Below are 138,437 nucleotides of genomic sequence, written 5' to 3'. Positions count from 1 at the left end.
AATCTCACCACAATGACTTGGACCCACTGGCATTACAGCAGTGCCAAAGGGCCAGGCCCCCATGGTGAGAGGTGCTGCACATTAGTCATTAGGCGTCTTACAGCAGTGCCCAGGAGTCCCAGACTGGGGCCAAGCCCCTTTGTGCGGGGTGCCATAGAGCAGACACAGTTCCTGCCCCCAAAGTGCATCCAGGCTAACTATAGGGGGGCAGCAATGAGAGCGTGATGGCCAGCAATGGGGGCCCAGTGCACAAGTCCAAAGGCAGACAAGGCACTGGCTGTGCTGAGACCGTACAGCACGAAGAGCACGTCTGAAACCCTAGCAAGGGGCCAAGGCAGGCTGGCAGCACTGAGAAAACCCGCCCTTGCCGGCAGTATGCATCATGGAAAGAGCTGTGCGATTGTTATTCTCACCCAAGTGCCAGCTCAGGTCCCCCTGTGGCCAGTGCCCTTGCAGAGACTCAAGTGGCACTTTGGCTCAGCTCCACAAGGGGCCTGGGCACTGAGCAGCATGGTGCTAGCAAGTCACAGGCATCCCCTGCCATGTACAAGGCTGAGCGGGGATGGGGGGGCGGAGGGAAGGAAGGGGGAGCAGGCTGGGGGTCAGCATAGCATGCAAAGCACATGGCCAGGAGCCACCTATGCTAGCCAATAAGGAGATGCAAGTTTGGCCTAAGTCCCACCTCCCTGAGGGTACGTCTAGACTACAGAGTTTTGTCGACAGAAGTTTTGTCGACAGATACTGTCGACAAAGCTTCTGTCGACAAAGAGCGTCTACACTACATTCAGTTCTGTCGACAAAGCAAGCTGCTTTGTCGACATGGCAGTGTAGACGCAAGGACAGTTTACATTCAATAACGCCTTCTGTCGACAGAAGGCGTTATGCCTCGTAAAATGAGGTTTACCAGCGTTGACAAAACTGCTGAGTTCTGTCGACGTTATGTCGAAAGAACTCAGCGGTAGTGTAGACGCGGGTATAGTTTTGTCCACAAAAGTCCACTTTTGTCGACAAAACTCTGTAGTCTAGACACACCCTGAGGTAGGCAATGAAGCCCAGACTACAGGGAGGCCCCAGCTCTCTGCATGCAGCCAGCTTGGGCACCTCCGCAGGTTCCCATGGGAACGAGTTTGGCCCCTACCTTGCTTCACCCAAAACCAGCCAGAGAGAGGCTGCTGCTCACACCCAACTAGCAGCCCAGCAGCTGGAGCACACACCTGGGACCAGGGAGCTCCCGTTCTATTCCCCTTCCCTGGCAGAGGGGAGAATCCATTCGGACAACGCCTGCTCTAGTCACTGGGCTGCTCAGTCGGGAGGGACCCTCAGGCTCTCCTGTTGAAGCTGAGGCTAACTGATCAAAGAGTTACTGGAGGAAGGGGTCTGGCCCCCCAGGTGAGTGTCCCAACCACAAGACGGCAGCCACCTTCACTGGCTCTTGCTCTCACAGATTGCACTGGGGTTAAACGCAACAAGAGTCCAGAGGTTCACACACCCACCTGGGAGAGGGGAGGCCCAGGGGCCAGGCCCCCTGCTCCAGCCACACTTCCATGATTTAGTCCCCATGGAGGGAGCCCCACATTCGATTATCCTGTCACTCAGGGGGTAGCTCACACTGCTGAGAGGTAGCAGGCTCTTGTTCAAATTTCCCCTGAGTACAGGGCCTCAAACCAGGGCCTCCCATGGTGCAGATAAGCACTAACCCCTGGCTCACAGCGAGTAAGTGGGCAGCACCACTTCCTCCCACAGGTGGATTTGGGGGGGATCCAATACAGCGGGCAGCACGTGAGCATCCTAACAACACAGGCCTCAACTGCAACATAGTGGGAAGCCTCGCCTTCCTCTGGAGCGTGGGGCACGGATCACTTGCTGGAGGATTCTCTGCATCTTGGAGTCTTCAAACCATCATTTGAGAACTTCAATGTCTGAGATATAGGTGAGAAGATTATTCCAGGAGTGGGTGGGTGAGATTCTGTGGCCTGCATTGTGCAGGGGGTCAGACTAGATGATCATAATAGTCCCTTCTGACCTTAAAGTTTATGTGTCTATGAATGGGGCACGGGCAGGAAGCGAGCAACCAGGAGGCTAGAGGCTGCAAGCACCAGCCCAGAGGTAGAAACACAAGTGCCAGGGGAACCTTTATACTGAAAATGTAAAGACACCAATGAGCTGCGGCACCTCACAGGTCAGCCATTTTGTGGATTGGCAAAGCCAGAAACTAGAACCTAGGTGCCTAAACCCAAGCTGTAAGCAGTTTATGCTGCCTGATCAATCCACTCCTCTCTGTGGTTGAACAGAACACCCTGGGGCAGGTGGCTAACTACCTCCTAACTCCACTGTGCAGCTGGGATAGGAATCAGGTGATCAGAATCCTTCTCCAGGCTCTGCTGCCAAGCTGCTGTGACACCTTGGAAAGTCATCTCCCTCTTACCTTTCCCCTGTCCTCTTCCACCTGAACTTTCTGGGGTAGGTGCTGTCTCTCACTGTGGCTTTGTCTAAAAAACTGCGTAAGTTACCTCACTCGGGTATAAAAAACCCAGCCACATAATTTATCTACCTCAATGAGAGGCAGAACCTATTTCAAAACTGCTGCATTGACTGCAGTGTCAATTTCAGTGAAGGCAAGCTCTGTACACCAGCCAGGCCCAGCCCAAAGCAGCCCCAATCTACTGCAGGCAATGGACTCTGAGGTGCTCCTTGGGCTGCCTACACAACAGCAGGATCTGCTTTCCAGACTCTGGACGTTGGTAATGGCACTGTAACAGAGGTTCACACTGTACAAAATACAGCTAAATCCCTAACATGAAGTGTCCATGTATGCAATTCACAGCAATGGCATGTGTACAGAGAAGGCAGGTGGCCGGGCCGGAGCTGTCAGTGCATGCAGTCATGAACAGAAGGTGCTCAGTTATCTGGGGATAAGGTCTGAATAAGAACTAGAATAGAAGGAAATATTAATGTGACACTCTCACTTTCAAGAGGCAATCCATACAATCTGCAAGTGGGTGACCCCACTGGGTACTGTACCTAATGGTGCCTGGCATAAAACCTTACTTTGAGATTTAAGCTTTGAAGAGACATGCACATGCAGGCAGGGTATAAACGGATTTTATTTGCAGAGTTAGACAAGTATGATGAGGCTTTCCCAAGATTATATACAGCACCTATTCCCTAAGAGCATGTACAATAGAAAAGTGATCCATAAAACCAGCACCACACAGAATGCAACCATTCTGAATGTGAACCATGGGATGCAAAGGGATGAGTGATTAGCTTGCAATGGAGATGGGGGGCAGAGGGGTAACAACCTGACAGAGAGAAATGAAAAGAGGCCAGTTAACTACACAACATTTTAATTTAACTAGGAAAAATGATCAGCTTGGAAAAGATCCAAAGGATCCAACTCTCTGGTTAAAGGGGGTCACTGTCAATGGGAGGATTTTGAAATTCCAGGTTTTGATAGACCCTCCCATTGTGTAATATCCTGAATATTTCCATTGTAACTTGAGTTTCTTTATTAAAAAAAAAAAAAAAAGGAGCGAGGATAGGGAAAGCCTGCCTCTCAGTTGTTGCTTTCAATGCCTTTTTCAGCAACCCTGACAATAGAACAGCGAAACGTATGGCATGGAAGAGCTCAGCAAAGGACAGAAGCTGAAAGGAAGAATGTGCTGAGGGCTTCCCACCAGAGTGATCTCAGGAGTTGCTTGCAACTATCACACACAGCGTTTTTTTGCGGGATTTATTTTCAAGCCGGTCACGTCCCTGTCATTAAGCTTGCCCTGTGGGGGGTGGAATAAGGTAGATCAGCTCATTGCTGTGAATGTTTAGGGGGCCACACCTCTCGCAAGAGCAGGGGCTGCCAGACATCATCTCTGAGCTGTTCTGTAAGATTAAACAAAGCATCAAGTTTTTGAGTAAGATGCCCCCACATTTCTATCTCCTTCATACACTGTAAACCACCACCACCACCACCACCAGCAGCAGCAGCAGCAGCAGCAGCAGCAGCAGCAGCAGCAAATACATCCCTCTCCCCTCTGGCAGGTCACTTCCAGGCAAGCAGCATGTTAAATCTGTCTGGGTTGGCATGGCAAAGAGCCCTCCTGCTTTCTAGTGTCACAGGGCACTGCACGTCCATGCCACAGTTAGTGTGTGCAAGCACGCTACGCTTTGGCAGGAGAAGCTTGGTTTGGGCCTCACAAAAAGCCTCATTTTTACCCTCAGACTAAGCGATCCACTCAGAGCCTACTTCATGAGCAGCCGAAGAGGAAGCTTCTGACACCGACTCTGTCCCCGTCCCTCCCCATCAATGTGCCTCAAACCTGCGCTGGAGGGATCCACTCCAGAAGGCAGAAGGGCTTGGCTAGAGCTGCCTGGCTGCCAGTCACCTGCAGCTGGTTGAGTGAATGGTTCTGGGGGGAGGAGACCTGTCCCACTGAGAACCACACTAAGCCTCACACACACAAGGGGACAGAAAGTAGACACCAGTGACTGCTGAAAGAGGCAGAGCAGAAGCAGCAGCCTAGCACAGAGATGCTGCAGCCCCAGGGCCAGCCCTTCTGACTTGATTCCCATCAGCTCTGTGGGTAGGGGGTTGGGCACATGGGAAATGAGCTTCCCCATGCTGCCCCACCAACACACTTCAGCTCTACACAAAGCAGAGGCCCACCTGTTAGGCCAGAGTGAGTTCAGAGTCTGAGTGCATCTACACAAAGCAGGGAGTTGTTCCCACACAGGGGGCAATGCACACACTAGCTCTGTTCAAGCTGGAATATCAGAAGTAGCAGCAGCAAGGGCTGACTAGCTGAGTACCTACCTAGGAGCGCAGATGGGGTCATGTTCTGCAGCTCGAGTTAGCTGCCTGAGCACAAGTCTGCCTGAGATCCTACAGGGTGACTAGTCTCAGCCACCACGCTACATTGAGTTAGCTCAGCCACACCTAGCCTGTGTATCCCCACCAGAGCTGGAAAAGACAACTACAGGGCAGATGTATGTCTGTTGTCAGCCTTGGCCGAAGCCAAGAATTGAATGGGGGGAGGGAAAGGAAGGGGCAATTAATATGATGGGGAGACACATTCCACTGGAACTGGGCTGAGGCCCCCTCTGCCTCACACAGGTTCATTCTGATTTACAGACAGCCTGCCCCAGACAAGCCATGCCACCCCTTCCGGTACAGTCCGTTTAGTTACACGGTGCACATGGACAAGAGCAGCACGTCAGCTCCCCCCGCCGGGCACTCAGCGGCCGTCCAGAGCTTTGTCTCGCGCTATGACAGACTCATCAAATTTGATCATGAGGGTGGTGCCCTTGTGCCAGTGGGCCGTCACCTTGGCGGGGAAGCCGCTGTAGGTGAGGATGGCCTCCACGATGCCAGCTGTGAAGGAGGCGCAGTTGAGCGTGCTGTTCTCCTTGGGCACCGAGATGAAGGTGTTGATCAGTGGCTCTTTCTCGATGATGTAGTAGGTCTTGTCATCATCATTGGCCTGCTCCAGCTTGTCCGCCTCCTTCCCGAACAAGGCCTTCCACACCGTCACCTTGATGAAAAGGAGGATGTTGATGACCTTGGTCTCCCGCTTGCCGTTTTTCTCCCGCATGACCAGCACATCCAAGATGCGAGCTCCCACCTGCTGGCCCAGCTCTGAGAGTTTGTTCTGGAGCTCGGAGACTGAGTAGACCCGGTTCTGACAGTACTGCACTATCTCTGAGAATAGCAGAGAGAACGCGCTCAGGCTGACCTCCATTTTTGGTCGGGTCAGAGACCGCTCCAGGATGGCAGATTTCCCACGAGTGAAGCGTGAATCCATTGTCCTAAAAGAAAAAAGCAGTTTCAATTCTGTGGGATAGAGACGCTCTTTCCTGAAGCATCAGTGCAGCACCTGGGACTCTGGGGTCCTGACTACAGCTCAGGCTGTGAAGCGTCACTGGGTTACACATAATAATTAAAATAAAAGAAAGAAATCATGTTTCTATAGCACCTTCCATTCCCGAATGCTTTACAAACAATATACCAGTAGGGATCCCTCGTACAGTGCTGAGAGGCAATGCAATCACCTCTGGGATGGGGCAGCTGCTAACACAGGGGGCTTCTAGTCTAGCACGGAGATGCAGCCAAGCTTAGGGTTGGGCTCAGAGGCTGTGGGGCAACACCAGAAATGAAGGAGCCAGAATCCAACTGAATTTGAATTTGGGGAGCTAAAAGTTAATGCTAGAGTCTGGATGCAGCTGGGACACAGGGGGACTGTCCTACTATTCATACGGTTGCCAAGAATCTTGGAAGGCTGCTGAGAGCCTCACATTGCTTCATGGTGCTTAAAACACAAACCTCCCTGCGACTCAACTCCATCACCCCACCCACAGGTGCCACAAACGCACCCCAGTGTGTGCCCCTGCCCCCTTACCCAACACAACAACCCCCCAGTGTGCCCCCGCCCCCTTACCCACCACAACAACCCCCAGTGTGCCCCCGCCCCCTTACCCAACACAACCCCCCAGTGTGCCCCCTGCCCCCTTACCCACCACAACAACCCCCCAGTGTGCCCCCGCCCCCTTACCCAACACAACAACCCCCCAGTGTGCCCCCTGCCCCCTTACCCACAACCCCCCAGTGTGCCCCCCACCCCTCCGCCCGCTTGCCCACAACCCCCCCAATGTGTCCCCCACCTTCCCTCTTATCCACCACAATAAACCCACCCCAGTGCCTGCCCCCCACCTCACTGACCCCTTACCCCCCACAACCCCCCCCCATGTGTGTCCCCTCCGCCCCCTGCCGACGCCCTTGCCAGGCTCAGGGCCCAGCACCGGGCTCACCGGATGCGGCTGCCGCCCCGCCCCGCCCCGCCCCGCCCCTGCCGTGACCCCTGACCCCGCCCCCTACTCTCCCGACCCAGGGTCCGGCGTGTCACTCACGCGCGGAGGGGGCGGGGCGCTTCTCCCCAGCAGCGAGAAGAAGCCAAGGAGCCGCCGCAGTCCCCGGCCCGCTCCGCGCTTTACGGCCGCCGCTGCTGCAAAGGAACGCGCCGCAACTGTAGGCCAACGGAAAAGGCCGCAGGGAGGCGGGGCCTGGTCACTACAGCAACCGGGACTCGGTGAGGGAGGGGCAGCGGTGACGTAGGAACAGGGTGAGCAGATGGGGGAGAGGCGTGGCCTAGAGGGCAGCCAGGCACCAGGAAGCAGGCGGGACTATCCGTGGAGGCGTGGCCTAAGGGCGGTGGCTTCCTGCCGGGGGGCGTGGCTCGAGGAGCTGCTGAGGGACCCAATCCCGGTCCTCTCTGGCAGCCATCGCCTCGTGTGTGTGTGTGTGTGTGTGTGTCACCCACAGCCTGTGTGTCAGCTACACCGTGTGTGTGTGTGTGTGTGTGTGTGACCGACCCACAGCCTGTGTGTCACCTACACCATGTGTGTGTCACCTACAGCCTGTGTGTCAGCTACACCGTGTGTGTGTGTCACCCACAGCCTGTGTGTCAGCTACACCGTGTGTGTGTGTCACCCACAGCCTGTGTGTCAGCTACACCGTGTGTGTGTGTGTCCTACAGCCTGTGTGTCAGCTACACCGTGTGTGTGTGTCACCTATAGCCTGTGTGTCAGCTACACCGTGTGTGTGTGTCACCTACAGCCTGTGTGTCAGCTACACCGTGTGTGTCACCCACAGCCTGTGTGTCAGCTACACCGTGTGTGTGTCACCTACACCATGTGTGTGTCAGCTACACCATGTGTGTGTCACCTACAGCCTGTGTGTCAGCTACACCGTGTGTGTGTATGTCACCCACAGCCTGTGTGTCAGCTACACCATGTGTGTCACCCACAGCCTGTGTGTCAGCTACACCGTGTGTGTGTGTCCTACAGCCTGTGTGTCAGCTACACCGTGTGTGTCCTACAGCCTGTGTGTCAGCTACACCGTGTGTGTCACCTATAGCCTGTGTGTCAGCTACACCGTGTGTGTGTCACCTACACCGTGTGTGTGTCACCCACAGCCTGTGTGTCAGCTACACCGTGTGTGTGTCACCTACACCATGTGTGTGTCAGCTACACCATGTGTGTGTCACCTACAGCCTGTGTGTCAGCTACACCATGTGTGTGTGTGTGTCACCCACAGCCTGTGTGTCAGCTACACCATGTGTGTCACCCACAGCCTGTGTGTCAGCTACACCGTGTGTGTGTGTGTCACCTACAGCCTGTGTGTCAGCTACACCATGTGTCACCCACAGCCTGTGTGTCAGCTACACCGTGTGTGTGTGTCACCTACAGCCTGTGTGTCAGCTACACCTTGTGTGTGTGTCAACTTCAGTGTGTCACCTGCACTGTTACCCACAGTGTATATCAGCTACACTTTATATGTCACCTACAGTGGGTGTGTCACCTACAGCATGTGTGTCACCAGCCATGTGTGTGTGTCAGCCACACTTTATGCATCACCTACCCCTTGTGTGTCAGCTACACCTTGTGTGTTAGCTACAGTGTCACCTGTACCCTGTGTGTGACCTGCACTATGTGTGTCACTTGAGAACTGTACTGCACTGTGAGAACTATAACCAGTGTGTCACTTGAACTCTGTGTCTCCTACAGTGTGTATCAGCTGCACCTTGAGTTTCTGCTACAGCTTGTGTGAGAGCTACACCAGGTGTGTCATCTGCACTGTGTATCACCTAGACCCTGTTTGTTACCTACACCTTGTGTGTCACCTGCATCATGTGTGTCAGCTACCCCTTGTGTGTCACCTGCATGGGTGTCATAAGTACTGTGTGTCACCTACAAATTGTGTGTTATTTACACTTTATGTGTCAGCTACACTTTATGAATCAGTTACTGTGTGTCACCTATACCCTGTGTGTCACCTACACTTTGTCAGCTACACCTTGTGTGTCACCTACAGCATGTGTCAGCTACAACTTGTGTGTCACCTACAGCATGTGTCAGCTACAACTTGTATGTCAGCTACAATCTGTGTGTCATCTGCACCATGTGTGCAGTGTTCCCTCTACTTCGTTTATGTCCATGGGAGGAGTTGTGGGTGTCAAGCTTCCAGGTGGAGGAAGTGCAGGAACAGAGCTTCCAGTGCTCACAGCGCCATGGCTCCAGTTGGGGGAGCATAAGGGAGGAACAACAGTGTGCAGTGAAGAGCTGACCCAGAACACAGGGGCTTTGTTAAAGGGGCACCCTTAGCCTGGGGAAGTCCCTAGGGGCCAGAGGAATGCGCATCTCTCCTGGCTGCAACAGCAAAACTCTGCCTATTACACATTGTGTGTCAGTTTCTCCATGTGTCCCCATGGAGGGAGCCCCACATGTGTCACTGGCCATGTGTCACCTACCTACACTGTTTGTCAGTTACATCATGGCTCAGCTACATTGTTACACCTTGAGTCAGCTACACAGCTGTGGCTTTTTAAAAACCAAACTTGCTTTAAGAATAAAAATATTGGAAAATTGATTTCTCTCTTGCCCTATACACCCGTCAGGGGTGTAGTAGCATGCACTGTGATTAACACATGGGAGTGGAGCCAGGGCTCTGGGATTTAGGCCCCAGTTCTGGGAGAGGAGTGGGGTTCAGTAGTTAACACATGGGAGGGGCCCAGGACTCTAGGATTCAGTGTCTAGCTCTTGGATGGGAGTGGATACTAGTGGTTAGATCACACAAATTTGAAAACATGACTTCTGGGCTCTCAGCTGTGGGAGGGAATGGGGTCAATAGTTCGGTTTAAGGGTATGTCTACACTACAAAGTTAATTCGAACTAACAGCTGTTAGTTCGAATTAACTTTAATAGGGGCTACACATACAAACCGCTAGTTCAAATTTAAATCGAACTAGCGGAGCGCTTAATTCGAACTAAGTAAACCTCATTCTACGAGCAGTAATGCCTAGTTCGAATTAAGTAGTTTGAATTAAGGGCTGTGTAGCCACTTAATTCGAACTAGTTAGAGGCTAGCCCTTCCCAGGTTGCCCTGGTGGCCATTCTGGGCCAAACCAGGGAAACTCTTCTGCCCCCACTCCCAGCCCCTGAGCCCTTAAAGGGGCACGGTCTGGCTACAGTGCTTGTGCCAGTTGCAAGCCTGCCAGCACCCAGCAAGCAGACCCTGCACCTGGCACAGCATGAGCCACCTGCTGCCACCCAGCCCTCCACCTCTTCCCAGGACCAGGCTGGCAGCTCCCAGGAGCCTGCCTGGGGCCACAAGAGGCGGGCGCACGCCTGATCTAGTGCGGCGATCGTGGACCTCATCGAGATTTGGGGGGAGGCCTCTAAGGTCCACGATCTCCGCACTAGGCACAAGAATGCAGCCATCTAGGGCAGTATAGCTGCCAGCCTGGCCACCAAAGGCCACATGCGAACCCAGGAGCAGGTTTGCATGAAAATCAAGTTGGTCCAGTGAGACCCCCAACCCTGAGCCCTGAGCTTAGAACATAAGAATGGCCGTACTGGGTCAGACCAAAAGTCCATTTAGCCCAGTAGCCTGTCTGCCAACAGTGGCCAGCACCAGGTACCCCGGAAGGGATGGATCGAAGACAATGACCAAGCGATTTGTCTCGTGCCATCCATCTCCAGCCTTCCACAAACAGAGGCCAGGGACACCGTTCCTACCCCCTGGCTAATAGCACTCCATGGACCCAACCTCCATGAATTTATCTAACTTCTCTTTAAACTCTGTTATAGTTCTAGCCTTCACAGCCTCCTCTGGCAAGGAGTTCCACAGGTTGACTATGTGCTGTGTGAAGAAGAACTTTCGCTTATTAGTTTTAAACCTGCTGCCCATCAATTTCATTTGGTGTCCTCTAGTCCTTATATTATGGGAACTAATGAAGAACTTTTCTTTATTCACCCTCTCCACACCACTCATGATTTTATAGACCTCTATCATATCCTCCCTCAGTCTCCTCTTTTCTAAGCTGAAAAGTCCCAGTCTCTTTAGCCTCTCTTCATATGGGATCTGTTCCAAACCCCTGATCATTTTAGTTGCCCTTTTCTGAACCCTTTCCAAGGCCAAAATACCTTTTTTGCGGTGAGGAGACCACATCTGTACACAGTACTGAAGATATGGCGTACCATAGTTTTATACTTCCCCTCCTCCTTCTTCCCCTGGCTTCCTCCTTCCAGCTCCCTCCTCCCAGGTTTCCCCCTCCCCTTTCCCACCCTCTCTCTTCCCCTCTCCCACCTCCTTTTCCCAGTCTCCCCAGAGGTTAATCTCCCCCCCCCAGTTTTGTTAAATAAAGAGAGTTTCTATTTTTGAACACACGTGTCCTTTATTTTTTACATCAGGAAGGGGGGCTAGGGAGGGGTAAGTGGAAGGAGGTGAGGGAGTTATGGCGCACAAGCCCCCGATGGGGAGGACTGGGGTGGCTCTGCGGGCTCCTCGGGGTGGAAGCCCTCCTGCAGGGCCTCCTGGATCCTGACAGTCCTCCGATTGTTCCCCCCGGATGGCAGCCTGCGGAAAGTGCAGCTGGGCTGATGGGCGAGTGCTGTGATGTGCCGAGTGTGGGCACTCAGGGCACTCCAAGACAGGACTGCTTTTCTGTCCCTCATTGAGTTAGACAAGCAAGCGGGGAACCCAGAGAACTGTCTGTCCGGGGTGGGGGTCGGGTCTCTTTAAGCACAGCCCTCGGCTAGCCTGAGGCAGCAGCTCCACACTCTAAGTCCTAACCTGATGCCCTGCCGGCACTGGTTCTGGCCAGCCTTAACTTCGGTTCAGGGTCCACTCAATGTGGACATGCTATTTCGAATTAGCAAAACGCTAATTCAAATTAGTTTTTAGGTCTAGATGCACTAATTTGAATTAGCTTAGTTCCAATTAACTAAATCGAATTAAGTTAGTTCGAATTAGTGCTGTAGTGTAGACATACCCTAAGAGACTGGGGCTGGTTCTTCCCTTTAGAGATGACCTGGAAAAGACACTTGACTGTGAACCGTGAGGAGCCCTTCTGAGTTAGCAAAGAGATTATTATGTGGTGGCTGTTCTCAGCTGTTGCTTCTCCAATTCTGCAACACCCATGACTGTCATCAAGCACAAAGGCAGAACTTGTGGATTATGGAGTCATTGCAAAACTATTGCTGTCTAGTAAACATTGCCACTTGTCTGCTTTCCGTTTGGAAATAAAACAGAGAGGAGTGCAGAAATTGGGGACAGGGGATTCATGATCCCACATGATTGACACCCCCCCCCCCCCACACACACACACACGTTGCCTGTGACAGCAGCCACTGGGACAGGAGAGACTAGGTTTGTTTGCAGTGAAGGAGCTTAATTTATGTAACTGATCAAACAGGGGTGACTTTGTATGTATATATATGAACAACCGACCCAGGGCCTGTGGTTGATTCCCCATCTCTGGCCATTTTAAAATCAAGCATGGCTGTTTTGCTCTGGGCTATTCAAACTGGCCAATCACAATGGTCCCTCCTGCCCTTAGAACAGGGGTGGGCAATAATTTTCACAGGAGGGCCACACAAAGAATTTTGGTAAATGGTCACACTTTTCTATGATATTAATGGAGCGGGTGTGGGGTCTGGGATGGCGTTTCAGTGCGGGGGGAGCTCTTGGCAGGGGACTGGGGTGCAGGAGGGGGCGTGGGGTTTAGGATGGAGTTTGGGTGCAGGAGGAGCTCCTGGCTGGAGATTGGGGTGCAGGAGGGAGTGTGGGTTCTGGGATGATCATAATCAGGAGTACTGGTGAATAAAGGGTTAACTAATGTCTCCTGTACCTATCCAGGTATCCAGTGGTCAGCCAATAACACTGCAGGTAGGCATTTCAAAATGGGAGAAAGGGGTTTTTCTCTCTCTTCTGTGTTTGAGAGACAGAGCAGTTTCTTCCAAGACTGAGGGAGATGGGAGACACTTCTCTCTCCAGGAACGGACTTCATAAAATGTGTAAGTAGGGAAAAGTTTAGATAGTCCGTCAGGATTTGTTGTTTTCCTTGTTTGTGGATTTGGAAATAATGTCTGAACTTGTTAAGTGGGTTTTTTTCTTTGAAACTAAGTTCTAGCCCAGGTTTCTGTCTGAGGGAAACAGGAAAAAACGGACATTTCACATGTCCGGTATTTTCTGGGTTTTTTTTACTGGACAGGGGACCCGAATAATGGACAGTCTGGGTGAAAACCAGACACCAGCAACCCTACTTATTGCTGTTCAGCTGCCCCGGTCAGGCTTCATGAGCCAGGGCTACAAGGGGTAGGCTGTGTCCCCAAAGACTATGGGCATTTCCACATCCCCCACTGTACATTTCTGGTCTGGAAAGAAAGTGCCAACCTGCAGCTTCCTGTACAGGCCACTGTTCCTGAACATGCGTGTGCATCATGTACCTTTCCAGACCACCCCCCATTTCTGTCTGTGAAACATGCACCATGATCCAGAAGCTCTTGAAGTGCCATGGAGAAGTACCCTTACCTTTGATGTGCTCAGAGACTAGGTGGGGTGGCACCAGAGTGGGAGTATGTGTGCCATCCATTGTCATCCCCCCCACCATTTGGAAAGCCCACGTCAGCAAAGCCAGCCACATTTCCCAGAGCCATCGTTTTCTGCAGCAAAATGCGCTTTATTGTCGGGCAGCACACTTGCAGAAGTGCTGCCCCGATGGTAGACTTCCCCACTCCGGATTGATTTGTGACCGAGCAATGTCCACCAGGAATTGCCAGCTCCAACAAAGCAATGGCAACACGCTTCCCTACCCAGAGAGCAGCTCTCATTCGGGTGTCCTTGCAACACAGTGTAGGGTCCAGCTCAGTACATATTTCCAGGAAAGTTGCTGCCCAAAGCTCTGTAGCTACAAAATATGATCAGTCTGACAAATTAAGTGTAAAAATATAATAAGGAAAGCCAAAAAGGAGTTTGAAGAAGAGCTAATCAAAAACTCAAAAAGTAAAAGCAAAATGTTTTTAAGTACACCAGAAACAGGAAGCCTGCTAAACGATGATCGAGATGCTAAAGGAGCACTCAAAGATGATAAGGTTATTGTGGAGAAGCTAAATAAATTCTTTGCTTTGGTCTTCACAGCTGAGGATGTGAGGGAAATTCCCAAACTGAGCCATTCTTTGCAGGTGACAAATCTGAGAAATTGTCTCAGATCGAGGTGTCATTAGAGGAGGCTTTGGAAAAAATTGATAAACTGAACAGTAATAAGTCCCCGGGACCAGATGGCATTCATCCAAGAGTTCTGAAAGAACTCAAATGGGAAATTGTGAAACTAACAACTGTGGTTTGTAACCTGTCCTTTAAATCAGCTTGTGTGCCTCATGACTGGAAGATAGCTAATGTGACACCAATATTTAAAAAGGGCTCTAGAGATGATCTTGGCAATTACAGACCAGTAAGTCTAACATCAGTACCGGGCAAATTAGTTGAAACTATAGTAAAGAATAAAATTGTCAGACATGTAGATGAAATTAATTTGTTGAGGAAAAGTCAACTTGGTTTCTGTAAAGGGAAATTATGCATGTGAACAAGGGGAACATGTACCAGAGGGGTAGCTGTGTTAGTCTGGATCTGCAAAAGCGAAAAGGAGTCCTGTAGCACCTTTTTGACTAACAGATGTATTGGAGCATAAGCTTTCGTGGGCAAAGACCCACTTCGTCAGATGCATGTAGTGGAAATTTCCAGAGGCAAGTATAAATACGCAGGCAAGAATCAGGCTAGAGATATCAAGGTAATTTCAATCAGGGAGGATGGCCCACTTCTAGCAGCTGATCATTTTGATGATCATTTTGAATTATGACCCTATCCTCCAAAGCAGATGCGACCTCTCCCAGCTTGATATCATCTGCAAACTTAATGAGCGTTCTCTCTCTGCCAACATCTAAATAGTTGATGAAGATATTGAACAGAATGGGTCCCAAAACAGACCCCTGCAGAACCCCACTTGTTATACCCTTCCAGCAGGATTGTGAACCGTCAATAACTACTCTTTGAGAATGGTTATCCAGCCAGTTATGCACCCACCTTATAGTAGCCCCATGTAAGTTGTATTTGCGTAGTTTATTGGTAAAAATATCACGTGAGACCGTATCAAATGCCTTTTAAAGTCTAGGTATGCCACACCCACCACTTCTCCCTTATCTATAAGGCTCGTTACCCTATCAAAGACAGCTATCAGATTGGTATGACATGATTTGTTTTTTACAAATCCATGCTGGCTGTTACCTCTCACTTTATTATCTTCCAGGTGTTTGCAGATTAATTCCTTAATTACTTGTTCCATTATCTTTCCTGGCACAGAAGTTAAACTAACTGGTCTGTAGTTTCCTGAATTGTTCTTACTTCCCTTTTTATAGATGGGCACTATATTTGCCCTTTTCCAGTCTTCTGGAATCTCTCCTGTCTTTCATGATTTTTCAAAGATGATAGCTAAAGGCTCGGATACCTCCTCTATCAACTCCTTGAGTATTCTAGGATGCATTTCATCAGGCCTGGTGACTTGCAGACATCTAATTTTTCTAAGTGATTTTTAACTTGTTCTTTTTTTATTTATCTTTTAAACCTACCTCCTTCCCACTAGCATTCACTATGTTAGGTATTCCTTCATCATCAGACTTCTTGGTGAAGACCGAAACAAAGAAGTCATTAAGCACCTCTGCCATTTCCAAGTTTCCTGTTATGGTTTCTCTCTCCTCACTGGGCATTGGACCTATCCTGTCTGTAGGGATTCTGACTCCCCCTATAGCACTGCCCGTCATCGGTTTTGGGGGAATTGACTTTGACAGCGGTGGCACTATTCTATTCAGGCCACTGTCCTCCGACAGTGCCCACACAGCCTGGGCTTTACCCCTTCCGGGGATAGTTCGGGGCATCCGAGTGTGGGCGGAATAGTCTGGTGCCCCCTTGTTCCACGCCCTTATCGTTTCTCCCTATGACGTGCTTTTCCTGCCTGTTCCCGGCGGCACAAGTCTAAAACGCCCTTTGGTTGCTTCCCTGGGAGTTTCTTTTGTAGCTGGTCCGAGAGGGGGGGGAAGGGTAGAGAGAGGAGAGGGGGGCCCGGGCCCACCCTCACTTCCGGGCCCCAGCCCAGGGCCCTGAAGGACACGGACCGGTTTTGGTCCGGGTCCTCCTGACAGGGGTGTCCTGCCGAAACCTGCCAATCTGCGGAGTTTTGACATGGCCCTTCCCTGGGCTAGTTCCTCTCCGTTCCATTTCCTTCCCCTGCTGCCTCTTACCCAGCCCTCTGTGGGCCAGCCGCTCGTCGCTCCAGATGACCTTCTGGACCCCATTGCTCCACGGGTGTCCGTGATGTCTTGCCTTCCGCAGCTGCTGGTGCTTGCCCTCGCCGGCTCCAATCCCCACCGTTTGTCTTCCTCCACACCCCTCCCCTCCTCTCACAGCCCGGGGCAGCATTTAAAACTCCCACTGCACCTGGAGCCGGAGGGGGACATCATCCTGACGTCACCAGCTAGATCCACCCCTCCCGCAGCGTCCATGCTGCAGCCGCCGCGCCTGAGGCTGTCAGCTGGTCCGCGGCGCGGGCACACCCAACACAACACTGGTGCGCGCTTCCCTGCCGCCCGAATAGGGCTTTTGCTGCAGGGGTTTTAGTGCAGGGTTGTGGGGCCCCGTCACACTGTCCTTGGTCTTCCTCTTGCTTTTAATATATTTATAGAATGTCTTCTTGTTTCCCTTTATGTCTGTAGCTAGTTTGAGCTCATTTTGTGCCTTTGCCTTTCTAATCTTGCCCCTGCAGACCTGTATTGTTTGATTATATTCATCCTTTGTAATTTGTCCTACTTTCCACTTTTTATTATGACTCCTTTTTGATTTTTAGATGATGCAAGATCTTCTGGTTAAGCCAAGGCGGTATTTTGCCATTCTTTCTATCTTTCCTACACAGCGGAATAGCTTGCTTTTGGGCCTTTAATAATGTCCCTTTGAAAAACTGCCAACTCCCTTCAGTTATTTTTCCCTTTAGTTTTGCTTCCCATGGGACCTTACCTACCAGCTCTCTGAGGTTACCAAAATCTGCTTCTCTGAAATCCATTGTCTCTATTTTGCTATTCTCCCTTCCACCATTCTTTAGAATCATGAACTCTTTAAGGGTATGTCTACACTACAAAGTTAGTTCGAACTAACAGACGTTAGTTCGAACTAACTTTCATAGGCGCTACACTAACGAACTAACTTTCATAGGCGCTACTAAATTCGAACTAACGGAGACCTTAGTTTGAACTAAGTAATCCTCATTCCACAAGGATTAAGCCTAGTTCAAACTTATTAGTTCGAATTAAGGGCTGTGTAGCCCCTTAATTCGAACTAGTGGGAGGCTAGCCCTCCCCAGGTTTCCCTGGAGGCCACTCTGGCCAACACCAGGGAAACTCTACTGCCCCCCTCCTGGCCCCGGACCCCTTAAAGGGGCACGGGCTGGATACAATGCCTGTGCCAGGTGCAAGCCTGCCAGCACCCAGCCAGCAGACCCTGCACCTGGCACGGATCGAGCCACCCACCCGATGCCCCCCAGCCCTCCCCCTCTTCCCGGGACCAGGCTGGTGGCTCCTGGGAGCTTTCCCGGGACTGCAAGAGGCGGGCACCCGCCTGGGCTAGTGCGAACATCGTGGACCTCGTCCACAACCTCCGCACTAGGCACAGGAAAGTGGCTGGCTAGGGCAGGAGAGCTGCCAGCCTGGCCACCCAGGAGCAGGTGTGCATGAAAATCAAAGTGGTCCACTGAGACCCCCGACCCTGAGCCCTGAGCTTAGAATGGCCATACTGGGTCAGACCAAAGGTCCATCTAGCCCAGTAGCCTGTCTGCTGACAGCGGCCAACCCTAGGGACCCTGGAGGGGATGGACCAAAGACAGTGACCAAGCCATTTGTCTCATGCCATCCCTCTCCAGCCTTCCACAAACCTTGGGCAGGGACACCACTCCTACCCCCTGGCTAATAGCACTCCATGGACCCAAACTCCATGACTTGATCTCACGTCCCTTTAAACTCTGTTCTAGTTCTAGCCTTCACAGCCTCCTGCAGCAAGGAGTTCCACAGGTTGACTCTTTGCTTTGTGAAGAACAACTTTCTGTTACTAGTTTGAAGCCTGATACCCATTCCTTTCCTTTGGTGTCCTCTAGTCCTTCTTTATGGGAACTAATGAAGAACTTTTCTTTATGCACCCTCTCCACCCAACTCCTGCTTTTAGAGACCTCTATCCTGTCCCCCCTCTGTCTCCTCTTTTCTAAGCTGAAAAGTCCCAGTCTCTTTAGCCTCTCTTCATATGGGACCTGTTCCCAACCCCTGATCATTGTAGTTGCCCTCCCCTCTCCCACCCTCTCTCTTCCCCTCTCCCACCTCCTTTTCCCAGTCTCCCCCAGTTTTGTTCAATAAAGACAGATTCCATTTTTGAACACAATTGTCCTTTATTTTGTACATCAAGAAGAGGGGCTAGGGAAGGGTAAGTGGAAGGAGGTGAGGGAGGAATGGGGTACACGCCCCCGATGGGAAGGACTGGGCTGGCTCTGCGGGCTTCTGGGGGTGGAAGCTCTCCTGCAGCCCCCCAATTGCCCCCTCTCCCCAGATGGCAGCCTGCGGCAAGTGCAGCCAGGCTGATGGCCGAGTGCTGTGATGTGCCGAGAGTGGGTACTCCAGGCACTCCAAGCCAGGACTGCTTTGCAAGCGGGGCACCCCTGAGAACTGTCTGTCCGGTGTGGGGACAGCCACAGCCCTCGGCTAGCCTGAGACAGCATCTCCACGCTCTAAGTCCAGGCCCTGCAACAACTGCCCCTTTTGAGCCCCACTCTCCCACCAGCCCTGCTCACAGGTGTTTGCTTGCTTTACCTGGACCCTTCCCCTAGTTACTAACCCCTTAGCCAGGGCTGCCTGCAGGCACCACTCTGATGCAGGACCTAGGTGCCGATGGCTCTGGGGTAGGTGGCTGGTGTCCTGGGCCTGGAAACAACCTGAATGTGGTGTGATGTTGGTAGGGAGGAGATGTCGCTTGCACCACCAGTGGCAGGTCAGACGGGAGACTGGGACTGCATGGTAACACTGGTCTATTGACCCAGGAGTTCACAGTTGTTACTGAAACAAAAAACAGGACTATGTAGCACTTTAAAGACTAACAAGATGGTTTATTAGGTGATGAGCTTTCGTGGGCCAGACCCACTTCCTCAGATCAATATGTGGAAGAAACTCAGCTCAACCATATATACCAAAGTGATACAATCCAAAAAATAAACGCATGTGAAATTGACAAATCAAATTTTAGAACAGAGTGGGCGTGAGGGGAAGTTAGTGTCTGTGAGGTAACGACATAGATAATAGGGGAAATTTCTGTGAGATAATGACATTAGGGGTGATAACTGGGGAATCTATCTTTGTAATGGGTGAGATAATTAGAGTCTTTGTTTAGACCCATACATAAACTGTCAAATTTAAGCATGAATGACAATTCTGAAGCTTCTCCTTGAAGTCTGGAGTTAAAGTCTCTTTGAAGCAGTTGTTACTGACTTGGTGAAAGCTAATTAGAGAGCAGACCAGAGCTCTGAGAGGTCTGCCCTGTGTGTGAACTGCTTGAGAGAGCCTGACAGCCACCTTCCCCTTCTCCCCCCCCCCCCCCCCCAGGCCAAGATCCCAGAGTTAATAAGAAAGCACCAAGGGAGTGTCTGAGGAAGAGGAAATTCTTCATTTTATCTCAGCACTTCTCCATGACCCCAGGCACTTCCCCAATTACTGAGAGTCACAGCCAGTCCCCACAACTAAGGGAGGCTCCAGAAGTGCCTTGTTTGCTCCAGCACATGCCCCCCCCCCCCCCAAACGCACACACTTCCCCGGCCCCTGGTGCCGTGCTGCAGCGAGGAGACGCAATGCTCAGGGATCTGGCTGGCTTTGTGCTTACAGCAGGGCCTAAAAGTTCCGTTCCCAGTTCTGCGCATTGTCACTTGACTGGTCACTTTATCTGCCTGGTCTCCAGTGGCCCTGTGAAGGAGGGACAAGGACCGGCCCTGCCTGGGGATGTGCACACGAGGCCCTGATCTCAGTGGAGGGCTGGGCAGTAACTGGTGCTCTCAGGCCCTGAGCTTGGTGGGATCTGGGCTGCAGCAGCCCCTAAATCTGAGAAGTGCTGTTCTCTTGGGGGGATGCTGGGCTGCCCCCTCCAAGCGCACATGATTTCCGCTTGTGGGTGATGTCGCCGCCTCACCTAACAATTCCCCTTGTCTCCTGCAAGAAGGGCGTCTCGACCCCAGGGGGGTTCAACGGCTCCCCCCGCCACCAGCCAGCATTTTATAGGGCCGGCACCGACTCATGGCAGGGAAGGGGTTAAGGGTGGGAGACGTCTGAAGCAGAGGAAGAGGTTGTGGTGTGTTGCAAGCCCGTGGTGGCAACGCCACCACGTGGGAGGAAGCTGCTTCCCAGCGCGATGCAGAGCGGTCAGTCGCTGCGGGTACCAGCACTACTCCATGGAGCTGCCTCTGACCAAGATGTCTCACAAGAGGCCAGGTAACTTCTAGCTCTTCCCGCGAAGGCAGCCGTTCCCAAAGGACGGGTCGCGCCCTGGGACGGGTGGGGAATGACGGGTGGGGGACCCGCGGGGCACTAAGGCAGCTCCCTGCCTGGCCTGGCCCCTCAGACTGCACTGCGCCCCAGAAGCAGCCGGCCACAGGCGGGGTGTGGAGGGGGAGAGCGCACAGCGCTCCATGCACTGCCCTGCCCTGCCCTGCCCCGAGCACTAGCCCTGCACTCCCACCGGCTGGGAACCTGCTGCGGGCCGCTTCTGTGGGCAGCATGGCAGCTTCCTGAGCCGGGCTACTGCATCACTGACCGGAAACCGCTTGAGGTAAACCCCTCCCGCTCCAGCCTGACCCCCCCACCAAAACCAGAGCCCCCTGCCCTACCTCAAAGCTCTGTCCTCAGCCCTGACCCGGAGCCCACACTAGTCAAATTCTGTTGGGTCACGGCACCTATTTTCTTCAACTGGGTCATGAGAAAAAACTAGGTAGGGCCCCAAAGGGGGTCACAATCCCATTTTAACGGGGTTGCCGGGGTCAGCATTAGATTCACTGGGGCCCAGGGTGGGAGTGTGAGGGCTTTAGCCCAGATCTGTGGGGCTCAGGCTCCCCTCCCCCCATCCTGCTCAGGGATATTTTTGTTCTCCAACGGGCACAGAGCCAGGAAGTGTGAGAACCGCTGCTCTGAGGCAGCCCAGAGAATTTGTAGAGGCTTGGCCGGTGGACCATAGTAAACTCCCTATAAACCACAGGCTGCCTGCCACTGCTCTGAACCCTAGAGAGCTTCCAGCTCCTACCCCCCTTCACAAGGTTTGGTCATCTCTACCCCACACCTAGCAAATGAGGTTCAGCTTAGGGTGAGCCCGCCCAGGCCAGGCTAAGGACAGTCCTGCTGCCCTTCATTCATACAGTAAGGAGAAGAACTCTGTCATTATCCCTGCACTCCACAGTAAAGTGAAAAGCAACCCGGCACCAGCCAGAAGTGAAATGGTGTGAGAGCAGAGCGCTCCCGGAGAGCAGGCATGTCTATGCAAACGCAGCCTGTTCCTTCCGCCTTTCCCCTAGTTCATCACTAGATGCCAGTGGTGGCTCATTCAGACCCTGCTTATAGCGAGCTAGCTAGAGAGCGTGCATGTGGACGGACAGACGGACAGAGTGGCTGGGCATGGGTAGATCAATACCTGTTTCATGCAACTAGAATGACAAGCTCCAGACAGCACCGGCGAAGGGTTTGGTTGGGGGGAGGGGAAGTAAATCGTTAGAGCAATTGTTCAGCCCTGAGAAGGAGGATTTAGCTGGTGATCCCCACAAATATCCCTGCAGCTGCAGCCACTCTCTCAGCCCCGCCCAACAATCGGTGGTCGACTCTGGATTGTGAGCATTTGAGTGACTGAGACTTGAAGCTCTTTGGGGCAGGATCCTCCGTTTAGTTCGGGGTCCTGGGCTGGGGCTCCCGGACGCTCCAGCCGTGCAGCTGCATCAGGAGACTGGATGCCAAAGCCGGGCTGGGAAGTGGCCGGCGCCAGCATCCAGGCCTGGGGAGGAGTGGGAGTTTGTAACCCTTGTGATCCAGGGCAGACAATGGACCTGCTCCATGGCTGCTCTAGAAAGCCCGTCTCCGCCTCTAGGTTCCATGGACAGTTTTGAGGAGGACGAGCGAGATTACGTGAACGTCAACCCCTGCCAGCAGCCCTCCCAGCCTCAGCTACAGCCACAGGGGTCAGCGAAGGCAAAGCCAGGTGGGAGACTTTCTTGGGCTGCATCTCACAGCGGGGTGGAGGGACCCTCAGCACAGCCGGGCTTAACGCATGGGTTTGGCAAAGGGAAACGCATTCATGTGAAGCCGCAGTGGAAGAGGCTCAGGCTCTCTGCAGCCTCGGGCAGCCTCCCTGCGTCTGTTACACCCAGCCCCTGGGTCCACCAAAGGGGACTGGTTCAATGGCAGCATGAGCAGCGGGTGCCTGACTCCCCCTGCACCGCCAATGGGAATTAGGTGCCCGTGGGGAATCCCAGCGGTTTGGTTGCAGGTTTTGATGCATGATGCAACAGGGCCGAAACCTGCCGCCACATCCAGGGGTGCTGCGTACAAAGGGCCGTGGCCCAGCCACAGCTTCTAGAGAGTAGTGCAGATGATTTGGGTTGCGACAGGGCGGGACACAAACAACCTGGTACCAGGGAAACGGTCCTGTTAGAATGACTCACACGCACACACGACAAACAAGCCAATACACACCCAGGGCTGTGGAAGTAAAGTGACCCCCTCCCCCCCCCCACACACACACATACACGCACACACGACAAACAAGCCAATGCACACCCAGGGCTGTGGAAGTAAAGTGACCCCCTCCCCCCCCACACACACACATACACGCACACACGACAAACAAGCCAATACACACCCAGGGCTGTGGAAGTAAAGTGACCCCCTCCCCCCCCCCACACACACGCACACACGACAAACAAGCCAATGCACACCCAGGGCTGTGGAGGTGAGTGCACGGGGAGTCGGTGACCCAGCCATTGGAGGAGGCTAGCTCCTGGCTCCTCCCCTTGTGCCCAAAGCCACGCCCCTCCCCTTCTGCTTTCTCTTTCACTCCCCATAGGCGCCCATAGCACCCCCCACCGTGGCACTGGCCCCAGCACTGGGTAGCCAGGGGCAAGGCTCCAGCCTGGTGCTCCAGGCAGCCAGGTAGCATTGCCAGCTTGGTGTGCCGGGCCACTGCACTGCAGCCAGCCCTGGTGTGGTGTGCAGCTGTGCTCACGGCCCTACTGCTCCAGCCGCTGGGCCAGCCCTGATATGTCCTGCACCCGTACTCCCAGCCCCCACGCTCTGGGTGTGTGGCCCCCGCACCAGCCACTCTGAATCCCTGTAGCAGGCAGGTCAGCCAGCCCCAGCCGGCCAAGGCAGAGACCTGGGCACCACCGGGGGCCTGGCCTCAGGGCAGCGCATGGCCAGCCTATGTGCCCGGTGCCCCGGTGGGTGTCACTCTATGGATTGCAGAGGGAGGGGGATCTCCCCAGAGGGTTCATGCCCAGGACACCTGGAGAGATTTCATCCGTAGATCTCCAAACGGGGCCAGTGGCATTATCTGGACCTTAGGTGGGGCTTATCCAGTGACATCGGCCTCCGTCCCTGCTGGTGTGTCCGCCCCAGGGTCTGCCCCGCCAGGAATCCATCGGGGGAGTCCTTTGCAGTCGTGGCTGCCAGGGTAACACACGGAATGCCCAAGTCTTAAATGCAGCTGTCAGCCATGGGCTTGCAGGGACCGAAGGAGGAGAAAGGGAACAGCTGCCCCATATGATACAGGGGAGTGGGGAGCTCAGAGACCCCTTGGCATGGGGGGGGGCGAATGGATCCTTATATGGGGGGAGGGGAAAATGGGAAGCACAAGAGGTCCCTGGTGTGGGGGAGAATGGAGGAGGGGGGAGAAGGCACACAGAGTGTAAGTGGGGGATGCTGGCATGGGAGGAAATGGGGGACCCTGGTTTGGGGGGAAGAAGGTCAGAGGCACCGGGGGAGCCTGGTGTGGAGAGTAGGAGTCTTTGGGAGGCAAACTAGCCCAAACACCAGGGTGACGGTCTTGGGGACAAAGAAAGCAGTTTCCTCCTCCTTCCCCCCAGGCCTAGGGGCTCTGCTGGGCACCCACTGGACTCTACTCCCCTCCTAGAGCTGGGAAGAGAACCCAGAGTCCTGGCTCCCACCCGCGACTGCGCCCCACCCCCTCCCAGAGCTCAGGGTAGCACCCAGCCCCTTCTCCTCATACTCGGATCAACCCTCCTGTCAGCAGCCGGGCAGGGCTGGCTCGGGCTCTAGCAGCTGCCCTTGTGGTTCTTTGCAGCCGCCTCCACCCAGAAGGCACCGGAGCAGAGAGGCTGCGGGAGAAAGTCCTTGGGCATCCTGCTGGGGGTGTGTCTGCTGCTGTCGACAGCCGCCTTTGTGCTCACGCTCCTGAAATGTAAGTGCCGGCCCAGGGCCCGTGCCCCCTGGGTCTGCATAGAGGCTCCAGGCAGCCAGCCCTGCACCCGGGAGAGCCGGGAGGGGACTGAGCAGAACCTCCCACAGCCGGTGCTGCAGGGGGAGGACCGGCGGCCTCGAGATGGACCCCAAGTGGGATCTAGATCCGGATCCGGATCCAAACTTTCACATAGTCCTGACCTGCAGGGGGCTTAGACTGAGGCTGATTTGCTTTGTGCTTGACTGTCACTGCCCCAGCACCTACAGTGCATAGAGGAGACCAGCCTATTCTGCCCCCAGCTAAGGGAGCTGCTTCTTTACCTCCCAGGGCTGGAGCAGGGTGCTCGTGGCAGCGGGTTCAGCTGCAGCTGTGACCATTGCACACAGCGGGGGCATCCCTTTCCCTTCTTGGGACGGAGCTGGGGGTCAGGGTGACAAAGGCTTCCTGGCTTGGCTCCAGCCGAGCCGGTTTCTCACGGTGTCAGCTTCTTGTTTTTCTGCTTCCTTGCTTCAAGAGCCGACTGATGCAAAACAGGAACAAACGTGTCCGGGCGGCGATCGGGGGCAGGGGTAGGAAATGGGTCCGTTTTGACTAATCGTTCGTGGGGAAAGTCTGTCTGAGCCGAGGTGGAAGCCCCGCTCAGGACCCGCAACAGGAAGTCCCGCCCCATTCTGGCTCAGCTGTGATGCAGGAGACCCAGGGCCAGTCCTAACCAACTGGCGGCCCCGGGCAACCACCCAGTTCACCTGTAGGGTTGCCAGATGGTTTAAAAAAAAATACCGGCAAAAATTTGTTACGCAAAAGTAAAGGGGGGGGAGGGGAAGGGTTGAGTAACCAGGGAAACCTGGGGGCAGGATTTAGGAGATCGGGCCGAAATGCAGTCGACGGCTCCTCAGGCCGGCTCTGTCGGTGGCCCCTTGAAAATGGCGGTCCTGGGCTGCCGCCTGGCTCCCCCAACCCTAGGACCAGCTCTAAGGCGACCAAACCAGGCATAGCAGGGATGCAGACTTAGGAGAGCTGGGGGAGGTCTTAGCCTCACTCACTCATGTGCCTACCACCCTCCCCCCAGGCATGCAGCGGAACAGTGGGCATGCAGGGCACACGCCAGAGTGGTGGGGACCAAGGTGCCAGGCTCTGCTTTCCCCGAGTTAGAGGCTTTGTCCTGGCTTTCCCGTGCCACTGGCTGGTGCCCTCTCGGCTGGGCTGAGTTGCTGGGGCCAGCCTTGGCTTCCCTGTGCACTGGAATGAAAACAAATGCCAAAACTTTCCGCTCAGCGCAGCCTGTTTCCCGGCTGGCCCTGGCACCGCAGCGGCACAATCGGCTGCATCCGGCCAGGAGGGGGGAGGCCCAGCTGGTGAGAGTGGGCGGCATGAACTGGGAGCAGCAGAGCCACAGGGTCGGTCCCTGTCCTACAACCTCCTTGGCTGGGCACGAGCAGCTGGCCAGCACAGCCCCCAGGGCCAGCCTGGGCTAGGATGCAGGCCCGGCGGGTGTTACCAGCGCGGGTCACAGTGTGCTGGACTGAGCCACAGCCTGTGTTGCAGGGATCCCCTGCTGCCCGCAGGGCTGGGTGGAGTTCCAGAAGAAATGCTACTTTTTGTCCCCCAAGAAGACCTTCTGGGTTGCAGCTCAGAACTCCTGCATCAGCTACAGCGCACACCTGGCTGTCATCCGCAACCAGTGGGAGCAGGTGGGTCCCCTGCTCCTGCCCTGGGAAAGATCCAGGACCAGGCCATATGCCCGGGATCCTCCTCCTCCCAGCCCAGGCTGTACTCTTATCCCCACGCTTGCCCTCAGCTGCCCCCTCCTGCTGGGCCCACTCACGGCAAGGGTTACCAGGTGGCTTAAAATAAAATACCAGACACACTTGATCTCAGATGCAGGGGGGGAACCGGCTGGGAGGGGATCGGGGCTAGCCAGGAGGAAGTCCGGGGGAGGGGAGCTGGCTGAGGGAGATTGGAGCAGGGGGAGAACTGGCCACGGGGGAGCAGGGTTGGCCGGGAGGCAGTCGGGGGGAGCGGGGCTGGCCGGGAAGAACTGGCTGGTGGAGAGCCGAGCTGGCTGGGGGAGATGGGGGGGAGCAGGAGAACTGGCCGGCGGGAAGCAGGGATGGTCAGGAGGGGATTGGGGAGAGGGGGGCTGGCCGGGGGAGATGGGGGGGAGCGGGAGAACTGGCCGGCGGGAAGCAGGGCTGGCCAGGAGGGGATTGGGGAGAGGGGGGCTGGCCGGGAGAGATGGGGGGGAGCTGGAGAACTGGCCAGCGGGAAGCAGGGCTGGCCCGAAGAGGGTCCGGAGGAGTGGGGCTGGCCGGGGGAGATCAGGGGAAGGAACTGGCTGGCGGGAAGCAGGGCTGGCCAAGAGGGGATTGGGGAGAGGGGGGCTGGCCGGGGGGGGGGGGAACTGGCCGGCAGGGAGCAGGGCTGATCCAGGCGCACGCAAGTCCCGGGGCGCTGCCTGTCCCACGCACAGTCCCAGAGGATCACAGGCGAGTCCAGCTCCAGGGATTCCATCCCGCCCCGGCCCCGCCCCCTCCTCTCTACAGTTGCATATCCTGCGTGGCTGGTAGACATGCTCATGCAGTGTGAGTGTGAGTGTGTCTACCAGCCAGGCAGCTGCCCTGCTTGACCCTGGGCCCTGCGCTGTGGGAACGCTCCAGGGACCCTCCTTCCCTGCCTCAGCTCCCCTGGGCAGAGCAGGCCGAGCACTAGAGAAATCAGCAGGGACCCGCTCTAGAGATTTCTGCCACAAAGCCCAGGAGCACCTGCCCACCCCCGCCCCTTGCAAGCCCCTGTCCCTCCCAGGGCCACTGAAATCCCCACCAGCCCTGCCCCAGCCCCTGCAAGCCCAGACGAGACACGGCTTCCCTTGCAGGCCCCGCACCAATCGCCCCCGCCCTGCCGATGCAGAGCCAGCCCCCAGCCTTGCCGCCCAGCTCTGCAGGGTGTGTGTGGCCAGAACAGAGCAGCTTTGATGCCCATTGTTGTCCCGAGACCCTGCCGGATCCTGCTCTCGTTCACACCAGTGTAAATCCGTAACCCAGTCCCACCCCATCTCGTGGCCCCTTCCCAGTGGCACCGGCCTCGCTTCCACCTTGGCCTGCAGTCTGGTCTGTGCCTGTGGGTGGGGGGTGCTCTCAGTGTAGCCCCTGGAAACGGCAGGTGATGGGGGGCTGGGCAGGCCGGGGGGGGCAGAGGTCCCTGGCGATTTTCAGAACCCAGGTAGGAGAGAAGTAACTGCTGCTTTGTGCTTCTCTCTCATCCCCCATAGGCCTTCCTGGCAGGTGGGATCAATTCCACTGAGCACTGGATCGGCCTAAGTGTCAGAGACCAGGAAAGCCATTGGTCCTGGGTGGACAACTCACCGGTGTCATACGAGTGAGTAAGACCGAGTGGACCTATGCTAGGTCTATGTAGAGCCCCCTGTGTCCACGCTGCCTTCTGCCGATCGCAAGCGTCCTCACCCGGAGCACGGCAGGTGGCCAGACTCCAGCTGTGGGGTCCCCCCCCCCCGGCTGTCACTGCCAGAGAGCAGGGCTCCAGCTGGCCTTCTTAGCTGGAACGCCCCCGCCCTGCTCAATTTCACAGCAGCTCAGTGTCACAGCTCCACCCGTCCGCCCCGCTGGCAGCCCCCGAGGCAATGCAAGCCAAGCCACTGCCATGTCCGGACTGTGTGGACTAAGCCCCTCGCGGAGGTGGATTTCCTAGGGCTGTGTAGCAGGAGAGTTACAGAGCCAGGAGGAACATGGTCATACATACCTAGCGCAATGTAAGAGCCTTTTAGTGCAGGACGAATTCTGCACCATCCCATTTACTCTTCTGCTCCAAACACATAAATACTGTTATGGAGGGTGTGGAGGCTCCCAGGGCTCGTGGGGACGAGGGAGGCAGGGGCACTGGTCTTATAATATCCAACCTAGACCTCCCCCATTGCAACTTGAGACCATTGCTCCTCATTCTGCCACCTGCCACCACTGCGAACAGCCTCGCTCCAGCCACTTTCAGGTAGTTGAAGGCTGCTACCAAATCCCCCGTCACTTTTCTCTTCTACCTGAAAGTGGCTGGAGCGAGGCTGTTTGCAGTGGTGGCAGGTGGCAGAATGAGGAGCGATGGTCTCAAGTTTCAGTGGGGGAGGTCTAGGTTGGATATTAGGAAACGCTATTTCTCTAGGAGGGTGGGGAAGCACTGGAATTGGTTCCCTAGGGAGGGGGTGGAATCTCCATCCCTGAAGGTGTTTAAGCCCCGGCTTGAGAAAGCCCTGGCCGGGATGATTGAGTTGGGATTGGTCCTGCCTTGGGCAGGGAGCTGGATTCGATGACTCCTGAGGTCTCTTCCAGCCCTAGAATTCTATGTTCTTGGTAGGTGCAGCTGGTGGATGGAAGGTCGATGGGATGATGGGCAATGGGTTTAAGAGGCCGGGGAGGCCAACCTAACCCCAGCCACAGCCCCTCCCACTCTCTGCTCTGAGGCCACCTACTCATACCCGCTGTCCCCTGAAGCCAGCGGGGACTTGGCTGCAGCTGGCAGCCCGGAGCTTGGGGCTGGGACCTGACTGCCCAGGCCTGAGGTGGCCAGGGTTGAGGGGAGCGTGTGGGCACAGAGAAGTTGTGAATGGGGACAGATGGGAGTGCATGGGGTGATCAGGGACCTGTGTGCTAGGACTGAGAGGTGGGAGTGCCCAGGGTGATGGGTGGACGGACGGATGATATGGAGAGATGTCACTGTCTTCTCTGTCTGCTGTCAGGATAAGTTGCTTCCTGACTCCAGTGTTTCTTCTGGAGCAGAGATATTCCCCTCGTCTCTTTCAGATATTGGCCTGCGGGATCCCCCAGTGTAGGCACTCAGAAAAAATGTGCCCATCTCACAGGCGAGGACAGAGGCGTGTGGAAAGCTGAGCCGTGTGGCACTCCCTATAAGTACATTTGTGAACGAGCTGGGCCTTTGTGCACCTAATTTGCACCTTTGGAAACATTTTGCTGTTCTGAGGTTTATTTTCGTTCAGCAGCCAATAAAAGTCAAGAGAGCCCTGGGTGCCTTTGTGGGCGAGCGCCCCGCGCTGAGCCGGGCCGAGTCAGAGCTACTGAATACGGAGAGATCTAGAGGACTTTAAACTGTCCACCTCCCTCCTAGCCAAACAAACTCCCTGGGTCGTGTGCAGAGCTCTGCACCAGCTGTGTGATCCCGCTCATGTAAGATCCAGGCCAGGTGTGCAGCACCATTGGCTGCCACTGAAATCAGACATGGTCAGCGCCCCCCCACAGTCCTTCTGCTGCCCCCATTGCTCCCAGGATCCCTCCTTCCCACTAGGTGCAGTCCCCAGGGTGCCCACAAATTGGCCTCCCTAGCGTTTAAATCTGCCGCCCAGAGGACTCAGTCTAGGAGGGTAGGGGGTGTTCTGTGCACGGAGGGCAGGGATCCCCCGGTGGCTCCAGGCACACGTCCCTCGCCGGTGGAGAGAGACATCTGGGTTCAGCTTGCTGGGCACTCAGAGCTCTGCAGAAATCCCTCTTCCGCTCCAGTGTGTGATCCTGGGCCCTCTCCGCTCCACCTGCCAGGCCCTGACCCCACGTCCCTCCGGCCAGGGGCTGCCCAGAACTAGCCGCACAGACAAGATCAGGCTCTTTGGCGTCTGCGGGAATCACCCACCTGAAGTCCCACAGCAAGTGAATCTAGATACCCAGCCGTGCTCTAACTACTAGACGCCACTCCCCTCCCCGTACTGGGGAGTGAATCCAGGATGCCTGACTCTGCTCGCACACCTTGCCTCATGCTGAGCCCACCTGTCTCTGTCCATTTGCCTGCACCTGGAGGCCCCCCGACCCCTGGCACTCTGAGGAGCACAGTGTGTGGAGGAGAATGGAGCAAGGGCGCTGTTAAAGGGAGTGACCACATGGTGGCGCTGTTACTCCAGGAGTGGGGCTAGGCGGGGGGCGGGCGGGAGAAGAGGCAGCTGCAGAATGAATTCCCAGCTCTGCTCAGCAGGGCCACACCTGACATGGGCCTGAAGACCCTGGAATCCTCATCTTCAGAAGAACCATCTTCCCAGCCTGCTGCTCTTTGCATCCCACCCTTGAGGCCCCCTTAGCACATCAGGCTGCCCCCCTTCGCTGTCAACTGGAGCAAAGGGACATTTTCCAGACAAATCTTTTTTTTTCTGGCAAAACGGAAGATCCAGCAACACTGAAGAGCCCATTGGGCAAATCTGAGTCGTTCCACTGCACAGCTGGCTTCAGGGGGGAGACGGAGGCAAAAGTTGAAACGGTTGGTCCTGGCTGTTGGAAATGACTTTTTGGTTACACCCGTCCTTGGACTGTATTTAAAACAATGCGAAACCAATAAAAAACCCCTGAAATCTTAATGAAACGGTGCTCTTGATGGGGGGCGGGGGGATGGTTGTTTTGAGGCTTTCTAATGTCTCATCACCCAGCTGAGGGGGCAGAGCCCAGGTGAAAAGGAGTGAAAATCGTGCACCAGCTTGTGACACCAGCCCCACGTGCTAGACCATTCACAGAGCCACCGGAAGACTGGCAGCTGGGGCGGAGCACGCTGTGAGGAGTGTCAACAGGTATTGACAACATCACCCATATTCGGTGAGTGAGAAGGGAGGCCCTCCCACCCGACGTCCTGCACGGCAGGCCAGAGGTGGGCACCAGGGGTCCTGGTACCCAGGCCAGAACTTCTGGTCAACAGGACCATCGCTCTAGAAAGAGATGGCCACGTTTCATTTAAAGACTCCGAGTAAGGACCCAAGAATGGCCATGTTGGGGTCAGAGCAATGGCCCAGCTAACTCAGGGTCCTGTCTGTCGACAACAGAGCCAGGGAATCATGGAGTGAGCCATCCCCTCTAACCCCCTCTGAGGTCTAGGGACACCCAGAGCATGTCCCCAACCATCGTCACTTGTCATGGCCCTATTCTCTAGGAACACACGTCATTCTTTTCGTAACCTGCTAATGTAGGACAGGGTCAGCCCCTGGCAAGAGGAGACCCACAGTCCCTCTGCTGCCCCCACTGCTCCCAGGGTCCCTCCTTCCCACTAGGTGCAGTCCTCAGGGTGCCCCACAAATTGGCCGCCCCCGTGTTTAAATCTGCAGCCCAGAGGACTCTGCCTAGGAGGGTAGGGGGCGTTCTGTGCACCATGGTCAAGGAACCCCCAGCGGCTCCAGGTCCCTCCCTAGTAGATCTGCACTGGGAAGAACTTCCTTGGGTTTAAAATAAACCGGGTGCTTATTAATTTTGTTGGGTGAACTCTGGTTCTTGTGTTATGTGAAAGGGTCAGTAACACTCCCCTAGTCACTTTCTTCACCCCATTCATAGTATTATAAACCTCTGTCACCGTAATCATCTCTTCTCTCAAATGAATAGTCCCTGTCTTTTTAATCTCTCCTCATACAGAAGCTCTTCCCAAGGCTGTTCCCCTTCTCTGCACCGTTTCCATTTCTAAATATACCTTTTTTGAGATGGGGTAATCAGCTCTGGATTCTGTAGTCAAGGTGTGAGTGTACGTACCATAGATATATAAAGGGGCTTTATGATCTTTTCTCTCTTATTATCTATTCCTTTCCTAATGGTGCCTGATAGTCTGTTATAACTGCACATTGAGCGGATGGGTTCTGAGAACTATCCAGGATGGCTCCAATATCTTTGAGTGGTAACAGGTAATTTAGAGCCCATCATTTTATGTGTTCAAGTGGGATTAGGCTTTTCAATGTGCATTAATGACATTGAATTTCAGCTGACATTTTGAGTCCCAGTCACACAGTTTTGTAAGATTTCTTTGCAGGCTGCTTTGGATTTAACTGTCTTGAGCAACTTTGCACCATCTGCAAACTTTGACCAAGAAAGTGAGTGAAAAGCATGCTGCCATTTATGAATATTCTGAAGAGCATTGGTCCAATAGACTCTCTTGGACCCAACACTATTTACCTCTCACCCTTCTGAATACCGACCACTTATTCCTACCCCCTGTTGCCTACTTTAATCAGTTACTGATCCACAAGGACCTTCCCTCTTATCCCAGGACAGCATGGTGAGTGGGTGAACGTAAGGCTGGTGGCCCTGGCATCTCACTCTCCCTTGGTTTGCCTAGAAACCACCTCTCCGTGGGGGTGAGTACAGCCAGGGACCTGGGCAGCTCTGAACCTTCTCACAGAGAAACAGAACCGACTGAGTTCCACTACATCTGGACTACCAAGTTGTGTCACCCAAGGCTGCCTTTTCTTGACGAAACAGCGAGAGTGTACACACTACAATGAGACTTCTGTTGGGAAAAATGCCCTGTTTTGGTGACAAAACTTCCACCCCTAGAAGACACTTTTTTTCTTTTCCCTCCTTTTATTGTCAACAGAGCCAGTGTAGACTCTGCAGTTTGTTTTGTTGACAGAACTGGCTTCCATTGATATCCCACAATGGCTGTGCTCTGTGTTTTGTGATCTCTGCTGCCCCGCAGGCATGTGCCCCTCCCCTTTCATAAATATGGGAACTAACTGACAGCTGAGTAAGCTACTCCCTTTTGGAAACAGTCAAAGAGCAAATCACGGGAGTGCCTCTGTTCTGCACTAGGAAGACAGCGGCAGGCAGGATGCTGCTGCATGGGTTTGGGAAAGATGTGGTGCTGCTTTGACTTTCCCCTGCAGGGAGAGTTCAGAGCTACTCATGATGCAGTTCCCAGCAGCTGAGGAGGCTGTGGGAGAACTCGGAAAGAATCCCACGATGCCCAGGGCTCGGCTCTGCCTTCCCACACCACGGCACTGCAGGATACATACCCATAGTGCATTGTTCACAGTGTCAGTGATGGCGACCGGAGCATGGACATGATCTGTTGACAGAGGGCGCAGGCGTGAGCACCCTCTGACAATTTTTGTTTTGCTGACTTTGGGGTTTAATGTAGATGTAGCCTAAGCAGGTTTCCCAACACTAGACTCTTTTGAGGTCTTGTCAATTTGACACCTTCCTATTTGCAGTGCAGTCCCTGGAACCGGACCCAGTATCCTACAATGGCCTCACTAGTGCCGTATCCAGAGGAACACCCGCCCTTCCCCCCGATGACTGAGATCTCCCTGCTTACACAGACCTGGGTGGCATTAACCTTGTTAGCCCCAGCTCTCCATCAGCTGGTTCCCACCGTGAACCCATGTCCCTTTCAGGGCTTGCCAAGGTACAATTGCCCCTCCTGTACATTTTTTGTTCCTGGCTGCACCACTTTGCCTCTGATTTTATTGGAACACGCCGCTCGGATGAGCCCTGCTTACCAAGTGATTGGACAGCAGAGCCGACCTCCCCGAGACGCTCCCACCTCCACGCGCAGATAAGGCCGGTTTAGGATTCACAATGCACCTGTTATTGTCATACTGCCACAGAGCGTCTGTCTCGGGCCAGAAGGCCAGGAACTGGCTGTGCGCCGCATGCTGGTGGTGCGCTCGCTCATAAGAGTCCAGCGAACCCGTCACCAGTGCGCACTGCCAGACTAGTTATTTCAGCCCCACCGACAGGCCCCTTTTGGCCCGCTCACCCTCTGGCACCAGACAAACCAGACTTCCGCGGCTGCTGTCTTTGCTGCCCTTGCCACCTCTCCGCTGCCGCAGCGGAACATTCAGAGGTTAACATAAGAACAGCCACACTGAGCCAGCCCCATGGTCCTTCTGTCCCAGCCTCCTGTCTTCCAACAGTGCCCAGTGCCAGAGACTTCCAAGGGAAGGAGCAGAAGGGAGCTGCAATGGGGTGAGGTCACAGGAGACCCCTTGCGGGGGCTTCACCGAGTGCTGACATAGCCACTGAACTTCCTGCTCTCTGGGGCTTCTCACTGCCTGGTCCTGCTGGGCCAGCTCTGCTGGTCTCTCCCAGCCAGAGCCCCGAGTTGGAGGGGAGGGATTTTGTTGTTACAGGGAGCCGCACAGAACTGGAGCCCCCAGCAACTGGAGGCCTAGTGACTTGGAGACAGCTGGCTCTGGCCAGTGGGAGGACAATGGGCTGTGGAGGGAGGACCCAGCTCCAGGAGTCATGGGATTAAAGGAGAATCTTGGCTTTTTGTTTCTTCCCTAGCAGAGACCAGCTGGAAAATAGGCCTTGACAAGGTTCAGAATCCAGAACGGAAGAAGGGACCCCAAAGTGGGAGGGGGGGTTAATGATTTTCAGCCAGTCTCCTGATTTTGCAGGGGCTGGGTTCATTATTTTTGATGTTTGGGGCTGGTGATGCTGTTGAAGAGGCGAGATTTTTGTCGTCTTTTTTTATTGCCTGTGCATCTAGCTTGACTGAAGTCATGGGCCGCTGATAACTGATTTGCAAGGGGATGACTAGACAGGTGGCTTTGTGCTGGGCATCTGGAGGGGCTCTCAGGAACAGGGAGACTCCAGGAAGTGTTTATAAAGTTCCTGCTGAGACAGGGCCAACTGATGGATCCAAGAGACAAGCGGCCTAGATCAAGGGGGGGGGGAGGGATTGATCTTCCAGGACTGCACAGTCAAGGACAATGGAGAGGAGACCCAGGCTGGGAATTTGCGGAGCAGACTCTGCAGTAGGTACCACGATGTCTTGTGGGAATTGGAGGTCGGGAGCTCCATGCCCACTCTTTCCTAGGGGCCCTGCCCCAGGCAGCTTCCAATACGAGCCATAGAGAAATGAAATGAGCCCACATTTCCCAAGGAAAATCTTTTCTCTTTAATGAGGGTTTTCCCCAATGGCTGGTTGGCCAGCATTTAAATTAGGGGTGGGGTGAGGAGGGAGCATAAAGGCAAGAGAAGGAACAGATCTCATCAGCTACTCTGCTGAGGATTCCCATTACAACCTCAGAGATGCAGCAAAGCAGCCGTGCAACAGACCAGAGTCCCGGATGGGGGTGAAATGCACCATGAGGCCTAGAGGCAGCTGGTTTAGCAGGGATCTCTTGCAGGTTTAGCGGTGACTCCGTCTAGACTGCAGGCTTCTTTCGGAAGAAGCTTTTCGAGAAGAGATCTTCCGGAAAAACTTCTTCCAAAAGAGAGTGTCCACGCTGTCAAAGCACAACGGAAAAGCAATCTGTTTTTTCGAAAGATAGCATCCACATTGATTGGATGCTATTTCGCATGTAAGCTGTGATTACTGTGGACGGAGTGGCCACCAGGGCACCTGTGCTTTTTCCTAGTGGCCTCTTCTTTCAAAAAACGCCCTCTTCTGCATCCACACTGGCCTTTTTCTGAAAAAGCTTATCACCGTCGGAAAAAACCCTCCGTTCTTTCAACTTTCTGTCAAAAGAATGCAATAGCAGCGTGGACGTAAGTATAATTTTTCCAAAAAAACTCTGCACTGTAGACATACCTGCTGGCTGTGGGAGAATGAATATGGGCTACACAGGCCCAGCTCCTCCAAGGGAATTAGGTGTTAACTCCCACTGGAATCACTGGGAATTAGGAGCCTCTGAGAATCTGGCCCTTCGGAGTCCACGTCTCTTTGACAATGAGGGGGGATTACTGATTTTCAAAGACTTGGACTCCTAAGAAGAGCTGGAGAAAAATTTTCACCCAAAACCATTTTTCCACAGAAACATTCCTCAGATCCACGATGATTTCTCTGATTTTCTCTGAAACAAAACCAAACAAAACCCCTCCAAAAACTCCAGAAGAAATGGAAACAATTTGATTTTCTTGTTCAAATCTAGGTTTTGCTTTGAACGTCTAATTTAATTTTTAAAAAATCAAACACACTCAAAAGTGCTTGAACTACAAATGAATTGAATGCAATCAGGGTGTGGGGGAGGGGTTGTTGTTTCATTTTGTTTTTCAATTCACTGAAAAATTCCACCAAATTCGATTTCAATTGAGCCCAACACAATTTTGTGAAAACTTTGATTCGCCAACAAATCTGGAACATTTCATTTTGTATTCAACCCCAGACTGTTCTCGCTCTCCCCTGCCCCACCCTGATTTTTTTGCATTCACCTGTGCACTAAGAAATCCTTATCAACTCTTAACTCATGCAAGGGCTTTTACAAATATTACCCAGAGGGGCTTGAAAATCCCACCTCAAGCGTTTGGAAAAAATGCAGCAGGTCAATTCTACTTGCTCCGTCTGCGCCTCCTGTCGGTGAGCCTGTCTCTTCCTGGAGATAGCTGCACGCCAGCTCTCAGCCAGCCCCGGGGAGGTGCAAGGGAAGCCATGCTGGATTCACACTTCCCACTGGAATGTGCCTCCCTGCGTCTCCATTGGACAGCGATGTCCAGCAAGGGAACTGGAGCCTTTCGTATCTACAGCAGGTGAGCACTTTTTGGTTGCGGCCTGGGTGCCTGCCTGGTGGCTGCCTGGTGAGAGTCTCAGCTTAGCAGAGATGTCCAGGGCTGAGTGGACTGTGGAGATGGGGGCTGTTGACGCCCCTGAAGGTGCCTCTGCTGGCTGGGCTGAGGTGCCCATTTGGCCCCCAGCACACGCTCCCCAGGCTAGCCTCTGGAGCTTCGAGTTATGTTAATTCTCCGGATGGCTGGAAATGAGACAGAAACATCCCTGCTCAGCTGGGCCCCATGCCTGGAGCCAGTTCCCCAACCCCTCCCATGGCAGCCAAGATCCTCTCTTCCTGCACCCTCTTCTCTCCCCTCCTCTCGCCACCCAGAGCCCTCCCGGTGGGGACTGGGAAGGGCCCATCACCGCAAAGCCACCCACAAGAGGGGCCTGGTATGCGAGGGACTCCCAGAAGCTGGTGACCAGGGACAGGGCCAGATGAAGGGTCCCACCCAAGCATGCCTCACTGGCTTTCTTCACCTCCGTAGACTCTGACGGCACAAGGAAGAGGCAGCTGATCTCAGCACAGCCAGAAAATTTCAGTCTGACGGCCGCTCCCTGCAGCGACCAGTAACGGCCCCTACTTAGACTGGACCCTCTTGCTGTTCTGTTTGCGCCTAGCACGGCTCGGGGGGACTCCCAGGCTTACTGTGATACACCCAGCAGCATAGGGCCTGGGCCAAGTCTGGGACTCTGAGGCACTACCAGAATACATCTAATAATGCACAGCATCCAGCACATGAGCTCCATAGGTGGAGATTTTCGCTGCTACTGTAATTCAGACCGCAAGGATTCCTAGCCCGCAGATCCCCAGCTGTGGAATGTCAACAAAACGGCAGGGGTGGGGTACAATCGTATCTGCCAAAATTCAATTTTTTTCACCAGAAAACCCACACATTTTTCTTGTTGAGCAGCTGAAAGCTGCCCAAAAATGTACAACAAATTCAATTTGGGCCAAAAAAATTTGTTTTTTACGTGGTTTTTTTGGGGGGTGGGTTTTGATGAAAAATCAAAACTATTTGCAGGAGGCACGTTCTGCACAAATTAGTTCAGTCAAGAGCCCAATTTTCTGTTAGATAAAGGTTTTGATGGAAAATTTCCCACCAGCCCTATCCTCTGCATCTTAGGCCTGGATAACTCTCCTGGCCTCATGTTCACAGAACGATGGAGAATGCCCAGGAGCTGCGCCCCACTCCATGCCCATGCCCCCAAAGTCCATGATTCCTCTTTACAGCCCGAGTGTGATGGATGATGCTCCAACTTTATCAGGGATTCCTGCTGACTTAGGAATATTGGCTCTGCAGTCTAGATAGGAAACACACGTACCTTCGTTTATCGTGTCATAAAAGGTACTGTTCATCTTCTCTAATTTCTCAGTCATCTTCTTGTCTGAAAGCAACAACAACAAAATGGCAAACAGGCCTTGTTCACAATGCAGCTTGACACGCTCCTTAATGTGAGTCTGGACAGTCTCACAGCAGGCTGGGGATAGCTGAGGAGGGATCTCTCTGTGCATACACACAGCGACATACACATCTGGCCATCTATGGGCGTATATACACGTCCATCCATGGACGCAGGGTAGCATAGGCAAGGGAGGGCATTGCCTTCCCAAAACGGCCTATACCCTCTGCTGGCCACCTGGATCGGCTGGGGCCACGGTGCCAGTGCTCCGCTCTCTGGCCAGCCAGGAAGGTTGGGCTGCTGCACGGCTGCCCCAGGCACTCTGGCCACATTAGAAGGGTGAGGCCAAGCCACCCTCTGGGGCTAGAGGCAGTACCCTGGGGTGAGCGCTGGGAAGGGGCGGGGCCTTGGGCTTGCCTTCCCCGGATGGGCCTTTACCTTCTGCCCAAACTTCCCACCATCCTTTACCCTTCAGTATGCACACGAACCTTCCCTTCCCTCGGCAGGCATGCTCCTCTGGCTGCTCTCCCCTCCGCATACACGTCCGCCACCCATCCGCCTCGCCATCAACAGCTGTGCACTTCCACCCACCAGCATGCACACACATAGCACCATCAGTGCACACGGGCATCCGTCCATCCATCCGCATACAGACGCTCCATCTATCCACGCCTCGTATACATACCCATCCTTCCGTCCGTCCATCCATCCATCCGCATACATACCCATCCTTCCGTCCATCCCTCCATCCGCATACATACCCATCCTTCCGTCCATCCCTTCATCCGCATACATACCCATCCTTCCATCCATCCCTCCATCCGCATACATACCCATCTTTCCGTCCATCCCTCCATCCGCATACATAGCCATCCTTCCGTCCATCCCTCCATCCGCATACATACCCATCCTTCCGTCCATCCCTCCATCCGCATACATACCCATCCTTCCGTCCATCCCTCCATCCGCATACATACCCATCCTTCTGTCCATCCCTCCGTCCGCATACATACCCATCCTTCTGTCCATCCCTCCATCCGCATACATACCCATCCTTCTGTCCATCCCTCCATCCGCATACATACCCATCCTTCCGTCCATCCCTCCATCCGCATACATAGACATCCTTCTGTCCATCCCTCCATCCGCATACATACCCATCCTTCTGTCCATCCCTCCATCCGCATACATACCCATCCTTCTGTCCATCCCTCCATCCGCATACATACACATCCTTCCGTCCATCTGTCTATCCGCATACATAGCCATCCTTCAGTCCATCCATCCGTCCGCATACATACCCATCCTTCTGTCCATCCCTCCATCCGCATACATACCCATCCTTCTGTTCATCCGTCCATCCGCATACATACCCATCTTTCTGTCCATCCGTCCGTCCGCATACATACCCATCCTTCTGTCCATCCCTCCGTCCGCATACATACCCATCCTTCTGTCCATCCCTCCGTCCGCATACATACCCATCCTTCAGTCCATCCCTCCGTCCGCATACATACCCATCCTTCTGTCCATCCCTCCGTCCGCAACATACCCATCCTTCAGTCCGTCCCTCCGTCCGCATACATACCCATCCTTCAGTCCATCCCTCCGTCCACATACATAGCCATCCTTCAGTCCATCCCTCCGTCCGCATACATAGCCATCCTTCAGTCCATCCCTCCGTCCGCATACATAGCCATCCTTCTGTCCATCCCTCCGTCCGCATACATACCCATCCTTCTGTCCATCCCTCCATCCGCATACATAGCCATCCTTCCATCCATCCGCATACATACCCATCCTTCCATCCATCCCTCCATCCGCATACATACCCATCCTTCTGTCCATCCATCCATCCGCATACATACCCATCCTTCTGTCCATCCATGTATCCGCATACATACCCATCCTTCCATCCATCCCTCCATCCGCATACATATCCATCCTTCTGTCCATCCATCTATCCGCATACATACCCATCCTTCCATCCATCCGCATACATACCCATCCTTCAGTCCATCCATCCATCGGCACTCATCCATCATTGGTACAGGTTGGACCGCCCTGCTCCAGCACCCTTGGCACCTGAGCTGTCTCAGATGAGGGAATTTGTCGGACCATGGAAGGTCCCCTGCCACTGACCTCCTCAGCCTGCTGCCCCTTCCCTCCACTGGCTCCTTCGGCCCTGCTGCTGGGCGACTCGGCTGCCCCATTCCCGCTGCCATAACTGCTGCTGCAGCCCCTCTGCTGGTGAAGCCCAGGCCCTGACCTGCCGCAGCCCCAGCTGGGTTGCCGTGGCTCCACTGCCAGAGCCCCAGACAGGCTTCCCTTGCTGGGCTGCTGTGTCCCAGCCTTACTACCAACCAGGCTGCCACGGCTCTGTCCCCCTGCTGGGCTGGCACGCAATCCCACTCAGACTGCTGTGGCACAACCCCAGTGCTAGACCGGCACACACGGACTGGCCTAGCCCTCGCTGGGTTGCCAGGCTGCCCCTACCCCGCTACCACTGCCAGACTGCTGAGGCCCTGGCCCCACTATCACTAGCCTCACCATGCACGGGGCTCTCAGCTGCTGGCCCTACTTCCCCGGGGTTAATTGGACCATGGATGTTCCTGGACAAAAGAGTCCCAGGTTACTGAGGTACAACCTGAATTAGCACGTATTTATGTAGCCATCCTATTCCCTGCACTCGTCTATTCCAACACAAACACCAATTTTGTACAATAGCAAAGAGTCACGAAGTGACACTAATGAACTGACCTAGCACAACATTTCCAAAGCCCTAGCAAAGCCCACAGGGAAACCACAAACACACCAGTCCCAGTGCAGAGAAACTCGCATTTCATCTTAGCACAGAGCCGTGACTCTAAACCAGTGGTCCCCAACCTTTCGAGGTTGTCGGGCGCCAGGGGGCATGGCCGTTCGCCCGCCGGGTGCCAGGGGGCGGGGACACTTGCGCCCCCCCCCCCCCATAGCTGCATGCCCGGGGGCGGCCTCCCCCCCCATAGCTGCATGCCCGGAGCCGGCGCTCCCCCCGCCAAGCGCCGCGCGCCCAAGGCCAGCGCTCCCCCCGCCATGCGCCCGGTGCCAGGCCAGCCCCGAGCACCTGGCGGGCGCATGGAAATGCCCCCGCGGGCACCGTGTTGGGGACCACGGCTCTAAACAGTCCTGGGCTTTGCTGTCTGATTTGCGTAGGATTGGTTAATCTCTTTAGCCATTGCTTGGGAAAGTGCTTTGAGCTGTGATGTCTTGAGAAACATGGAGCGTAGACAGTCTGGCTGGCGTGTAGTGGGGCAGCCCCAGCAAAACTGGGCAAACAGCACCATTGAGAGGGATGTAGACAGGCGTTTCCAGTGTAACCACGGTTACTGGCAACAGGCTACACACCCTGCGGGCTCTGCTGTATGCGCTTCAATAAGCTTTATGCCTCAGAGCCTGCAGTGACGCTTCCCGCGGAGCAGGTCCAGGAGCCCTGCCAGCCCAGCTCCCGGGGACTCAACATGTAACCTGCAGGAGGGGGGTGTTGTTGCATGGGCCCACCATGGACAGGGGCTGTTCCAGCCAGCCAGAGCAGCCCCTGCCTAGGGTGGGCCCCGCGGGGCTGGAGCAGCCGTCTGCCTAGGACAGGTGGGGAGCTGCTCCAGCCCCTGCTGGTTAACTGTAGCTGGTAAGTCTCACCATTAAGGGTGAGGTTTCCGGTTAACCGACTGATGGGTTAACGATTCACATCCCTGCCATTGAGTGGGTAGGGCGCTGTCCTTGGGAGACCCGCATTCTGTTCCTGGCTCTGTCACTGACCTGCTGGGTGATCTTGGGCAAGTCATTTTCTCAGTCTGTGCCTCAGTTTCCCATCCTTTGCCTCCTTAGTTCATACACCCTTTGGGGCAGGGCCTGGCACAAAGGAGCCCTGATCTCTGTTGGGGTCAATAGCACTCTGCAGTCCATTGGTATCTGTCTCGGGAGCACCTCACTTTCTGCTGGACTGCTAGGATCCCGTGCAGGCAGACTTGGGGCCTGATCCAGAGTTCAGCAAGGTCTATGGACAGACTCCCATGATCAGGCCCACAACAGAGATGTATGGGGATCGAAGGGTCTTTCCCTGGGATGAGGGCTTTCCCCCCACCCTAAACATCCACAGTAAAACTCCCCCCTCTCAGTAGCTCCCTTAGCCTGACCCCAAGCATAACATAAGAACTAGGGGGTCACCATATGAAATGAATAGGTAATGAAATAAACAAAGGGAAGTTATTCTTCATACAGCACACAGTCAACCTGTGGAACTCCCTGCCAGAGGATGTTGTGAAGACCAGAACTTTAACAGGGTTCAAAAAAGAGCTAGATAATGGAGATTAGGTCCATAGATACTTATTAGCCAGGATGGGTAGGAATGGTGTCCCTCGCCTCTGTTTGTCAGGGGCTGGAAATGGGTGACAGGGGAGGGAATCACTTGATGATTCTCTATTTCTGTTCACTCCCTCTGGGGGCACCTGGCATTGGCCACCCTCAGAAGACTGGAGTCTGGGCTAGATGAACCTTTGCTCTGACCCAGCAGGGCCATTCCTATTTTCTTATGTTCAAGAGGGTCTCAGGTCTCCCCTGATTGTCACCGTCTGATTCACAGGTGCCTTGGGTGATATCCTGACTGTTGCGCCACTGATGCCCACGGGGCCAGGCCTCTGTTCTGTGCCAGAAAGGCCCAATAGAATCCAGTGCAGTCCACACAGTGAACAGAGAGAGGAGCCCAGGGACTGACAGAGGAGTGGGAATGGGTTTTATAGCAAGAACTGAGAGCAGCCAAAGTGCAGGAGTATTGACCCCACCTCTAGCTCAGCTGTCCCAGGGGTTAATTCCCCACTCTGTCCAAAATATGTACCTTATACAGTAGTCTGAACTGGCTCCTAGCTCCAGGGCCCGTCAGATTAAAGAGCCCCACAGCTGCCAGAAAAATGCAGAGCAGAAAGGACCTACTCCAACCTCCTGCTCTGAAGTAGGACCGGTACATCCAGCATCCCTCCATGTGCTTGTACATCCAGCATCCCTCGCTGTGGTTCTCAACTGGTGGTCCATGGTGACTTTTTCGGTGGTCCACAGGAACATTGTCCAAAGTCCATGAAAATTTTTTGATTGGCCTGGTGGTCTGAGGACTGAAACGAGTTGAGAACCACTGCCGGGGGCTTGTACATCCAGCGTCCCTCCACAGAGCTTGTGCGTCCAGCGTCCCTCCAGGGGCTTGTATGTACATCTAGCATCCCTCCAGGAGCTTGTGTATCTAACATTCCTCCCAGGGGCTTGTGTACCTAGCGTCCCTCCAGGGGTTTGACCAACCTGCTCTTAGAAACATCCAATGCCAGGGATTCCACACTCTCCTTTGGCCGCCTGGTCCAGTGCTTAACTAATATCCAGCCTAAATGCCTCCTTCAAGGATGGATCCCTCTCCCTGGAGACCATCCTCAGTGTCCCCAGCCCTGCCCACCTTCCCTTCTCTAGGCTAATGGTTCCCAATTCTGCCAGCCCCTGACTGTGTGGGTGGCTGTCTTGTGCATGCTCCAGTTTGGTCACATCTTTTGTAAAGTGTGGCATGTAAAACTGGGCTTCAGGTTCCCTTCAAGACTCCCATTAGCTCCTGAGTCCTACATGCAATGCTCCAGGATGGCGTTTGGTGTTTGCACAGCCTGAGTTTGCGGGGGATCCTTTCTGGCCCTGCTGTGGAGGCTGCTCGCCCCGGAGGCTGCTCGCCCCGGAGGCGGTTCCTAGATCCCTCGACCCCTCTTAACCTTCTCTGAGAGCCCGTGTCTCACTCGCCCGTCGGGGCGCCAGACCTCAAATAGTCACGGGACTTGGTGGCTCTGCCTGAACCCTTCACCCGACCGCCTGGGGCCAGACTCACCATTCAGCATTATGAGCGTGAGGAGAATGATCCATGTGAGGAAGCAAATGGCCATCGGGAGGAACAGCCAGGGGATGTGTTTCTGCTCCCGGGGTCTCACTTCGGCTGGTGGGGGGATGGACGGAGCTGCAGGGATGGGAAAACAGCTGCTGTTACATTTGAGCAGGTTCTGGGTGTGTTCCATATGTGCTAATGCCTGTGCCACACACAGTGGGGAGCAACACGTGGCCCAGCCAATTGTGTAGAAATGTGGGGAGCCCAACTGGTCCCTGCCCCCTGCTTTTCCCCTTCTCCCCAGGCCCTACCCCCTGGCCAGGCTGGAAGCCAGAGTTGTGCCATGGTAAGAGCCACCCAGAGAGCCTAGGGTGCTGGCAGTACCCTGGACCTTCCATCTGCCCTGGGCAGGGGGCAGGGGGCCCAAAAGCAGCCCCCTCCCATATCTCTGCCCCCTGGGGTGCATCGCCCTGGGCAGCTCTTATCAGAGCTGGCACTGTCTTCCTGCCTGGCCAGGGGGCAGAGCCAACAGAAGATAGGGCCCTGTGGGGAGGAGGAGCTAAGGCCCATCTTGGCTCCCCCTCCCCCACACACCACAAAGGGGTTGTTGCTTCTAGCAGGAGCTGTGCTGCATAGTGGAGGAGCCATGCCTGCCTGAGGCGCCTTAGCCCATGTTAAAAAGGGCTCAGGCATGGCCCCTCATTGTTAAAAGTCCCCCCCCCCCCCAGTTCAGGTGTCCCTGGGCCCCAAGGGTGTGGACAGCCCAAATGTTCTGTGTGCCTAGGACCCCAGTAAATCTTAGTCTGCCTCTGGGACCATACATCACAGTAATGCCTGGAGTAACAGGGGTTTCTGCCCCCAGATACCAGGGCCTGGCTGCCTCCATGATCCCATGGCCAGCTGCCATGCTACCCATGCCTAGAGCTGGGCCTGGAAGTAGCTGGGTGACCTTCCCAAACAACCCAAGCTCCCTGGTGGCGTGAACTCCATGCTGTGCTGCAGGGAAGTAGATGAGAACAGGGCACCATGCCATCAGGGCTCACCACAATGCCCCGTGTGGCACTAGGGGGCGCTGTGCTGCAGGGAGCAAGGTGGGGGCACAGTAGGGGGCGTCATGCCAACAGTGCTCACCACAATGCCCCGTGTGGCGCTAGGGGGCGCTGTGCTGCAGGGAGCAAGGTGGGGGCACAGTAGGGGGCGTCATGCCAACAGTGCTCACCACAATGCCCCGTGTGGCGCTAGGGGGCGCTGTGCTGCAGGGAGCAAGGTGGGGGCACAGTAGGGGGCGTCATGCCAACAGTGCTCACCACAATGCCCCGTGTGGCACTAGGGGGCGCTGTGCTGCAGGGAGCAGGGCGTCAGTCTCAGCAGGGGGCGCTCTCACCATGCAATCAGTGCTAATCTCCGTGCCCCAGTGTGGCATTACAGACGCTTTGCTGCTAGAGATGCTCTCTCCCAGATGAGACATAAATCTGAGGCCCTGGCTATTAAAATCCCCATGCTGTGGTTTCTTTTCCAGATGGCAAAGGCTGTTCACCCCCGAGAGGTGGGAATGGTCTGTACCCCAGCATCTCTCCCAAACGGTTCCGGAAGAATGCAGAGTTTGCCCCAGTCCTGGCGATGCCTGCAGCTCACTGGGCTGGTGTAACTGACAGCAGCTGTCTCAGCCCAGGGACCAGCCCCTCACAACTTTCCAGGGAGATGGCTCCCCAGCAAGAATCCTTGCACAGCCACTCTCAGCAGGCAAGCCCTGAGGAATGGAGAAGGCAAGGAGGTCGTTGCTCGACTAAGGGATTTTTCCCTCCCTCCAGCTCCCATAGACATTTTACTCCCTCTTATCCCAAGGTCCAGGCCATATTTCCATGGGAGCAATTCCATTTTGCCACCCTTCAGGATGCAGGCTTCCTCTTCACTTCCTGTCCTACGCAGTTGTTAAACAGCCGCTTTGCTTCCACCCCAGAAGTGACTGCATTTCAGCATGGGATATCTGATCCCTTTCTATGTGAGCAGTATAAAGTGTTTTTGAGATCCTTCACCCCGCAGTAGAATGCAGCCACTTCTAGAGTGGTGGTGCCGATGTCACGCAGTTCTGACTTACGTGGGGGAGGCATGTCTGATGGAGGCTGGTGATTCGTGTCAGTTGTCACTGTTATATTTTCATAATCAGGCATGTCTGCATCAGAAAACGCCGCTGCTGTAAAACAGGCAAGTTTAAAAAAAATATTTCAAACCAGAAGAAATTCAGCCTTTGGCTACTTTAGAGTTGTCATTGACAAAGCTGAAGATGGATATTTTTTCTATGAGTGTACGTGTGTAATTTTATTCACCTGGTTGCAAAATGGACCTTTTTTTTCAGTTTTCACCCAAAGCCTTGTGGGAAAATGCCAAAAATATTTTGGGGGTTTTGGTTAACTGGAAATGTTTATTTTCTGAAGAAGCCCAAATATCTTAGAAAAAATACGATGGAAGAAATCTATTGATGCTGAATTTTTTCTGCAGGGTGAATATATAATTTTCTGGTATGATCTGGTCATTAGCTGACTGGTGTCTCTATGCCAGAGCTGCCATCCAGACTGCTGCTCTCTGGGAGCTCTGTGCTTCCCTGCTAGCACTGGTTCAAAGCTGCTCAGCCATGGATCTGTCCGTTGCTTTTCCTGCCTGTGATACCATCAGCCCCCTGCAACTAGGTTGCTAGATACTTTCACAAAAAATACCGAACATGGCAGGGAAAAAATTGGTTGAGCAAAAAAAAAAAAATAAAAAGGGACCAAACTCGTTGGACCACCCCCCCAAATAAAGGGGGGGCCAAAGTTGTTGAGAAAACTCCCCCACAAAAAAAAGTCACTGCACCTTTAAATCCCCATGCTCCCCACTCTCCCCAACCCCGCCAGATGCAGCAGGGGAAGAGTCTCCCGAGTGGCCTTCTGTCTGAGGAAAACAGAAAATACTGCACATTTTACATGTCCGGTATTTTCTGATTTTTTACAGGAAAGAGGCCGCAAATACCAGACTGTCCGGGCCAAGGCCGGACACCTAGCAACCCTAGGTGATCAAACGCTGGCTGCAGTGCTGCTCTGTGGAGCTAGCTAGGCCAGAAGTCCCCGAGCTGTGGCCTGTGGACAGCTAGCGGTTGTCTGAGGACTGTTGTCTCCTTTCAGGGGTGGCCCTAGACAAGCTGCCAGCACCTGGCACCCTAGGTGAACCCTGCAATTGGCGCCCCACCTCCAAACCCCTCAATGATATTGCGCCACCATTTGGCGCCCCACTTAACTAGGTGACCACCTAGTTCACCTATATGGACAGGCCGCCCCGTCTCCTTTTCCACATGAGCTGTAGCGGCCACAGGGCTGTTACTGAGGGTGGTGTGTGTAATGCAGCTGCTGTTGGTGTCCCAGATATAGAGGTGCCCTATGCTGCTTAGAGAGCTGGCAGCACCATCCCCCAGGCACCCCCCACGGGCTCAGCTCGGGGACTCTGGCAACCCTCCTCCCCCTCCGCAGTGCAGTGCTGGGCTACATAAGGCACCAACACTGGTAGGGACAACCCTGGCGACTGGCCTGGATTTTACCTTCGTGCCTCGCTGGCTTGGGACTGCTGCTTTTCACCTTCCTGCCCGGCGACCTCTCCACAGCCACGTGGTTCATGCGGACGTTGCTCATTTCCATGGCCTGTCCTGCAGGTGGGTCCCGCACAGGTCCCGCTCTGGCAGCTCTCTGCCCGGCTCTGATCTGGGTAACGGAACGGAGCATCTTATTGCAACAGCGCGGGGCCCTGTGGCGTAATGCCCGACAGCATCAGAGCCAGGCGCAGCCAATGGGGCTGCCTCGCCGGGCCGCCACGGCCGGGCCCAAGAGCAAAGGGCTCCCGCAGCTTCTCCTGGTTCAAACCGGGGGCGGGAGAGAAAGCCACGGCAGATACTCAGGGGTGGGACAGGAGGGTCCCTGCAGGCTGAGCTGAGAAAATACCCTGGCCTCTCCTCCAAGAGCCTCCGAGGATCCTGAGCACCCTGGGCAGGGACTCAGGCCTGCTCCCCTCCTCGCTCACACCCTGGCAACCAAGAGTGAGTCCACTGCGGTCAGCAAGTGAACCTGGGCGGGAGCAGCGCTACTCCCTGGTGCCCACCCTGCACTTCCCATCGGTACCTCACAAAGGAGGTTGGAATCGTTGTCCCCATTTTGCAGCTGGGGAAACTGAGGCACAGAAGGAGCCAGGAGAGCCAGAATGGAAACCCAGTTGTCCGAGTCCCAATCCAGCGCTCTAGGCACTAAGCCACGCTGCCTCCCCACCACTAGGCCATGCTGCCGTACGCCTGGGACACAGCAGAGCAGCAGACCCAGCCACGACTGTGCTTTGGGGGAAGTCCTAAGCCAGATGGAGCCCTTCAGTCCCAGCCTTGTCTCTCTCTACCCTGCCCTCGTAAACACTCTCCGCAGCCTCCGTGTGTCTGCTAGGCCTGGGGTCAGGACAATCCTGCCTCTGCGAGAAGCAGGCCTCATTGTGGCATGGGCTGGTGGAGTTGCAGAGGACTCCTGGGATCTATTCCTGACTCATGACTTAGGAAGCAGGTTCATCCAGCCTAATGTGCTGTCAGGCGTATGTCACCACTGCCCTCTGCTGTGTGTCAGAGGCCCCGTACTGCTAACGAGAATTCTCCTTCAGCTCTGGAGCTAGGAGCCTGGGCTCTTTGGCCCTACCCTGCGCATGTCGAATAGCAGCACAGAGCTCTCACCGGGCCCCTGGAAATCCCATCCCTGACTGGCAGGGAAGGGGTGGAACTTCAAAGCTGTGTCCATCCCCTTGTGCCTCTCCCCAAGGCAGAGCCTCACATCCTGCTTTTGGTGCCATGCGAGGCCCCAGCTTCCCCAGACTCCCCACGCAGGTCTGTGGTTCCCCTCAGCTTGCAAGAGCCAGCGCCAATTGCCCCATCGGCGGACGGTGGTGCAAGGGCCCAGGAAGCAGCACAGCGCCGGTTACACAACGAGCTGTGTACTGAGCAAGGGAAGTGACATGGCGGGCGGGGGAACTAGCCACAGTAGCTGCGTTTGTGTTTCTGGGAGTCACCCCTCGCTGGAACCCCCTCTGCTCCCCACCATCCACCTGACCCATCTCTCTTCTCCTCCAGCCCCTCTGGGCTGTGCTCCCCTGCCTGCCCCCATGCAGCCTACGTCCCCAACCAGCGCGTTGGATCACGCTATTCTCCCTAGGCCTGGGATTTTGGGGTGGGGGTTTAGGATTCTCCTGAATGAACAAGCACAGAGTCCTATCCCTTTTGTTCCCTTTCAGAATGGCTCCCACCTCCCTGTCCTCTGCAGGGGCTGAAGCCATAGCTGCCCTCAGTTCAGGTAAGAGCATAAGAGTCAGCCTGGGTCAGCCCAATGGTCCCTCCAGCCCAGTACCCCAGCTCTGAGAGGGGCTGGTGCCAGATGTTTCAGGGCTGTCAGAGGCTAGGCACAGGGCTGTTTCCCTGACTGCCCGAGCTAGTAACCATTGTAGGGCCTGTGCTCCAGGAACACAGCTCATTTGTGTTTGTTATATTGGGGGCTCCCCCTTTTTCCTCTGCCTTGCTCACCTGAGGAAGTGGGTTTTGCCCATGAAAGCTCATGATACAATCTATAGCCAATCTATAGACGTATAGATATGTCTACACTGCCACCCTAGTTCGACCTAGGGTGGCTAATGTAGGCATTCGAAGTTGCAAATGAAGCCCGGGATGTAAATATCCCGGGTTTCATTTGCATCTTGCCGGGCGCCGCCATTTTTAAATCCCCCCTAGTGTGGACTCCGTGCCGCGTGTAGCCGGGTCTTGCACCACTCTCCATCACCAGGGTGTTTCCATAATGGAGCCAGGCTCGGAACAGAGTCACTCACCGCTAGGCCCAGGCCAGGCCTGGTCTCACAGCTTCCTAGCACCTCGCGATAGTCGCTCTGACACTCTGGCTGGGCTCTCAGCCCTCCGGCCAGGTGACCAACCTTTAGGCCACTCCTTCCCCAACTGAACATCGAATAATGTCTTTACCAGGAAGAGAGGCTTCCGCAGCCTGACACCGGCTCAGCCTGTGGGCTTGGCAGCCCTTTCTATGGCCTTGTACATCCCCTGCCCTGGTCTCTCAGTGCTGCCCCAGAGGCCCACACCAAACAGCTAGAGCTGCTCCAGTATCGTTGCTGTGCAGAAATCGCTCGGTAATCCATTTGGCTGAGCTCCAGGCTGTGCAGCCCACGGGCTAAGCAACCCTGTCACGTACCTTCCTCCACAGAACCCAGCCCGCTCCAGGGGCAAGCTCTGCTCTTGTCCAAGCGCCATCCCTCGCCGTCTTGGTGCTGTCACCAGCTGTGCACTGGTACCGCCTGGGCCCAAGTGGCTCCAGCTCCGGTGGCAATTCAAAGGTCCCAGGGCTCTGCTGCTGCAGCTGTGGTAGTGATGGTGGTTGCAATTGCCAGACTGTGGGGCAATTGCCCCCTTTTGCTCTCACCCCACTGCCCCATCGGTGGTGATGGCTCTGATGTTCTAAAAAGAGATACTTGAGCTAGCTTTTCCTCAGAAACATTTGACAGAATTGACACATTCCAGCAACAGTTACTATAGAGAACTTTCTGGGTGTCTGGCTGGTGAGTCTTGCCCACATGCTCAGGGTTTAGCTGATCGCCATATTTGGGGTCGGGAAGGAATTTTCCTCCAGGGTAGATTGGCAGAGACTCTGGAGGTTTTTCGCCTTCCTCTGTAGCATGGGATACAGATCACAGCTGGAGGATTCTCAGCATCTTGGGGTCTTCAAAGTATTTGAAGGCTTCAATATCTGAGATCTAGGTGAGAGGATTATTCTAGGAGGGGGTGGGTGAGATTCTGTGGCCTGCACTGTGCAGGGGGTCAGACTAGATGATCATAATGGTCCCTTCTGACCTCAAAGTCTATGAGTCTCTGAGTAACAGAATCTGATTTTGTCAAATCAGTTTTTGTCAATGCAAAATGCAGAAGGCCAAGAGAATCTATGTTCATAGCAGTCATGGTAATGGACTGTATTCCTATGACCATTGCTTTTATAAGAGTATGATCAGTTTTGTATGCCTTGTAAGGTATCATTTGGAAATTCATAATCTGCTGAATATTATTGTCATGTTAATATATGTTTGGCAACAGTATATGTCCAGTTATAAGATTCAACTGTATAACGTTGTAAAATGATCCAAAGTTAGACAGGCAGGCCCAAACCAGTTTTCCAAGACAGAGAGCACACTGGTGCCCCAGCTAGGTATCAGCATAATAAGGTGTGATAGACTATCACCCAGGCTATGTCTACACTGGAAAGTCTTGGTGATGAAAGTGCTGTCAACGTGCAAATGTCACCAAATGAAAACTGGTCCAACTGGTTTTTCTGCCTCCCATTGTCAATATTTCATGGCCACATTGCTAGCACCCTGTTAACAGACAGCAAAGCATTGTGGGTAAGCATCCCACAATGCAGTGTGGTGGGAAGGCAGAGCTGATCTCTGCGCTTCCTGGGATTCCCTTGTAGCTCTGTGAGCTCTCCATGCTGAGGAAAGCCAAAGCAGCACAGCAGCCTCTCCAGCCTTTCCCCTGCAGCAGCCGTCTGCCTGCAGCTGTGTTCCGAGCAGAGCAGAACAGGAGCATTCCAATGATTTGCTCTTTGTTTGTTCCCCAAACAGAGCAGCTCACTCAGCTAACAGATGCTTCCTGGAGCTTTGAGAAGGGAGGGATGCATGCCTGCAGGGCAGCAGAGATCACAAAACACTGAGCACAGCCATCAGGGCAGGCATTGTGGGATATTGGTGGAAGCCAAGTTTTCTGGACAAAACAAGCAGCAGAGTCCACTCTGGCTCTTTGTCAACAATAAAGGGAGAGGAAAAGACAAAAGTCTCTCACAGGGGTAGAAGCTTTTTGTCACCAAAACTGGGTATTTTTCTTGACGAAAGTCACATTGCAGGGTAAATGCTCTCACTGTTTTGTTGCCAAAAGGCAATTTTTGGTGATAAAACATGTCAGTGTAGACAAGGACAGTTAAGTAGCCATTTGGTGGCAAGAGAAAGGGTGTGAGATAGAACTTTACTTATTGACACTCATGTAAACGGACTGCCTGTCACCTGAGCCCCAGGTGGAGGATATCCTCAAAGAGGGGAGAATAGTATAAGAAAGAGGGACACACATAACACAAAATACTTCTCTACCCCTCCCCACTCACAGCAGTCACAATGCTTGAGAGACAAAGGAAACATCTTTGAGCTGGGGGAGGGGCCCTGGCTGAATCAATCCAGCCAGACTGCTGTGCTCATTTGGTGAGAATCCCCTTTGCTTTTAACCTCACTTATTGTGTTAAATTAGGAATCAGTTTGCAGCTTATCTTTTTTATTTTCTTTATAACCAATTCTGACTGGGGGGCCTGGTTGCTTATAGTCATTTAAATCTCTCTTTCTGTGGGTAACAAACTTGTTTTCTTGTTTTATCTAGACCAGTGTGTTTGGGAACCTCCATTTGAGATAAAAGAGTCTGTGCAGATTATTTTCCACTGATGAAATGACAAACTTTCCATGAGCGTGCATTACCCGGTTGCCCTGTATGGCTATGTCTAGACTGAATCCTTCTGTCGACAGAGGGATGCAAATCAAGCACATCAACATTGCTAATGAAGCAGGGATTTAAATATCCCACGCTTCATTAGCATAAACATGGCCGCTGCTTTTTTTCGAAATGGAGCTTTTTTTAAAAAAATGGCAGTCTAGATGGGGATCTGTCGAAAATAAACCCTTTTTTGACAGATCCTGTATTCCTCAAAAAATTAGGTTTACAGGATCTGTCAAAAAGGGGTTTATTTTCGACAGATCTGCGTCTAGCCTGCCAGATTTTTTTTGGGGGGAGGGGGAGTTTCGAAAAAGCTCCATTTCAAAAAAAGTGGCAGCCATGTTTATGCTAATGAAGTGCAGGATATTTAAATCCCTGCTTCATTAGCAATTTCGACATCTCTCTGTCAACAGCGAGGTGTAGTCTACATACAGCCTATGTGATTCGCGAGTGCCTGTCCAGAGCATTCATGTAATGTAGCTTGGAGTGATTTTGCAAGCTAGAAGCTGCCGCTTGGCCAGGAGTAGGGGTTCTCACAGCAAAGCAGTGCAGAAGGCACCCCAGGCTGCAGTCCTGAGGGGACACTGCTGTCCAGCAGCTCAGATCGTACTTGGAGGGATGTCCCAGCCACACACTGAGAAGTCAGATACGGACACACGCCCTCTTGCTAGCCTGGTGCAATGTGCCACGTCTGCCCCTCTGAGGCAATGGAGCACAACTCGATTTCTTAGAATGCCAAATGATAAAACACAGGAACCGAAACCAGCAAGAGACAAAGCACATGACACCACCCACCCTCCTCCACACTAGGGCTACGTCTAGACTGGCATGATTTTCCGGAAATACTTTTGACGGAAAAGTTTTCCGTTAAAAGCATTTTCGGAACAGAGCGTCTAGATTGGCACAGACGCTTTTCCGCAAAAGCACTTTTTGCGGAAAAGCGTCCGTGGCCAATCTAGACACGCTTTTCCACAAAAAAGCCCCGATCGCCATTTTCGCGATCGGGGCTTTTTTGCAGAAAACAAATCTGAGTTGTCTACACTGGCCCTTTTGCGCAAAAGCTTTGCGCTAAAGGGACTTTTGCCTGAACGGGAGCAGCATAGTATTTCCGCAAGAAGTACTGATTTCTTACAGTAGATCGTCAGTGCTTTTGCGGAAATTCAAGCGGCCAGTGTAGGAAGCTGGCAAGTTTTTCCGGAAAAGCAGCTGATTTTCCGGAAAAACTGGCCAGTCTAGACACAGGAAAGCTCATTGCTGACTGACTGTGGAAAAGATGCAGATCACAGGCTCCCCCCCCCCCCCCCCCGCCTCCAGGAACCCACCTGCAAGCTACAGAACCAACCCCCCCCACCTCTTTCACCCCCACAGCCTGGGGGCAGCTTACCACTCCAACCCTGCTCTCCATCTGCCACAGAGACTCTTCACCATTAGCTCCCTGCCGTCCTATGTCAGTACGGATTGTTCCCACGGAGGGGCCGTACTTAGTGGAGCTGCAGGGGTGGGTACTGGGATTCAGGCGCCCTGTGGGAAGTTAATGTTCTTGGGAGGAGCCAAATTTGGGGGAGCTGCTGGAAATAAATTTGCCTTGGGGAGGAGGATGCGGGCCTGGGTCAGGGCATGTGTGTGTCCTGTACGGAGCGTGTCTGCTGCACTGCGCTCCCCCTGCTTCTTCACGCCCAGCCCCAATCCCCCTCCAGCTGACCCCCATTGCCAGCCCGCAGTAAACTCACCCTGGGGAGCCAGAGGTTTGATTGGCAGCCCCTGGCCTAGCATGCCCTCCCAGGAGCTGTCTGAGCCTCTCCACCCCAACCCCCTGGGCCAGTGAGTGCCCCACCCCCTGCCGTGACAGCATTTCCACCCTGCACCAGCTGGGTTCCCACATGGCCATTACCTGCCGGCTGCAGCAGCTGGGCTGAGAGCCCCAGAGACTGTCCCCGGAACAGCTCCAGCATCTACGTCCCCACCCCTCTTATGCCTCTTCAGTGCTGGGTACAGGAGCCCACTGGTGATGGGGGGAGCTCTCCCCAGCCCTGCCTGGCTACCCTCAGTGCCCCCTCTATGGGGCTGGTGGGGCGGGGGGTGCACGGAGCTGCAGGAGGGGCTGCTGGGGGTGGGGAGGGAAACAGAGGATGTGGGCCCTCAGGGCTTGGTTTGCAGCCTAGCAGCTCTTGGAACCAATGTCCCCTCTTCCTGCACCCTGCCAGGGGTAGGGGTGTGAAAGGTTAACAGGTTAGCAGGTCAGCCACCCTTAGCAGCTGATGCTTAGATGTTCCAGGTAACTGGTGGGGGCTGCAGCAGCTCCCCACTCACCATGGACAGGAGGCTGCTCCCAGCCATGGGGCGTGTGGCAGGCAGGGGGGCGGGAAGGTGGGGGAGCCACGTCAGCCCAGCTGGGCTGGAGTGGCCCCCCGCCTGTGCCCTTTTAATCAGTTAACCAATTAAACGGGATTTGACATCCTTATCTGGGAGCTGATGGCAGAGGCTGCCCCACAGCCCCAGCTACTGCTGTGGCCCCCCCAGGCACGCCCAGGCTGAGCGCCAAGTATCAGAGGGGTCGCCGTGTTAGTCTGGATCTGCAAAAGCGACAAGGAGTCCTGTGGCACCTTATAGACTAACAGACGTATTGGAGCATAAGCTTTCGTGGGCAAAGACCCACTTTGTCAGATGCCTGTATATTTATACCTGCCCCTAGAATTTCCTCTACATGCATCTGACAAAGTGGGTCTTTGCCCACGAAAGCTTATGCTCCAATACATACATCTGTTGGTCTATAAGGTGCCACAGGACTCCTTGTCGTTCAGGCTGAGAGCGGGGCTGTGGCTGCTCCCCATAACCTCCTGCGACCTGCCAGCTCTGAGCTCCTGCCACTGTCTGCTGCCAGCAGTGCCGGGTGCATCCGAGTCCCGAGTATAATTGCTGCTGCCCTTCTCGATAGCAGAGTCCCAGCTGAGCCCATCGCCATGGAAATGAGCTCCGGGACCACTACCCACAATCCCTGCAGCTGCTTTGCATCCTGGGCCCCACTGGTGATGTGTGTCACGTTTTCCCTTTGCTAACTGTGGAGAGATGCCAGCTGGGCCCGGTTGGCAGCTCCGTGGCAGGGAGGCCAATGGGTTCACGCTGATTGTGCTGTGAGGTGCGTGGCCCCTCCAATACCAGCCACTTGTTGATTTGAAGGCTCAAATGTCCCATTAAGTTCGTCTGGGCTCAGCCTCCCGGGCCTGGTCGTTCCAGCGTCCAGTCAGTCCATTAGCTTCCTGCCCAGCAAGAACTGGGCTTTTAGAAAGAGCCAGTGAGTCTTGATTGATGGAAAGGAGCCAGAGATTTCATTGACAGCCTGTTGATTTTTCAGCACCAAATTGATCAGCGTCAATGGAGAGCCATGAAACCACCCCAGCTTGGCAGACAATGCCGTGTTGATTGCCAAAATCACCATCTAATGACAGAACATGCTGCAGGAGCTCGATGCAAAAACCAGCCAAGTCACACTGAAAATGAGCCACTCTAAAGCCAAATGTATGCAGCCTCATGCATGGGCAAAAGCCCAAACAATGATCAAGGGAGAGCAAAGAGAAGTTGAGCAAAATGTTTAGCTGAGCCAAGAAATTGACATCCGCCCTGATCAGGAAGGGGGAGAAAGAAAGCTGATTGGCAGGCATTTGATTCTATCAAGGTTGTCCTCCAAATAAAAATCAACAAGGCAACATGTGCCAACCTCTTAAACTCAACACGTGCTAGCCTGTTGCAATGTACCACGCCTGCCCCTCTGAATCATAGACTCATAGGGCTGGAAGAGACCTCAGAAGGTCATCAAGTCCAGCCCCCTGCCCAAATCAGGACCAATCCCAACTCAATCATCCCAGCCAGGGCTTTGTCAAGCCAAGACTTAAAAACCTCTAGGGATGGAGATTCCACCCCCTCCCTAGGGAACCCAGCCCAGCGCTTCCCCACCCGCCTAGGAAAATAGTTTTTTTCTAATATCCAACCTAGACCTTCCCCACTGCAACTTGAGACCATTGCTCCTTGTTCTACCACCTGCCACCACTGCGAACAGCCTCTCTCCATCCTCTTTGGAACCTCCCTTCAGGGATTTGAAGGCTGCTATCAGATCCCCACTCACTCTTTGTCACGTTACCAAATTTGAGGGTAGCAGCCAGATCGCTGCTGCACCCATAGGTGGAGGTGTTGGCCCCAAAAATGGTATAAAAGGGGGCCATGTGAGGTATTGAATGGGAGCTTATTGTTTGCTGATCCTGTGTACACTATTTATGTGAGTGTATAATGTCTGTGTGTGTAGGTAGGAATCTGTAATCTGTGTGGAAGCTGAATATTTCTCTGAATGTGGTTGAGCATTGCTATGGACAGGCTGACTAGCCAGGCCCTGTGGGACAATGGCACTTGATGGGCCAAGGACACACCTAAAGCATGAGGGCGGAGACCTAAGAGCTGCCAGCAGAGAGAGGCTGAGGACCAGGTGACCTGCTGCATACAAGAAGAGGCCAGAGAGGAGGTATAAAGAGGCCATGTGGTCGACGCCATTTTGGTTCTCAGCTCAGCACTTCATCCCAGAGGCAGCATTGCAGGGATCGAAGAGCCCGGAAGACCTGTGAACCCATCCTGATGCTAGGATGTGCAACAAGAACTTTTAAACCAGCAGCTGTAACATCTCTGCTAGAGCCTGCATCGAGGACTGGGGGATTCAGTGCATGTAACGTACTATTCCTTTAACAACCTTACTCTCATGCTTTTCTTTCTTGTGATAATAAACCTTTAGATGTAGATGCTAAAGGATTGGCCCAGCGTGATTTGTGGGTACAGTCCAAAGGGTAAATTGACCAGGGATCTGTGGCTGGTTTCTTGGAACCGGACAGAACTTGTTCGGGGTAGGTGGGATTGTGTGCTAGGACCCCCCAGCTGTGTATGAGGCCCGGGGCCATCTGAGGCATGGATATTGCTGGGGTATCAGAGGGGTTTTGCTTGTGAGGCTTCAGGCAGGCAGCTGAAGCGCTCTGTGGGACTGGTTTGTGGCCTGTTCGGAGAGGTCACCAGTCTGGGGGCTGTAAGGAGCCCCGGATTTGAGCAATTCGCCCTGAGCAGACGCCCTCAGCTGGGCCCAGACACAACCCGGTCCACCACACTCTTCTCTTCTGCAGTCTAAACAAACCCAAATCCCTCAGCCTCTCCACATAGGCAGGGCTCGACAAATAATACAATCTACTCGCCACGGGCGAATAGAGTGTAACCTGGAAGAGCCGGGTTCAGGTGATCTGTGCGTGCGCAGATCACTGGATAGCGCAGCTGGCGAGCGGGGCTCGCCGCGGTTCAGCGAGCCCTGCTCATAGGTCATGTGGTATAGCCCCCTAATCATTTTGGTCACCTTCCGCTGTACCCTCTCCAATGTGTCCACATCCTTTCTATAGTGGGGGGCCCAGAACTGGACACAATACTCCAGATGTGGCCTCACCGGAGCCGAATAAAGGGGAATAATCACTTCTCTAGATCCGCTGGCAATGCTCCTCCTAACTCAACCTAATATGCCATTAGCCTTCTTGGCTACAAGGGCACACTGTTGACTCATATCTAGCTTCTCATCCACTATAATCCCCAGGTCCTTTTCTGCAGAACTGCTACTTAGCCATTCGGTCCCCAGCCTGTACCAATGCTTGGGATTCTTCTGTACCATGTGCAGGACTCTGCACTTGTCCTTGTTGAACCTCATCAGATTTCTTTTGGCCCAATCCTCTAATCTGTCCAGGTCACTCTGGACCCTATCCCTGCCCTCCAGCGTATCTACCTCTCCCCCAGCTTAGTGGCATAACTATATTTCTTAGATTGCCAAATGATAAAACACAGGAGCCAAAACCAGCAAGAGACAAAGCGCACGACACCACCCCCCCTCCTCCACACTAGCTCTTTGCAGACTGACTGTGGAAAAGACACAGATCACAGGCTCCCCTCCGGAGCCCCCGCCTGCAAGCTATGGGCTCCAGACACCAGCCCAGCTAACAGCCATTGATGGACCTGCCCTCCAGGAATTTATCGAGCTCTTTTTTTAACCCTGTGAGAGTGTAAACCGGACCCTGGTTTGAGTTGCGATGCTTTTCGCTTGGCTGGGACGTTGTACTAGTTAAGAAGGACCCTTTGATCAAGGTGAACTTGGTCCCCCACCGACTGACAGCGAGCGAGGTTTGCACGTTCCAGGTGGCAATCACCACTGGGATATCTCTAGTCAGGGCACCCTGTATCCTGGCCTCTGGGCACTGCGGGGTGGGGAGTGTTGGGGAGCGCTGGGGGTTGGGGTGAGCTCATTACATGACTCCAAGAGTGTGGTCTTTGGCATCCAAACGTTGTGAGGCTGCAGCTGGCTGTCCTAGGTGCTCAGCTCGTTCTTAGGAGTTACACTCAGTGCACAATCGCCCGCTCCGGCGTGTCCTCTGAATAGCTCTAACAATGCAACCTCTGCAGTCACTTGCCACATTTTTCCACAAACTGTTGGGGGAGGGGGAGTTTGGAAAAAAAATCCACGTGGGGAGGTTTAGAAACTATTCATTGAATCTGGGTTGAATTCCATGAGCAGTTTCAGCTATGGGAAAGACGGCTTGGAACAGGCAAAACCAAAACAATTAAAACAAAAATCAATAAGGGGTGAAAACCTCCAAACGAATCAAATTAAAATGAGGGGGGTTCAATTCCAGTTGACCAAATCATTTCATTCCACTTGAAATAAATAAAAACCAAAATATAATTATGTTGAATCCATTCAAAAATGTTTCAGTTGCTATGAAACAAAAAGGATCTGAGTTTTTAGGTTTCATGCAATATTAGAAAAACAATCACTTCAGATGGGCCTTGGGTTTTTTTTTAAATCCATTATTTGCTCAGTTCTATTGTCTGCTCACCCTCAGTCGCCTGCGCCTTAAGATTATAGCTTGGCACATATTAAAAAAACCCACACAACAAAAATGGTTTGTCGTGTCTTTAAAGGGACAAGCAAGGCAATGTGTTCCATGGGGCACTTTCATTTTCAGCAGTGTTTGAAATTGGCTTGCAAAAGGTTCTGCACTAGAAATTGTTTTGCTAGTTGAACTCGGCCAGCAGAACTTTTGCCAGAAAAACCTTCCGGTTCAGACAAACCCAACAGCTACAAAAGTGTGGTCTTTACCCAACTGATCCAATGCAACACACCCTGGACTAATCCATTCCAGTGCTCAGCTCCCACATTAGAAACTTGCATCTTTTTTCTAGCCTCTCTCCCTTCATGTCCCAGCTGTCAGATCTCTTTCTGCCTTTGTCTGCTACAGGAAGGAAAACTCCAGAAGGATTGCAACTTCAGCCATATTATTCATGCCACAATTGCCAACTGCTTCCCCCTGAATCTCAAAAGCCCCAGCCAGATGCTAGGAACATCCAACTTCTCCCCTGACAGCTACAACGCAGTGAGGTGTTAATAGGAAAACGCTGCGGCGCAGATGGAACATGGACAACCATGCGCTGTTTCAGTATCAAAAGGAACACCAGGAAGACTGATTCAGTGACAGTGCAAGGTGACATCAGAACCCCACCCCACCCAATGCCTTCAAACAGAGAAACAAGCAAAGGGGAACACACCAGATTTAAAAATAATGAATAAAAGTAATAATTAATTAATAATAATTAGGGCTGTCAATTGACCTGTGTTAACTCCTGCGATTAACACAGGACAGGATTAACGTGTTAATTTTTTAAACGTGTTAATCTCAGGCACTAATGCTGCACTGCCCCTTTGAAGTGACGCTCTAGCGCTTCAAAGGGGCAGCACAAGCGGAGCCCCTTTGAAGAGCTGGAGCAGCACTTCAAAGGGGCTTTGCAACGTGGAGCCGGGGATCAGCTGGAGTGCCCAGCTGATCCCAGGCTCCTAATGCGCTGCCGCGGGGCTTCCAAGGGACAGCTCTGCATGGAGCCCGGGGTCAGCTGGGGACTCCAGTTCATCCCGGGCTCCATGCAGTGCTGCCCTGTTGAAACGCTGCTGCGGTGTTTCAAAGGGGAGGCACATGCGATTAATCGTGTGTTTAATCACAATTAAATGTTTTAATCACTTGACAGCCCTATTAATAATTCCTAGCTGTTCTATAACCTTCGCCATCAGTCAATCCTGAAGTGCGTTCCAAAGCAGGTGAACGTTATCCCTGTCTTGCAAAGGGTGAAGGAAAGGCACAGAGCAGGAAACAGACTTGCCATCAGCTTATAAAGCTGGGACTAGAGGCCGTATTTCCACCCTTCCAGTCCAGAATGTGCTCCATAAGGCCTGTTAAGTGCCTAATTCACTTAGGTGCTTGTGTAAAAGATATGAGGTGCCTATCTGCATCTTTAGGCACCTAGATGCCTTTGTAATGTAGAAAGTCGCCCACATTGCTTGTGCCACCTGCCCCTACTCAGGCTGCCAAACGCTGAAAACGATTTGCACGGACAGTGTAGAAAACAATTCCAGACTCCAAACGTGCACGGGCACATTCGTGGGTGAGGTACCAGTGGCGCAGAAGGAGAAAAGTGAGCAGCAGGCAATGGTTTTATTCCTACAGCACAACCCTCCTGCCTTTCAGCTAAGCTGACAGTCACCGCACCTGTGAAACGCCAGCCCAGCTGGCAAACTGAGCCGGGCGGCAGGCAGGCCACTGGGGGATGGAGGGAGTCCACAACCAGGCAGCTGAGCCTGTAGCATGTTGGCCAGGCATGAGGACCCAATCCTATTCCTATTACAGCCTCCTATGGCCCAAACCATCACGCCGCCCTCAGGAGGGGCACCCAGGAGCCACTTGCCTGGCTGGGACTGGGGGCCATCACCAGTGACTGCCCTGCTGCAACTTACCAGCTGGGAGCCTATGGGAGGCTTCTAGGCCTGGCCCACTGTTCCCCGTCCCCATCCCCTCCCCAGCCACAGGGCCCTGCAGAGGGTGCTGCAGGCAAGTCCAGCAAAAGCTGCTGCTGTGCTGAGGCTAGTGAGGCTGAAGAAGGGCTCAGGCCAGAGGCAGAGAAGAGCAGCCCTGCCAGCCGGCAGCGTGTCGGCGGGAGCCCCTGGCCGGAGAATTCCCCTCACTGCTCCTGCCCTGGGAACTGGAGCATCCCTGGAGCTGCCCCGCAGCCCGGCACTTGCCCAATGGCCAAGGGCAGCGGTGCCACTGCCAAGCTCACTGCTGTTTTCTGAGATGGAGATGTTCTGGTGGATTTTACAGACAGGTGCAATCTGAGCTCGTTTCTACAGGCTGCCCGTGAATGTACTGACGATTGGCAACCCTGCCCCCACCACACCGAGGCGCTGCACCGAGATGGCTGTGAGCTTGCTGCAGCCAGTCAACTAGTGCCGGCTCTTATCCCTCAGGAGAGGCGTGTGAGTCCAAAGCCACAGGGCCTGGGCTCGCTGCCCCCCAGAGATCTCTGGAAGCTGGGTGCTCAAGTGGCCTCTCAGGAGGGATTCATCTCCTGCCCCACTGATTAGTAGAGCATCCACAACTAGCTTTGTATTTCTCCAGATGGTGCCCATTCGCACATGACTTAGGGCACGTCAAATTTATTCCACACATGGATGGAAAAATCCACACTTGGATGGAAATGATTAGAGGGAATATTGCTACACCCATATCACCCCACACTTGCTTCTTTCATATTGCCAACAACACTGTCCTAAGGCAGCCCAGCACTCTGTGCAGCTTCCGCCTCCAAGCAATACACCCTGGCCCCTGCATTGGCAGACACGCCCCTTCCCACAGAACCTAACAGCAGGTGGGGGGGGGGGAGGCCTCTTTTATCCAGGGGGCTGATTTGTGTTTTTGTCCCCTGCATGTCCGTCCTGGGAGCCAGTATTCCCTGGAAACTGCACATCTGCCTCTGTGGGGGGTAGGGAGAGCAGGACCTGGAAGCTGGAGAGGCCACTGCTGTGCCCTGAGACCAGTCCAAGGAAGAGGGAGGAACTGGAGGGGTCAGCTGCTTGCCCCGTGGTTGGCAAAACAGACTTGAATGGCTGGGGACTCGCTTCCCAGCCTGGGGTTAGCTCCTGCCCCTGCCCGCTGAGGCTGGTGGCTCCACTGCAGAGCACCTGCCCTGCTACCCACAACCCCCCCACTCCTAGCCCACCACTGGGGTGACCAGGTCCCCATTTTTAAACCAGACTTTCCAAAGGAGGAGCTGGCAATGTATGGTCAGAGCAACTGACTGGACACCCAGTGTCAGCTTACCACAGGCCAGGGCAGCCAGTCACCACTGCAGCCAGGCCCTACTTAGCTAAGACCCTCCCCTACCTTCCTGGGAGGGCTGCAGCTCCTAGCCTGACAGATAAATCCCTCCCAACCTGGGCACAGGTAGCTCTAGTTCAGAAACAAGGCAACTGTGTATAACCACCACTAGGTAGATTTGAACCTGGGACCTCTTCTTAATTAACTGACAGCAGCTCAGCCACTTCTTTTAGCTTGCTTCCGGCTGTCTGATAATACTAACGCTCCGTTTGTCTCCAATTAGAAGCCACGGCGCTGAGTCTCAGAGCACACCCTGAGCTACAGAAGATTGAGGGAGTGTAGACATGGCCCAAGTTTCTCAGACCTAAAGAAGGGTTGTGTGTGGCTTGAAAGCTTGTCTCTCTCTCACCAGCAGCAGTCGATTCAATAACAGAGCTAACCTCCCACACCTAGCATGGCTACACCACCACCCCAGCTGGGTCTACACTTGCACTTGACTGACAAAACTTTTGTCATTCACAGGTATTTAACCGTCCTCCCCCCCAAGAATGACAAAGTTTTGCCGCAGCAGGTGCAAGTGCAAACTTTAGCTTTATAGGTAGGAGAGCTCTCCTGCCAACAAAGCGCCAGCCACTCGGAGAGGGAGGAAGTATTTTGCCCACAAAGAGTGATCACACGTGCTGACTTTTAGCAAAAAAAGCCAGCGAGTGGTCCTGTAGCACCTTAGGGTGTGTCTAGACTACAGGCTTTTGTCAACAAAACTATACCTGCCTCTACATAACTATACATAATGTCGACAGAACTCAGCAGCTTTGTTGACGGCAGTAAACCTCATTCTACGAGGAATAACGCCTTTTGTCGACACAGTTCTGTCGATAGAAGGCACGATTGCATCTACACTGTCCTTTGCGTCTACACTCTCATGTTGACAAAGCGACTTGCTTTGTCGACAGAACTGGCTGCAGTCTAGATGCTCTTTGTTGACAGAAGCTTTGTCGACAGTATCTGTCGACAAAACTTCTGTCGACAAAAGCCTGTAGTCTAGACATTCCCCTAGAGACTAACAAAAATATATCTAGTATCATGAGCTTTTGTGGGCAAACCCCACTTCCTCTGATAAGAGTGGAGAAAAAAGGGGGAACCTCCCAATTTATAACAGAAAAAGAAGGGAGAAGGGGAGAAAAAAAACCTGTCAACTGTCATGCCGATGCTAATGAGCTCAATCTTCTGTAGCTCTGAGACTGGAAGTGTCCCACATTTAGCTTTTGATGCCTTTTAGGTATTGAATATAACGGCCCATCCAGTTCATGTCTCTGTTCAGGCCATGAGAGATAGTGTCAAATTTGCATCTGAAGGCCAGTTCCGCAGTTTTTCTCCTTTGTCGAAGAATGGCAACTTTTAGACCCATGAACGAGTGCCCAGGCACGTTAAAATGTGCTCCTGCAGATTTCTGTGTGTTGCCACTTCTGATGTCGACTTGTGTCCATTTATCCTTTGTCGCAGAGACTGTCCAGTTTGGCCAAAGTACATGGCAGAGGGGCATTGCTGGCACGTGATGGCATAGATCACATTAGAGCAGCGTTTCTCAAACTGTGGGTCCCAACCCCCTGGGGGGTCGCGAGCAACTTAGAGGGGGGTCACGAGCAACTGAGAGGCTGGTTGCAGCAATGGAGAGGGGGGTTACGAGCAACTGAGAGGGGGGTCATGGTATCACAAGTTTGAGAACCCCTGCATTACAGGATGTGCAGGTGGACGAGCCTCTGATGTGGTGGCTGAAGTGGCTAAGTCAACAGCCTTGTTGCTAAAAGCCGTGTAGTGTACACGTACCCAGGGCACAGCGAGATGCTGCTTCGTTCTGCCATGAGTCATAGCCACGGAAGTTGAAGAGCTCCCTGATAACAGGCAAGAAACTGAATGTTCTCAGCATTTAGCAGGGCATTTGAAAGAGAAGTCTGCTAGGGCCCATTGGCTTTGCACCTTGCTTGAGGTTAGGAAATTGCTGAAAAAACCTCTGACTCGGTTTCCTTCCGTAGTGTTCATAGCATAAGCCCCTGAAAGGCAGGCCTATCGTCTAACCAAAGTGTTGCTCTGAACCACACTTACTACAGTAGAGCCTTTGGGCCAAGCCAGGTGTGACCCCGTTGTGCTGTGCAAACACAGAGTAGCCACTGGCTCCCGCCTGCAGGAGCTGCCAATCTATCTACAGCAGCCAGGGGCAGGGTGAGGGGCAGACTCCCTGAAGCGTGACCACCGGGAGAGCAAGCCCATGCTTGTAGGGCAGGTGAACTAGGAGGGGTGGACGGAACAGACAGAGAAGAAGGCAAGGGGGGATACTGAAGGATTGAGCCTGGGTGGGGTGCAGCAAGCGGTTGCTCAGCACGGAACAGGGAAACCCAGAGCAAACAGGGGGGAAGGTCTCCTAGCCTGGCTACTGGAGTCTCTGACTGGTTCCTGCTGCAGTTTCCCTCCAAGGGCGTGTGGCAGGCAGGCATCACCTCCGGGTTCTAACGGTGTGTGGGGAGGGGGTTGGTGTCTCTGCACGGCTCTGGCGTGCCGGGGAGGAAGTGTCCCCAGTCCCCACTGAACAACCCCAGACCAAGTCCAACCTGTGCACTGAAAGCAGCAGGTTCTGTGGCCCTTTTCACAGGCAACCACGGATGGTCTGTTCCTCATTTTGAGGGCACCTGCCCCGAGCGCTTGCAGCTGCACCCACAGTCTGTAGGGGCTGTGCTTTGAACGCAGCTTCGACCGTGTAACAAAACCCAGGTCCTAAGTGTCTCACATTAGACTCCCACAATTAATAGACACTTTTGCCCTTAATCTCCTTGTGCCACAGAGCCCCCATCTGCGAGGCGGAGGCCATGCCTCCTTTTAATGGCTGTGGGGCACTCAGAGGGCATTGTGATGTGCACTATAGAAAAGCCCGAGAAGAAATGAATAATTGTGTCTTGAGGGCAAGGTTTGAATGGGGTTCTGTCCATAGTCTGGGGTCTCCACTGATCAAGGCAAAAACAAGCATTTGAATGGGCCATCCTGTGCACTGAATGAGGCAGGGGGCCCATGGACAAGCTAGCATGAGATCGTGTATTCATGGATGACACCATATGCCCCATGAAACTGAGGCCCAACAGGGTGGCAGATCAGGGAAGTTGTCCTGCTTCTAAACTTGTGCATTTGCACCATCCTTCTTCCTCTCAGTGCCTCTGCCCTTGTCACCGAAAGCAAAAATGTATTTTAACTGTGCAGTAGCTGCTAATATGCTAAAAGCCCTCCTATGGCCAAGGCCAGCTGTAATGTTAGCACAGCGTGTCTGGTTGATTTAAAAATAAACCTCTCCCTCGTGCAGGCACCAGCATCTTGTACCAGCATCCCAGCCATAAGGGAAGGGTGTACCCTATGGGGGAATAGGGCACATGGCTTTCCATGGGGTAGATCTGTACAGTGGAGGAGAGATGGTTAAAAAAAATGGACTCTCCAACCTGAAAAATAATAAATAAATAGATAACCTGTCCCGAATCACAGTGATATTTCAATAATTTTCACTAAGTGAAGCTCGGGGGGGGGGAATTTGTTTCAGAGCAATCCCACTGTTTTGATCTTGATAAATACAAAGTATTTTGATTTTGACCCTTGATTTTTTAACATGTAACCAAATAAAATCCTAAATGAAAACCAAACCAAAAATCAAAGCTTTTTGTCCTGAAAATGTTACAATTCTGACATTTTCACAACTGTCGACATTTTCAAATGTTCTAATCAAAGTTAGGGTTGCCAGATACTTTCACAAAAAATCCCAAACACGGGGGGAAAAATTGATTGAGCAATAAAAAAACAAAAACCAGGGGACCAAACTTGTTGAGCAAAAAAAAAAGGTTTGTTGCTGGGCCTTTAAATTCCACCGCTCCCCTCGCCCCCGCCAGACACGCCGGGGGGAAATGTCAAAATCCATATGGCATTTTCTAATGGATCATTGTTTCAGGTAACATTTTCCAGCCAGCTCTGAGGAGATTTGTTCCCCACTTGTGGCTCCTCTTCATGCCCCTTTTCACCGGCACCAGGGCTGGCACTGCCCACTCCCAGGTGCATTCTGGGGGCATAGTGCTTGGGGACACCAGGCACTGTTTAAATACAAGTGAGGACAATCCAAGTGTTTCTCTGCTGGCAACAGGCCTCCTTTGACTGCTGGGGACATATGAAGCAGCCACCCAAGGGGACTGGAGACCGAACTGGCCCAGTTGCTCACTGCAAACTGGTTACTCACTCAGCCCATCCTGCCCATGATCCCATCTCCACCCCAGCAGGCACCGAAACTGTTGGATGAAGGGAGTCATTTGGGAAGCTTTTATTGTGTGCCTGTTGTGGGGTTTCCCCATGCTAGGTGCTTGCACTCTAGAGCAAGGGTGAGCAGTAATTTCTGCAGGGGGGCCACTTACTGAATTGTGGTACATGGTTACGGGCCGGCTCCACCCCCAGAAGGGGCGGAGCTGGAACTTCCTGCCCTGCTGTGCTGCCTGGCAGCCACCTGGGGTTGCTGTGACTATTTAAAGGGCTCAAGGATCTGGCCCCTGCCAGGGTAGCACCGCAACCAGGGCAGCGCCACAAAATTTAAGTAGGCTCGTCTGCCTGAACCACCACCTGGAAATTCAGTGGCCTGGGCAGCAGGCTATAAATAGAAAGCAGCCAGATGTCGGCCACGGGCCAGATCAAAGTGTCAGGCAGCCGGCTCCGGCTCCAGCCCTGCTCTGTAGGACGCGGAACATGGATGGGAGAGCATGGGGTGTGCGTTTCCTCTCTGGAACAATCTGCAGCGTCTTTGTCAGAAAGATGGCTGCCTTCTCTGTGCTTGATCTGCACAGGACATGCAGCTGGGCCAGCTCCCGCCTGGCCTTTGTAGCTCACGCTCTGTGCAGCAGCTCTGGCTTTAACTTTGGATGTTGCCAAGACGGTGGCACGGGAAGCTCCCACTGGAATAGGGTCTTCAGTAGGCTCAAGGAGAATTCCTGGCCCAGGCACACTACATCTGGCCCACCCCTCCCTGTCCCACAGCACCAGGGCCCTGATGACCACTGGGGAGGGGGTGCATATTGTCTGTTTCAGTCCCACCCCTCCTCACACAGATCCCGCACCCCAACTGGCTCAGCTACAGCTTTGGATTAGCCAGCAAGCCCAAGGGTTGGAAGGATTGTCATCACTGGCTAGTTGCTTTGTTTTTCAACAGCATTGGCTGCAGGGAGCTGGGGGGAGGGGATAGCAGGGAAGCTGATGGGAGCAACAAAGAGCTATAAGGGGACCTGCAAATTGGTCAGATTCAGCCAATCCCTGTGCTCTTGGGACTACAGGGTGCTGCTCTCCATGGGCAGAGGAATCCGGGAGAGGGTCTTAGCCAGGGACCCACAGATGAGTTATTAAGCAATGTACCCCCTTGTTTAGAGTCTAGGCTGCACTCTCAATCCTCCAGCACTGCATAGGAGCCCCCCCTGCCAGACGCCTCCCCACAAACAGCCGGTCAGTCTCTCCTTACAAAACCAAAGAGCTTTATTTCCAGATGTTCAGGGCAGGTCCCTGAGGTGCCACCAAGGGATCTTCATGGCTACGATAATGTGCCAGGGTCTGCTGTAGGGGAGGATGGGGGGTGGGAGGGCGTCTGGCTTGAGGCTAACAGGACCCACATTTCCCAAATTGTCTGCTCCTTTCTGGTAGCCTCAGTATTTGGACTGTGTGGCTGCCTCAGCCTGAACACAGCAGGACCTCAGAGAAGAAGGCACTTTGGGAAGAAGCCCAGGCCCTGACTATCACTGGCCCCTTTCAAACCACAGATTCTGAAGAGCCGGTCACCAGTTTCCACTGAATGGTGCCTCTTGCCCTGAGCAATGTCAGTGTGGCCCGGCAGCCATATTGGATGTACCACCTCAGTGTCCACAGCCAGGAGGAGCAGGGCTGGCATAACTGAGAGGCCTCAGAGACCCCCGGCGGGGCTGGCACTAGGTCTCCTCAGTGACAAACTTCATCTCAGCATTGCGAGAGCCGGAGAGGACGGCGCCATCTCGCACCCGGCGCCGGAAGAGGAAGGGGAAAGCCTTCTTGAAGGACTTCCTGAAGCTGTCACCCATGAAGGCGTAGACAATGGGGTTGATGGAGGAGTTGGCATAGGACATGCAGTTGGCCCACGTCTTGATCTTGTAGGTCTCATAGTTAGCCTGGAAGCCACCATAGAAGCCCTGGAAGAGGAGGTAGAGCTGGATGGGGCCCCAGCACACGGTGAAGAGTACCACGATCACCACCACCATCTTGGATACCTTGGCCCTCATGGCGACTGAGCGCTCCGACAGGTGTGGCACCTGCTGAGAGGAGAGCAGGAACGGAAAGGCCAGGTTTAAAGCAGGGGGGCTGGAGCCAGAACTCCTGGGTTCCATCCGTGGCTCTGGAAGGGGGTGGGGGGGGGACTCCATGCCCTATTGAGAAAAATCCTGGGGCGAGGTGATGGGACTCCCAGATGTATTGGGCAGAGGGGGGCCCCAATATAGAGACACCCCCATTTCCTGCGCCAGGCTCACCTGGTAGTTGTGGTCAATGGGCTCCACGACAGGGCGCCCCACCCGCTTGAGCATGAGAGAATAGCAGAGGCAGATGGTGAGCAGGGGCAGCAGGTAGACCACCAGGAAGGTGTAGAGGATGATGCTGCGCTCTTGGCTCTTGCTGGTGAAGGCCTCGATGCAGTAGGTGCGCAGCCCGTACCAGTAGCCCACCTCAGTGCGGTGGTACATGGCGATGGGCAGCGAGAGGAGGAAGGAGCCTGGGGACAGGAGGGCAAAGGGGTGAAAGGCACGACGAGGCCTGTGCTCTGGGGAGACCTGAGGCCCAGCCATGGCAGAGAACTGGGCTGGCACGTCCCACCCCGTTCATGAATGTTCATGAATGGTTGGGCCCTGAGTTAGCATCCCTCGCTGTTCAGCGAGCATAGAATAGCGGGGGGGCTGGGTCGGAATGGAGGGGCAGAAGCAGAGCGGAGGTGGGGAGCCCAGGGACACAGGTTGAGACTGAGGGGGCCAGCAGAGCAGAGGTGGGGAGCCCAGGGACACAGGTTGAGACTGAGGGGGCCAGCAGAGCAGAGGTGGGGAGCCCAGGGCTGGCAGAGCTGGAGCTGCCGATTGAGACTGAGGTGAATTACGAGATTTGTGGGTGCTGGGGGGGGGTTGAATCAGAACCGAAGGAGGAAGCTTCTATCAGCCATCAGAGCCCAAGGCAAAGCCATGAATTCCTTCTGCCTCCGTTCATTGGTGCTGGGGGAGCCCTTGTGCTGGGATGGGGCTGTGGGGCTGGGTTTAGGACTGGCTGGGGCCAGGCCAGGAATCTCTAAGAAGCCTTTTACAAAAGCTGTGGAGGGCTGGTGTCCTGGACCCGTGTTCAGGGACACAGTTCTCCATCCCCGCCTTTCACCATCCCCGGGAGGCCCCTTCCCCAGCTCTTTGCTGGCCCCCGGCCCCGCTGTCCCACTCACCGACCCAGATGGCCACGCTGACGCCCATGGCGATGCGGGGGGTGCGGTAGCGCAGCGACTGCAGCGGGTAGAGGGTGGCGTAGCAGCGGTCCATGCTCATCGCTGTCAGGGTGATGCAGGTGGCCTGTGCCGTCACCTGCAGGGAACACAAGCACCCAGTGACACAACCCCCACCCACGGCTCCCCCTCCCGAATGGCAAAGGGGCAGTTGGGGGGCCTGGGCTCATTGCCAGGCATTGCCTCCCTGCAGGGCATAGCCCCAGGTCCATCCAGCACCCCCAGGACCAGCAGCTGTTGCAGGTCGCTCCCCAGCACCCTCTCCCATACATGTTCCCACCCGGTCCCCGGTCCCCGGCCCCCGGCCCCCGGCCCCCTCCCCAGCCAGCCCCACCTGCTGCAGGTAGTTGACGAGTTTGCACATGAAGTCGCCGAAGACCCAGCTGGGCAGGGGGTAGAGCGTGGCGGTGAAGGGCACACAGCACACCAGGAAGATGATGTCCGTGGTCGCTAGGTTTGCTGGAACAGAAGTGGGATTGGGATCAAGCGACAGAGCTGAAGCGTGGAATGGCCAGAGGATGGGGGCTCACTTCCCAGGAGGGAGGCCTAGGCTGGGGCAGCGGGGGCTGCAGGTCAGGATTGAGGTGCATTGTCCGGTGGAGCCCAGGGCCACACGCACTGCATGTTGCTGCGCCGTGATGATCGCGGGTGGGCAGGGGTGCTCAGGCCAGCAATGATGTGCAGGGGCTGGCATGAGGCAGCAGTGGGTGGAGGTACCCAGGCTCGGGGGTTGGTGGGAGACACCCAGGAACAGGAGGCTGGAGCTGAGGCGGGGCCCTCTGGGGTGGAGGGGGATAGAGAACAAAGTGGGGACTGGCATTGCGGTACCCAGATAGTGCAGGAAAGATGCTTGGGGGTGAGGTGGAGCTGGCACTGGGGCAATTAGGTGTAGGAGGGATGCTGCCTGCCGCCAAAGGAGGGGCTGGCACTTGGGTCATCCAGCTGATGGGGGGAAGGTGCCCAAAAGTCTTGGAAGGCTGGCGCTGGAGCACACCACCAGGGGAGGGATGGTACTGGGGGGGGGGGGGGGCTGGTGTTGGGGCAACCAGCCAGGGGAAGAAAGGTGCCCAGAGGTGTGTGGCGGGGGGGGGGGCAGCACTAGGAAGAATGGTGCCCAGAATGGGGGGGGGGTGAAGCTGGGGCACCCAGCCTGGGGAGAGAAGATGCCCAGGGCTGGAGAAAGGCAGCCAGCTGGATGAGGAATGGTGTCCAGAGATGGGGGCTGACACTGGGGCACCCAGCCAGGGGAGGATGGTGTCCGAGGGAGCGACTGACACTGGAGCACCCAGCTGGGAGAGGGGTGGTGCCAGGTGATGGGAGAGGCTGGCTTTGGGGCACCCAGCCAAGGGAGGGAAGATGTCCAGGAATGGAAGGTGGCACCTAGGCAGGGAAGGGATGATGCTTAGAGGGGAGGCCTGGCACTGGGGTACCCAGCTGGGAGAGGGATGGTGCCAGTGATGGGGGAGGCTGGTTTTGGGGCATCCAGCCCTGGAGAGGGGTGGCGCCAGGGGATGTGGTGCTGAAGCACCAGCCGGGGGAAGGGAGATGCTCACCGATGTAGAAGTTGGTGGCCGTGCGCATCTGCCGGTGCTTGGACACCACGTAGATGACGAGCGAGTTGCCCACCAGCCCCAGCAGCATGACAAGGGCATAGAAGAGTGGCACCAGCCAAGCATCCGTCAGGAAAGGGGGGGACATGTCCTCCCCACTGCTGTTAAAGATCCACAGCCCATTTCTGCCAGGGTCCCCCAGTGCTCCCATGTCTAGCTGCAGGGCAGAAGTGGGCACTGGTGCCCAAGAGCAGTTGTCCAGCCAGCTGTCCGACAGGGAGGGCTCTGTGTCCATCCTCAATGAGTCTGCCATGTCTCGGAGCCCTGGGGCAGGCGGGCACTGGAGCTGGGACCCGAATGTGCCAGCCCTGCCCAGCTCCTTTGCTATGGGGAGAACATGTAAACAGGGGAAAGTGAGGCAGGGGATGGCAGTTGATCCAGCTGAGAGGGGGCAGAGAAGTCAGACCCAGCAACATCCTCCCCCCCCACCCTGAAACAGCCTGCTCCCAGTGCCTTGGTTTTGTCCCACAACCATCACCCCGAGATGTCCCCCCTGCTGAGTTGGACCCCCGCCTCCATTCACTTCACTCCACTCACTGTGATCAGCTCCTGGCCACCCCTCCTAGCCTAGCAGGGCATCCGCTCCCTGGGCCAGCCAGTGGGTGCCGTGCTGAGCTGGCCCCTTGCTGGGTCCCCTTCATGGCAATGAGGGAGGAGGGGCCGCTGGGTTCTATTTCCTACTCTGGGGGTAAAGGGCCTAGTGGTTATAGTAGAAGGAGCTGGGCACCAGGTCTCTTGGATTCTATCCCTGGCTCGAGGAGGGGAACATGGTCTAGTGGCTAGAGCCGGGGGCTGGGAGCCAGGACTCCTGCTGCTGCTGGGGTGGATGGGCTCAGCCTCCCCCCAAGCTGCTCCCAGTCCCCCCGGCACCGCAGCTCTCACCTGCTCTGTCCTGCAAGGGGGGGCTAGCGCCGGGCAGACGGGCTGCGCGCTGGGCTGCGCTCTCCCATCCCCGAGGCTGCCAGCGCGGGTCTGCAGCCAGGCGGGGAGCGGCTCCCTGACTCCCGCTGAACTTAATGGGGGGAAGGAGCGGCGAGGTCTGATTGGCTGCGGGGCGGAGGCTGGCCGCACAGGGAGGGGAGCCAGCGCGGGGGGCTCCTCCCGGCGGGGGTTTCACAGGCCCCCCCGGGAGTGGGGAGGAACGAGCCCCCTCGCCTGGCTGGGATCCACGAGCGCTTTGCCACGGGCTCCCCGCGGCTCCTGCCTGCAGACGTGGCAGCTTGGGGCCAAACTGTATGGAGCGGAGCGGGGACTAGTGGTTAGAGCGGCGGGGGTGTCCGGGCTCCTGGGCTCTATTCCCAGCCAGGGCTGCTGCTGCCTTTGCTGGGAATGAGCCGGTGTAGTGAGCAAAACTACACCGGCGCGCTCCGCTGGGGCAGCGGCATCTGGAGAGAGGCGGTGAAATCCTTGCGACCCAGGGCAGAAAACCCGCCCCGGCTCTTGCCACGGGTGTCGCGGGGGACCGAGCCACGCGCCGGGCACCGCGCGGGGCAGAGCCCACAGCGCGGAAGGAGCCACTTGGCCAGGCTTCGCCGAGCAGCTCCACTGGGGGGAGCAAGCGGAGCAGAAATGGGGGGTGGGAGCGGTTCGTAAATCCCCCCCCAGCTCGGAGCTTCGTCAGCGTGAGGAACAGCCTGCAACGCCTGCTCGCTGCCCCACAGGCCCCCTGCTGGGTCCCCCACCCAGCTTCCTGCAGCAGGGCACCAGGGCTGTTCCCCCCCAACCCTGTTCCCTGCTCTGCCCCACAGCGCCCCCTGCAGAGCCCCCACAGCGCACCCTGCTGAGCCACCATCCCACTCCCTGCCCCACAGCGCCCCCTGCAGAGCCCCCACACTGCTCCCTGCCCCACAGCGCCCCCTGCAGAGCCCCCACACTGCTCCCTGACCCACAGCGCCCCCTGCAGAGCCCCCACAGTGCACCCTGCTGAGCCACCATCCCGCCCCCGGTAGAGCCCCCACACTGCTCCCTGACCCACAGCGCCCCCTGCAGAGCCCCCACACTGCTCCCTGACCCACAGCGCCCCCTGCAGAGCCCCCACACTGCTCCCTGACCCACAGCGCCCCCTGCAGAGCCCCCACACTGCTCCCTGACCCACAGCGCACCCTGCTGAGCACCCGTCCCACTCCCTGCAGCACAGCACTCCCTAGTGCTTGGAGTGCCGTACCTATTCAACTCTGCTGACAGCAAAATGGCTCACCCTGGTCATATTCCCATCTCCAGCCACTTTAACCTCATCCCAGAAGAGGGGCTCTGCATGGCCTGGCATCATCAGGACTCCTTCATCCACCTGCCTTATGTCCTACCCGTGGCCGGTTGTTTTGATAAAACAACATGTTCCTTGATTTCATTAGGGACAGTACTCAGCCCCACTGCCGTCCCTGGCAGGTCTCCCTGCTTCCCATTTCCGCACTTCACTTCGCTTTGTCACAAAGAACACCAGGCCTAGGAGGTTGTTAGCGGATTCACACCCCTGGAGGCGCACCAACTGGGCCTGTGAATGTCACCTGCCTTCTATCAATAGCCAATTTGCAGTGTGTTGTCCAGAAGCTCCCTCTTGTGGGGCCCCTATTGACTCTGTCTCCTGCCTCATTAATTAATGGGCACTGCAGGCTCTCGAAGGCTTTTGTCCTGGCTTCTGCCGATGAAAAGCCTTTCTTATGCCTCTTAGCCATCAGCTGCTACAGTGACAGGTACTAATACAAGAAATCTCAAGAGATGCCCAGCTAGAAGGGTGTGTAGGAGATGGGTATGAGAGACAGGCGCACATGGGGAGATGTGGACAGATGGACAGTGGCAGATACCAAGCACTCCCCTCTGACAAATTATACCAGCCATAAAAGTAATCACACAAATCACAGCCAATCCAGATCCAGTTTTAATTCCCAGCTCCACTGGCACCCGCCTGGCAGTATTTCATCCTGGGCCAAGATGGGAACATGCACAGACTCTGTAAATCAGCAGCGTGCAAATCTGTCTCCCCACCAGCCCCAGCCCGTTCATTGCAGGGCTCTGGTGAGTTGCCCGATGGTACTGGGGACAGTGTAGGGTAGCTACTAACACAAGGCTCAGCAGCACTAGGGGAGAGGGTACCACGTTAGCAGTTAAAGCAGCACACCTATGGGTGCAGAAGGGGCAACTCTACCGGGGAATGCCACGGAACTGCCCCAGAAGCAGCCCGCCAGCAGAGCCACATCATGAGCAAGGTGGAAAGTCTCCCTCCTCCGTCCTAGGCAACACAGAGGCCAGCTGTAGCAGGCGGCTCAGCCTTCCCAGATAGACCGGGGGTTGTTCCTTCCTGCTGGGACTGGCAGAGCAGCCAAGGAGAGTGGGAATTTCCACGGGAATCCGGTGTCAATTTTGGTTTGGCTACATGCAGAAGTTGCACTGGTTTGATTTAAATTGGTTTCAAACCAGTATGTCCCACATGTGGACTGGACCCTCTGGGCCCATCTACGCAGCAAGGCTAAACTCAAAATATGCTATGCGACTTGAGCTATGCTAATTGTGTAGCTGAAGTCGAAATAGCTTCTTTTGCCTTTTGGCGCTGTCTACACAGCAGTCATTTTGAGAGAGAGCTCTTTTCCCCTGACTTCCATGACTTCCCTTACGTACAACATGGGTTACATGAGTGGGAGTCAGAAGCCCGTTGTTTCACATTTATTTCAAAATAATGGGCTTGCTGTGTAGATGTGCACAACGGTATTTCGGAATAACGCTGCTGTGCAGACATAGCCTCTTGCTCTGGGGGAAGAGTGGCTTCCTTCCAGTTAGGATTCATAGCTAGTAAGGCCAAAAGGGAGCACGCAGAGCCAGTCTGAGCTGCAAAATGCTCCACGGCCTGGATCCCTGCTCATGGTTTGTCACTCTGCCCAGAAAGATTTCTAATCAGCGCTGTTCCAAGAGGAGCATATCCCCGTAGAGCCCCTCCCCTGCAGCACAACACCTCCTATGGCCAGCTGGGGACACTGGGTGCAGCACTGGGCACCAGAACGGGGGAGCCAGGCACCTGTGGGAGGAAGGGGTAACAAAGGATTGGGCTGTTGGGGGCAAGGGGCAGCGTGAAGGGGCAGGGCCATGGTTTGGGCACAGTTTAGGCAGCTTCCATCACCCCTCTACTCTCCCTGCAGCAGCCTGGGCTGTCCCAAGCCAAGCCCAACCCCAGTCTGTCCTTGCGGAAATAACAGAAAGGTACCCACACAAGACAGATTGACACTGCCCTCCAGCCTGTCTGGCTCCCCTTTTGAGGAGTGTGCCTGGTGCAAAGGGGCTCAAGGGAATGGGAACAGCTGGCTGGGGATGCCTGTACAGCAGCAGCCAAGGGCATAGCTGTCACTCACACCACAGCAAAGAGAGAACATTGCACTAATTAAACACACCTCCCTCTCCAGGGGCCAAGAACAATCACATGGAGTGATTTCCTTTGCAGCCAGTGCCAGGAACAGCCTGCTTCTGCATGGATAGGGGGTTCCCAGCAAAGGGCACCGAAGGGACCCAGAACCTGACATGCTTTCCACATGGAGAGCACTCAGGAGTAACACCACAGACCTTAAGCACAGCAGGCTCATTGTGTCTGGGGATTGTTTCCCAAAAACTCAACTGACTTTGGATTGAGAGATCTATTTACAGTGACATTCCAGCCATGTGCACCCAGACTAAATTCCAAGTGCCTCTTCCAAACTCTTCCCTCCTGCAACCTGGACTTGTCCCTCCAAGCCCCATGCAGTTGCTACAGGGACTGTCATCTATGCAGAATTGTCCTCACCCCCATTCATGCCTCCTTATGCAGCAGGCTGGCTGTAAAGATAGGAGACTGAAGATTGTAAGGGTCTCATCCCTAGCTCCCCCAGCATGTGGGCGTGGGCATATACAACTAATTAATGATCCCCACAGCTGCCCACTGGTCCGACACTAGCTGGTGTCTTGGCTAGGACTTTATCTTTGGGGAGAGGGTTTTTATATCACACGCTCCTCATGCAGGAATTCAATTCTTTCCCTTTCACTGCCGCACGTTGGTGACACAGGGACATCCAGCTTGGCTGGCACAGGGCAGTGGCCAAAGGCTGGGAGCTTTACAAAGGGGAATCGAAGTGTTAAAAGCTGATGGACTGGAACAGACTTCGGCTTTTAGAACACAAGCCTTCGGCTGCATGGCCCATTGGGCCCGGTGTCTCCATCCAATTAGAGAAGGGCAAACACTCCTCTCAGTGTGGAAGCACCTGGAGACGCCGTCCGAAATCTGCTGCTTGTTGTGCTTGGTGCTGCAAGGGCATAGCAATGGGAGAAAGGTGACCCAATGTGGCACAGGGGGCGCTGTGCTGCAGGGAGCAGGGCAGAGGAGGCTCAGTAGGGGGCGCTGTGCTGCAGGGAGCAGGGCAGAGGAGGCTCAGCAGGGGGCGCTGTGCTGCAGGCAGCAGGGCAGAGGAGGCTCAGTAGGGGGCGCTGTGCTGCAGGGAGCAGGGCAGAGAGGCTCAGTAGGGGGCGCTGTGCTGCAGGCAGCAGGGCGGAGGAGGCTCAGTAGGGGGCGCTGTGCTGCAGGGAGCAGGGCAGAGAGGCTCAGTAGGGGGCGCTGTGCTGCAGGCAGCAGGGCAGAGGAGGCTCAGCAGGGGGCGCTGTGCTGCAGGGAGCTGGGCAGGGAAAGCTCAGCAGGGGGCGCTGTGCTGCAGGCTGCAGGGCAGGGAAGGCTCACTAGGGGCCTCTCCCCTCGCAGTCAGTTCTGACCCCTGGGGTGCTGTGCTGCAGGGAGTGGGTCAGGATTCGGGTCCCTCTCACACACTGAGCTGGGGTGAGCGGCATCTCCTCTGCCTCCCCATCAGTGCCAGTTACATTTTCACAGACCATCAGATAGTTCCACAGCTCCTTCTGCATCCGCTAGAGCAGGGCTTCACTCTTACCCTGAGCTTTCCCCAGCCTCTGGCAGGTATTGTATGTCCTCGGTGCCCCTTAGCAGCCTCCATTTCCCTGGCTCGGATGACTACCACGTCAACACTCAGCCCTGACTCAGTTTCCCCTGCAGCTTCCCTGGCCACAGAGTGTCATGGTTTTTACTACCTGAGCTAGGGTAACCCGCCTGCTCTGTGTGGAGATGAGTGACCTGAGCACAACAGCCCCCACTTGGCGCTGCCAGTTAGACTCCCCCCCCCCCCCTTTCACCCAGGCCCAGTCCCAGCTGTTGCTAGGATTTAGATAGAACAGGTAGGAGAATACAGTCTCTCCCAGGCTGCTGTGTAAAACGCCTTTGTGCCGGAAACACTGGCCCACAAGCTCATTTGAGTCATAAACTCAGCAGGAATTTGAAGCAAACCCATCTGTGGGGGTGGTTTGCTGGCTTGAAGGGTGTTCTGGAGCTGGGACACTGCAAAGCCTTAACAGGCGTGAGTCAGCAGGACTGTAGAGGTACAGCTCAGCTCCAGCTCCGGGGGAGATGCCCTGCCTGGCTCCACTGCAGGCTGGTGTAGACAGACCCGCACCAGCTTGGGCCTAGCTAGCTCGGGTACTGGTGAGAGTGTCAACATGAGCTGTAAAGACCCCTGGGTAACACACGGGCAGCTGGCCCTTGCTGCTGCCCACATCTCTGGGGTTTCACTGCTCCCGCACCCGAGCAAGCTAGATGGAAGCTCACTCGGGTGCGCCAGCTCCAGCTGCAATCTCTCCCCTCACCCCCATGTGCTTTGAGAGGGCTCGGCTCCTGTTGTGTGGCCTAGCAAAAGGCTGAGAGGAGACCTGACAGCTCTAGAAATACATTGTGGGGAAGAGCTAGTGCAGCTAGGGGTACCTCAGAGTGCCACCTTGCACATCTCCCCCTTGGACAGGGATCTGTTCTGGACAAAGATGACTTGGGAGGCATCATTTGAGAAGTCCTGATCTGCGGACCATCACTATCCTGTAAAATTATACACATTGCCATTGTACGGTAGGCTAGAACCTGTGCCTCTGCTGTGAGCCTGGGAGATACCCACAGCAGGGCTTTCCCCAGATCTCCCCTGTCATGAAATTCCCCAACACCTCCCCTCAAGTGTCAGCTAGTAACATCATGGTGTTGCACAAGTGATCAGGTTTGGATGGTGGTTGATATTTCATTTGGGGAGCCCCAGTTCTGATCCCAGGGGTAGCTGTGTTAGCCTGTATCCGCAAAAACAAGGGCTGCGTCTAGATTGGCATGATTTTCCGGAAATGCTTTTAACTGAAAAGTTTTCCGTTAAAAGCATTTTCAGAACAGAGCGTCTAGATTGGCACGGACGCTTTTCCGCAAAAGCACTTTTTACGGAAAAGCGTCTGTGCCAATCTAGATGTGCTTTTCCGCAAAAAAGCCCTGATGGCCATTTTCGCGATCAGGGCTTTTTTGCAGAAATCAAATCTGAGCTGTCTACACTGGCCCTTTTGCGCAAAAACTTTGCGCAAAAGGGACTTTTGCCTGAACGGGAGCAGAATAGTATTTCCGCAAGAAGCACTGATTTCTTACAGTAGGAGGTCCGTGCTTTTGCGGAAATTCAAGCAGCCAGTCTACACAGTCTACACAGCTGGCAAGTTTTTCCAGAAAAGCGGCTGATTTTCCGGAAAAACTGGCCACTCTAGACACAGCCAAGGAGTCCTGCAGCCTGACGAAGTGAGTTTCACCCATGAAAACTTATGTCCAAATAAAGCTGTTAATCTTTAAGGTACCACAGGATTCCTCCTGGTTCTTGTGCTATGTGAAGGATTAAATAACATTTCCTGATTCACTTTCTTCCCACCAGTCAAGATTTTATAGACCTCTATTGTAGCTACACTTAGTTGTCTCCTTTCCAAGCTGAGAAGTCCCAGTCATTTTAATCTCTCCCCGTTCCAAACCGATAATCATTTTAGCAGCCTGTCTCTGGACCTTTTCCGATTCCAATATATTGGGGCGGGAGTGAGCAGACTGTGCACAGTATTCAAGATGTGAGTGTCCCATGGATTTATATAGTGGTTTTATTATATCTTCTGTCTCGCCTTTCTTAACAGCTCTCAACAGCTTTTTCTGACTGCCGCTGCACATGGAGTGGATATTTGCAGAGAACTATCCACGTGACGCCAAGATCTCTCTCTTGAGTGGGGACAGCTCATTTACACCCCAACATTTTGTATGTCTCGTTGAGATTGTGCTTTCCAATGTGCACTGCTTTGCATTTCTTATACTACCCCAGTGATCACCAACCAGTGATCAAGTGCAGGTACACCAGCTGCCCCTCCCCCGGCTGCTGCACATCTGCCCTTTGCATTGGAGCTGCCTCTCCCCATCCCAGGAGCCTCCTGCTTTCTGTGCAGGGCAGGGGAGGGAGAAGAGGGGCACTGATGTCAAAGGTGCCTCCTCTCCCACCCTCTATCCTATCTCCACAGAGCAGAGAGGGGGCAGATCAGGACTTGGGAGGGAGTTTGCGGGCTGCTTTAGGGCCAGGGCAGGGGTGAGCCTGCCTTAGCCCACTGAACCACCAACCAAGAGCCACCTGGGCTAAGCAGGGCCCAGTTGTTACCCACATCTCGAAATCCTCCCCAGTCATGAACGCCCTCCTGTGCCCCAAGCTCCCGTCCTTGCCCCGAGCACCCCTGCATCCAAATGCCCTGTCAGAGTCTGCACCTAGAACCCCCTCCGGCACCCCAACTACCTGCCCTAAGATCAGCTCAGAGCCTCCCTCACTCTGCAAATCCCTTAATCCAAGACCAGAGCCTACACCCCAACCCACTGCCCCTGCCTGGTGAAAGTGAGAGAGGAGGGAGGGAGCAGGGGCGGGCGTCGGAGAAGTGGCACAGAGGAGGCAAGGCAAGGGTGTTTGGGTTTGAGGTAGATCTTGGATTGCACTTAAATTCAAAAAGTGATCTCGTGCTTAAAAAGGTTGGAGACCCCTGTGCTACCCCCTTTTCCCTCACAGGCTCATTGATCTTGACACACACACCCCGTACACCTTCTCCCTCCAATTCAATTCCTGGGGAAAAGGCTGAGCCGCAGCTGGCCTTTCACTGGTACAAAGGAGCAGCTCACACACACCAGACAGATTTGAGTCAGGACTAGCCGGCCATGTGTTGATGGCCCAATAAGGAAAATATGCTCTCCTGGTGCAACCCTCCTAACCATTCCTGAGGCTTTGTCTACCTCAGAGGCGGGGAACTTCTTTTGTGTGGGAGGCCGCTGACTGTGAACTAAATTCTGCCTCTAACATCCTGTAGGTGAGAAAACCAGTTTGATTCCGATCCGGCTTAGGCTGCTATCATTTAGGATTTAGATTACAGGCTTACTTGTTATTTCTTATGTAATCACCTCGTCTCGTCCATGCCAGGACCACTTAGCCCCTCAAATCCATCCTTCTAGAGGCGCTAAACTTACTGTGATGCTTTATCCTTCCCAGTGCGCCTGTCTAATGTCCTTGGGGAAGCTGCTCAGATTACAAAGGCTGGTGCACGTCCCCTGCCCCTTGAAAAAAGGGCGCACGCATTCATGAGCTTGCATTGCTCAAGAGAAAGTTTTGAGCACTGTGAGATGGTTCGTTTCTGGGGTTCAAGTCTGCGTCCTCCGTCTCAGTGCTTCTCATACTGGGGTCCATGGATCCCTGGGGGTCTGAGAGGGTACTCCAGGGGGTCCACCGGGCCTGCTGATCAATGCCTCTCCCGCCTTCCCAGTACCTCCTGCCTTTCTATAGTGTGCAGGAGACGCGGGGGACAGCGAAGGGCCATTCAGGGGAGGGGCAGAAAGAAGCGGGGAAGAGGCAGGGCGACGGGGGTGCCACAGGGAAAGGAGTGGAGTGGGAATGAGCATGGAAGCAGGACGTGGGGGTCCACAAAAAACTGAAGATGAAAACAGGGGTCCTCAGGCTGCTAACGTTTGAGAGCCGCTGCCCTGTCGGAGAGTCTCTGAGAGCAGCGGGTCTCAAGCTGTGGGCCTGTGTCTAAGGGGTCCCCAGCAAAGGGCCGTATCCATAGCGACAAAGGGGTCTGCAAATGGCCACAGGCTGAGGTGGCGAGAACTGCCCCCTTTGGGAGGAGAGAGGCTGCGAGCAGTGAGGGCTGCAGCAGCTGGTAGCGCGCCCCAAGTCCCAAATACCCCTGGAGTCGGCAGAGCCTGACACCTGGGCCCAGCCCAAGGCCTGAGGCCTGGACCAAAGTCAGCCCAAGGGCTGCTAGGAGCCCAGCCAGGCCCTGCCAACAGCAGACGGGCTCCACCCAGCAGAGGCGAGAGCTGCAAACGCCTGTCCTTCGGCAGGCTGAGCGCCACCACAGCCTGGCCAGAGACAGTTACCGGGCTATTACTGTGGGCTGAGTGGGCTGACGTGGCCCTGCTGCGTCAGCCATGAATGCGGGGACAGAGACAATGGTCCCCCCTCCTGGGAAGGCTTTGTTCTTGCTGTGAGGGGCTAATCACATCTCAGCTGCCAGCCGCTCCTGGCAGAACAAAGGACGGAGCCTTGTGCTGGCAGATAACGGCGCTTACGAAAGCGCGATTTGCTGCCCAGGCTGCTGCAGAGCTGGGGGGGCTGGGGCTCTGCAGGGGGCAGGGGGAGTGAATAGGGCACATGCACACACACCGCACGGACACACACACCCCCTGCATAGACACACACACTGCATGGACACACACACACACACACCGCACGGACACACACACACACCCCCTGCATAGACACACACACTGCATGGACACACACACTGCATGGACACACACACACACACACACCACACGGACACACACACACACACCCTGCATAGACACACACACTGCATGGACACACACACACACCGCACGGACACACACACCCCCTGCATAGACACACACACTGCATGGACACACACACACACCGCACGGACACACACACCCCCTGCATAGACACACACACTGCATGGACACACACACACACACACCGCACGGACACACACACACACCCCCTGCATAGACACACACACTGCATGGACACACACACTGCATGGACACACACACACACACACCGCACGGACACACACACACACCCCCTGCATAGACACACACACTGCATGGACACACACACACACCGCACGGACACACACACCCCCTGCATAGACACACACACTGCATGGACACACACACACACCACACGGACACACACACCCCCTGCATAGACACACACACTGCATGGACACACACACACACCGCACTGACACACACACACCACACAAACACACACACACACACTGCACGGACACACACACCACACCGCCTCTCCCACAAGCAGCTATGTGAGCTGCCTCAGATCAGAGGGGTGGGATGCCGGATCTCTGGGCAGAGCACGTGCAGGCAGATGAGAACCAGGCCACACTCTGGCCCTTGTCCGTGTGCCGCAGAAGCTGAAGCGGGAGGGGGGGAGGACAGGCGGGGGGCCGCAGCAGTGTTCTCCTGGAGAGCAGTTGGGAGGGGCATGAAGTGCCCCCTTCCGACCTCCCAGCTCCGCTCCCTGGAGTTCTGCATCCCCTAGGGCTGGGGCATTCGGGCAGCATGGGCTGCCCAGGCAGAGTGCCCCTACTGAGCCCTCCCCTGCAGCACCGAGCCTCCGGGCACTGCAGGAACCAGACTCCTGAACTGAGCTTCCGTTCTCCAGGCAGCTCACCCATCCCTGCGCTGACCAGGGCCAGCCCGGCTTGGTTGGTGGAGTCTGCCCAAGCCTCAGATGCGAAGCAGCACGGCCACAGCACAGCCTGGTGCCAGAGACGTGTTCCAATGGCCAGGTCCATACCCCACTGATCTGGGTGGGGCTGACCCCAACACACCACTGCACCACTGGGGAGGGACAAGGGCCAGAGTGGGGCAGAAATGGAGATGATAGATAGATAGATAGATAGATAGATAGATAGATAGATAGATAGATAGATAGATAGATAGATAGATAGATAGATAGATAGATAGATAGATAGATAGATAGATAGATAGATGTGGTGAGGGGTGATGGATAGAGGGATACAGGTGTGTAGGGGAACAGATAAAGTGATACAGGGTGTGTAGGAGGGTGGATAGGACGATACGGGGTTTAGGGGGATGGATAGTGTGATATGGGGTGTGTAGAGGGACGGATAGGGCAATACGGGATGTGGGGGGGCAGATAGGGAAGTACTGGATGTAGAGGAATGGATAGTGCGATACAGAGGGTGTAGGGGGTGGATAGGGTGACACAGGGTGTAGAGGAATGAATAGTGCGATATGGGGGGTTTAGGTGGGCAGATAGGGCAATACAGGGTGTAGGTGGATGAATAGAACAATATGGAGTGGAGAGAGGTGGATAGGGCGATATGAGGTGTAGGGGGCGGATAGGATGATACAGGATGTAGGGGGATGTATAGTGCGATATGGGGGTGTAAGTGGGCAGATAGGGCGATACAGGGTGTAGGTGGATGAACAGAACGATATGGAGTGGAGGGAGGTGGACAGGGCGGTACGGGGTGTAGAGGCTGGGTAGGGTGGTACGGGGTGTAGAGGCTGGACAGGGCGGTACGGGGTGTAGAGGCTGGGCAGGGTGGTACGGGGTGCAGGGGGGTGGACAGGGCGGTACGGGGTGTAGAGGCTGGACAGGGTGGTACGGGGTGCAGGGGGGTGGACAGGGCGGTACGGGGTGCAGGGGGGTGGACAGGGCAGTACAGGGTGTAGGGGGTGGACAGGGCAGTACGGGGGGCAGCAGGATAATAGATGGGCGATGGGCTATTTGGCGTAGTTAAGGCTCATACAGAGACTCAGAAATCAATCTGCCGCCCTGCTCAGCGCAAGTGCGAGCAGGGGGGCGGGGAGGCCGTGTCCGCACAATATCCCTGGGTGCTGGTTTCAAGCACCCTCCTGCTTTGTGCTTGTTCCTGTGAAGCCCTTGAGAGTCTCTGGTCTGGTCCCTGAGCCTGCCAGCTCCCTGCCCGCCCCCAGGCAGCTCAATCTGTGCTGCTGCCCGGCCCCGGCTGAGCTCAGGTGGCTAGGGCCAGACTTGTCCCATGGCTCTGTGGCCTTTGGGTCCTGGCCCAGCCTTGGGAGATGGGGGGCAGCTGGGTTTCATGACCCTGATCCAGGCTGTGCCCCGGGACCCACCCTGTGTGTCACACCCTTATAGCAGAGTGTGGGGCAGACCCACGGACCAGATCCCTGCTGGGGAGTCAATGGGGCCAGATCCCCTGCCCTGGCCCAGCAGGGAGCAGGCGGTTCCCAGGTGGCTGCCGGGGGAGCTCTGGGGGAGCGAAGGACGCAGCCTCTTTCCCACCCACCATGCCTAGGGCAATCGGCTCCACCCCCACATTGCCTGGGCCCGCGGGCCGTGACCAGCAGGCACCCCCGGCGGTGTGAGCCCAGGCAGGGGAGGGCAGCCGCGGGGGAGCTGCAGGACGAGGGGACGGACTGGCTGTCTCGTTCCGTGCAAGCTGCCTGTGGCTGGTGGGACCCGCCACTCTCTGCTGCAGGGACGCTCGGGGCCCGAGGCAAAGGGCTGAGGCCCCGACGGGCGCTAGCCAATGGCCCGGCTCCCAGGGTGCTGTCCGGGGAGGGCTGGGCTGGGCCCACGGGCTGGGATGCCCAGGGCAGTTGAGGCAGGTGACAGCTGGGCTGGGAGAGGCAGGGGTGGATCTAGGTCAGGCCTTTCCCCCCTTCCCCCCCCCGCAGCTGCTGAAGGGCCCCGAAGAGGTGAGGGGTCCAGCTCCCTGGACTCACACCGGCCCCGAGCGACTCCCATGGGACGGGTGAGCTCGCGAGCAGCGCGGGGCAGGGGCTGGTCGCTCCCAATCTGGGCTCTGTTCAGTGAGGTGCAGGGGGCTGGATCCTGGGCGCAGGGTCAGTGCGCTCCTGGCCCTGGGGGAACCCAGACAGCCCATGCTGTCGGGCCGCTCTGGAGAAGGAGGGCCCCCCCTTGGGGGTCAGTATTGGGCCTGGGGCCTAAGATGGAGGGGCCGTGAGGCTCCACTTCTGGCAAGGGGTAAGGGAGCCAGTGCCTGGGAAATGGGGCATGAGAGACACCAGCACGGCAGCCCCTGAGGCCAGGGAAGCTGAAGCACCCGTGGGAGGGGAGGGGGAGTTCCCTGTCAGGACCCCCACAGCGATCGGGGAGCTGCCAGCAGGGGCAGCTGGCCTGGCCTGGGACAGAGGCCTCCCTGGGGAATTGGAGTTGTACCCCCTGCCCGGGGTTCCGGCCCCGAGTCCCAGGGCCTGCAGGGAAGAAGGGAGCCGGAGCCGGAGCAGCCTCCACAGACCCATTCAAGTTTATTCCCGGCGTGACGGACGGGACGGGGCTCGGGGCAGGGCAGGCCGCCATGGGGCAGCAGGCCTGTGGGGCTCGGCTTGGCATCACTGCAGCCCTATCTTGCAGCAGCGTGCGGCCGTCCAGTCGATGCCGCCGCACTGGCAGTGGCAGGTGGAGTCGGAGCGGATGTCCCAGGAGCCGCAGCCCATTCCGCAGGCGCAGCCCGTGGGCTTGTAGTCTGTGGGGGAGAGGTGGGGAGGGTTACTGAGGCAGGATGGGAGTTGTGGGGCCCTGTGCTCCTCCCCCACACCCAGGGCATGTCCCTGTGGCGCCAAGCTCCTGAGTACACGAGAGGGGCCGCGGAGGCCGTCCAGGGCCTGGCCGAGGGGTCCCTGCTCCGCACATCCGCTGCCCCAGGGACTCAGGAGTCATGCGAACCCTTGCTCCAGGCAGCGGGCAACACATGCAGGAGGCCCCGCCCAGGCAGGCTGGTGATCCACCCCGTCCCAGCTCCACACCCAGCCAGGGTGCCCAGGGGGCTCAGTGCTCCAGGCCCCCCCTTGGCCTGCAGGGCACCCAGGAAAGTGCTCTTACCTGTTGGGCAGGTGACAAGGGCCCCACGCGCCGAGACATCCTGGCAGAGGAGCTTGGCTTTGGCCAGGGTGGTGGACACTGCAAGGCAAGAGGCAGAGCTGTGGGAGCTGCCCCGTTCCCCCAGGGGGTCCAGTCACACGCTGGCTGGGAGCCCGGCTGGACTATGCAGTGAGAGAGCTGACCCGGGTGGGTCATCAGGTGCAGGGCTCAAACCTGGGACCCCCGGAGCCTCTTCTGCTCCCATCAAAGCCCCAAGCCACCAGCTCAGAGGTGGCAGCAGAAACCACGTGAGCCATGGACACAGCGTGGGGCACAGAGAATGCTGCTCTGTCCGCGTGCAGCGTCGCCAGGGACTCCCAAAAGCCAAAGCTGAGGGGGCTGGGGAGACAGGTGCAGCAGAGTGTCAAGGAGCCGGTTAGATGGGAAATGGCAGCTTGGGCAGCTCCCGGCACACGGCGCATTGTGGAGCCAGCTCCCCCGCCCAGGCTGGGGCTCGGAGCAGAGCTGCACCTTTCGCTGCAAAGTCCCATCCCTGGGAGAGGCGCCCACGGGTGCCCCGGACAGTTACCTATGGAGCTAATCGCTGCCTGCACCTTCAGATCCACCACGTTGTCAATGATACACTGAGCCCCCGCGTGCCATGCGGGCACCAGGAGGGCGAGCAGCAGGAACACGGCAGCCTTCATCACGCTGGGCAGAGCCACCTGCGGGCAGAGACACGGCCAGCGCATGAGCCCCAGGGCAGGCACTGAGCAGCCACGAGGCAGCAGAGGGGCACAGGCCCGAGGGAAACTGTAGTGCCAGGGAAGGGGGGTGAGAATTGGGGGAGGCGGGGCAGGCAGGCCCAAGGGTGCAGGGCATGTTGGAGGCTGGAAGGGCTACAGAGGGGAGGGGAATGTAACAGGAGAAAAGAGGAAGGGTTTGGGCAGGAGACTGACAGGGGTGGGTGAGTGAGAGGCAGGCAGGATGGAAAGGGGGGTTTTTGGGGAGGGCTGGAATGGCACCCCCATCCTTACAGTGCCAGCGGGGACCGTGTGCATGTTCACGCACATACCCTGGAGGGGGTTCCCATGAAAGGTTTACACCTTTTGAATTAGCTCCTTAGAGATCTGCCCCCCAACCCTTCCCAAAACATTGAAGTCCTCCCCACAGTGTCTCGTCTCTGCTCCGTGCTGCAGCTATTTCGCCCTGGGCAGGACTGTAAACTAGCCTGGTGAAAGCCGTGCCGTGCTCAAAGGGAACCACCATTTGCTAAGGGACCGATTTCAACTAAACTGACATGCACCGTTTTCCCACAAAGGTAACCGGTAAAGACCCAGCTAGTTTGCACCGCGCCCGCCTGGGGTGATGCAGCTATAAAGCATTTGAGAGACCAGTTTTCAGTCATCAATACTGTGAAACTGGTGTAAAACTGGGTTTAGCCCAGCCCTGAACAGGTTTAAAACCAAATGTGCATTGATACATTTTACAGGTATCCGTTTTCAAGTGACTTAGGATTCTAACTCCAAGGCTACGTCTACACTGGCGCCTTCTCCGGAATAGGCATGCTAATTTAGAACTTTGGAATAGGGAAATCCGTGGGGGATTTAAATATCCCCCGCGGGATTTAAATCAACATGGCCGCCGCTTTTTTTCCGGCTTGGAAAAGAGCGTCCAGAAAGTAGGAATAAGAGATCCTCCGGAATAGGGCTTTATTCCGGAGGATCGCGCCAGTCTGGACGCTCTTTTCCGGCTTTTCCCCAAGCCGGAAAAAAAGCGGCGGCCATGTTGATTTAAATCCCGCAGGGGATATTTAAATCCCCCGCGGATTTCCCTATTCCAAAGTTCTAAATTAGCATGGCTATTCCGGAGAAGGGGCCAGTGTAGACGTAGCCCAATTGACTTTCAATGAGATGAGGCTCCTAAAGGCCAGATGGCCAAAGGCATTAAGCATCTGGAGCTGCACATAGGCACCTCACCCTGGCTCCTGGATCCCTTAGTTGCTCTTTTAAACTTTCTCCGGAGCCGATTCCTGGCTAAACGGACAAGAGTTCCATTCCCACTGGATTAAGAACCTCCCCACCGTGCTTGGAACCAGATTAACTCCATCGGTTTTGAGAGCCGCTGACAGTCCCACCACAGCCATGCTGGTTACGTCACAGGGAGCTGGGTACACCCATGGGAGCTGGGTACAAACAGCAGTCGTTCCGCACAACCTGTCCCACAGCCCTGGAGAATCCCACCCGTCCAATGGAGCAAACTCACCTTCCGGTGCAACCTTGCAAGATTCTGCTCCCCACTTCACAAGCTGCCCTGTTAAATAGGAGCCTCCTGGGGGTGAGGTGGCAAAATCTGCCGCCCCATTGGCTGCTTCTCCAGGTTGCTCGTTGACTCCCCCGGCCCACAATTGTGGGGAAACTCCAGGGCTGTGCCTGACAAAGAACATTTCTTTTGCAACTTCCCTGTTTGCTCAGCCCCTTGCCAGGTGCTCAGTGCCAGGGTCAAAATCTCCCCTGGTGTAACTCCAGGATCTTGGCTGCGTTACGCCAGCATGGGCTCTGTCTCCAAGGGCCTGGCCAGCCTGGGGCTCCCCCGGGTGGGAATTCCCCAGGCTTGTAAAGGGGCACCTGGAAGGCACGACTGCCCTGGGTTTGGAGATTAAGAGACAAAGGGGAGGCTGTGCTGCAGCTGGAGGTGCAATTAATTTGCTGTCAGGAGCACAGTAAAAACAGCAGCACAGCAAGGGAGGGGCAGCGGGTGAGAGGGCCCCGTGCGGATACGCTGGGTCCCGGACAGGATCATATTTGCCTGGCCAGCCCATCTCATCTCCCGGGCTCTTGGCCAGGGAGCTCAGTTGGTCCCTGCACTGGCTGCGTGTGGAGGGAGCTGGCAGAGATGGGACGTGGCATCGGCAGGAATCGGCACCGTGTGGTGCTGTGTAGAGAGGGCAGATGAAATCAGTGCTCACCATTCTGCACTCCCTCCCAGTGCTGGCCTGAGCTCCAGCCAGAGGGACCCTCAGAACAGCCTGTTTGTGCAGCACCGGCCGCCAGACGTCACCCAGTGTCCCTCATGGTCACATCCAGGTGCCACCGGGGCCCCCGCAAGGCAGGGAAGAGGCCCGAGAGTCCCAGCAGCGACCCACGCTCCAGGCTGCAGGAGAAGCAAAGCCCCAAGGTCCCTGCCAAGCCCTTGGGGGAGCTTCCTTCACAACCCTGAACGTGGGAGCAAGAGCCACCAGCCATGGACTGTGGTGCCGCCCTCCCAACCCTGCGGGTTTCAGCCTCGAGGCCTCACTGCACGAATCATGGATGGTCCCCCAGTAGCAACTAGCCTCACCTAGCCCCAGAGAACTGGCAGTCCAAAGAGATAAAAGGCTAGAGGGTAAACTGAGGCAGAGAGCGGGGAAGTGACTGGTGCAAGGTCACCCAGCAGGGAAGAGGCACGACAGGGAACAGAGTCCCAACCACTAGACCACACTGTCTCCAGACAGGGAAAGGAAAGATGAGGCAGGGCCTTCCACAGGTCACATGGGCAGGTATTGCCGGCCTGACAGAGGGTGTCTAGTTACTGCTGTTCTTGCTGTTAAACAAATAGCCCCGAGAGGTAAGATCGAAGTGTGGCAATAGGAACCCTGCAGCCGAGCAGGAAATGGGGCCCAGGACTCCCAGCCCCCTGCTCTAACCTCGTGAGGAAGGGGAATGTTCTGTAATTTTCCATATGCCTGCACATGCCTCGGTTTCCCTCCATGCAATGACAGTGGGTGCAGAAGAGGCCAAGCAGGAGCCATGTGTCACTAGTTGCCTGGGGTGGAAGGAATGAGGCACCACAGGACTGGCTGAAACTGACCCATGTCAACAAAGCACACACTGGAGGGCTGCCTGGCTTGGTGTAATACACAAGCACACACTGGAAGGGTGACTGGCTTGGTATAATACACAAGCACACACTGGAAGGGTGACTGGCTTGGTGTAATACACAAGCACACACTGGAAGGGTGACTGGCTTGGTGTAATACACAAGCACACGCTGGAAGGGTGACTGGCTCTAATACACAAGCACATGCTTTTTCCTTAGTCCAAAAGACTAGATTGAGTGTATGCCCTGCCACACGCATGGGGGCAGTTTCTTGGGATAGTCTTAAGGTGGTCATGGTGGCCATCAAGTCTCGAGCCAGACCAGACAGGACTCTGGTGAATATTAAAGTCCCCCAAGACCAAAGGCCTTGGGGTCCTCAACGCCACATCCGAGACCACCTCGGCTTGAGCAGAGCATCTGTCATGCAGTGAGGCGGGCCGTACACCAGCAGAACACCCAACCTATCCCGGCCACCCAACACCAGGTACAAACACTCAAATCTAGCACCTCTTGGACCAGGGCCCTGGCCAGTGAGATGGTCTCCTGATAGACAATTGCCCCCCCCACCTTCTCCCCCTGCCCAACTGTCAAGTCCAGGCTGTTGCTGGACCAAGAACCCAGATGGGCAGAACTGGGAGAGGTTAACACCTCCCTCCCTTCCCAGCCAGATCTCAGGGATACAGGCCAGGTTGGCCCCTGCATCCAGGAGTGAATCTTGCCTGCTAGCTTTGTTGCGGGATACCAACCTGCCATTCAATAGCACCGTCACCTACGGTCAGTTATTAAAGTTCCCAAGATCATTGAGGCTGGGGACAGGACGGGAACAAGGGCTAGGCCATAACTGTCTAAACCTCATTCCCCTCTGCGTACGGGCTAATCGCAGAAAACTCAGCAAACTGAGAAGAAGCAAAAGAAGACAAGGAATCATTAGCCCTGAGCATAGAATAGGACCCCTGGGGTATGTCTACACAGCAACGTTATTTCAAAATAACTTTACAAGCGTCTACACAGCCAAACCACTATTCAAAATTAATTTGAAATAGCGGAGTGTTTATTTCGAATTTGGTAGACCTCATTCCACGAGGAATAACGCCAAATTCAAAATAGCTGTTTTGAAATAAGGGTATGTCTACACTACAGCACTAATTCGAACTAACTTAATTTGAATTTCGAACTAAGCTAATTCAAACTAGTGCATCTAGACCTAAAAACTCCCCATTCCTCCCTCACCTCCTTCCACTTACCCCTCCCTAGCCCCCCTTCCTGATGTACAAAATAAAGGACACATGTGTTCAAAAATAGAAACTCTCTTTATTGAACAAAACTGGGGGGGGGGGAATTAACCTCTGGGGAGACTGGGAAAAGGAAGTGGGAGAGGGGAAGAGAGAAGGTGGGAAAGGGGAGGGGGAAACCTGGGAGGAGGGAGCTGGAAGGGAGAAGCCAGGGGAAAAAGGAGGAGGGGAAGTATCAAACTATGGTACGCTGTATTTTCAGCACTGTGTACAGATGTGATCTCCTCACCCCAGAAAAGATATTTTGGCCTTGGAAAGGGTTCCGAAAAGGGCACCTAAATTGATCAGGGGTTTGGAACAGGTCCCATATGAAGAGAGGCTAAAGAGACTGGGACTTTTCAGCTTAGAAAAGAGGAGACTGAGGGGGGATATGATAGAGGTCTATAAAAGCATGAATGGCGTGGAGAGGGTGCATAAAGAAAAGTTCTTCATTGGTTCCCATAATATAAGGACTAGAGGACACCAAATGAAATTGATGGGTAGCAGGCTTCAAACTAATAAGCAAAAGTTCTTCTTCACACAGCACATAGTCAACCTGTGGAACTCCTTGCCACAGGAGGCTGTGAAGGCTAGAACTATGAGGGTATGTCTACACTACCCTCCTAATTCGAAATAGGAGGGTAATGTAGGCATACCACAATTACAAATGAAGCCCAGGATTTGAATTTCCCGGGCTTCATTTGCATAAAGCCGGCCGGCGCCATTTTTAAATGCCGGCAGTTCGAACCCCGTGCCGCGCGGCTACACGCGGCACGGGGTTCGAACTGCCGGCATTTAAAAATGGCGCCGGCCGGCTTTATGCAAATGAAGCCCGGGAAATTCAAATCCCGGGCTTCATTTGTAATTGCGGTATGCCTACATTACCCTCCTATTTCGAATTAGGAGGGTAGTGTAGACATACCCTAACAGAGTTTAAAGAGAAGTTAGATAAATTCATGGAGGTTGAGTCCATGGAGTGCTATTAGCCAGGGGGTAGGAACGGTGTCCCTGGCCTCTGTTTGTGGAAGGCTGGAGATGGATGGCACAAGAAAAATTGCTTGGTCATTGTCTTCAGTCCATCCCCTCCGGTGGTACCTGGTGTTGGCCGCTGTCGGCTACTGGGCTAGATGGACCTAGATGGACCAGACAGGCTACTGGGCTAGATGGACCTTTGGTCTGACCCAGTACGGCCATTCTTATGTTCTTATGTTCTAAGCTCAGGGTCTGGGGTCTCACTGGACCAACTTGATTTTCATGCAAACCTGCTCCTGGGTTCACATGTGGCCTTTGGTGGCCAGGCTGGCAGCTCTCCTGCCCTAGACGGCCGCATTCCTGTGCCTAGTGCGGAGGTCGTGGACATTGGAGGCCTCCCCCCAAACATCGATGAGGTCCATGATCTCTGCACTAGACCAGGCGGGTGCCCGCCTCTTGTGGCCTTGGGCAGGCTCCTGGGAGCCGCCAGCCTGGTCCCGGGAAGAGGTGGAGGGCTGGGTGGCAGCGGGTGGCTGGCTCATGCCGTGCCAGGTGCAGGGTCTGCTGGCTGGGTGCTGGCAGGCTTGCAACTGTCACAAGCACTGTAGCCTGACCGTGCCCCTTTAAAGGCTCCGGGGCCGAGAGGAGGGCAGAAGAGTTTCCCTGGTTTGGCCCAGAGTGGCCACCAGGGCAAGCTGGGAAGGGGTAGCCTCTAACTAGTTCGAATTAAGTGGCTACACAGCCCTTAATTCAAACTGCTTAATTCGAACTAGGCGTTACTGCTCGTACAATGAGGTTTACCTAGTTCGAATTAAGCGCTCCGCTAGTTCGATTTAAATTCGAACTAGCCCCTATGAAAGTTAATTCGAACTAACAGCTGTGAGTTCAAATTACCTTTGTAATGTAGACATACCCTTATTGCTTAGAGTTCCTTATGCCTCCCTCCCGCCATCCCCCGCCCCTCCTCACTGGTTGCGTAACCTTGGCTTGAGAGAGAAGCCCAGCAGCCTTCCAGCCTGTGCTCGCGTATTAGAGCCAGTCACCCTTCCAGTGTGTGCTTGTGTAATACACCAAGCCAGGCAGCCTTCCAGCATGTGCTTGTGTATTGCACTTCACCATGGCCAGCATCACTGGTAGCTCTAAAAACCACGAGGAGTCCTGTGGCACCTTAGACACGAGATCTGTTTGGGCATGAGCTTCCGTGAGTAAAACCCTCCCTTGGGTACATTGCCATGCATCTGACAAAGTGGGGTTTACCCTTGAAACCCCTGAGGGAGCAGCCACTGTACCACAGGCTTGGCCTTGCGTGCCTGGGTAGAGCATGGGCTGCAAGCAGGCCGGTTCGTTTTCCCGCAGGTGAAAGGGGGGGGGCGTGGTCACGTGGCTTCCCTGTTACAGGCCCCTTGTGCCACTAGCCCTGTGGAGCTGCTGGCCCGAGTTGGCGTCAGGGGGCTGGTGCTGTGGTTTTAGTCCACGCCCCTGCCAGCACCAGCAGAGCTGAAACTACAGCATGTGGGTCTCTGCACGGAGCAGCCCGCTTGCCCTGGGGGCTGGCCCAGGGCTCTCCAGGGCTCTGGGACAGCGCAGAGCAGAGCAGGGTGCACTGGAGATTCACCTGCAAGGGGCAGGGCCAGGCTCTGCCACAGGCACAGCAGCACGGCAGGTTTAGCTCTGCGTGGTAGGCATGCGCTGTACGGGACACGCCAAGAGCCAAGGTGCTCACAGCCGCCGAGCAGGGACAGGGCGGCCCACGACATTTTGGCACCTGAGGCGGGGAGCTCAAATGATGCTCCCCACCCCCTTTTCTCCTGCCTGCCTGTTATGTCTCTTGTGCCCTCCTTCCCCCAGCACAGCGCTCCCCCATCTCTGGGCATCTAATCATAGAATCATAGGACACTAGGGGTACGTCTAGACTACATGCCTCTGTCGCCAGAGGCATGTAGATTAGGCTACCAGACATAGGAAAATGAAGCGGCGATTTAAATAATCGCCGCTTCATTTAAATTTACATGGCTGCCGCGCTGAGCCGACAAGCAGCTGATCAGCTGTTTGTCGGCTCAGCGCGATAGTCTGGACGCTCCCCTGCCGACATCAAAGGTATTTGTCGACCACCCAGGTAAACCTCATCCCAGGAGTCCTACCTGGGTGGTCGACAAATACCTTTGATGTCGGCAGGGGAGCGTCCAGACTATCGCGCTGAGCCGACAAACAGCTGATCAGCTGCTTGTCGGCTCAGCGCGGCAGCCATGTAAATTTAAATGAAGCGGCGATTATTTAAATCGCCGCTTCATTTTCCTATGTCTGGTAGCCTAATCTACATGCCTCTGGCGACAGAGACATGTAGTCTAGACGTACCCCAGGACTGGAAGGGACCTCGAGAGTCATCGAGTCCAGTCCCCTGCCCTCACGGCAGGACCCAACTCTGCACCAAATATCTAGAGCAGAGAGACTACACCTGCACCAGCAGCAGACCCAATTTTCTACACTCTGGGTCGCAGTGGCGCCTCCCCCCCCCACACACACACACACACAGTCTGGCACCTGAGGCGGCCGCCTAGTTCGCCTCATGGCAAGGCCAGCCCTGGGCAGGGAGACGAGGAGATGTGTGTGTATGGAGATGATTTGTGGGGTGGCTGCATGTTCCCAGGAGCCAGCCCTGTGCCTGCTCCCCAAATACTTCTCTGTGTTTTCACAGAGGAAGGCTGGCTGGGGGCTGGGGGGAGGGTTTTCTTTTCCCAGGTCCCTGGGGGGCGGCGTGTGTCAGTTTCCACAGGGTCCCCTCGGGAGAGGCTGCCACGTCTGCACCAACCAGTCCGGGGCTGCTCTGGTGACGTCTGTTTGCTGAGGGAGTGGGCTGGGTGTGGGGTTGCCCGGGGCTGGGGACACTGGAAGGATTGTTCCTTGGGGTGGGGGAGGGGTGTGTTCAGCCTCCACACCCAGCAGGAGCCCAGGCAGTGTCCATGAGACCCCTGAATGCAGCACTAGGGAAGGGGGCTCTGGGGAGCCCTCCCTCAGCACCTCCCAGCAGGTCTAGTCCCAGCTGAGCTCCCCTGCAGGCTTCTGCTCCTGGGATTTGCCCCGTGCCAAGGTGGGGCTGCTGGTCAGCGCAGGACTCCTGGGTTCTCTGCCCTAGCTCTGGGAGTGGATCCTGGGTCCATGCTGGTTCTGGGAGGGGAGGCACCTGTGTCTATTGCTGTAGAGCGGGGGGCTGGGAGTCAGGGTGCCTGGGCTCCAGTCCCAGCTCTGCAAGAGGCGTGAGCCCCTGTCACGGGCCCCGGGATCTGTGCTATGCCCCACTCTTAAACAGTCCCTGGACGGAGGGCTTGTGGTGGGCCAGCTCCCCCCTCACGCAGGGCCCCATGTCCTCCCTGGCCTTAGGGCTCCAGCTGAGACAGACGCCTGGGCAGGGACATGTCCACCCCTTAGGGCCCAGAGCACCGGGACAATGATTCTCAGTGACACCCACAGCCTGGACACCCAGCCCGGGAAGTCCCCAGGTTCGCACGGAGGCTAAGACCCCGACCATCCTGGCCACATCAATGCACCACCCGGCCTGGAATCCACGTTGGGTCCTGTCTCTGGCTGCCTCCAGCCACCTCCCAGGACATCGGCCTCCTCTCCCAGGGGCCAGTTATTCAGAGTGTGGCATCCCACCGGTTCCGGACCCTCCGTTGACATGGGTCAATTTCAGCCAGTCCTGTGGTGCCACGTCCCTTCCACCCCAGGCAACAAGTGACCCATGGCTCCTGCTTGGCCCCTACTGCACCCACTGGCAATGCGCAGAAAGAAACCGAGGCACGTGCAGACACACGGAAATATTACAGAACACTCCCCTTTGTCACGAGGTCAGAGCAGGGGGCTGAGAGTCCTGGGCCCCATTTCCTGCTCGGCTGCAGGGTTCCTATTGCCACACTTCGATCTTACCTCTGGGGCTATTTGTTTAACAGCAAGAACAGCAGTAACTAGACACCCTCTGTCAGGCCGGCAATACCTGCCCATGTGACCCGTGGAAGGCCCTGCCTCATCTTTCCTTTCCCTGTCTGGAGACAGTGTGGTCTAGTGGTTGAGACTCTGTTCCCTGCCATGCCTCTGCCCTGCTGGGTGACCTTGCACCAGTCACTCTGCCTCAGTTTCCCCTCTAGCCTTTTATCTCTTTGGACTGCGAGCTCTCTGGGGCTAAGTGAGGCTAGTTGCTACGGGGGGACCATCTATGATTCGTGCAGTGAGTCCTCGAGCCCGTAACCCCCAGGGTTGGGAGGGCAGCACCACAGTCCATGGCCGGTGGCTCTTGCTCCCACCTTCAGGGTCACTTGACCCCGGTTTGGGGTTGTGAAGGAAGCTCCCCCAAGGGCTTGGCAGGGACCTTGGGGCTTCGTTTCTCCTGCAGCCTGGAGCATAGGTCGCTGCTGGGACTCTCAGGCCTCTTCCCTGCCTTGCGGGAGCCCCGGTGGCACCTGGATGTGACCATGAGGGACACTGGGTGACGTCCGGCGGCCTGTGCTGCACAAACAGGCTGTTCTGTGGGTCCCTCTGGCTGGAGCTCAGGCCAGCACTGGGAGGGAGCGCAGAATGCTGGGCGCTGATTTCATCTGCCCTCCCTACCCAGTGCCACACGGTGCCGATTCCTGCCGATGCCACGTCCCATCTCTGCCAGCTCCCTCCACACACAGCCAGTGCAGGGACCGACTGAGCTCCCTGGCCAAGAGCCTGGGAAAGGAGATATGAGCCTGTCCAGGACCCAGCGTACCTGCACGGGGCCCTCTCACCCGCTGCCCCTCCTTTGCTGCGCTGCTGTTTTTACTGAGCTCATCCTAGCAAATTAATTGCACCTCCAGCTGCAGCACAGCCTCCCCTTTGTCTCCTTATCTCCGGTGGTAGAGATTTGGGGATAAGGGATATAGTTACACACCCTTTCTCATGGACCAATCACTATCTGGTCAAGCATAGACTATTTGCTAATCTTCCCCTCCACAGATGCAGGGGACCAATTAAGATGGTCGCCCTCGGAGGCTGATGGATCCGGAAGATTTCCTGAGACCCCTAAGGGCTTGTTGGGCCATTTGGGCTAGTGGTCCTGTCACTGCCCTGGTCGATATATGGAGTATCGAGGTCGTTCAGGCCATTGACATGATTGCGCCTTAGTGCCCTTTTTTGGCTAGTTGAGTCAAGTTTACTCCCTGGTTTTCTGGGGAGTTGCAGGCAGCAAAATGGGCTTTGTGGCGGCTAGCGCGCCGCTGGAGGAGAAATGGAGCCGAGTCCCATCAATTGCAGGTTAGAGCCAGATTGCGAGTCTATTCTGTGGCGGTGCTGACGGTGAAGAAAAGTTACTTCTCCGTCCGTGTCACATCTGCCCAGGGCCGTCCGACGAATTGTTTCCAGTGGCGCAGGGCCTCTTACAGCCTGGCCCTCAGGATGAAATAGAGGAGCCCTCGGCAGCCCACTGTGACGTGTTGCAAAGCACTTTGCAGTCAAGATTAGTCACGTCCAGGTTGCACACTAGGAAAAACTTCCTGCCTGTCAGGATGGTTAAACACTGGAATAAATTGCCTAGGGGGGTTGTGGAATCTCCATCACTGGAAATATTTAAGAACAGCTTAGACAGACACCTATCAGGGGTGATCAGAGAGTGCTTGGCCCTGCCATCAGGGGAGGGACTGGACTTGATGACCTCTCGAGGTCCCTTCCAGTTCTAGTGTTCTATGATTCTCTGATTCTATTTCTCTGTGACATGGGATCCAGGTGTGGCGGTGACCAGTCTGAACCTGTATCTGGAGGTGGTGATGAACTGAATGAAGTGGAAAAGGCTGAAGCTGAATCCAGATATAATTAATAAATAAAATGAGAAAATAGAAATAAGAAAATAAAAATGTCCGGTATTTTCTAACTAAGATGTCATGTACATTGTGATGCCATGTCAAGTGTGTCCGGTATTTTTATTGAAACCATCTGGCAACCTTAGATAAGATTAACATCTATGCGGCGCAGGGCCTTGTCAGCCTTGGCCCCCAACTGTGGAATTCTGTTTCCTGGGACATTTGCCTGGTACCAATGCTGGCACTGTTGCAGCACCAGGTACCTGTGCTTTTATGGGGGGGGTTACATCCCCTCTTTGGGTCTTGTATTTTATTCTTTTACAGGAATCTGCCGACATGCGACCACCCGAGTTCCAACCCCTCGCACTTACAACCATTTTTGTAAGTGCGGAAGGGGCCGAAAACCCCCAACTTACATCCTCAGCCCGCATTTGCGATGGCACATGGCACTTATCGTAATGGGGGTTCGAGTTACAATGCCTCCGACTTGCGATGCTTCCCCAGGAATCAATCACGTTGCAAGTCGGGGGCTGCTTGTATCTCTATATATTTGTGCTTTTAAAATGGTGTAAGCCGCCTTGACTATTTTAAATAGAGAGGTGGGGGAAATATTTTAAATAACTGAATAAATAAATAAATAAATATATAGCTACACAATGCACCTTGCAACAATGTGACTATGCCACTGCAGCCGGACTCATTCACGCTGCCTGAGTGCTCTCCCAGCAACAAAAATAAAGCCACTCCCACTGAAGGGTCAGAGAAGTGCTGTCCACACCAGTGCTTTCCATAAATAAAACATTTGTTGTTCATGGGGAAGTGGGTTTTCATTAATAAAATGTTCGTTGATCATGGCGTGTACAAATAGCGCCAAATTTTGAAATCAGCTATTTCAAAATTTCCTTGAAATAAGCTACGCGGTTGGCACAGCACAAATTGCATACATTTCAAAGTACATAAGAACATAAGAACGGCCATACTGGGTCAGACCAAAGGTCCATCTAGCCCAGTATCCTGTCTACCGACAGTGGCCAGCACCAGGTGCCCCAGAGAGGGTGGACCGAAGACAATGATCAAGTGATTTGTCTCCTGCCATCCCTCTCCAGCCTCTGACAAACAGAGGCCAGGGACACCATTTCTATCCCCTGGCTAATAGCCTTTTATGAACCTAACCTCCAGGAAATTATCTAGCTTCTCTTTAAACTCTGTTATAGTCCTAGCCTTCACAGCCTCCTCTGGCAAGGAGTTCCACAGGTTGACTACACCCTGTGTGAAGAACTTTCTTTTATTAGTTTTAAACCTGCTACCCATTAATTTCATTTGGTGTCCTCTAGTTCTTCTATTATGGGAACTAATAAATAACTTTTCTTTATCCGCTCTCTCCACACCACTCATGATTTTATATACCTCTATCATATCCCCCCTCAGTCTCCTCTTTTCTAAACTGAAAAGTCCCAGTCGCTTTAACCTCTCTTCATATGGAACTCCAAACCCCTAATCATTTTAGTTGCCCTTTTCTGAACCCTTTCCAAGGCCAAAATATCTTTTTTGAGGTGAGGAGACCACATCTGTACACAGTATTCAAGATGTGGGCGTACCATAGTTTTATACAGGAGCAGTAAGATATTCTGTGTCTTATTTTCTATCCCTGTCTTAATAATTCCTAGCATTCTATTTGCTTTTTTGACCGCTGCTGCACACTGTGTGGAAGTTTTCAGAGAACTATCCATGATAACTCCCAAGATCTCTTTCCTGATTTGTCGTAGCCAAATTAGCCCCCATCATACTGTATGTATAGTTGAGGTTATTTTTCCCCGATGTGCATTACTTTACACTTATCCACATTAAGGTAAGGTAAGGTAAGGTAAGGGTGCAGAGAGACCCTTTAGCCAGACATAGGCATCTAGGGGGATCTGACTTTGGTGTTTAGCTTTTAATCAGTTGGATACGTCCATGTTTTTAGAAAGTTTACTATCTTTTTAAACAAGGACCAGAGGACGTGGCTATGGCTGGGGCAGTCAGAACCAGAAGAACGAGGAGAAATGGTGGATATTTCCTTGTACTAAATAGCAGCTGGGAACAGCAGAAAAAGAATATTGGGGCCAGAGTGTTGCTGCTCCCGAGCGCCTCCCCCTCCCTGTGCTCTGGGGCCGGGGAGGCTGGGGCAGTGCACTGCCCCACCTTCCTGTGAGGCAGGGGCGTGGCCTGGGAAGAAGGAGCAGGGCTGAGGGTGGGGTTGAGGGCTTGCCTCCGCTAGTCGTACCTTTATCCACCACCCTTGTTCCGGGGTGTATGAACCTTCTATGGAAGGGGTTCTCAAACTTTGTGGTACCGCGACCCTCCTCTAAGTTGCTTGTAACCCCCCTCTAAGTTGCTCACGACCCCTCAGGGGGTCAGGACCCACAGTTTGAGAAATACGGTTCTATGGGGTTATAGAGTGTGACGTTACCACAGGGAAAATCCCTGTGTGTGCAGTTATGTCCGTGTCACACTGGGCAGGAAATCTCCTCGGGGATGCTGGGTACATAGCAATTTAAGCGTTTTGCAGAATGTAACCTTCCAGGTCGTATGGACGCCAAGCCAGGAAAATCCAGATGTGAGATGGGCACAGCCTGGAGTCGGAAGTATTCCCTGGCAGACGAACATGTGGGGGCCACAGTGGGAGCGGATGCAACCAGCACTTTTATGGGGCGCCTTTCAGTCCGTCCCCGGGGTAGTACATGCGGCCATATGCATCCCTCCTGCCGCCCCTACAGCAGGGTTGAAGCGACAATTGACTGGGTGGGTGAGAGGACACAGGTGGAATTGTCGCCAGCAAAGGGCTGGGTGGGCAGCAGGTTTGGGTGTATGGAACATGGGGGACAGCTGGGTAACTAAGCAACTGATAAGCCACAACGTGAAACACAGCAAGTTAATGAACCGCTGGCTCGGCAATTGCCTGCAGTTGTGGCCGGGTGTAGCTAGGGTGGAGGGGTGAGCCTGTGGTTAACTCAGCGGACAGGAAATCTTGTGATGGCATGAGGGTTAGCGTCTGAGTCAGAAGGCTACGCGGGGGGAGGGAAGAGGGGATACAAAATGCTCCACTAGCAGTGGTAATGCGGGAACTTGAAATCCTGGAGCTAGCCGGTGTCTCTCCTCACTGTCTGCATGGAAAATCACATTCCTCCCGGGAGGGCTACGGCCGTGGAACAGCTCCCCGGGGCATCATGGAACGGGAAGGCAGCTCCTGGCGCCCATGCGTCCCATGGGAGTAACAAGAAAGGAGCCACTGGGGGGTCCATGGGGCGAGTGGAATGGGGTAAACTAGACAATAATCACGTTGAGCAATTGAATGCCACAAAAAGTGTTTGGATGTGACCTTCCCTATGGCCCTACGGGAGCAGACTCAGTGGCCAGCTGCAAAAGCGGGGGATTAGAGGTGGGGCTTAGGGAACATGGGGTGTTTTGCTGGGAATGTGAACAGTCCTAGGGGGCACAATTACACCAGCACACAGGCCCCTGCTAGGTGAGTAAAGGGGGTAACTGCCCTGGGGCCCAGCGATCCCGGCCACTGCCACTGCAGCAGCCACCAGAGTCCTGGGCCCTTTAAATCGCTGCAGATTAGTTCCCAGTGACTGCAGGAGGGATGGGGCAGGGAGCCAGTCACAGCCTGAGGGATAAATTCCTTCTCCCCGCAGCTGGACACTTGGCTCTAGGACCTGGGCTTTAGAGCCATTCATTACTGCAGCACTCACAGGAAGGGAAGGGCTGGGCAGGTCTCCACGCTCCACGTCACAAGTGGACAGGGCAGAACGAACCAAGCCACAACAGGAATCGATTGTACAGCCTGGGCTAGAACTGGGGAGTCCTGATGCCCACTAGACCCTACTCCTCTTGAAGTCAGAATAGAACCCAGGAGTCCTGATTCCCAACCCCCCTCACGCACAGGGGTGACTGGTACTTGCAGGGGAGGGTGTGCATGGAGGGCCCTCAGATGGCTGGGTGCATGTGGGGACACCCCATTCAGGCAGGGGCATAGTGCACTACCCAAATGCTACCACAAGTTACCTATGCTCACCCACAACGCCAACCCAGCTTAGCTCACTCCACTCCTGCACCTGGGGATAGAACCACTTCTGATGCCAAGCTCCTCCCTGCCCCCCCCCCCCGCTCTAACCATTAGACTCCACTCCTTTCCCATTGTGATAGACCCCAGGAGACCAGGCTCACAGCCCTGTACATTGTGTGAACTCCAGCATAAAGCCCTGTAGCGCCCTGCACGTCTGCAGATCTGCACTTTATCTCCGTGGGTATCCACGTCTGAGGAGGTGGAGGTGGAGATCTGCGGCGCGTTTTTGCGGATACAAATCTTGTATCTGGACCCTAGCACATCCGCGGCGGTCCGCTTTATCTCCGCAGGTGGAGGCGGAGATCTGCGGCTTATGTTTGCGGATACAGATGCGGATGCAGAATCTGCACCTGCACAGGGCTCCAGTGACCTGCTTGAAGCTGCTTTGCAGCCTGCCACTTGGCTTGGCTCATGGGGCCCTCAATGGAGAAGTTCTGTTGCCACTGGGTGCCCTCTGGTGGCTGGATGCAGACGTACATGCCAGGCTGTGATACCCAGGGATGGTGATACCCTGTGCCCGAGGAAGGTGACCTGCAGACTCTGGCCACCGGGGTTGAATGCCTGCAAGGAAATGTAACCAGGAGTGCATGGAGCTCAGGGTGGCCTTAGCGCCTCCCCTGCTGCAAAGAAGGAGCAAGAGGCAAGGTAATGCCTGAGCCATGTGTGGATCCAATGTAGGCCCTTCAGCACCAGAGACCCAGGCCTCTCCCTTTCCAGCCAGCAGAGCAGATCGCTTGGCTGCAAATGCGTAGCAGGTTGTTACCCTTAAGTTGGTCCCAGGGGACACATGCACCAAACCAGAACCCATGGTTTTCAAGTCTGCCGGGGCCAGCCCAAGGTAGAGATCCATGTAGGTGTAGGATGTGCATCAGCCCTCAGAGAGGTACCTGCATCAGCTGCCACCATGCAGCTCCAGCAGCCGTCTTGCCCAGCAAGACACTGGGCAGTGCATTGCCAGTGGCCACTGCAGGTCTCATTAGGCGATTGGGGAGGTAGTGCAGGGGTGAGGCCGGGCCCCGCACCAGGGGAAGGGCTGGCTGGCCTGCAGGGGCCTGGCTGGCAGGGTTATGTATGGTTGATGGTTTCAATGCTCCTGGGATTTTCTTGGGCTAGAAACAACGGCCAAGGCGCTTGGAGCCTCGCTATGGAAGGGTCGCACCAGCGTGTCTTTGCATAGGCCAGGCCATGCACCCAGCTGAGCCCTGAGCTCAGAAACTGGAGTGCTGCCAGGAAAGGCTGATGGGAGTGGAGACGACCCGAATCCATAGAGCTCTGACCAGTGTGAAGGGAGCAAGGAACCTGGCACAGGGCTGGAGTAGGAGGGGGAACAGCCTGGGGGATGAGAGCTAGTTGGAGTTGAAGATGAGGGGCTGAGTGGTTGGCTTGAAAGAGGGAGGCAGGGAACCTGGCTAGAGTCCCCTGGTTAGAACTGTGGGGGCGAGGGGCCCAGTTGAGGGGGCAAGGGACTCAGCAAGGGTGTGAGGGAGGCTGGTTGTAGGTGGGGGGCCTAACTGAGGTGGGAGGCAGGGGGGGGGCTGCTGAAGGGGTAAGACCGGTTGGGGGAGGCAAGGCCTAGCTGAGGGGTTCCTGGGTGGAAGTGGGGGGCGAGAGGTCCATAAGGGGGGGCTGAGTGGAGGTTGGAGAGAGCTTAGGTAAAGGTGGGGGAGGCTGGTTGGAGGGGGACTTGGGGCTCGGTGGGGGGCCCTGACAGGAATCCATGCTTTAACCCTGCCACCCCTGCAACCTACGTGACCAGGGCGGGCGTGCAGTGGGGAGCTGCCGTGAGTGTCCAGCCCCGCAGTGGCATGCGGGGGGCTGCGGCGTTCAGCCGTCGCTGCCCCACAGAGCCCGAAGGGCCATCAGCCCAGCTGGGCTACAGTGAAAACAGCCACTGGGGGCCAGGGGCCACGGCCAGCGCCACAGGGCGGGGAGAGGGCAGGTCCGGATGGGGCAGGGCAGAACCCTCCCGCGGAGGGGGCATGTCTGTAGGCTGGACGGCAGAGCGCGGAGGGGGCGTGTCCCCAGGTTCCGAGGGCGGGCGGGGCGCGGAGGGGGCGTGTCCCCAGGTTCTATGAGTGGGCGGGGCGCGGACGGGCGTGCCCCAGGTTCCGAGGGCGGGGCGGGGCGCGGAGGGGGCGTGTCCCCAGGTTCTATGAGTGGGCGGGGCGCGGACGGGGCGTGTCCCCAGGGTCCGAGGGCGGGCGGGGCGCGAAGGGGGCGTGGCCCCAGGGTCCGTGAGTGGGCGGGGCCCCGTGTGGCCCCAGGCTCGGCGGGCGGGGCGCGAGCCAGAACCGGAAGCGGCGGCGGCCCCGCGCAGCAGCAGCCGGAGATGGCCCCGTCCGGGCTGAAGGCGGTGGTGGGCGAGAGTGAGTGCGGGGGGAGGGCTCTGAGCCGAGCGGGGCCTGGTGGGGGAGGGGCCTGTGACCTCGGGGGGCGGCGGAGTCAGTCGGAGCAGGGAACCCCCCCGCCCTACCGCGGGTGGGGGAGGAGCGGTCTGCCCCGCCCCCAGCGCTGGGGGGGGTCTCTGGCCATCGGGGTGTCTCCGGGCTCCTCGGCGCCGTCCCTGCGTCACCCCAGCATCGCGGGGCGGGGGGGGAGCCCGTCGTGGCCAAACCTGCCTGAGACCCCCCCCCCCGTCTGGCCGAGTACCGGGCGGCACCTCCCCCCGCCCCCCCCCCCCGGTCTGGCCGAGTACCGGGCGGCACCTCCCCCCCGCCCCCCCCCCCGGTCTGGCCGAGAGTACCGGGCGGCACCTCCCCCCGCCCCCCCCCCCGGTCTGGCCGAGTACCGGGCGGCACCTCCCCCCGCCCCCCCCCCCCCGGTCTGGCCGAGTACCGGGCGGCACCTCCCCCCGCCCCCCCCCCCGGTCTGGCCGAGTACCGGGCGGCACCTCCCCCCGCCCCCCCCCGCCCGGTCTGGCCGAGTACCGGGCGGCACCTCCCCCCGCCCCCCCCCCTCCCCCGCCGTCTGGCCGAGTACCGGGCGGCACCTCCCCCCCGCCCCCCCCTCCCCCGCCGTCTGGCCGAGTACCGGGCGGGCACCTCCCCCCGCCCCCCCCTCCCCCGCCGTCTGGCCGAGTACCGGGCGGCACCTCCCCCCGCCCCCCCCCCTCCCCCGCCTTCTGCCGAGTACCGGGCGGCACCGCCCCCCCCCCCCCCCCGCCGTCTGGCCGAGTACCGGGCGGCACCTCCCCCCGCCCCCCCCCCCCCCCCCCGCCGTCTGGCCGAGTACCGGGCGGCACCTCCCCCCGCCCCCCCCCCCCCCCGCCGTCTGGCCGAGTACCGGGCGGCACCTCCCCCCGCCCCCGCCCCCCCCCGCCGTCTGGCCGAGTACCGGGCGGCACCTCCCCCCGCCCCCGCCCCCCCCCGCCGTCTGGCCGAGTACCGGGCGGCACCTCCCCCCGCCCCCCGCCCCCCCCCGCCGTCTGGCCGAGTACCGGGCGGCACCTCCCCCCGCCCCCGCCCCCCCCCGCCGTCTGGCCGAGTACCGGGCGGCACCTCCCCCCGCCCCCGCCCCCCCCCGCCGTCTGGCCGAGTACCGGGCGGCACCTCCCCCCGCCCCCCCCCGCCGTCTGGCCGAGTACCGGGCGGCACCTCCCCCCGCCCCCGCCCCCCCCCCGCCGTCTGGCCGAGTACCGGGCGGCACCTCCCCCCGCCCCCCCCTCCCCCGCCGTCTGCCGAGTACCGGGCGGCACCTCCCCCCGCCCCCCCCTCCCCGCCGTCTGGCCGAGTACCGGCGGCACCTCCCCCCGCCCCCCCCCCCCGCCGTCTGGCCGAGTACCGGGCGGCACCTCCCCCCGCCCCCCCCCCCCCGCCGTCTGGCCGAGTACCGGGCGGCACCTCCCCCCGCCCCCCCCCCCGCCGTCTGGCCGAGTACCGGGCGGCACCTCCCCCCCGTCTGGCCGAGTACCGGGCGGCACCTCCCCCCGCCCCCCCCCCCCCGTCTGGCCGAGTACCGGGCGGCACCTCCCCCGAGCCCCGCGCAGGGCCCGGGCTTTGCCCCCCACCCGGGGCACTTCCTGCCTCAGGCCTCCCTTCTCCTCCGCCTCTGACAGTCTCATGGCCGGCCTTGGAGCGCAGGGCTCTCGGCAGCGGCTGGGCAGGGCCCCGCACTGAACCGCTCCTGGGCCCTTGGTGCAGGCCTCTGAGCCTGGGGTCTGGGCCCATCCCTGCGGGGTCTGGGCCAGGGACGGAGCGACTAGTCGGCTCCCCACGTTTGCTTAGTGCTTATCAGATAGTGGACAGGCTAGTCGGGGAGTCGCTCTCCCCCCATCAGACAGAGGCAGCAAGGGGAGGGGCCACTTCAAAGAGGCAGCACAGTGTGGAGCCCAGGGGTCAATTCCCGGCGGAGTCCAGGCTCCATGCTACTGCTGCTTTAAAATCCCTGGGGAGCCTGATGCTGGGTTCCCCGCAGCGTTTCAAAGCAGCAGCACTGCATGGAGCCCAGGGTCAGTGGGGGACTCAGAGTCTGTAGCTGACCCTGGGCTCCATGCCGTGCTGTCGCTTTGAAATGCTGTGGGGAGCATGGGGCTGGCGGGGGACTGTTTGAATCCCCCCACTGGTCCTGTGCTCCCCACAGTCCTTTCCCCTTTGGAATGTAGCGACAGCCCTGGGGTTGTTGCTACACTTCAGAGGTGAAGGTGCCCTTCCTGATTAATCAACTATTCAATTAACCAATGAATCTAAATGTAACATCCCTAATTTGAGCATCTCACACGCTTCAGTGTTTTTAGCCTCGCCACTCCCAGCTATTAGCCCCTTTGTGCAAAGGGCCCATTGAGGCATGGAGAGATTCAGCAACTTGCCCAAGGGAGTTGAACCCATGGTCTCTGAGATCTGAGGGTCACACCAGCCAGTCCTCACAACAGGGCACGCTTACCCTCTTCCAGCTGCCTCAGTCCTATCTGCTCTGCAGTGCTCTGTGAGATTTTGTCCTGTGCTGGGTGGAGGTGGTTGTGCTTTGAGCTCTGCTCACAAAACGCAGGCATAAGGATCATGACGGGGTAGGGTTTTGGGATGTGGGCTCCAGCTGGACACTGCTTACCTCAGGTGGCTTCTAGGTGGTGGTGCAATGATGCTAAGGCAGGCTCACCCCTGCCCTGGCCCTGCACCACTCCCCAAAGCAGCCAGCAAACTCCCTCCCAAGACCTGTTTTGCCCCCTCTCTGCTCTGTGGAGATAGGATACAGAGTGGGAGAGGGGGCATCTTGACATCAGCACCCTCCTCTCCCTCCCCTGCCCTGCACAGCAAGCAGGAGGCTCCTGAGGGGGACAGGTGATGTGCAGCAGTGGTGGAAGGGGCAGCTGAAGTGTTGGCACTTGACAGCCTCTTGGCCAAACCAGTCAGGATCCCCTGGCAGAGGCTCAAAGATCTACCGGGAGATCCCGATCTGCTGGTTGGTGACCGCTCTTGTAAGTGATGGGATGCAGTCAGGTTCAGCGTTACTGGTCCCTGTAAGGCTGATCCTGCGCAGCATCACAATTACGCATGGGATAATTTGCTGCTTCTTTGTAACTGGTTACAGGGAAATGGGTCACCCTTCGTCATAGGACTCCATTTCTAAAGGGTTATAAATAAGATATTTTAATGAATCTGTTACAGAGTCTGCTGCGTGAGTGACACCGTTCATGAGTGCACTTAGCCAGCTGACCCCTGCCACTGATGACTAAAGTGCTTATTACTTCTGGTAGCCTGGGCATTGAGGTTTTAAAGGCTTGTCTAACAATAGCTAACTGCAAATCGTTCCCCACGTCCTCCTTGGGTGCACTCTAACTTCAATGCTTCTGGAGAGAAAGGAGGGCTTAGTACCAGAAGCATTGACATTCGGTAGATCAGTGAGGGCTTAGTACCAGACGCGTTGATGTTCAGTAAATCAGTGAGGTCCATGGCTAAGAGGCAGACTTCAGTAGGAGAAAACTGAATGTGCAGTTTGTAAAGTTGCCCGTGCAGCATACGTAGGTCTCGACTAACAAGCCTGGGCTGTAACTTTACGTTCTCAGTTGGGGACGGCGCTGCGATTCTTGGGGAGCTGGGAAAATAGCTTTGCTTTTCCAGTTGTTTGTTCCCGCCTTTGGAAAATTCCATCACTTGCAGATGCAGCAGGGTTTGCTTGCAGCAGCTGGGATCAGAACCAGGTCGCAAAGGGGAGGAGGGATGCTGAGGGAGTTTGGAGGGAACAAACCAAACCCCGGCTCTGCATGGAACGGTGTGGCTGGGCTTGCGCTGTGCAAGTATTCTATTGATCTGAGCTTCCAGGCCTCGGATTTCTGCGCTGTCACACTCTGGCTCCACCTTTTCTGCTCCAGAGAGGAGCAACCGGGATGAGAGACGCTTTGGGGTGAATTACATGTGGCTAGAGGCTGCTCAGCCTGGCAAGGAGAGAAATCCGCAGTCAGGGCAGGGTCAGCTGTACGGCCTGTTTCCATTCTGGGCCACTGAGATTCCAGTACATCACAGGCACCAGTGTTGTCCCATCCCTACTGCTGTTCCCAGTAGGCTCGGACGGGAGTCTGGGATTCCCATCAATCAGCAGGGCCAACAGCTGCTGTGGGTGCCCAGGCAATGTGCGTGGGGGTGGGGGTGGCTCTGCACCCAGGAAGGAGCAGGCCTGGGGGCCAGCCAGCCCTAAGACCCCTCCCCCCAGCCCACAGAGCCACGCAAAGCACCCAGTGCAGTGCTCCAGCACCAATGTAAAGGCTTGAGGTTCCAGCCACTGTCGCAGGGATCACTGGGCCCTGGGGCAATTCCCGCACCCTCTCCCCCCTGCCCGGCGGCGAGCTGCCAGCAGCGCTGGACCCTGCATCCAGAGCCAGGGCTGGGTGTCTGCCCAGGGCAGAACATCGGTAGCCAGACGCTGGCCGAGGGCGACGTGACTCCTCGGAGCAGGCTGTCAGCAGGCCAGGGCTGGAGTTCCCCTCGCTGCACAGCTGGGGTTGGGGAAGCCCAGGGTGGGAGGAGCCAGACCGAGGAAAGCCATCCTGGGTTCATGCAGCACAGCCTGAGGACAGGGCAGGGCCTTGGTACTGGAGAGACCTCCCCGGAGCGTGTTCCCTGGAGCCGGGGCGGAGACGGGAGGCTGGGAGCAGCGGAGGCGTCTGAGGGACCCTGGATATTACATTTAGCACAGGGAATGCTAAACATCGGGGATGGGGGAATGCACTGCAGGTGGACACCAAGGCAGGCAGAGGGAGGCTGCTGGACCATGGCGGCCCAGGAAGCAGTGGGGGTAATGTGAGACTGGCACTGGGGAGCAGGTTTCTAGTGACCAGGCAGGGAGGGCCTGGCCCAGCCCCCGACAGGCGCACTAGGGCTCTGCAGCGGAACCTGATCAGTTTTTTAAGAGGATTGTAGGACGGGGCAGCCTGCATAGCCAGGAACTGGGGCTGTGGAGTCAGGAGGCTGTGGCAGGCCAGTGTCCCTGTGTAATTCGCAAAGGAGCCCGGGGCTCCGGTGCATTCGCTCCGAGTGGGTGTGGCGAAGGGGGAAGGGAATGGAGTGAGTCCGGAGCGCGCTTTCTACCCGAGCTCGGGGCTGGGAGCCGGGTCCGGCTTGGCTGCATTGTCGTGACACTGGGGTTGAGCTCAGCTCGGAAGCCGCCGAGCAGGCTGTCTGCAGCCCCAGGGGAGGCCGCCAGGCCTGGCAGGCAGCGAATCCAGCCTGGGCTGAGGGGAGCTGAGGCTCTCTGGCTGCTGCCCTGCAGAAAGGCGGCAGTGTGCCGTGAGGGGTGGCTGTTTCCTCCAGGGAGCAGGAGACGTGGGCTGCCCTCCACGCTGGGTGGAGCAGGCGGCAGCCTGATGGGAGCTCAGCTGCAGGGACTGCCCCAACCCCCACCGCTTGGTGGTTATCCGGAATGGGTTAGCATCACCCAGGGGCATGTTAACATTTCACATCCCAGCACCCAGTGACCGGCTGCCTCTTCTACACCTGTTCTGCAAGGCAGATCCTCATGCTAAAGCTCTTGAGGCTCTCTCCCAGCTCTGCCGGTGCCCGGGGGCAAGTCCTAACTCTGTGCCTCAGTTTCCCCATTGTCACAAGGGCAGTGCACTTCTCAGGGTGGGCTGCATGTGCTGAAGCGGAGATTAGGCCTCCGAGTTGCTGGTTAGTGCCTCTGCCATTAATCTGTAGCTGGAAAGGGCTGAGGGAACATGCAATGTCTAGAGAGACCTGAAAGGGGCGTCCTGGCCCCAGCCCTGGTGCGTGACTGGGATGGCCTGAGCAGAGTCAGGGAGATAAGATGGGAGAGCGTTAACAGGATATGTGCTATCAGCTGTCAGTGTGCTGTGGTGGCAGGCAGCTGGTGTTGAGTGTGCAGAGCAACACACGGCAGGACAAGGGGCAAGCTGTCTGTCCGCAGCCAGCCTTGGCATGGCCACTCTGGGAACGCCACAGGCATTCTCTGGGAGCCGTGGGCAAGGAGGCTCTTGGCAGACTGGCAGAGGAGAGCTAGCCAGAGAGCACTGCTTGCCATAGGAGTGAAGCTGGTCTGTACAGGATATGGAAGCATCCTCAGGGGCTGGTCTTAGTCTGGGGAACTGCCTGCCACATGACCAAGGACCATCCCAAACATCCCTAGCTCCTGCTCCAAGTGCCCTCCTCTGCCCCACTGGCCTAGTCCAAAGTAAACACAGAAGCAAGTGCTTTTAAAAAACCACAACCCCACCAAAGCAAACCCCTCCTTGGTACCCCCTGCCACCGTTCTCCCTGCGGGAGACCAAACCGCGCCTGACAGGTGTTCATTGCCACTAAAGCCCGTGAGGAGACGGGAGGTTCCAGCGTGGGGCTGGCTGGGGAGATCTCTTCGGGCTGTTCCCTGCTGGCCGAGCCATGGAGAGGGTGTTGGGGCGAGTGTAACGTGCGAACAGTCGGAATGAGAGCAGAGCTGCTAGGCTGGGCTGGTGTCTGGGGGTGGAAATTGTCCAATTACACCAGCTGCAGCGCAGGTGGGTGGGGGAGGGGAGCAGCGTGCCCACCGGCTCCGTGTGTGTCACCCTGACCCGCTAGTGAGCCGGGGGCCCAGGGGACAGTTCTGGGCCCCTCTGCCAAGCTGCAGTGGTGTGTATGCCCACGGTTGGGCTGCGGCTCCCCTTCCCTTGGCTTTGATGAGAACCCCAGATAGCATCTGGGTGGGGCTCAGGGACAGCGCCATAGAGGGAAGCCTGCTGCCCCGGAAGAGAGAGGGAGCTGGAATTGATGCAGAAACCTGGCAGATCAGCTGTTGGTGCATTTGAGGAGCCGGTCTCCTGCCCCACGAGCGGCCCCGCTGCGTCCCTGCTGGGGTTCCTCCTCCCCTGCAACAGCCCTGGGCCAGCAGTGTGGCCTGCTCGGTCCGAGCGGGCCCTTCCGGAGTCTGTTGCCCTGTCGGGTCGGCTCTTTCCTGCTGCCGCTGCCTTGTCTCACCATGTCCCATTCTCTGCCCCTCCCGCCCCCCCCCCCCTTCCCCTGTGCGCTCCGGGGGCTGGGCTGGGCTGGGCTGGGCTCCGCTCAGGCCAGCTGCTAGGAGAGGAGCTTGCCAGGGCTCAGGCCGGTCCCCAGCAGAGAGGGGCTCCTGTGGCACGTCTGGTCTTCCCTCATCTGGCTCCGGAGGCTCATCCTCTCGCTGTCTCCCTGGGGGGAGCTGAGCGGGGGCTTGTTGGCTGCCCGCTCTAGGCTGTGTCTCCATGGGAGACGGCCGGTCGCAGGAGTGCGCCTGGCTCCTACAGCAGGAAACGGGAGGGGGGTTGGGATGGTCTCTGATTCGTGGGGCAGCAGGTCCTTGGGCTGGGACCGGCCCCTCCCTCATGGTGGAAAGCGCCCTGGGGCCTGTCGCCCATGGACCCCAACCCGGGGCTGCCGGTTTTACTAGGGACCCTGGGCCCAGGCCATGGGGTGCCCTGGCCCTTGACGCAGTTACCCCCTTCCCAAGCCGGCTGCTGTGCAGGCCACCTCAGCAGGGAGTGCGACGGAACGGGCTCCCGGCCAGTCCTGCCTGGGGATGGGTGTACACGTGCGCTGCCTGGTGGGTCTGTGCTGCTCGGAGCACCCCCCGGAAGAGTGAGGCGGTGTCTGGGACCCTGAGGCGTTGGGTGTCCGCGCAGTTTGCACGGGAGACGCCGTGGGCGAGGGGCTCCATGTCCGTAACTGCGCCGTGCCCGATTGTGAATTGGGTGGGGGGGTCTGAGTCGTCACAAAATCCCCCAAGTGAGGCAGGAGCCTAAATCCCATAGGTTGAGGCTCCTAAATGACTTAGGCTCTTTACTCACTAAGTGCTTTTAAGCCTTGTGCCTCTTCTGGCCATGCTGGTCTCTGAGCTGGGGGCCCGGCTGGCCCAGGAGCTGGGGGCTGCCTCCGTGGAGAGCAGGCCTGGGAGCCTGCCCTGCACGTGGATCTGGCCTGGCGGAGGCTTTGCTGGGGGCAGTTTGGTGGCTTTGACAGGCAACAGCCTCTGTTGAGCAGCAGGGCAGCCAAGCTGGACTCCCTTGGCCTGAAGGCCCCTCGGCACCGCCCAGGGTGGGGTGCAGGCAGGTTGCCAGGCATTGCCCATGCTCAGTGGATAGCGGGCACCAGGCTGGTACTCCATGGCCTTCCGCTGCAGAGTGGATTCCCGATCCAGCTCCGTGCAGGGCGGCTGGGAGTCTGGCCAGGGAAATCTCGTCTGGCCCTTGGCTTTGCCCGGGTGGCTCAGCCCCAGGGCAGGGCATCAGGGCCATAACCCTTCAGTTGGGTTTGCGGGTTCTGGGGCAATCTGGGAGGCCAGGCTAGATGGGGTGTCATTCTGCCTCCCGGGACCAGTGCGGGGCACCTGCTAGGCACGTGCAGGGTTCGGTGAGCCAGGCTGATGGCAGGGCAGCAGGGCTGGTTTCTAATTCCCTGGCCCAGCACTGTGCCAAGGCCATTAGTGCATTAGCAGCTTCGCTCTTCCGTGCACAGCGTCTGCATGGCCTGACACGTGTGCCGGCCTTGGTGCCAGGGCTTGGCATGCCCCAAGTGCCAGCTGCCCCAGGCACTCGCTGAGAATGAACCCGTTCGGCCAGTGGCTGCAGGGCAACAACAGCAACCAGCAGCAGCATGCTCTGAAACCTCTGTCCTGGACTGTCCTACTGCAGAGCTAGCTGGCGGCAGCTCTCCTCCCCAGAGCTGGCTGCATTCAGACCAAGCCGAGGGTGATTCTGGGGTCTGGTGGCTGTGGAAAGGGACATTGGGGTTTAGCAAGTGACTGTCTGTGTCTTCCAGGGCGCCTCTCACGGGCGCGGGGGTCAAGGGGAATCAGATGCTGCTCTTTATGCTTCGTGGCCATGGCATTCGGAAGTGCGGTTGTTACCCTGGAGTTGGTGGTTGAGTCCCTGCTTTTGTATCCCCCACTGGGCTGTGGCGAGGACTGTGCGAGTCCCGCACCCGTCTTGGGGAGTGCCTGCGAGCGCCTGTGCTTCCCCTAGAGGCCTGGCCGGCTCAGCAGGGCAGGACTGGTCAGCAGACATTCAGCCTAGGCCATAGTTCTTGGTGAGTTCTGCCCTCTTGTCACTGTTCTGCCCTCTTGTCACCTCTTGGGAGCTCCCTGGAGATTTTGGAGGGGACAGCAAATGGTCTTAATGGAAGCAGAATGGTTATACTGCCTCTCTGTGGCCTCAGGGAGTCTCCACCCCAGCCTCAGTTTCCCTATCTGGAAAAATGGGTCCTATTCCTTCCAGGGGCTTGGTGAGACACCCTGAGTGACACCCCCCTCCCCCCCCCGCCTCGCTCTTCTGCCTTGTGTCCAGGGATTCAGGGCCTCTAGCTCCGGCATCAGGGTACCAGGAAGTCCGTCTGGATCCCATGGGGGCACTGAGCACAGCCCCTGCCATCCCGGCGGGGCAGGGAGGTCGCAGCTCTGGGACGTTTGTGTAGCTCTGCCCAGAGGTGCTGCCCTTTGCTGTCAGTCTGGGTCTGCTCTGTGCCCATCTCAGGAGCCATGGGCGGAGGCAGCTGCCTGTGTGCGCTCCGCTGGGCGGGAGTCGCCCTGCACAGGAAACGCCTGGCTGACAGAGACACGGGCTGTGTGCAAAGATAACTTGTTCCGTCCGGCGGGGGCAACTCTGCAGCCGCAGCCCCAGGCCAGCCTGTGAGCGCTGCTGGCTCCCGCCGAGGCTGCCTGGATGCGAAGGCGAGAACCCAGGCCTGGGCAGCGGCTTGGGCATGCGGGACTCAGCAGTGTTGCCTGGTGTGAGCTAGTCAATCTGCGGGCCACCCCCGGCCCCAGTCAGGTTGTCTGTGCCGCTTGCGTCACGTCAGGGGCCTAGCTCGTGGCTGAGTCTCCAGCCTGGGCCGAGAGCAAATTGGGCCTGGGGCCAAATCCAGACCACAGATCTGGGGGCGATGTTCCCTGGTGGCCCCCAGAACTGGGACAGAGTGAAAGTGGCCAGAGCCCAGGGCAGACGGTGGTGCCGAGGACCCTAGCTCTCCTCGCAGGATCCCACCGCTGTGGGGGGGGGGAGGATGACACACGACTTGGGCATGTAGGGCTGGGCCAGACGGCACCAGTTCAAGAGGGGTCTCTGAGCAGGGCTAGCAGGGGCTGTGTGTTGGGAAGGAGAGTTGTCCGCAGAGCTGTGAGGCGAGTGGGAATCCAAGGACTGGAAGAGCTGCAGATCCAGGAGCGAGGAGCATGGGCCGAGCTGCGGGTGGGAGCAGTTCAGGGGCTGCGGGTCAGAGTGAGGGGCACTGGCTGAGCTGCGGTGGGAGCAGTACAGGGCTGGAGAGCAGGAGAATGGGGGCTGAAAAGGCGTCCGCTTCCCGTGCCTCAGTTTCCCCACACTAAAATAGGGATTATGCCCCTGTCGGGGGGTGGCTGAGGCTCACTGTGTTAACGTTTCTTGACGCTGAGACTGCAGCTGACCTGCCCCCTCCCTTCACCTTCTGGGCGCCTGCTGCTGGGGTGGGTTGCTCACCCATGTGGCAGCTCAAGCAGCAGGACCCCCCCCTTGGGGAGCTTGCTAGGTGGCTTAGCTGCAGTGAGCCAAGACCAGGGCTCCGTGCTGCCCTCCCCCAGGGCTGGAGCAGTGATTCCCAAGGCCTCTTAGGCAAGCGCATTCCAGCCGCCTCGCTGGGGCGCCCAGGGCAGCCAGTGCAGCTGGCCTTGGAGATCCTCGGGCAGCGCTCACCAACACAGAAACCAGCAGCACCCTGAGCAAAGGCTCCATGCGCCTTAGTGCCCTGCAGCATCCTCCTGGGCAGTCCGAACGCCCGGGACTAGAGCCGGCCTGTTACTGGAGCTTTGGCACCAGAGCCCTGAGCGCTGCTCCCTGCTCACTGGTCCCTGTGGCTAGAGCTCCAGCTAGCGCCTTGCCCAGGAAGCAGAGATGTGGACTGACGCTCCCTGCGTCCCCCGTTTGCACAGAGCTCTTCCTGCCAACAGCCTTGCTGGCCCCTGGGCAAGATGGGAGGGGATGGCTCTGCGCCCCCAAAGGGGCAGGGCTGTAGCTGGCCTCCCCCAGCCAGCCCTTCCGTGCTGCACGAAGCACGCCGGCCTGAGGAGCTCTGGTCCCTTGTACATCGCCAGGCCCCCTTTGCCCCCCCTCCAGGCATCACGTCCGTTGTCTCTGCTGGCAGCACCTGGCCCAGCCCCACCAAACTTGTCTGGGTGAGAGAAGAGGATCCAGAGCATTGGGCTGGGGATGGGAGGCACCAGGCTCCGTTACAAGGGCTGATGGGATCCGGAGCTAGGCAGCAGCACAGAACTGTGTGTGGAGCTAGGCCCTGCACAGTACAACGGGCTGGTAACCCCAGTGCCAGGCTCTTCCTCTCAGCACGCTTTCTAGAGGAGATCTGGGTCATTATCTTCATAGGGAAACTGAGGCATGGGGAGGGGGAAGTGACTTGTCCAAGGTCATCCAGGGCTAGAACCCAGGTCTCCCAAGTCTCTACCCGCTAGGCAACACTGCTCATCTGCCCTTCCCTCCTTTGGCCCATTAATTCCTTCAGGTTCCCTGTGTCCTGCCAAGAGCCCAGCAGGTTTATGTCCCTCTGCTTTCAGAGCTGCCCTGTGCTCCCGTGTCGCTAGCCAGCTGTGTTCTTCCAGGGCAGAATTTGCGCTATGCTGCTCCTGGGTCCTCGGCCCGGCCCGGCCTCCCCCACGCCCAGCACTCTGGCCTCAGCCAGGGCTCCCACGGCAGCACAGCCCCACGAGGTGTTTGCGCTGATTCGGGTGCTCGGCGTTGAAGGGCTCGTCTCCGGTCCCGCCCCGGCTAGCACTGCGCTGGAGACACTGACGGCAGAGCCACCCCGAACAGCGCTCCAGCGCCCCAGAGCTGCCTGCCCTGGGCCAGGGTGGTGCAATGGCCTCTTGGGATCTTCACACTTGGCTCTGCTGCCGTCTGCTGTAAGCCAGGCTCGACGAGCGTGTCCGGCACGTGGGCGAGGCTGGGATCTGTACAGCCCGGAGCTGCTCTCCCCCAGCATGAGTCATCAGCGAGACCCAGCCGGGCACCGCCAGACCTGGGGCATGTGTGGAGCTGGGGGGAGGAGTCACAAAACCGCCGTAGCCCTTTGGGAAGGGGCAGGGGCTTGATCTCTGTGCCCGAGCCCTGCCTGGGGGAGAGACACTGGGTGACGACAGACTTCAGTCCAGTGCGGGAGGCAGAGCAGGAACCGGTGGGTGGGAGTTAGAGCCAGACTGGTCCAGAGCAGACGTGAGGCGCCGGTTTGCAGTGAGGTTGGGGAGGGGTGATCACCCCCCCCCCCCCCCCGACAAGAGCTGGAGTCCCCATCTCTGGTGGTTTCAGAGCCAGCCGGTCTGGAAGAGGCTTCAGGTGATTAAAGTCAGGGCCCGGAGACCTGGGGGGGGGGTCTCTGGCCTGACGCAGGGGAGGCTGGACTGGAGGGTCTGAGCGCCCCCGTCGTTGCATTCTTAATGTCCCAAATCCAGATCAGTGGCGGGCGGGGAGGAAGGAGGCGGGATTTCTGGGTTCCTTCCCAGCAACTGAGTTCGTTCCGTTTGAGGCCTGGATTTGGGAGGAATCGTTCGGTGGCGATGGCTAACGAGGCTTGTTCCACGTGGCGAGCGCCTGGTTTGGCAGCGGGGAAGGTGGAGCGGCTTGTCAGAGTTTGGGGCTGCTGCTGAAGAAATCTGGACTCTGGGGTTCTGGGAGGGGTCTGGGTCTGGGGGACTGGGCCTCCAGCTTCCTGAGGGAGGATGGGATGTGTCAGTACCGTGCTGGTCGCTGTGCTTGGGCTGTGGATGACCCCTGCTGGCCTCTGTCTGTAAGCACGGCTCAGCGGGGGGGCTCCTTGAGGCTTCCCCCCCCCCCCCCCCACACTGAACCGGTCCTATGGGTTAAGGGAAGGGATGGACAAGGAAGTGAGCGTGGAGGGGAGGGAGTCTGGGGCTGGAACCATGAAGGGGACAGACTAAGGGGCTGGAATCTAGGGGCCCAGGGACCCCATCTCAGGGGGGCTGAGGCATCCTGGCCCAGAATCCTGTAGACACATCACGTCTGGGCTGGGCTGTATCCTGGAGAAGCACTAACCCCCCTCTATGCTACTGGCTGGTGTGTTCTTGCTGCTACAGGGGTGCAGCATCATGGGACCGTCGACACAGAGGAGTAGGGTCTAGTGGTTAGAGTTGGGTGGCTGGGTTCTACCCCAGTCTCTGGGAGGGCAGCCTTGGGGCAGACCCCCTGGGGAGGCACGAGCTGTGTGTTCTTGAAGAGTTGCTGGGTCTCATGCAGAAGAGCTCTGCGCTGCTGGGAGGTGGGATAAAGGGGGCAGCTGGAGCCCCACCATGCCGGCCCTGGCTCTCCTTCCCCCTCTGTGCCTCACGGGGAGGCAGCAGGGCTCCAGCTGTCACCCCAGGGGGGCAGCCGCAGCGGAGCTAAGGGAGGCAATGGGCCACTGTCTGCTCTGAAAAGCCACCCTGCCGAAGATGAGCTGTTATTGCTCCTTATTGCTGTGCAGCTGCTGCAGGCTCCTGAGTGGGCGGGGGAGGCCTGCCGGGGGGGGCTGTGTGGAGTCTCCTGTCTTGGGGATGTGGTGAGGGGCAGGGCAGTTCAGCACTGCCCCTTGCTGATCAGGTGATGAGAAGGCCCTGTCCCATACCCTGGCAGAGGGGGAGGGGAGCAGGTTTGTGTCAGCAGCCCCGTCCGTCCGTCTGTCTAACGTGCCTCGTCCCCCCGGCAGGCCCTGGAGGAGTTAAAGCTCCTCCTCTTGCAGCCAAGCCTGAGTTTCTTGTTGCACCTGTTCAGGCGCTGGGGACTGGTTTGGGGAATGCAGGTCAGGCTGCTGGGGGCTGGTCAGCGCGATGGCCCCAGCCGCTTTGGACAGGAGCGTGGCTTGGCTTTGACAGCGGTTAGAGTTGGGGAGGGGGCTGCAGGCGACACCACTATCAGCTGGTGAGTGAATTTCCACCAGCCATCTGGAACCAAGTCCTACGGCCCAGCCAGAATCAGGTGCATTTGGGGGCAGAACAAACAGGTGTCTCACGGTGGCGCCAAGCGCTCAGCTTTCAGGGAACACTGACTCCGTGCCTAGGAGCCCCATTGAGGAGTCAGGCCCCCCACCGTGCTAGGTGCTGTACGTTATTCACTAGAGGTATTACAGGAGCCCCAGTCTGGGGCCAGGGCCCCATTGTGCTGGGCCCTGCACCTTAAGTGAAGTATAGCAGCACCTGGGAGCCCGGGTCCAGATCCAGGGTCCCATTGTCTGGGCACAACAGGTACGCGGCCCTTGGCTCCGCTGACTCTCTCGTTACTTAGCTGCCCTGACGGGGCCGTGTCTGGGAGGGGTTCCATGTGCAGGACTCAGGGTCTGATGTCTGTAGTGTTGCCACCCCACCCACGCAGACGAGGGTCTCGGGATCCCGCCAGGGGAGAGGTGCTGGGCAGGGTCTGCTCACTGCCAGATCCTTTGTTCAGCTGTGCTCCTGTCCAGCCTGCCAGGCGGGGGGGAGCACATCCAAGAGCCCATCTAGCCTGGGATCCTGCCCCCGCGGGTCAGTCCCCAACCGTGATCTCTGAGGGGGGCTCGGCCGGCACCGCATCACAAGCTGGCCCGAGATTGAAGGAGCAGCCTTGTCCCCAAAGGCCTGGCTCAGGGAGCAGCTGTCCCCCTAGGCCCTGCCACTAACCGTGTGTCGTCCCCTCACAGAGATCCTCAGCGGCGTCATTCGCAGCTTGAAGAAGGAAGGGGAATGGAAGGTAAGCAGGCCGGGGGCGTCTTGCGCTGCTGCTCTGGCGTCCCCAGGCAGGGAGACTCCGCGTGGGCTGCAGCTGAGAAATGCTGGGGATGGGGGGGGGCAGCTGGGAAAGCGGAGGAGGGAGTTTGCTGGGCCTGCGAGGTGGAGCATGTGCTCTTGCATGGTTTGACCCAGAGCCAGCCTGGGGGGTGGAGGAGGAGGTGGGGACTTGGAGCGCCCAGCAGGGGGCAGAGAGGTTATTGAGCTCCCCGCATGGGCCTGGCCGGGGCGTGTGGAGTGCTGGGCTAGGCCACGCAGCAGAGAGAACACGGGGCTAGCTTGCCTAGTGGCTGGGTCTGGTGCAGCAGGATGCTGGGCTGCCCGGAGCAATGGCCTCATGCAGGAAGGCAGTGGGGATGCTGCCTCCTGGGCTTCCTAGGGGAGCCTGGAGACACCCCTCGTTCCGTTTCTCCGTGCCCTGGCCCCGCTTCTGTCCCGAGGGGGCAACCTGGCGAGCAGCCGCCCAGGGAGCCAGGAGCTCTGACCCCTCCCCCATGCCACCTGCGGGTAGAAGAGCTGGTGCCACCCTCCTAGGCTGGAGGAGCTTGTGCTGACTGGCCGGGTCCCAGGTGTCTCCCGCATCTTGTGCCAGCCGCTCTGCTCGGAGCTGCTCTGCCCGCAGCTCCTCTGTGGCTGGCCTGAGGCGCTGGCCTCGCTGGCGGGGCTTTGGCTCTGTGGCTGGGCTCAGGGCTGCGAGTAGCTTGTCCGTAGCGCACGCTCCCCTCTCGCCGCCCAGGTGCTGATCATGGACCACCCCAGCATGCGCATCCTCTCCTCGTGCTGCAAGATGTCCGACATCCTGGCCGAAGGCATCACAAGTGAGTAGCCTTGGGCCGCGCCCCCGTCCGGTCTGCTCCCAGGACCCTGCCTCCCCACGCGGGAGCAGGGGGAAATCCTGCAGCCGGCGGCCCAGCGCTGTCGGGGAGCTGAAGTGTCCAAATTCACGTTTGCTTCTAGTCCCTCCTGGGCACCCTGCTTGCTTTGGTACCCAGCCAGCCACATCTAGTCCCCTGGCCCCTGGAGCCTCTTTCTGCTATTCTCCACCTCCATGCTGGCTCCCTGCTGAATTGAGCTGAGCTGGATGGAGGGTGGTGCTGGCTCCCTGCTGCAGGGTGGGGGATTGAGGGGCTCCGAGCTGAGCCCATGCTCTAATGGGGCACTCCCAGCACGGTGCAGAGGGACGTTCTCTCCCAGCATGGCAGCTCATAGAGCCTCCTGCATTGCCCCAGTCTGCTGCCAGCGAGCATCCCTGCACCCCTTGGCTTCCCATCCCCAGTGCCGCCTGCTGGAGAGTATCTGGCCAGGCGGCTGGGGCACCCCAGCCTGCCGCTGGCCTGACCCAGCTGTGTCTGCTCTCCTAGTCGTGGAGGATATTAACAAGCGTCGGGAGCCAATCCCCAGCCTGGAGGCCATCTACCTGCTCAGCCCAGTGGAGAAGGTAGGAACTGGGGTGCTGGGTGGGCGCTGCTGCCTGGGGAGGAGGGGGAACCTTGGGGCAGCTCCCCTAGTGCTGCCTGGCAAGGGCAGGAGGGGGCGGGGTGGGAATGGGGCTCTGAGCATCTGGGCTTGGTGCTACCTGAGGCACGAGCTGTCCCCAGGCGCCTCTTGCAGTGCAGGCTGTGGGGGGGGGAGATGGGGAGGCAGCCTCAGCTGAGACATGAGGTGAAGGAGACTGGCTGAGGCTCCAGTAGCAGAGCGGAGGGGGTGGGGAGGGGGCCCCTGGCCGGGGGGCTGGCAGGGTGGAGCTGGGGGCCTGCGGTGGCTACCAGAGGAGGGGCACTGGAGGAGCAGGCAGTGAGCTGGGGATTGGGACACGGCTGCCGAGCTACCACGATGGCTGATTGCAGGATCTGAACGGCTTCTGAGCCCACAGCCGACCCCTCCAGTGCCTGCCCTCCACCCTGCCAGGCCAGCTGCTCCTAGCGTTGCCAGGCCACATGGGCTGCTCTGCTGGCCGCTCCCTTGGCTGTCGAGAGCCCAGCAGGGGCAGCAGCCAGGCCTGTGCCAGGCCCCATCCATGGCCGGGCACAGGAGCTTGTGCACCAGCTAGAGACGTGGCTGAGCCCTGGGGGTGTCCCTGACCCATGGGCACGAGCCGGGCTCCAGGCAGGCAGGGAGCCCAGAGGCAGGCAAAGGAGGAAATCCAGCCCACCTCCCAGTGACATCAGGCGGTGGGCTGGGCCCTTTGGGGGTCACGCTGACGGCCCCTCCCACCTCGCTCCTCTTTGCAGTCGGTGCAGGCTCTGATCAGTGACTTCCGGGGCACCCCCACCTTCAACTACAAGGCAGCTCACATCTTCTTCATCGACAGTGAGTGGAGTCGGGGGGGCCTGGCCTGGGCAGAGGCAGTGGGGGGCTCTCTCCGTCAGCAGGCCAGGGCGCAGCTCCTGCATTCTGCCCAGCTCCCCGGAGGAGGAGCTGTCTCCCCCACCCCCGCGGCCAGACTATCCCAGTGCACAGCCACCCGCCACGTGGCTCCCGGTCCCAGCCTGCATCAGTCCCAGCTGGGTGGAGGGCCGGACTCCGCCTGAGTCTCCCAGCACATCAGGATCGCGTCTGCTCCTCCCCAGTATGGCGAGCCCCGCCCCACAAGCATGGGCCCTGCCCCACAAGCATGGGCCCGCCCCCCTTTCCTCCTCGGATATCGTCCCAGAGCACTCTAGTCACTTCTCCCTGCGTGGGACTCCTGCGTGGCCCTGTTGGCTTGCCCGGGTTCCCCACAGGTGGGCAGCGCCTGCCCTGGCCCTGCACTGTGTCTGTTGTTCCCGTCTGCTACCTTTGTCTTGCAGCCTGTCCTGACCACCTGTTCGAGGAGCTGAGCAAGTCACGCATCACCAAGGCCATCAAAACCCTCAAAGAGATCAACGTGGCCTTCCTGCCCTACGAGAGCCAGGTAGGGGCGCCCGGCGGGGGGCAGGAAGTGACGTGACACACCCCAGCCGGCCCTACGAGAGCCAGGTAGGGGCGCCCGGCGGGGGGCAGGAAGTGACGTGTCACACCCCAGCCGGCCCTACGAGAGCCAGGTGAGGGGGAGCGGGGCTTGGGGGAAGCAGGGCCGCGGGGCAGACGTGAAATGTGACACCCCAGAGCCACGTGGATGCTTTCCCCTCTAGGGCACTGGGTGTGAAGCCAGGCCGAGGCGGAAGGGACCCACTGTGGCTGCTCATGCCCTGTGGGACGGGGTCTGATGGGGGAGGCAGCTGTGAGGGGAGGACGGTATGGTCCCTCCGTGGCACCCCCCGAGCTGCATGTTATGGGGGGAATGTGAGAGTCCAAGGTCTGACCTCACCCTTCCACCCCCAGGTGTACTCCCTGGATGCGCCAGAGACCTTCCACAGCTGGTTCAGCCCCTACCGCTCCTTGGAAAAGAACAAGCAGACGGACATGCTGGCCGAGCAGATAGCTACTTTGTGTGATACCCTGAAGGAGTACCCAGCCATCCGCTACAGGAAGTGAGTGTGCCCCGGGGGGGGGGGGGGGCGGGGCGTACCCGGCCATCCGCTACAGGAAGTGAGTGTACCCCGGGGGGGGCGGGGCGTACCCGGCCATCCGCTACAGGAAGTGAGTGTGCCCCGGGGGGAGGGCCGTACCCGGCCATCCACTACAGGAAGTGAGTGTGCCCGGGGGGAGGGGCGTACCCGGCCGGCCGCTACAGGAAGTGAGTGTGCCCGGGGGGAGGGGCGTACCCGGCCATCCACTACAGGAAGTGAGTGTGCCCGGGGGGAAGAGGGATACCCGGCTGGCCGCTACAGGAAGTGAGTGTGCCCCGGGGGGAGGGGCGTACCCAGCCATCCACTACAGGAAGTGAGTGTGCCCGGGGGGAAGGGGGATACCCGGCTGGCCGCTACAGGAAGTGAGTGTGCTGGGGAGGTGCGGTGGGGTACCAGGGCATGTGAGCCCGGAGGGGGTAGCCCCATGTCGGGGAGGGCTGGTTCTCACTGGCCAGGTGTCTCTGCCGCAGGGGCCATGAGGATAACTTAAACCTGGCGCAAGCTGTGCTGGCCAAGCTCAACGCATTCAAGGCCGACAACCCCAGCATGGGGGAGGTGAGCGAACTGGGCTGGGCGCAGGGCTGAGCTGGGGAATCGGAGCAGGGGGCAGCACATGAGGAATGGGGGGGGGGAGTGGGTTCGAGCCCCTCGGGGGGCCTGGCAGGGGCAGCTGGAGATCCTGACAGGTTGGCAGAACACAAGTGTGTTTGAAAAGCAGTATTCCTGGTGTGGTTGGAGTAATGCCCCCAACCCCATTCTGGCGCCGGCCATGGGCAGACCTCAGAGAGCTCCACAAAGGCCAGTGTCATATCCCTTCTGCACTTATGGGAAAACTGAGGCTCCAACTGGGGAAGTACACGCGTGGCATGCTGTCTGTTTGGGCACAGCGCTCAGCCAAGCTCCGCGCGCAGAGCCTCTTCCACCTGAGGACACTCTTGTCTGTGGTCCTACGCCCATCCCCCTGGTATCAGAGCTTCTCTGATGAATTCACACACCCCCAGGGGAGGCAGGGTGGCCTGTTCCACATGGGTACATTGAGGCATGCAGGGAGCCTGTGTTCAAGCAGGAAGAGAACCCAGCTCTCCCGAGCCTCCTGTGAGTTATTACTCCCGAGTCCCCCCAAGGGTATGCCAAGCCTCCCTGTCGCAGACATAAGCACTATCCCCAGCTTACACTGGGGGAACTGAGGCACGGAATGACATGATAGGAAGAGGAGCCAGTGGTCCGTACTGCCCAGCCCCCTTCAGTCGAATCCAGGCAGCAGGGCCAGGTGCGCTGTCTCAAGCCCCTGCTTCATACAGCACAAACCGGCTGCTGATGCCAAGCCCCAGGCTCTCCTGTGGCGTGGCTCGAGCAGTAGCACTCGATGGCTGCCGGGCCTGCCATCGCTGCAGCCTCATCTGCGCTAGTCCCCTTGCCTTGGCGCTTCCCAGCTGCCCGGCCTGAGGGGTCGCTGCTCAGGCAGCACTCTGGCTCCCCTTTGCCCTGACCTGGTGGCTGCCCAGCCCGTCGGCACTCGGGGATCCCCCAGCAGAGCCCACTGGCCAGCGCGTACGCAGAGTCCCATGGCTGGGGCTTGGGCATCCGGGGTCCTTGTCCCTGCCCTGCCACCAACTGCCTGGGCTCTTGGGTGAATCCTGCAGCCTCTCTGGGCCTCTGTTCCCCTCCGCAGTGAGTGGCAGCCCTGCCCTGATGCTGTGGGGAGGGGGCCAGATACTCCCTGAAGAGAGGCCCCCACCCATTTACCCAGAGGCCGGGTGGGCTCCTCCCGAGGGTGGCTGCTCCCACGTTCCGAGGTGGGTGGCGGGGGCAGCGTCAGGGCCACGTGTCCCCGGCGAAGGGCGGACGCAGCCCCTCGCAGGGTGCACCTGGCTGAGCTGAGCCTCCGTTGGGGCTGTGGGGTGGCTTTCAGAAGCATCTGCTATGGCCCGTCTCCTAGCGCCACCTGCCACTCAGGAAGGACAGGGTCAGCCCCCCTGATGTGGGTCCCAGGCAGTCTCTGGGGGGCGGGGGTCACCCCCTGGGGGTGTAGCACTAGGGCCTCCTTTGGGGTCCCAGCTCAGGTGCAAGGTGGGGCATAGCGGTAATGACCCATTGCCCCTTCTGGGGCCTTGTGTCCAAGGGTCTCTGGGCCTGGCTATTGAGACTAGCCAGGGCTTTCTGGTGTGGCCCCCGCAGGACCCGGGGAGCAGCCCCATCGCCCCCTGCCCATGGGTGGAGAGCAGAGCACGTGCTGGGGAGGGGCATGGCTGTGTACACAAGGGGCAGGCGGCCCGGCCCTGCAGGGGCCGTTGCCGAGCAGCTGGGTGAGGGCAGGACCCTGGGCATGCCCCGGCCAGCTGGGGGGATCTCTCACTGTGGGGGCTGGGTGGGGGGGAGGGGTTCTAGCACAGCCTGGAGCAGGGGTGACCGCCGGGTCTCTCTCCTTGCCCAGGGCCCCGACAGAGCGCGCTCGCAGCTGCTGATTGTGGACCGGAGCTACGACATGGTGTCCCCGCTGCTGCACGAGCTCACCTTCCAGGCCATGGCCTACGACCTGCTCAACATCGAGAACGACACCTACAAGTAGGGCCCGGCGGCCAGCAGGGGGCGCCCAGCACTGCTCAGCCAGGCTGGGAGGATGTGACCTGGGCACCCGCTTTGCTCCCCGCACCTGGGGGAGGGGCGCCGCACCCTGACCACGTCTCCCCTCCCCCGCAGGTACGAGACAACGGGCATCAGCGACTCGCGGGAGAAGGTGGCGCTGCTGGACGAGGACGATGACCTCTGGGTGCAGCTGCGCCACATGCACATCGCAGACGTCTCTAAGTGAGCCCCTTGGACACGCCTCCTGTGCCCTAGCCCCGCCCCCTTGGACACACCCTTCAGTGCCCTAGCCCCGCCCCCTTGGACACACCCTTCAGTGCCCTAGCCCCGCCCCCTTGGACACACCCTTCAGTGCCCTAGCTCCCGCCCCCTTGGAGACACCCTTCAGTGCCCTTGCCCCTGCCCCCTTGGACACGCCTCCTGTGCCCTTGCCCCGCCCCATTGGACATGCCTCCTGTGCCCTAGCCCCTGCCCCATTGGACACACCCTTCAGTGCCCTGGCCCTGCCCCATTGGACACGCCCCACACTCCCTCAGACATGCTCCCACACCCCTCAAACACACCCTTCTGTGCCCTAGCCCCGCCCCCTCTGACATACCCTTCTGTGTCCCACATGGTGCTCACCCCCCATCTTTTCTGGCACACCCCTTGCCTCCCGCCCTTTGCCACAGCCTGTACTCGGCCCTCTCTGCCCTCCCCAGGCATGCCCCTCCATGGACCGCCCCCGCAACACACCCCTCCATGCCATGATGCCCTCCTTTCTGAGCTCGGAGGCCCCCCTGGACCCAGCCCCTCTCCCCAAAGGACCCCGCGTGCTCCCTCCCAGCACTACTACCTGCATCTCCTCTCGGGGATCCCCGCACTCCTCCTCTCCCATTGAATGGGTCCCTCCCTGGGCTCCTGCTGAGCCTGCCGCTGCCCCGAACCCCCAGAAGGAGCCCCCAGAGGTGTCCCAAGCTCTCTGCCATGGGTAGCTGCCCCCCCCCCCGAGGCAGTGCCCTGTGGGGGCTTGGCCCTGACCCCTCTCCCCGCTGCAGGAAGGTGACGGAGCTGCTGCGCACCTTCTGCGAGAGCAAGAGGCTGACCACGGACAAGGTGCGACCAGGCTGGGGGAAGTTGGGTGGGGATGGGTCTATCCCACTGCCACTGAGGGGGAGAGGAGGCCACGCTGCTGCCCCTGGATGGGGGGCCCGGGGTCCCATTGCTCCCAGGACTCAGAGCTGGAGCTCTGGAGCGCGCTGCAGCGGGGGAGGGCGGCGTCCCCTGGGGCAGGGGCAGACAGCAGGATCCTGCGCGAGGCGAGGTGCCTGTCTCCCTGGGGGAGGGGATCACTCGCCCTCAGCATCTCAGGCCATGTGGGCACTTGGTTCGTGGGGACCCTGGCTTGTTCCAGCTGGCCTGGCCACATGGGCCTGTGCCACCTGGTCCTGCACGTGGCCGGGCTGCTGCAGCTCTCCCGGGCCAGGCCTCTGCCCTGCAGGTTCCTTGGGCTGGGCTCTCACTGCCGCCTCCCTCCTCCATCCAGGCAAACATCAAGGACCTGTCCCAGATCCTGAAGAAGATGCCGCAGTACCAGAAGGAGCTGAACAAGGTAATGGGGGTGGGGCAGTTAGTGGGCAGGAGCATTCTGGGGATCCCAGGGGTGGGGCAGGGCAGTCTGTGGGGCTGGGGAGGGGCAGCAGGGGCTCTCTGGGGGGCAGGACACACTCTAGGGTGCTCTGTCTCCTCTAGGGCACAGGGGGTCCCTGCCCAGTGGTGGGACCTGTTACCCGCTTGCTGAGAGCTGCTGGCTTGTTGCATCGGGCAGAGCTGCCATGAGGCCCAGTGCCCAAGCTGCCACCTTTGTCCAGCAATGGCAGCCCTTAGATGGTGCCCGTACCTGGCTGCTGCAGCTCTTGGAAGAGGCTTGGGCGCTGGGAGGGGAGCTCCGCCCTGACCCGGGGACAGGGCCTCAGCACATGGGTGCCAGGCAGAGCACCCTGCGAGCGGCTCTCCGCCGTGGCGCTTAGTGCTGAGCCGGGGGGTGCCACTGAGCCACGTGCCAAAGGACCGCTCCTGGCCACTGGCACAGATCCCCTGGCACCTGCTGGTCTCCAGGCCCCCGCCCCCTGGTGACGAACAGAGGAAGCCCCAGGCCGGTTTGTGAGCCGCTTTCCCCTCCAGCTGCCCCGCTGCACCCCAGAGGTGGCTGCCCACCGTGTGCTCAGCTTGTGCAGTTGATCGGGGCTGCCGTGTGGGGGCCAGAGGGCGCGGGGTGACGCGGTGCCTGGGCTCTCCCCGCAGTACTCCACGCACCTCAACCTGGCCGAGAGCTGCATGCGGCACTTCAAAGGGATGGTGGAGAAGCTGTGCAACGTGGAGCAGGTGGGTCTGTGGGCAGGCTTTGCGGGGTGGAGCGGGGCAGGGCAGAGGCTGGTGGGGGGAGGGCAGAACATGGAGGGGGCAGAGCCTGGTGTGGGGGGGGGAGGCAGATTGTGGCAGGGGGCAGAGCTTTGCGGGGCGGAGGGGGCAGAGCCTGGGGAGGACAGAGCGGGGGGGGGCAGAGCCTGGCAAGGTCTGGGGAGGGGAGCAGAGCCTGGCTCACGGGATCCTGCAGCCAGGCCAGACCCGCTTGCAGCGCCGGGATGCGGAAGGGGGCATGGGGCTCCCCGGCACAGGGGGAAGGGAAGGCCAGCTGTGGGGGCCTAACCTGGGCCCCGTGCGCGCCGGCCCCCCAGGACCTGGCCATGGGGACGGACGTGGATGGGGAGAAGATCAAGGACCCCATGAAGATCATTGTGCCCGTGCTGCTGGACTCCACCGTGCAGGCCTACGACAAGATCCGCATCATCCTGCTCTACATCTTCCTGAAGAACGGTACCGCCACAGGCCTGCAGGGCAGCACCAGGGCCTGCTGCGGGGGCTGGTGGTGGAACGGGGGCCTGGGCCTGCTGGGGGTGGTGGGGGCATAACCCTGCTCAGACAGGCACACCCAGCCAGCCGTGCAGGGCACCTCCGGCCAGCCACTCCCATGGCTCTCCGGCCATCTCCCGGCTTCCCCAGTGAGCCAGCCGGGGCTCTGCTCTTCCCTGAGGCCAGCCCTGGTCCGGCTGCCCCCACGCTCACCTGCCTTCGCTCCCCCGCCCAGCTCTTCTCTGCAGGAAGGGAGGGGGTGGGAACCCCGAGCAGCCCCCCGCCCCTTCTCTGTCCCTTTTCCTGCAACGAGCAGGCTGGGGGGCTGCTCGGGGAGGTGTCTCTGCCCCCGCTTTCTGCAGACACGCCAAGCAGCCCACTGGCCTGTTCTCGCAGGAAAGGGAGCGTCTCTCCGCCCACAGCAGCTTGCTGAGCGACTGTGATCCGCCTGAGCCCCCCCCTCCCCACACCGGCTCCCTGCGTTTCACTGCATCCAGCCCTCCAGGGCCCAGAAAACTCCCCCTACCTGGCCCTTGGCACAGTCCCTCTGCCCCCTCCTGGCTCATTAGAGCAGGGCCCTTCCTTCCCTAGCCAGGCACTGCCTGTGCCAAGGGGGTCGCTGCCCCTTTGCCCAGGGGGCTCAGTGCCTGGCTACCCGTCTTCCCCCTTCTGACTGAGCACCGGGAAGTGGTTTCTGGGTGAGGGGTGCAGTTGCCTTGATGAGCCAGGCCTGGGCCCTGACCTGCACCTGACTGGCTGTGGGGGGGAGCCCAGGTCAGGGGAGGTACCGAGGCCCGGTCCTGCCCTGTGAAGGGAGGAGCAGCTGGGGGTGCTGGGAGCCAGGCTGCCTGGGTTCTGCCCCATCACTGGTTGGATCAGGGCACAACACCCCGCCGGCTGAATGCCCTTTCCCTCCCGGTGCCACAGGGCTGCCTGGGTGGTGGTGCCCCTCGGCCGGCCAGGGGTTCATGCTTCCCGGGTGCTGGGGGATGCTGTGCGGGCGAAGTGTCCGTCAGTCCCAAAGCAGGAGCCCCACACCCCTTCCCAGCCTCCTGCCAGGCTCTGCTCAGGCCGCGTGCACGCCTTCAGCCAGCCAGTCGGTGTCCTTGGGGGCTGCAATGCCATGGGGTGCAGGACTGAATGTGTGTCTTGGGCATCTCTCCTGCCCCCACCCCGAGGCCAGCACGTGGGCGGGGGGTATTGGCACTGACCTGACTCTCCCCGTGCGGGCGTGGGCAGGGGGCTGGCGCTGACCTGTCTCTCCCCGTGGGGGCGTGGGCGGGGGGCTGGCGCTGACCTGTCTCTCCCCGTGGGGGCGTGGGCGGGGGGCTGGCGCTGACCTGACTCTCCCCGTGGGGGCGTGGGCGGGGGGCTGGCGCTGACCTGACTCTCCCCGTGGGGGCGTGGGCGGGGGGCTGGCGCTGACCTGACTCTCCCCGTGGGGGCGTGGGCGGGGGGCTGGCGCTGACCTGACTCTCCCCGTGCGGGCGTGGGGGGGGGGGCTGGCGCTGACCTGACTCTCCCCGTGGGGGCGTGGGCGGGGGGGGCTGGCGCTGACCTGACTCTCCCCGTGGGGGCGTGGGCGGGGGGGGGGGCTGGCGCTGACCTGTCTCTCCCCGTGCGGGCGTGGGCGGGGGGGGGGCTGGCGCTGACCTGTCTCTCCCCGTGCGGGCGTGGGCGGGGGGGGGGCTGGCGCTGACCTGTCTCTCCCCGTGCGGGCGTGGGCGGGGGGGGGCTGGCGCTGGCCTGTCTCTCCCCGTGCGGGCGTGGGCGGGGGGGGGCTGGCGCTGGCCTGTCTCTCCCCGTGCGGGCGTGGGCGGGGGGGGGGCTGGCGCTGGCCTGTCTCTCCCCGTGCGGGCGTGGGCGGGGGGGCTGGCGCTGGCCTGTCTCTCCCCGTGCGGGCGTGGGCGGGGGGGCTGGCGCTGGCCTCTCTCTCCCCGTGCGGGCGTGGGCGGGGGGGCTGGCGCTGACCTGTCTCTCCCCGTGCGGGCTTGGGCGGGGGGGCTGGCGCTGACCTGTCTCTCCCCGTGCGGGCGTGGGCGGAGGGGCTGGCGCTGACCTGTCTCTCCCCGTGCGGGCGTGGGCGGGGGGGCTGGCGCTGACCTGTCTCTCCCCGTGCGGGCGTGGGCCGGGGGGCTGGCACTGACCTGTCTCTCCCCGTGCAGGCGTGGGTGAGGAAAACCTCACCAAGCTGATCCAGCATGCCAACATCCAGCAACAAAGCAACATCATCCACAACGTGCGGTTCCTGGGCACCTCCCTCACGCCCGGGGTAAGGCCGGGGGCCAGCGGCTGTGCCACACCAGGGGCAGAGCTGGGGGCACCTTCCTACAGTAGGGGCCTACTCCCAGCACAGAGCTGGCCTCTGCCCCTGCATAGGCGGGGTGGCACCCCCCACACTGGGCAAGCCAATGCCTGTGACCCCCGTTCTCCATCTGGGGCTCCCTGAGATTGCGGGGGTGGGAGCAGGGCCCACTGCATGGGGCGACCCAGGCCAGCTCAGGCTCGTGAGGCGGTTGGGGGCGCGGCTCTGTTCTCCCATCAGCCTCTGTCCCCTCCTCTCTCTGCTCAGCTCTGCTCTGCTCTTTTCTCTGCCTCTCCCCTGCCAGCCCGGCCGGAGTGACTCAGGTAGGCTGCGCTCTCCCCCTGCCCCCATGCCACCCCGCGCCCTCCCTCTGCTGCCCCTCACCCCCCCCTTCCTCCCTCAGAGCGGGCAGCTGCAACCCGAGAGGAAGACGCGGCTCGAGTCCACCTACCAGCTCTCCCGCTGGACCCCCGTGCTCAAGGACGTCATGGAGGTACCGGGGTGTCTGCTTCCTGCTCTGGGGCGGGGGTCGCGCCTGGCAGGCTGGCACCAAGGGGGAGGGGCTGGTTTGGGGTCTGCTGCCTGAGAGTTCATCAGAGGGAGACGCCCTTGGGGGTCTGAAATCCAGACACGAGGCAGAGGCGTTGGCTTCCTGGTGCCGAGATGCAGCCACCTCTGGGCAGGGGCAGTTTCTACAGGGACCCTCATCAGGGCTGACGGATTCTTGGGGGAAGGGGGGAGGCAGCTGTCAGCAGCCACAGAGCGGCGCTGCCTGAGAGCCACGCGCAGGAGGTGCCCGCTGTGTGGGCCTGGAAGCACAGGGGAGCCCAGTGGGCACTGGGATGTGGCAGCAGCACCAGGCCCCACCCCTGGGCAGCAGGGCCTTGGCCTGGCCTCCAGGAGGAGCAGCTGTTTGGTTTTCTGCTGAAGGATGAGCTCCTGCAGCGCAGGACGTACTGGGGCCTGACTGCCGGGCACAGCGCCCCCTGCTGAGCCACCCCCCCCTTCTGGGCACAGCGCCCCCTGCTGAGCCACCCCCCTTTCCCCAGGGCACAGCGCCCCCTGCTGAGCCACCCCCCTTTCCCCAGGGCACAGCGCCCCCTGCTGAGCCACCCCCCCTTCTGGGCACAGCGCCCCCTGCTGAGCCACCCCCCTTTCCCCAGGGCACAGCGCCCCCTGCTGAGCCACCCCCCTTTCCCCAGGGCACAGCGCCCCCTGCTGAGCCACCCCCCCCTTCTGGGCACAGCGCCCCCTGCTGAGCCACCCCCCCTTCTGGGCACAGCGCCTCCTGCTGAGCCACCCCCCCCTTCTGGGCACAGCGCCCCCTGCTGAGCCACCCCCCCCTTCTGGGCACAGCGCCCCCTGCTGAGCCACCCCCCTTTCCCCAGGGCACAGCGCCCCCTGCTGAGCCACCCCCCCTTCTGGGCACAGCACCCCCTGCTGAGCCGCCACCTCCTTCTGGGCACAGCGCCCCCCCCTTTCCCCAGGGCACAGCGCCCCCTGCTGAGCCACCCCCTCTTCCCCAGGGCACAGCACCCCCTAGTGCCACACAGGGGCCAGCCCTGACTGCCAGGGGAGAATACCCCAGCTGAGCCCCCCAGCACAGCGCCCCCTAGCATCGCACTGGATCACAGGGCCTGCCCCAAGTGGCTTTTCTCAGAGGTCCCCCATGCCTGGGCCCAACCCTGCTTAGCTCGTTAGAGGTGACGTGGCTGCTCCTTCCCCCACCCTTGCTGGAAGCTGAGCCCCCCATTGCCTGACTTGTGGGGCCCTCGGGGGGGGGGGGGGAATTTGGCTGCCTTCAGTCTCCCAGTTTGGGTCTTAGGGCTCCAGGCCCGAGGATTCATTTCCCCCCTTCCCTCCAACAGCTCCTGTCCCCTCCCAGGCCCGGCTCCCGTGCTGGGCTGGCTCCTGCAGTGGGATATTTGGGGCTGGCGGTTGCGATAGCCACAATCTAGGGCCTAATCCAATCAGAGGCGCCAGCCCCCGCCCCCTGCACCAGCTGCAGCTGGGCCAGCACTAAGCCTCCCCATACAACTCGAAGCAGCGGATTAATGGAAAAGCCCCTATTATGTGGTATTAGACTGTATCATAGCCCAGGCCCCCTGCGGGGCTGGGACACCCCATGGGGCAGGAGACGGCTGGGAGGGGCACTGGAGGGCAGCATTCCCCCCACCCCCAGGAGGGGCCCTGGACTTGGCTGCCGGATAAGAGTGGGGGGGTCACAGCGGGCACTGAACAGTTGAGGGGAATGTGGCCCTGGCGATGGGCGAAGTGAGTCTGCGCCCCTTTGTGCCCCACCCTGGAAAGGGGACCCCAGGGCTGTCAACCATTGTGTGGCCCCCGCCCCTGTGGGGCCCAGCCTGCCCCTCAGCCCCTGCTGACCTCCCCCCAGGATGCCATTGAGGACAAACTGGACAAGAAGCTGTGGCCCTTCATGTTGGACCCGGTCCCCATGACCAGCTCCCAGGCTGCTGTCAGGTAAGGCCGAGCAGGGGGTGGGGGAACAGCGCCTGCACGCGCGCACACAGACACACACACCCCCCTCCCTCTCCTTCCCCCCCCCCCGGACACAGGGGTCTTGGAGTGCACGGCCAGGAGCCTCGAGGAGCAGGGTTGTTCTGCAGCCCCTCGACACGCCAGGGCTCGGGATGGAGGAAGGGGATGGGCTGGCCTCCAGGTGCCACCCCGCAGCCCAAGGCAGGGACCCTCGTGTGCTTTGGGGCTCTGTCCCACCCGCTGGGGCAGGGCCTGCCCCTCAACCTCTGCTAGGCCCTGCTCGTACCCCCAGACCAGCAGTCTGGCATTTCCCCAGCAAGTCCCCTTGTATCCACATAGCTCCCCCCATCCGCGCCCGCTCCGGGCAGTGTCCACCCCCACCCGGCACTCCCCCCACGAGCCTCTGGCCACGCAGGGGCCCCCCCCCCGCGCCCACTCCGGGCAGTGTCCACCCCCACCCGGCACTCCCCCCACGAGCCTCTGGCCACACAGGGGCCCCCCCCCGCGCCCGCTCCGGGCAGTGTCCACCCCCACCCGGCACTCCCCCCACGAGCCTCTGGCCACACAGGGGCCCCCCCCCCGCGCCCGCTCCGGGCAGTGTCCACCCCCACCCGGCACTCCCCCCACGAGCCTCTGGCCACACAGGGGCCCCCCCCCCACGCCCACTCCGGGCAGTGTCCACCCCCCCACGGCACTCCCCCCACGAGCCTCTGGCCACACAGGGGCCCCCCCCCCACGCCCGCTCCGGGCAGTGTCCACCCCCCCACGGCACTCCCCCCACGAGCCTCTGGCCACACAGGGGCCCCCCCCCCACGCCCGCTCCGGGCAGTGTCCACCCCCACCCGGCACTCCCCCCACGAGCCTCTGGCCACACAGGGGCCCCCCCCCCCACGCCCGCTCCGGGCAGTGTCCACCCCCACCCGGCACTCCCCCCACGAGCCTCTGGCCACACAGGGGCCCCCCCCCCACGCCCGCTCCGGGCAGTGTCCACCCCCACCCGGCACTCCCCCCACGAGCCTCTGGCCACACAGGGGCCCCCCCCCCACGCCCGCTCCGGGCAGTGTCCACCCCCACCCGGCACTCCCCCCACGAGCCTCTGGCCACACAGGGGCCCCCCCCCACGCCCGCTCCGGGCAGTGTCCACCCCCACCCGGCACTCCCCCCACGAGCCTCTGGCCACACAGGGGCCCCCCCCCCACGCCCGCTCCGGGCAGTGTCCACCCCCACCCGGCACTCCCCCCACGAGCCTCTGGCCACACAGGGGCCCCCCCCCCCACGCCCGCTCCGGGCAGTGTCCACCCCCACCCGGCACTCCCCCCACGAGCCTCTGGCCACACAGGGGCCCCCCCCCACGCCCGCTCCGGGCAGTGTCCACCCCCCACCCGGCACTCCCCCCACGAGCCTCTGGCCACACAGGGGCCCCCCCCCCACGCCCGCTCCGGGCAGTGTCCACCCCCACCCGGCACTCCCCCCACGAGCCTCTGGCCACACAGGGGCCCCCCCCCCACGCCCACTCCGGGCAGTGTCCACCCCCACCCGGCACTCCCCCCATGAGCCTCTGGCCACACAGGGGCCCCCCCCCACGCCCACTCCGGGCAGTGTCCACCCCCACCCGGCACTCCCCCCACGAGCTTCTGGCCACGCAGCCCCCCTCCCCCAGTGCCCGCTTCGGGCAGTGTCCATCCCCCCATAAGCCTCTGGCCACACCGGCCCCTCTCTCCCCCCAGCGCCCGCTTTGGGCATTGGCACAAGAACAAGCCGGCGGCCGAGTACCGGACAGGCCCGCGCCTCATCATCTACGTGCTGGGCGGGGTGTCCATGTCCGAGATGCGCTGCGCCTACGAAGTGAGCCGGGCCACCGAGGGCAAGTGGGAGGTGCTGATCGGTGAGTGGGGGGAGCCTGGGGGGAGGGGGACAGCAGGGGCTCCCCAGGGACGGGGAGGCTCTGGAACTGCCCATCTAGCGCCCCCTCCCCCCCGGGGCAGCCATGCCACCCTCTGTCCTCACTGCCCCCTGGGAACACCAGCTGAGCTTCCTCCACCTGTCGCAGCCCCTCATGGCCTGGCCATGGCACCGCAGCCCAGAGACCTGGGGGCCAGGAAGACCGTCTGGTCAAGGGCTGCTGAGCAGGTGGGGTGGGGGGATTCCCGCCTGGGTGTGGAGGGTACAGCAGCCTGAGGGGTGCTGGGCCGGGCCCTGGGGAACAAGGGGGCAGGAGTCAGCCCCTGTCTTCCTGCAAAGATGGGGGATGGTGACACCTGCCCCATTGTGCCCACCCTGACCCCCCTCTCTCCCCAGGGTCCACTCACATCCTGACCCCCACGCGCTTCCTGGACGACATCCAAGCCCTGGACAAGGCGGCCCCTGCGGAGGCCTGAAGCAGCCACCGCCCCAGAGACTGTCCCCCGGCTCCGCCTGCTCTTCTCACCAAAGCACCTTTCCCCGTCGCCTGGCAACAGGGTCGGTTCTGAGGGGCGCAGCGCCCCCCGCTGCCTGGCTGTGGGGCCCGGCGTCCTAGGCCTGCTGCTCCTGGCCCCCGAGAGGCATCATCTGCCAGCCTTTGCCATTCCTACCCCCCCCTACAGCCACACACAGGCCCCCGCCTGCCGCCCTTCTAGCCTGGTTAAGGCAGGTGTGGAAGCTGCCACCTGTGGGGGGGGGGGGGGGGGTGATCCAGCCGCGGACCTCAGAGCATATTTGTCCAGTCTGCAAACAGAGCCCCGCATCACAGCCTGGGGCCCACACGTATCCCACCACCACAGTGGGGACCTGGGTTCCAGAACGGGGGGCCACGGTGGGAGCTGCTGGGCCTGCCACCTGGGCAGGGGCACCCATGGGCCCCTCTGGGCTGGTAGGGGGATGTGGGGCCAGGGCTGCGCAGGAGGTGGTCTCGGGCACTGGTCAGTGTCACATCGGAGCCAGGCTGCACCTAGAGGCCCGTAGGCTGCAGCCTGGGCTCCCTGCCACAATGGGCCTGGACCAAATGCCTCTGCCCTGGGGTGGCCACCGCCTCTGTGCCTTTCCCTGGGTAGCAGGGCTGCCCCGTGCTCCAGGCTTGATCAGCCTCCCTCCCCACCCCGCCTGCACCTTTCAGGCCCCAGAGGGCCCCTCCTGACCACCAGCAGGGAGCCAGCGCTGGCAGGAGCGGCCCCAGGACTGGGGGCAGGGTGCCGAATGGCACGAGGCCTGTTTGTGTTTTCCCTCCCCCGGGTCACTGTCGGTACCAGCCCTGCCCCAATGACCGGGCCAATAAAGTTTGATGCCAAAGACTGGCCGTGGGCTCCGCTGCTTTCGCGGGGACGGGTAGGGGGAAACAGGGAAGCAGGGCGTCCGGCTGAGGGGCCAGGGCGTGGCCTCTCCACTGAGGCCCCACCCCAGGTCCTGGGGCTGAGTGACCCAGCCAGGGCTTCTGTGGGAGGCAGGTGGGCGCTGGATGCTCCAGCCCTGTGGGTCCAGATGTGCAGTACAGGCTCCCCAGCTGTGCCCCCGAACCTACCCCACTCCTAGCATCTGCTCTAACCATCAGCCCCCCTCCCCTCTCAGATCTGGAACAGATCACCTGGCCCCTGCCTCCTGTGCCTGCAGCTGCCCCTGGATCTTGGCCCCTGACTGCAGCTGGGTTGCAGGGTCCTGCTCCTCCACTGCCCCCTGTATTGTACAAGCAGCTGCTGTAGGCTCAGCCTGTTGGCTGGCCAGCTGGGCCAGGTCTCCCTTGCACACCCTCTGGCAGCAGTGGGGGATTGTAAGCGGAGCAGTAGCAAGGGAGGGCCAGTGTGGATCTCCAGCCCTTCCTGCTCCCCCGGTGCAACTTGGAGCCTTGCTGTGCCTGGGCAGCCAGTGGGCAGCGCCAGTAGCAGCCCTTTCTGCTGCCAGCTGGTGCTAGAGAGACACTGCAGCAGCCAGGACCAGGAGGAGTGCTGGGTCTCAGGGCCAGCCCGGGCCTGCCTGTGGCGGGGCTCAGATCCAGCACTGGGGCAGGGTTGGGTGCTCACGCTGCAGCTGCCTGGTTCACACCTTCTCCCATCTCTAGGCACCGGTGATGCCTAGGCAGCCACGCTTGGCCACAGGCCCTGCAGGGTGGGAGGGAGGCTCCAGGGCTGTGCCAAGGGCCAAACCCAGGTCCCTGGAGCTCTTGGTGATGCTCAGAGGCACTGGGTAGGCCTGTCTCCCAGTTGCCAGTGTCCCAGCCTGGCCAGTGTGTGGGGGAGGGCAGGGCTGCTCCTGCAGGGGGCGTTGCCTTGGCCATGCGGTGGGTGGGCCTGGGCTGAGCCAGGTTCGATGCAGGGACAGCTTGACTGACCCCACCCTGCTTGTGTGCCCAGCAGGGCCTGGCCCATGCCCAGGGGAGGAGGGCAGCTGTGTCCCTGCCCAGCTGATGGCTGCCCTGGGTGTGAAATGGCCACAAGGAGGCGCTGCAGTTCCCAGCAGCCGCACTGGGGGGGAGCTGGGTCAGTCACTCTTAGCTCAGGCGCCCCCTGTGGCCCAGACTCTGCATTACACCTTCCTGGCCCCGGGGCCTCCCCAGGATGGGCAAAAGACTGGGGGGGGGGGGGGGAGAAGGGGCTGGAAAATGCCCAGCAGCGCCTGTGACACATGAGCCCTCAGAGGGGCACCCAGCGCCGGGCTGACTGGCATGGAGTCCTGCCTCCCAGCCCCGAACTAACCCTAGGCCGGGGGTCTCCAACCTTTTTAACCACACGATCACTTTTTCAATGCAAGTGCAGGGTAAGATCCACCCTGGCCCGGCTTCCTTCCCCCTTCTCTGGGGCCCCGCCCCTGCTCCACCCCTTCCCCGAGGCCTCGCCCTGCTCACTCCATCCCCCTCCCTCCCCGAATCGCATTCACTTTCCCCAGGCTGGGGTAGGGGTTGGGGTGCAGGCTCTGCTCTTGGGCCGAGG

The 138,437-nt window shown here is 57.9% G+C and overlaps 5 protein-coding genes across 7 annotated transcripts; 2 read left to right on the top strand and 3 right to left on the bottom strand.

Annotated features, from left to right (window-relative positions):
• Nucleotides 1-3,086: 3,086 nt before the first annotated feature.
• On the bottom strand, nt 3,087-7,056 carry TRAPPC5 (trafficking protein particle complex subunit 5). Of its 3 annotated transcripts, none has more exons than XM_006132026.3 (2): nt 6,898-7,056; nt 3,087-5,799 (listed from the first exon to the last, which is right to left on the bottom strand). In XM_006132026.3, the coding sequence occupies exon 2, from the start codon at nt 5,793-5,795 to the stop codon at nt 5,229-5,231; it is 567 nt and encodes a 188-aa protein (XP_006132088.1). In that variant the 5' UTR covers nt 5,796-5,799; nt 6,898-7,056; the 3' UTR covers nt 3,087-5,228. The 3 variants fall into 3 exon arrangements, with proteins under 3 accessions (XP_006132088.1, XP_075758295.1, XP_006132089.1); XM_075902180.1 differs by lacking the exon at nt 6,898-7,056 and adding an exon at nt 6,799-6,874; XM_006132027.4 differs by lacking the exon at nt 6,898-7,056 and adding an exon at nt 6,043-6,374.
• Nucleotides 7,057-20,223: 13,167 nt separating this feature from the next.
• On the top strand, nt 20,224-33,853 carry LOC102461100 (C-type lectin domain family 6 member A-like). The gene is made up of 6 exons (XM_075902178.1): nt 20,224-20,382; nt 22,019-22,129; nt 24,230-24,346; nt 25,892-26,037; nt 27,615-27,721; nt 29,152-33,853. The coding sequence occupies exons 1-6, from the start codon at nt 20,343-20,345 to the stop codon at nt 29,294-29,296; spliced, it is 666 nt and encodes a 221-aa protein (XP_075758293.1). The 5' UTR covers nt 20,224-20,342; the 3' UTR covers nt 29,297-33,853.
• Nucleotides 33,854-68,193: 34,340 nt separating this feature from the next.
• LOC102461499 (G-protein coupled receptor 54-like) lies at nt 68,194-73,541 on the bottom strand. The gene is made up of 6 exons (XM_014578028.3): nt 72,699-73,541; nt 71,760-72,140; nt 70,541-70,665; nt 70,150-70,285; nt 69,206-69,444; nt 68,194-68,992 (listed from the first exon to the last, which is right to left on the bottom strand). Exons 2-6 carry the CDS (start codon nt 72,067-72,069, stop codon nt 68,633-68,635), a joined length of 1,170 nt encoding a protein of 389 aa, XP_014433514.2. The 5' UTR covers nt 72,070-72,140; nt 72,699-73,541; the 3' UTR covers nt 68,194-68,632.
• Nucleotides 73,542-85,983: 12,442 nt separating this feature from the next.
• Nucleotides 85,984-88,971, bottom strand: RETN (resistin). The gene is made up of 4 exons (XM_006132041.4): nt 88,832-88,971; nt 87,156-87,291; nt 86,588-86,665; nt 85,984-86,231 (listed from the first exon to the last, which is right to left on the bottom strand). The coding sequence occupies exons 2-4, from the start codon at nt 87,271-87,273 to the stop codon at nt 86,098-86,100; spliced, it is 330 nt and encodes a 109-aa protein (XP_006132103.2). The 5' UTR covers nt 87,274-87,291; nt 88,832-88,971; the 3' UTR covers nt 85,984-86,097.
• Nucleotides 88,972-104,800: 15,829 nt separating this feature from the next.
• STXBP2 (syntaxin binding protein 2) lies at nt 104,801-136,811 on the top strand. The gene is made up of 19 exons (XM_075902177.1): nt 104,801-104,954; nt 119,679-119,728; nt 120,503-120,584; nt 121,128-121,204; nt 121,998-122,076; nt 122,556-122,659; nt 123,070-123,218; nt 123,728-123,812; nt 125,692-125,822; nt 125,958-126,065; nt 126,881-126,938; nt 127,369-127,434; nt 128,127-128,207; nt 128,561-128,699; nt 130,901-131,007; nt 131,444-131,533; nt 133,436-133,521; nt 135,267-135,424; nt 135,838-136,811. Exons 1-19 carry the CDS (start codon nt 104,918-104,920, stop codon nt 135,915-135,917), a joined length of 1,767 nt encoding a protein of 588 aa, XP_075758292.1. The 5' UTR covers nt 104,801-104,917; the 3' UTR covers nt 135,918-136,811.
• Nucleotides 136,812-138,437: the final 1,626 nt, after the last annotated feature.

This window comes from Pelodiscus sinensis, chromosome 19, assembly GCF_049634645.1.
Source record: "Pelodiscus sinensis isolate JC-2024 chromosome 19, ASM4963464v1, whole genome shotgun sequence".
Classification (NCBI taxonomy): Eukaryota; Metazoa; Chordata; order Testudines; family Trionychidae; genus Pelodiscus; species Pelodiscus sinensis.
The sequence above is the reverse complement of the archived record's forward strand: the minus strand, read 5'-3'. Positions and strand labels throughout refer to the sequence as shown.

Bases quoted from the DNA above. Each gene is read 5' to 3' on its own strand.
- RETN (XM_006132041.4), bottom strand. From the start codon at position 87,273: ATGAAGGCTGCCGTGTTCCTGCTGCTCGCCCTCCTGGTGCCCGCATGG. The intron at 86,666-87,155 runs GTAACTGTCCGG...CTTGCCTTGCAG, and splicing joins GGCAGCGATTAGCTCCATAG to TGTCCACCACCCTGGCCAAA. The intron at 86,232-86,587 runs GTAAGAGCACTT...TCTCCCCCACAG, and splicing joins CCTTGTCACCTGCCCAACAG to ACTACAAGCCCACGGGCTGC.
- LOC102461499 (XM_014578028.3), bottom strand. From the start codon at position 72,069: ATGGCAGACTCATTGAGGATGGACACAGAGCCCTCCCTGTCGGACAGC. The intron at 70,666-71,759 runs GTGAGCATCTCC...CTTCTGTTCCAG, and splicing joins GGCCACCAACTTCTACATCG to CAAACCTAGCGACCACGGAC. The intron at 70,286-70,540 runs GTGGGGCTGGCT...TGTTCCCTGCAG, and splicing joins TCGTCAACTACCTGCAGCAG to GTGACGGCACAGGCCACCTG.
- TRAPPC5 (XM_006132026.3), bottom strand. From the start codon at position 5,795: ATGGATTCACGCTTCACTCGTGGGAAATCTGCCATCCTGGAGCGGTCT.
- STXBP2 (XM_075902177.1), top strand. From the start codon at position 104,918: ATGGCCCCGTCCGGGCTGAAGGCGGTGGTGGGCGAGA. The intron at 122,077-122,555 runs GTGAGTGGAGTC...TTTGTCTTGCAG, and splicing joins TCACATCTTCTTCATCGACA to CCTGTCCTGACCACCTGTTC. The intron at 128,700-130,900 runs GTACCGCCACAG...CTCCCCGTGCAG, and splicing joins CTACATCTTCCTGAAGAACG to GCGTGGGTGAGGAAAACCTC.
- LOC102461100 (XM_075902178.1), top strand. From the start codon at position 20,343: ATGGAGCTGCCTCTGACCAAGATGTCTCACAAGAGGCCAG. The intron at 20,383-22,018 runs GTAACTTCTAGC...CTCCGCCTCTAG, and splicing joins GATGTCTCACAAGAGGCCAG to GTTCCATGGACAGTTTTGAG. The intron at 27,722-29,151 runs GTGAGTAAGACC...CGTCTCTTTCAG, and splicing joins AACTCACCGGTGTCATACGA to ATATTGGCCTGCGGGATCCC.